The sequence below is a fragment of the Ranitomeya variabilis genome, chromosome 1, assembly GCF_051348905.1.
Source record: "Ranitomeya variabilis isolate aRanVar5 chromosome 1, aRanVar5.hap1, whole genome shotgun sequence".
NCBI lineage: Eukaryota > Metazoa > Chordata > Amphibia > Anura > Dendrobatidae > Ranitomeya > Ranitomeya variabilis.
The window spans coordinates 659,355,099-659,493,237 of NC_135232.1; the positions used below are offsets into that span (position 1 = coordinate 659,355,099).

The 138,139-nt window shown below is 45.4% G+C and overlaps 2 protein-coding genes across 2 annotated transcripts; one reads left to right on the forward strand and one right to left on the reverse strand.

Annotated features, from left to right (window-relative positions):
- Positions 1-48,866: 48,866 nt before the first annotated feature.
- DCAF5 (DDB1 and CUL4 associated factor 5) lies at positions 48,867-120,299 on the reverse strand. Its single transcript, XM_077262960.1, has 9 exons — positions 119,832-120,299; positions 94,511-94,654; positions 91,898-91,934; positions 91,674-91,813; positions 79,294-79,423; positions 66,461-66,674; positions 59,563-59,629; positions 51,799-51,926; positions 48,867-50,984 (listed from the first exon to the last, which is right to left on the reverse strand). Exons 1-9 carry the CDS (start codon positions 120,037-120,039, stop codon positions 49,305-49,307), a joined length of 2,748 nt encoding a protein of 915 aa, XP_077119075.1. The 5' UTR covers positions 120,040-120,299; the 3' UTR covers positions 48,867-49,304.
- On the forward strand, positions 104,479-106,218 carry LOC143775106 (uncharacterized). Its single transcript, XM_077262956.1, has 3 exons — positions 104,479-104,785; positions 104,867-105,023; positions 105,145-106,218. Exons 1-3 carry the CDS (start codon positions 104,671-104,673, stop codon positions 106,076-106,078), a joined length of 1,206 nt encoding a protein of 401 aa, XP_077119071.1. The 5' UTR covers positions 104,479-104,670; the 3' UTR covers positions 106,079-106,218.
- Positions 120,300-138,139: the final 17,840 nt, after the last annotated feature.

Below are 138,139 nucleotides of genomic sequence, written 5' to 3' on the forward strand. Positions count from 1 at the left end.
AAGTGTTGTGCACATGCTGCGGAAATTTCCATCCTTATTTGCAGCGTTTTATTTTCCGCAGCATGTCAATTCTTTTTGTGAATCTCCAGCGTTTCTGCACCCATTGACTTCCATTGAGTCGATCAAATCTGCAGCAAAAGCGCAAGTGTAAAAAGATATGCAGATTTGCTGAGGATCTGCGTGCCAAAAACGCTACAGAAAGGAAATGTCAGAAGGAGGAAGAGTGTGTGGGCGGAGAATATGTGCGTGGGCAGAGACTGTGTGAGCGGAGAATATGTGCGGGTCTGTCTGCGGGTGTAGCAGGTGTCTGCGGGTGAGTGTACCCAGGTGTCGTCTGATGGGACTACTACTCCCATCCAGCTATGTCTGCTGTCAAGCCAATGATGGGAGAGTAGTCTCATCATCCGGCACCTATATTCAATTGTAAAAAAAACAAACATTTACATAATTACATACACAATACATATTCACTAGTGATGAGCGAGTGTACTCATTGCTCGGGTTTTCCCTAGCACGCTTGCGTGGTCTCTGAGTATTTGTTAGTGCTCGGAGATTTAGTTTTTGTCGACACGCAGCTGCATGATTTATATTATGGCTGTTAGCCTGAGTACATGTGGGGGTTGCCTGTACAGTACATGCACATGTATTCAAGCTGTCTAGCATGATTTATATTATGGCTGTTAGCCTGAGTACATGTGGGGGTTGCCTGTACAGTACATGCACATGTATTCAAGCTGTCTAGCAGCCATAAATCACGGAGGTGCCCCTGACAAAAACGAAATCTCCGAGCACTAACAAATACTCGGAGAACACCAGAGCGTGCTCGGGAAAACCCGAGCAACGAGTATACTCGCTTATCACTAATACTCACCAAACACCTAATCCCCGACGCCCACGTCTCCTGCAACAAAAATAAAATAATAAACCAACATATGCTCCCTGTCCGCCGTAGCTGATTACCAAGTGTCCCACGAAGATGTCAAGTGTAGAATAGTCACATCGGGATAACATCAGAGACAGTTTTGGTCGACAACCCTCAGAGCCCTTCCTCACAACTGACCAGCCCTCCGCCTCCAAAACCAACTTCACCATTACAGAAGATCAACTCTTCACTCTACTCTCAAGATCGCATCTCACCACCTGTGCACTTGACCCGATCCCATCCCACTTCATCCCAAACCTCGCCACAGTCTTCATCCCAACCCTAACCCATCTCTTCAACCTATCACTAACAACTGTTTTCCCCTCATGATTTAAACATGCCTCAATCACATGTATCCTCAAAAAGCCCTCTCTTGACCCATCCTCTGTATCTAGCCATCGCCCTATATCACTTCTCCCCTATGCCTCAAAATTACTGGAACAACACGTCCATCTTGAACTGTCTTCCCATCTCTCTTCCTGCTCCCTCTTCGACCGCTTACAATCTGGCTTCTGGTCATACCACTCCACTGAAACTGCCTCTAAGGTCACCAATGACCAATTAACCACCAAGAGCAAGCAACACTACTTTGTCCTCCTCCTTCTAGACCTGTCCTTTGCCTTTGACACAATGAACCATTCCCTATTACTACAGACCCTCTCATCCCCTGGCATCACAGACTTGGCCCTATCTTGGATCTCGTCATACCTAACAGACCGGCATTCAGCATCTCCCACTCACACACCACCTCCTCACCTCGCCCCCTATCTGTCGGAGTCCCACAAGGTTCAGTCCTAGCGCCTCTGCTCTTCTCCATTTACACCTTTGGCCTGGGACAGCTCATAGAATCTCACGGCTTTCAGTATCACCTCTATGCTGATGATACACAGATCTACATCTCTGAACCAGATATCATCACCCTACTAACCAGAATTCCTCAATGTCTGTCCACTATGTCATCCTTCTCCGCTAGATTTCTAAAACATAGAAAAAACTGAATTTATCATCTATCCCCCATCTCACGCGACCCCCCCCCCCCCGCCCAACGAACCTATCCATGACAGTAAACGGCTGCCCACTCTCCCCAGTCCCACAAGCTCGCTGCCTTGGTGTAATCCTTGACACTGATCTCTCCTTCAAACCACATATCCAAGCCCTTTCCACTTCCTGCCGCCTTGAACTCAAAATTATTTCACGGATCCGTACATTCGTAAACCAAGAATCTGCAAAAACCCTAGTCCATACCCTCAACATCTCCCGCCTTGACTACTGCAACCTTCTGCTCTGCGGCCTCCCCTCGAACACTCTCAGACCCCTCCAATCTATTCTAAGCTCTGCTGCCCTCTGTCAATCTCTTCACTGGCTCCAGAGACTCCAGTACACAACTCTAACCATGACTCTAAACATGATATCAGACTCTTGCCTACCATCGAAACCTTCAAAAAGAACCTGAAGACTCACCTCTTCCGACAAGCCTACAACCTGCAGTAACCACCGATCGACCAAACCACTGCACGACCAGCTCTACCCTCGCCTACTGTATTCTCACCCATCCCTTGTAGATTGTGAACCCTCGCAGGCAGGGTCTTCTCTCCTACTGTTACAGTCGTGACTTGTATTGTTTAAGATTATTGTACTTGCTTTTATTATGTATAGCCCTCCTCACATGTAAAGCGCCATAGAATAAATGGCGCTATAATAATAGATAATAATAATCGGGAGATGTGACCACTCTACCTGGCCTCTGGCAATACACTGACAGGAGATAATCGCTCCTGCAGGGTATCACTGTGCCGCCGCAGAGTTCACAGCAGTTCATCAGCTGATTAACTCCGGTGCTCTCACTTACGGCACCGCTGTATAGCAAACTTCTCACACAGCGGTGCCATAAGTGACAGCACCTGAGCTGATGAACTCTGGTGAACTCTCAGTGATACACTAACAGGAGGTAATCGCTCCCGCAGTGTATCGCCAGAGGCCTGGTAGAGCAGTCACATCTCCCAATGTGACTGTTCTACACGTGAAATTGTCATGGGACACTCGGTATTAAATGGACTACATCGGACAGGCTAGTATTATATATTGGTTTATTATTTTATTTTTGTTGCAGGAGACGATGGCACCGGGGATAAGGCATTCAGTAAGTATGGTTAATTAAGATTCAATAAAGGAGTGTGTGATTAATTCAAATAAAGGACTTTATTCAGGCTGTGTCTTTATCATGTAACTATGTGGTTAGTAATGGATAGGTAGGTGTCTTATAGATGCCTCTTCATTACTAACCTTTGCTCTTGATGTCACCTGACAATACAAAGGTGACATCAACACCACAAATATGAACCCCACTTGCCACCGCTACAGGGTGTGAAGAGCAAGGCTAAGTGCCAGAACTGGTGGATTTATAAGATGTGCCATTTCTGGGGCAGCTGAGAGCTGATGTTTTTAGCCTGGGGGGTGCCAATATCCATGGCCCCTTCTCAGGCTATTAATATCAGCCCGCAGCTGTGTTAGTAGCCATTGCTGGTTCGATTTTATAGGGAGACCCTATGTCAATTTTTTCCTGGGGTTCCCCTGTAAAATAGCCATCAAATGCTAAGCAAACAGCGTTGAGCTGATATTAATAGCCTGGGAACCTTTATGGCTATTGGCTCCTTCCCAGAATATTAACCCCTTAATCCCCTGAGCTTTTTTCAGTTTTGCATTTTCGTTTTTAGCTCCCCTTCTTCCCAGAGCCATAAAATTTTTATTTTTCCATAAATATGGCCATATGAGAGCCTGTTTTTTTGCAGTACGAGGTGTACTTTTGAATGACACCATTGGTTTTACCATGTCGTGTACTAGAAAACAGGGAAAAAAATCCAAGCTCTGTGAAATTGCAAAAAAAAAGTGCAATCCCACACTTGTTTTGTTTGGCTTTTTTACTAGGTTCACTAAATGCTAAAACTGACCGGCCATTATAATTCTCCAGGTCATTACGAGTTAATAGACAGCAAACATCTCTAGGTTCTTTGTTAGCTAAGTAGTGAAAAAAAAATTGTGCTATTTTCTGATACCCATAGTATCTCCATTTTTCGTGATCTCGGGTTGGGTGAGGGCTTATTTTTTGTGTGCCGAGCTGACATTTTTAATGATACCATTTTCGTGCAGATACGATCGTTTGATCGACCATTATTGCATTTTAATGCAATGTCGCAGCGACCAAACTAACGTAATTCTGGCGTTTTTACTTTTTCTCACTACACCGTTTAGCGATCAGGCTAATCCTTTTTTTTTATTGATAGATCGGGCGATCTGAATGCGGCGATACCAAATATGTGTATGTTTGATTTTATTTTTATTCTTTTATTTTGAATAGGGCGAAAGGGGGGGTGATTTGAACTTTATTTATTTTTTTAAAATTTTAAAAGCATTTTTCTTTTAATTTTGGCATGCTTCAATAGTCTCCATAGGAGACTAGAAGCTGCCACAGCCCGATCGGCCTGCTACATAGGGGCGATGTTCAGATCACCTCTATATAGCAGATTAACTCACCTGCTATGAGTGCCATCTACTGGGTAGTATACAGTGACAGTGATTGACACATTAGCCAATGATGGGACAGTAGTAGTCCCATCATCCGGCTAATGTGTTGAATGTAAAAAAACAAACAAAAACACACCATGTACAGTACATACAACATGCACCATGCAACATACAGTACATAAATACTGTACATACATACAACATACATATAGACAAAGTACATACAACATAGAGTACATACTCACCATCACCTTGTCACCTTGATCCCGGAAGCCATTGTCACCTGTAAAATATTAAAATAATAAACAAACACTATACTGCCTGATCCGCAGATATCCAATTAAAAATGAGTGTCCCACGACGATCTCCCATGGAGAGCAGCAGCATCAGCTGAGGCGACTGCTCTCCAGGGGCTCCAGGAATACAATGACGGAAGGTATCCTTCCGCAATGTATTCCTGGAGCCCCTGTGAGAAATAGTCCCTAGTCTCACTTGTGGCACTGCTGTGTGGGAAAATTCCCCCGCAGCATTGCCATAAAGTGAGACCCTGAACTCAGGTAACCTCTTCAGTGATGCGCTGCAGGAGCGATTGTCTCCTGTCAGTGTGTCACTGGAGGCCTATAGAGCAGTGACATCACCCGATGTCACTGTTCTATAGGGGAGATCGTCATGGGACACTCGTTATTAATTGGACTACGGCGGACAGGTAGTATACGGTTGGTTTATTATTTTAATTTTTTGGCATGCGATTGAGTATGGTAAGTATGGTGAAATTAAGAATATTAAAATACTTTTTTCTGGCTGTGTCTATTTTTTTAACCCTTTCACTACTATAGGATTAGTAATGGATAGGCGTCTTATAGCAAGGTGACATTAACCCCTTATTACCCCATATCCCACCGCTACTCAAGAGTAGGAAGAGAGGGGCTAAGTGCCGGAATTGGTGCATCTTACAGATGCGCCATTTCTGGGGCGGCTGGGGGCTGGTATTTGTAGAAAGAATTTCAGCTCAACGAGACGGTGAAAAAGTAAAAACTGGGTACTTTATTCACTTCATATCAGAAGCAGAGGATAAAACATAAGCACAATGTAATAAAAACACTATCTACAATCTGTAGATAGTGTTTTTATTACATTGTGCTTATGTTTTATCCTCTGCTTCTGATATGAAGTGAATAAAGTACCCAGTTTTTACTTTTTCACCGTCTCGTTGAGCTGGAATTCTTTCTTCATTTTTGGTTTCTTCACACCTTGACACAGCGTTTCCATGCTCCGAGTTTCTTGGGACCACGACTATGGTGAGCTGGACTTTTCTTTTTGCTGGTATTTGTAGCCTTGGGCCAAGTAAAGTATATGTTCCAACCCCATGGATAGGGATGAACACCTTGGTCACCTCAGAAAGACCTTTTTGAATCAGGGCTACCATCCAAGAACGATTCAAAACCAAATTACAAGAGCAACTAGAATAATCATGGAATCACCTGCTACATTCAAAAGCTAAAGAAGAAAACAACCGGGTGCCTCTAGTAGTCACCTACAATCTAAATCTGGAAGTGCTAAGGGGAGCGGCACGGAAATTACAACCTTTACTACAAAAAGATGCCCGCTTACAATCCATTTTTCCGGACCCCCCACTACTGTGTTTTAGGCAGCCCCCAAATCTAAGAAGTATCATTGTCAGAAGCTCGCTGTCCTCTCCAACAGCTGCAGGAACCTTTCCTTGCAACCAGAAAACATGTAAAACCTGTCCATTTATAATGATCACAGACAAGATAAAGATCCCTGTCACAGGTTCCTTCTCTGGTACCACACAATCAACAGAGCCAGCGAAGAGTGAACAATCCCAAAACCTTTATTTAGGCAAAAGTACGAAAGGTCCATATACGATCCACCACACAAAGGATACAAATATTCCAGAACACAAATGCAGTTCAGTTACAGGATAAAAATCCAACAATCCAGCCCAGAGGATAACAGTCCATATTCCCTTCTTTCTCTCTCTGACATACTGTGTTCACTTCATAGTTCCAAACAAGACTGATCTGTGTCTCACCTCCCCATTCACAGGTTAGGGGGGTGGGTCACAGGGTCTCATTGTTTCAACAAGCTAGGTCAACATGTCATTAGCATATTAGCAAACAACATTATTCACGGACCCTGTGGAGAGATAACAATACAGAACTGTGGGGAGAATATCATATGGCAAATAACTCCACACCATGAAAATAAGTAAAATAGAAATATAAACAAAATGATACCCACATAGCATATCACACCACCACAACCTCTCCCCCCTCATAATAAGTGAGCACGCCATTAGGTCTACACAGACCTCTGGCCTGCTCACTTTAGTCAACTTTGCTCCACTGTTTATAGTTCCTTTTACAGTGGCAGGGATTGCAATAATCATGAGCACTTGTTGTCCATAAATTCCCGGGTCCTGGCTTTATGGTCATACCAGGTTTTTTTGTCTGGACTGGGCCGTTCGCTGATGTTCATAAGCCAAGGTAGCTAGCTGGGCGAGACAGTCTCTGAACTCTAGAACGTAGGGAATGATGGGCGTTCCGGTATCTGCGATATGTCCCTCCAATTGTTCTTTCAGAAGAGTGAGAGGCCCTTGGACCTTCTGCTCCCACAAAATGACTTTGTAACTCCCCAATGTAATTTCCAAGAAGGATATCTGCAGGAAGTCTTCCCATAACGCCAATCCAACACAGTTTGTCTCCAAAACTATAATCCAAACATACCAAAGCTCGCTGTATATATTTGCAGACACCCCCCGCCAGGACAATTGGAATTCCCGGACCCTGGTGAATTGCCTCGGGTCGAACCACACGGGGGTCAGCGATAGTCAGGAATGCCCCCGTGTCTCTAAATCCCGACACTTTGTATCCATCAATTAAGACATCCTGCAGGTGGCAATGCCGTTCCTCTGTATTTCTGATGGACAAAGGTCGGAGTCCGTACACTCCAGGAGGGGCATCTCTGGTGCCATGGTAGGAGGTCCACTCTGGTGGGGGTGGTGGTAGCTCTTCCTCAGGCGAGATGGAGTGCACAAGATGCACTGGACGAGCTGGGGCTGCGTGGGGCTCCCTCCCAATCCTTGAGGGACAACCAGACTGCAAATGTCCAGGTTGCCCACACCCGTAACATCTCCTCTCTGTAATACCCCCAGGTCGTGGTCGGAACTGTTGGGGCCCAGGATTATGAGCTGTGATTGTCATCGGCCTGTGGCTGGGTGGAGGGGCAGATATAATCGGAGGGGGAGGGGGCATGGGAGAAGGCCGTGGTTCATTGTCTAGAAGCCTCCTCCATTGTGGTCGGATAGTAAGGGCTCATCGGCCAGGGCTGCAGCTCTATCCACGGTGCACGGCGTGCGCTCCCGGACCCATTCCCGTACCTCTGCAGGGCACTTGGCAAGAAATTGTTCTATAAGGAACGCCTGTATAACATCTTCCACAGTAAAGGCGTTTTCTGCTTCCAGCCATCTCCAACATGCCTGGGACATCTTATGTGCATACATCCTAAACGATCCCCCCGTAGTGCATGGGAGGTCTCGGAACTTGGCCCTATATGAGTCTGGGGTGATAGCATGGTAATCCAGGATAGTCTGCTTTACAATGTTATAATCCCGATTCTGCTGTGAGTCAATGGTTCGGTAAGCCTCCGCCAGGCTACCGTTCAGAAGTCCCACTAACAAACGCATCCAGTCAGAGTGGGGCACCTCCATCACAGCACACTGCTGCTCAAAGTCCTTGAAGAACCCCTCCACATCTCCGGAAGCCTCATCAAATGGCTTACACTCTGTCCGGGTGATCCGTACGGGCCCCCGGATCGTTGGGTTTACATTCCACATTGCGTTACTCCCTCTTTCAAGCTCCATTGCTTCTTGTCTCCGCTGTGCCCGGCCGGCAGCCTCCTCCTTGTACTCCCGAGAGACGTCTGGGCTCAGAACCGCCATCTCTTCTTCGTACCACACCACCCACTGGCTTTTTGGGGTGGGGGTCCTCGTCTCCAGTGGTCGTCCTTCAGAAATATGGGAGTAGGTGGTCTGGCTAGCACCCACCAGTAGATCAATTAAGGCCTCTTTAGTCAGTCCCTGGTAGTTCAGGCCCAGGTCTCTGTCTCTCTCCTGTAAACTGGATACAGTCCAATTTCTGTACTCACTCTGTGTGTGGTTCTCCATTAGGTTACGCTCTGTTGATCCCGCTGCTTGCCACCAGTTCTCACAGGTTCCTTCTCTGGTACCACACAATCAACAGAGCCAGCGAAGAGTGAACAATCCCAAAACCTTTATTTAGGCAAAAGTACGAAAGGTCCATATACGATCCACCACACAAAGGATACAAATATTCCAGAACACAAATGCAGTTCAGTTACAGGATAAAAATCCAACAATCCAGCCCAGAGGATAACAGTCCATATTCCCTTCTTTCTCTCTCTGACATACTGTGTTCACTTCATAGTTCCAAACAAGACTGATCTGTGTCTCACCTCCCCATTCACAGGTTAGGGGGGTGGGTCACAGGGTCTCATTGTTTCAACAAGCTAGGTCAACATGTCATTAGCATATTAGCAAACAACATTATTCACGGACCCTGTGGAGAGATAACAATACAGAACTGTGGGGAGAATATCATATGGCAAATAACTCCACACCATGAAAATAAGTAAAATAGAAATATAAACAAAATGATACCCACATAGCATATCACACCACCACAACCTCTCCCCCCTCATAATAAGTGAGCACGCCATTAGGTCTACACAGACCTCTGGCCTGCTCACTTTAGTCAACTTTGCTCCACTGTTTATAGTTCCTTTTACAGTGGCAGGGATTGCAATAATCATGAGCACTTGTTGTCCATAAATTCCCGGGTCCTGGCTTTATGGTCATACCAGGTTTTTTTGTCTGGACTGGGCCGTTCGCTGATGTTCATAAGCCAAGGTAGCTAGCTGGGCGAGACAGTCTCTGAACTCTAGAACGTAGGGAATGATGGGCGTTCCGGTATCTGCGATATCTCCGTCCAATTGTTCTTTCAGAAGAGTGAGAGGCCCTTGGACCTTCTGCTCCCACAAAATGACTTTGTAACTCCCCAATGTCATTTCCAAGAAGGATATCTGCAGGAAGTCCTCCCATAACGCCAATCCAACACAGTTTGTCTCCAAAACTATAATCCAAACATACCAAAGCTCGCTGTATATATTTGCAGACACCCCCCGCCAGGACAATTGGAATTCCCGGACCCTGGTGAATTGCCTCGGGTCGAACCACACGGGGGTCAGCGATAGTCAGGAATGCCCCCGTGTCTCTAAATCCCGACACTTTGTATCCATCAATTAAGACATCCTGCAGGTGGCAATGCCGTTGCTCTGTATTTCTGATGGACAAAGGACGGAGTCCGTACACTCCAGGAGGGGCATCTCTGGTGCCATGGTCGGATGTCCACTCTGGTGGGGGTGGTGGTAGCTCTTCCTCAGGCGAGATGGAGTGCACAAGATGCACTGGACGAGCTGGGGCTGCGTGGGGCTCCCTCCCAATCCTTGAGGGACAACCAGACTGCAAATGTCCAGGTTGCCCACACCCGTAACATCTCCTCTCTGTAATACCCCCAGGTCGTGGTCGGAACTGTTGGGGCCCAGGATTATGAGCTGTGATTGTCATCGGCCTGTGGCTGGGTGGAGGGGCAGATATAATCGGAGGGGGACGGGGCATGGGAGAAGGCCGTGGTTCATTGTCTAGAAGCCTCCTCCATTGTGGTCGGATAGTAAGGGCTCATCGGCCAGGGCTGCAGCTCTATCCACGGTGCACGGCGTGCGCTCCCGGACCCATTCCCGTACCTCTGCAGGGCACTTGGCAAGAAATTGTTCTATAAGGAACGCCTGTATAACATCTTCCACAGTAAAGGCGTTTTCTGCTTCCAGCCATCTCCAACATGCCTGGGACATCTTATGTGCATACATCCTAAACGATCCCCCCGTAGTGCATGGGAGGTCTCGGAACTTGGCCCTATATGAGTCTGGGGTGATAGCATGGTAATCCAGGATAGTCTGCTTTACAATGTTATAATCCCGATTCTGCTGTGAGTCAATGGTTCGGTAAGCCTCCGCCAGGCTACCGTTCAGAAGTCCCACTAACAAACGCATCCAGTCAGAGTGGGGCACCTCCATCACAGCACACTGCTGCTCAAAGTCCTTGAAGAACCCCTCCACATCTCCGGAAGCCTCATCAAATGGCTTACACTCTGTCCGGGTGATCCGTACGGGCCCCCGGATCGTTGGGTTTACATTCCACATTGCGTTACTCCCTCTTTCAAGCTCCATTGCTTCTTGTCTCCGCTGTGCCCGGCGGGCAGCCTCCTCCTTGTACTCCCGAGAGACGTCTGGGCCCAGAACCGCCATCTCTTCTTCGTACCACACCACCCACTGGCTTTTTGGGGTGGGGGTCCTCGTCTCCAGTGGTCGTCCTTCAGAAATATGGGAGTAGGTGGTCTGGCTAGCACCCACCAGTAGATCAATTAAGGCCTCTTTAGTCAGTCCCTGGTAGTTCAGGCCCAGGTCTCTGTCTCTCTCCTGTAAACTGGATACAGTCCAATTTCTGTACTCACTCTGTGTGTGGTTCTCCATTAGGTTACGCTCTGTTGATCCCGCTGCTTGCCACCAGTTCTCACAGGTTCCTTCTCTGGTACCACACAATCAACAGAGCCAGCGAAGAGTGAACAATCCCAAAACCTTTATTTAGGCAAAAGTACGAAAGGTCCATATACGATCCACCACACAAAGGATACAAATATTCCAGAACACAAATGCAGTTCAGTTACAGGATAAAAATCCAACAATCCAGCCCAGAGGATAACAGTCCATATTCCCTTCTTTCTCTCTCTGAAGTGCTGTGTTCACTTCATAGTTCCAAACAAGACTGATCTGTGTCTCACCTCCCCATTCACAGGTTAGGGGGGTGGGTCACAGGGTCTCATTGTTTCAACAAGCTAGGTCAACATGTCATTAGCATATTAGCAAACAACATTATTCACTGACCCTGTGGAGAGATAACAATACAGAACTGTGGGGAGAATATCAAATGGCAAATAACAACTCCACACCATGAAAATAAGTAAAATAGAAATATACACAAAATGATACCCACATAGCATATCACACCATCACAATCCCCAATTCACATCAGGACTACAAGATCCCAGGTACTTTCAGCTGCATCACATCTAATGTGGTGTACTTAATTATTTGTACTACATGTCCAACTGGGGGTCTGTATGTGGGGGAGACAGGGCAAAAACTGAAAACAAGAATGAACTCTCATCACTATACAATAAGAGAAAAAAGAATGGATCTACCTGTGGCAATTAGTGATGAGCGAGTATACTCGTTGCTCCGGTTTTCCAGAGCACGCTCGGGTGGTCTCCAAGCATTTGTAACTGCTCGGAGATTTAGTTTTTATTGCCTCAGCAGCATGATTTACAGCTGATCGACAGCTTGAAGACATGTGGGGATTCCCTAGCAACCAAGCAAACCCCACATGTACTCAGGCTGGCTAGCAGCCGTAAATCATGCAGCTGCGTCAACAAAAACTAAATCTCCGAGCAGTTACAAATACTCGGAGACCCCCGAGCATGCTCTGGAAAACCCGAGCAACGAGTACACTCGCTCATCACTAGTAGCAAAACACTTTTTTGTCTCCCTGATCATAGCATTATGGACATGAAATTACTTGTATTAAAAGGCAATTGCAAATCTCAGAGAGACAGAAGAGTCTGTGAGTATAAGCTGATGATGACCTTTGACACTCTCAGTGCAGGAATGAATGTGTTGCATGGATTTACAGTATGTCTTTTTGCATCAACTAAGGAATTTGCTCCTCAGACCATGTGGGGTAACGAATAACACAGAACCAGACCCCAATCAGAGGACAATAAAACATTCCTTATCTATGAACTTTCCAATATTTATGGACATAACTGTTTATCACTCACATAATGGTGTTTCTGCTTCACGTCACCTGTCTTATCTATGGCATTATTCTGTGCTGTGTTGTGCATAAATATGTGTTTTGTCAGAATATGTATTAGTCTATGCCTGATGAAGGGACCTAAGTAGTCTCGAAAGCTTGCAATTTGTTACCATCTTTTCAGTTAGCCATTAAAAGGTATCAGCCATTGAGGACTCTCAATTCCAAATATTTTTGAAAGAATATCGTTATTCTCAGTAAGATCGACAATTTCATCTCCCCTGGATTATGCCTCTTCTTTTTACCTTCCTAAGTGCATTGTGACTCTGTATGTTTTAGGCCGGTTTCACACATAGCATTTTCTTAACAAAAGCACTGAATGTATTTTTGTCATTTTTACTTATTATTTTTGCAAAAAAAAAAAAAAAATAGCTGCAGACAAAAGTCAGTAATAAAATATATAAAATGTACTATGCACGGTGCGATTTTCAAGTTTGGTGTATTTTTTTGAGAGTTTTCTTATAAGCATTTTTATGAAATATGAAAAACACGTTAGAAATGTAAAATAAGGCTCCCCCCACAAAAAAAAGGCTAAACCTATGACCAGCAAGTCGTTTTACAATTGTGTTGGATAGCAATAGTTTTTTCAATAGTCCCTCTGAAAAAAAAAAAAAATCCCTAAAAAAAACCCTATGTGCACGTACCCCTAGGCTGTGCACACAGCTTTTTCACATGGCTTCTTCGCACACATTCTGCGCAAAAATCCTCATCAGAAAAATGCTTAAGATCTGCTACAAGCTCCAAATTCCTTTGAGTAAGGAAACCTATGGTGACTGTACATGTTGGGGTTGTTTTTTTTTTTTTTTTTTAACGTGTTGAAAAGATAACAATATGCGTCCAATATTCGGGGCATATTCATTAAAATAAATTACGGTAAAATGTCTGTTTTAATCAAGTTCTTATTGATATGGTTTATGTTGTTTTTGGCAAGATTTTTTGAAGCAGAAAAGGGCAAAAAAACACAAACCCTATTATAACTAAAATCAAGTAGTGAACATAAAAAAACTGCGCTAAAAACTGTGTGTTCTAAAAGCATTTTTAGGTGTCAATTTTTCAGCCAGAAAAAAATACACGTAAAAAAAACCCTGTCTGAACAGACCCAAAAGGCATAGCCACTCCAAAATCCTCCTCAAAAACACTTGGAAAACAACCTCTTGCTGTTCATTTCTATAGGAAATGCACTTTGCTTTTTAGACGAGTTTTTTTACTTTTTTTTCTGACAGGGTTTTGAAAAACACCTGGTGGGAAAAAAAAATAGTCTGTATTACTTCTTTAAAGCGACTGATGGAATTTGCTCCAAAATAAGCACTGTCCAATCAGTAAGCTGCAAAGAGCGCTTAATGTGTATAGGGGTCCTGCCACCCACACCTGTCAGGGGAGACCCTGGCATGTTGGCTATGCCCCTGTTGTCCACATGGACAGTGTGCGGTGTACAGATTAGCCCCTGTGCACACTATGTCATAGTTGCAGCCAGCTGCACACTCATGTATAACGCCCAGTTTGCCCTCACAGGTGTGTATGACTATGAGGTAATGTATGGAGCGGCGCTGTCGCACACGTGACCTCGCTGCTTCCCGGGTTTTTTTTTTTTCACAAGCCTTGCAGCGCGCGCAGAGGGCGGGGCGGGGGAGGCTGCGGGAGCTTCCCTGCCATGTAAGGTAACGTGCAGAAGCCCAGCGCAGCATCTCCTTATATGGACATACTCTGTCAGGCCGCCGGCGGATTGGCTGCGGAGCAGTGACGTCATGCTGCTGGAAGGCGCTGATCGTGTCAGTCAGAGCTCCGCGGCGCTTGGAGAGGTCGGAACCGTCCGGGAGCCCCGTCGTGCGATACCGCAGCATAGCGCCAGTGTGTACTGCGGGGATTACCGCACAGTGCCGATGCACTGCTGAGCACACACTGATTACTCATGTGCCGGGCAGCAGAGAAGGGTCCCGGATGTACTCTGGATACATTCTCCACCGTCCCTGTTCTCTGGCAGACAGCACGGAGACTGCTGTAGTGTAGGGTCTGCTCCACTATAGGACAGACCCCCATGCTCCATAGACATGGTTTTTGTTATGGTGGCCATTTTTTTTTTGTGTGCAGAGGCTCCACTGCAAATAACCTAGCTGAAGGCAACCATCAAGCATAGTGTACTCAATGTTAAAGGGATGGCTGGGGTAAGGCCTCTTTCACACTTGCGTCGGTACGGGGCTGTTGCTATGCGTCGGCGTGACGTACCGACGCACGTGAAAATGTGGCACAACGTGGGCAGCGGATGCAGTTTTTCAACGCATCTGCTGCCCATTGTAAAGTTCCGGGGAGGAGGGGGCGGAGTTTCGGCCGCGCATGAGCGGTAGGAAATGGCACGACGTACGAAAAAACGTTCCCTTGAACGTTTTTCTGTGACGACGGTCCGCCAAAACACGATGCATCCAGTGCACGACGGCGATCCATCGGCAATACAAGTCTATTGGAAAAAAAATGCATCCTACGGGCACATTCGCAGGATCGTTTTTTCCCCAAAATGACGCATTGCGATGGACGTCACACGACGCAAGTGTGAAAGAAGTCTAAGGGTACAAGTCTGCAGCCACTATGTGCACACTGTGAAGACTCTGCGTTGCTGGGAGCGGGCGGTTATGTTACCACATGTATACAATGTGCATACTTCCGGTCGCATTCCAACTAGACATGTCCGGCCTGGCGCACAACGCTGGCATTGAGCAAGGTCACATAATCCGTCTAATCGGCACGTGATGGCATCTATGCCAATGGCATACAGCGGGACTGTAACCTTATCGATTTGGACAACCCTTTTATGATCATAATTAAAATAAAATCCAAAAACATGAAAATTTGTAAAAAGATAACCTGCAGATATTGGGTCGCTAGCGTTCTGACACCCTGTGGCCACTGCAGTGAGAGCCGGGGGGACACTAACTTTATTTCTCGCGTCACCGGTGCTGCTGCAGTCACCGCTCTGTGTACAAAGAGCAGCCGCTGTAGTCGCACCCCCCGCACTGACTGACAGCAGGAGCAGCATTAGGCCTGGCTGTCAGTCAGTGTCGGGGATACCGCCACCAAGCTCTATGCACTAGCAGTGAGTAAAGCCGCAGCAGCTAAGCCTGCAATAAGGTGCATTTGCTTCCGGCAATGGGGCTCTCACTGTGGCGGCCACATGGTGTGTTTTTACATGACAAGTTCCCTTTAAGGGTACCGTCTCACAGTGACACTTTGGTCGCTACGACGGCACGATCCTTGACGTTCCAGCGATATCGTTACGATCTCGCTGTGTCTGACACGCTACTGCGATCAGGGACCCCGCTGAGAATCGTACGTCGTAGCAGATCGTATGGAACTTTATTTCGTCGCTGGATCACCCGCTGACATCGCTGGATCGTTGTGTGTGACACCGATCCAACGATGCGTTCGCTTGTAACCAGGGTAAACATCGGGTTACTAAGCGCAGGGCCGCGCTTAGTAACCCAATGTTTACCCTGGTTACCATTGTAAATGTAAAAAAAAAAAAAAAACCACTACATACTTACATTCCGGTGCCTGTCACGTCCCCGAGCGTCTGCTTCCCTGCACTCCTCCTGCATCCTGTGTCAGCGCCGGCCGGCCGTACATCAGAGCACAGCGGTGACGTCACCGCTCTGCTTTACGGCCGCGCTTACACAGGATGCAGGAGGAGTGCAGGGAAGCGGACGCCGGGCACCGGAATGTATGTGGTTTTTTTTTTTACATTTACACTGGTAACCAGGGTAAACATCGGGTTACTAAGCGCGGCCCTGCGCTTAGTAACCCGATGTTTACCCTGGTTACCCGGGGACTTCGGCATCATTGGTCGCTGGAGAGCTGTCTGTGTGGCAGCTCCCCAGCGACCACACAAGGACTTTCCAACGATCACGGCCAGGTCGTATCGCTGGTCGTGATCGTTGGAAAGTTGCTGAGTGTGACGGTACCCTAAGTCTTCATGTTACAAATGGATGTAACCAGATAAAGATCTCTTAGGTCACTAATGGATATATCTTGCTGATTCAATGGTCAAGACTGGGATTCTGCAGCTTCAACAGTATTGAAAATTGCAGTGGTAGAGGTGCATGGCATGAGCCAGATGTATGTTATGTATGTTATGTTACCATGTCATGGTAAAGGTGCACAGTAATGTCAGGCCACACGTTTTATTCTTGAGACCATGTGCCCACGTTTTGGATTTGTGTGCGGATTTTTCCGCACAGTTTTTGAAAAATCCGCAGGTAAAATGCACTGCGGATGACCCACGGATTTCCTGCGGTTTTACACCTGCGGATTCCTATTGAGCAGGGGTAACCGCTGCGGAATCCGCACAAAGAATTGACATGCTGCGGAAAATAATCTGCAGCGTTTTCACGCAGTATTTTCCGCACCATGGGCACAGCGGATTTGGTTTTCCATAGGTTAACATGGTACTGTACAACGCATGGAAACCGCTGCAAATCTGCAGCGGCCAATCCGCAATGTGTGCACATACCCTAAAAAAATGTAAAAGTTGTTACACATGAAGGTAACACAAGCAGCACAGGAATACCACCAGTTAAGTGGTCCGGCCTGAGACTACAAATATGCAGAGTTGTGAATCCTTACACCACGCGCACTGTGAGGATCCTCCGGGATGGGGCACATGACTGTAAGTATGCAATTTTCATTCAGTGGCATGTAAAAGTTTGGGCACCCTTGGTCAAAATTACTGTTATTGTGAACAATTAAGCAAGTTGGTTGAAGATGAAATGATCTCTAAAAAAAGGTCTAAATCAGAGGCGTAGCTAGTGTGTCTGTTCAGGGGCAGCAAAACTTCTGAGTGGGCCCCTAACCAGGTAACCTTGATTATAACTGGGTGACACCCCCCTAATAGTGGAGGAGAACCTCAGCAGATGACCTTGCGGTTACTGAAGATAATCTCTATGCAAAGACCAACATGGATATTACCGCCGTATGGTCAGTGGTAGATACCAGTCATACAGACCATATACAGCTCTGGCAAAAATTAGAGACCGCCACATTGAAACCCTGTCATGGGCAGCCCAATCTCCAGAACTGAACCCCATTGAAAACCTCTGGAACGTAATCAAGAGGATGATGGATAGTCACAAGCCATCAAACAAAGAAGAACTGCTTAAATGTTTGCGCCAGAAGCAGTGTGAAAGACTGGTGGAAAGCATGCCAAGACGCATGAAAGCTGTGGTTAAAAATCATGGCTATTCCACAAAATATTGATTTCTGAACTCTTCCTGAGTTAAAACATTAGTATTGTTGTTTCTGAATGATTATGAACTTGTTTTCTTTGCATTATTTGAGGTCTGAAAGCACTGGGTTTTTTTTTGTAATTTTGACCATTTCTTTTCAGGAAAAAAAAAAAAATGTATTGCTTGGAAATTCGGAGCTATGTCAGAAGTTTATAGAATAAAATAACAATTTACATTTTACTCAAAATATACCTATAAAGAGAAAAATCAAACTGAACATTTTGCAGTGGTCTCTTAATTTTTGCCTTTATACTATAGAGTCTGCCTATGGGGAGTGCCTTATACTATGCAGAGTCTGCCTATGGGGGCTGCCTTATATTATACAGTCTGCCTATGGGGGCTACCTTAAACTATACAGTCTGCCTATGAGGGCTGCCTTAAACTATAAAGTCTGCCTATGGGGAGTGCCTTATACCAGAGGTCCCCAACCGCCGGTCCGCGGACCAGGACCGGCCCGTTGGGGTTTTTCAGCCGTTCCGCGGCGCCGCTGACAGCTACCGTATATACTCGAGTATAAGCCGAGATTTTCAGCCCAAATTTTTGGGCTGAAAGTGCCCCCTCGGCTTATACTCGAGTCCCGGTCGGCGGGTGAGGGGGAGAGGGCGCTGAGGCATACTTACCTAGTCCCGGCGATCCTGACGCTCCCCCTGCCCGTCCCACGGTCTCCGGGTGCAGCAGCTCTTCCCCTGTACAGCGGTCACGTGGGACCGCTCATTAGAGAAATGAATAGGCTGCCCCACCTCCCATAGGGGCGGAGCCGCATAATTCATTTCTCTAATCAGCGGTGCCGGTGACCGCTGACAGAGGATGAGGCTGCGGCACCGAAGACCAGCTGTCCGGGGGAAGGAGCGGGACGCCGGGAGCAGGTAAGTATTACATAGTCACCTGTCCTCGTTCCACACGCCGGGCGCCGCGCCATCTTCCCGGCGTCTCTCCGCACTGACTGTGCAGGTCAGAGGGCGCGATGACGCATATAGTGTGCGCGCCGCCCTCTGCCTGATCAGTCAGTGCAGACAGACGCCGGGACGGGACGCTGAGGAGCTGCAAGCAAGAGAGGTGACTAGGTGAGTATGTAATTTATTATTTTTATTGCAGCAGCAGCACAGCTATGGGGCAATAATGGACAGTGCAGAGCACTATATGGCACAGCTATGGGGCAATAATAAACGGTGCAGAGCACTGTATGGCACAGCTATGGGGCAATAATGGTGCAGAGCACTGTATGGCACAGCTATGGGGCAATAATGGTGCAGAGCACTATATGGCACAGCTATGGGGCAATAATGGTGCAGAGCACTGTATGGCACAGCTATGGGGCAATAATGGTGCAGAGCACTATATGGCACAGCTATGGGGCAATAATGGTGCAGAGCACTGTATGGCACAGCTATGGGGCAATAATGGTGCAGAGCACTGTATGGCACAGCTATGGGGCAATAATGGTGCAGAGCACTGTATGGCACAGCTATGGGGCAATAATGGTGCAGAGCACTATATGGCACAGCTATGGGGCAATAATGGTGCAGAGCACTGTATGGCACAGCTATGGGGCAATAATGGTGCAGAGCACTATATGGCACAGCTATGGGGCAATTATGAACGGTGCAGAGCACTATATGGCACAGCTATGGGGCAATTATGAACGGTGCAGAGCACTGTATGGCACAGCTATGGGGCAATAATAAACGGTGCAGAGCACTGTATGGCACAGCTATGGGGCAATAATGGTGCAGAGCACTATATGGCACAGCTATGGGGCAATAATGGTGCAGAGCACCAGGGAAACAAGCATGGTGCTCCCACTCATTCTGAACCTATGGTAAGTTGAATCACATTCTCATTATAAATGTCATAATTATATGATAAGTATGCACTAAGCTCCATCCCTCCATAACCCCACCCCCATATGACCAAAGCCCTGCCCCTGCCCCACCCCCACCGGGCCATGGAAAACTGGTCTTGCTTAAAGCCGGTCCCTGGTGCAAAAAAGGTTGGGGACCTCTGCCTTATACTATAGTCTGCGTATGGAGGCTGCCTTATACTATACAGAGTCTGCCTATGGGGTGTGCCTTATACTATACAGTCTGCCTATGGGGGCTGCCTTATGCTATACAGAGTCTACATATGGGGAGTGCCTTATACTATACAGTCTGCCTATGGGGCTGCCTTATACTATACAGAGTCTGCCTATGAGGGCTGCCTTATACTATACAGAGTCTACCTGTGAGGGCTGCCTTATACTATACAGAGTCTGCCTATGAGGGCTGCCTTATACTATACAGTCTGCCTATGAGGGCTGCCTTATACTATACAGAGTCTGCCTATGAGGGCTGCCTTATACTATACAGAGTCTGCCTATGAGGGCTGCCTTATACTATACAGAGTCTGCCTATGAGGGCTGCCTTATACTATACAGAGTCTGCCTATGGGGAGTGCCTTATACTATACAGTCTGCCTATGAGGGCTGGCTTATACTATACAGTCTGCCTATGGGGAGTACTTTATACTGTACAGGCTGCCTTATACTATACAGAGTCTGCCTATGGGGCTGCCTTATATTATAGAGCCTGCCTTTTAAACCGGGGTCACACTTGCGTGTGCAATGTGAGAAACTTGCACAAAAATACCTGGTTAAAACCAAGCACACCATTGTTTTTCTTGTGAAATTCTCAATAAGTTTGATGTGTCACATGACCCACTTCCCACTGGAAAAAATAAAGTTGGATCCAAAATGGTGGACTTCAAAATGGCCGCCATGGTCACCACCCATCTTGAAAAGTTTTATACCTCCCATATACTAATGTGCCACAAACAGGAAGTTGATATCACCAACCATTCCCATTTTATTTAGGTGTATCCATATAAATGGCCCACCCTGTATAAGGCAGCTCCCATAGGCAGACTCTGTATAGTATGAGGCAACCCCCCATAGGCAGATTCTATATAGTATAATTCAGCCCCTATAAAAAAAAAATACAATACTCACCTGAGTCACTTCTTGTCCTTCCTCCACTGCTCTGAGCACCTGCACATCTCCGGACAACGGGTGCCGATTAGTGACCTCATCGCGACACCGTCAGTGTCTGCGTCAGTGATATGACATTGAGGGATGATGGGTGAGCTAGCGTAGCACTCGCTCTCCTTTCAATGTGGTCAGCTGTATAGGCATGCAGCTGATACAGTTGCACTTGCGATGATGGGCAAGGGGGCCCACTGCTGGCACCGGGCCCCCCAGGCCTGCTCAGGGGCCCCAAAGCAGCAGTGCAGGGAGATCGATTCTTCCTGCTCTGCCATAGAATGTAAATGTATCTGCGCTGTGCATGCCAATACAGCTACAGTAGCGTAGCTCTGGGTGGGCCCCCTCAGAGCACGGGGCCCGGGACAATTGTCCCCCTGGTACTGGTCTAAATGGAAAGATGACATTTCTTTCATATTTTAGGAAAAAAAAATAGAATTAGTCTTACCGGTAATTTGGTTTCTATGAACCTTCCACGACAGCAGCATCGGAGGTTGTCTCCCCGCCCTAATGGGGGACAGGAAACACAAAGAGGTTAAATACCCCTCCCCTTCCTGCAACCACCAGTGTTTCTTCTGGACACACTAGCATGAGTAGTTACCACCAAAGTGCAGGAATCATCCAATAAGAAAATCAGATAGGGAGGGAAATTAGTGCTGTCGTGGAAGGTTCCTAGAAACCGAATTACCAGTAAGTCTAATTCTATTTGCTCTAGTCACCTTCCATGACAGCAGCATCGGAGTAATACCAACAACTAATTTCTTAGGGAGGGACTACAGCCTGCAGAACTCGTCTGCCGAATGTTAAATCCCTATTAAAGGGAACCTGTCACCACGTTTTTGGAAGATGGGATAAAAATAGCGTTAAATAGGGGCAGAGGTGGGCGTTACATTAGTGTGTGTGTTATGCGTTTATTACCCACCTAAGTTGCCGAAATAACTTTGCAAAGTCTCCGTTTTCGCCTGTCAATCAGGCTGGTCAGGTCACATGGGCGTGGTGTCTTCACCCAGATTTGGCGTAGTTTTCCGTTGGTGGCGTAGTGGTGTGCGCATGCCCAAAGTCCGGAATCCTCTTCCAGGGGATTTAAAATAGCGCGGTGTTCGTTATTGCATTGGTGATCGGTGGGCGCGGCCATCTTCCTTTGGCCGCGCGTGCGCAGAAGCGGCGCTCTGCTGGCCGCGGCTTCAGGAAAATGGCCGCGGGATGCCGCGCGTGCGCAGATGGATATCGCGGCGGCCATTTTCCTGAAGCCGCGGCCAGCAGAGCGCCGCTTCTGCGCACGCGCGGCCAAAGGAAGATGGCCGCGCCCACCGATCACCAATGCAATAACGAACACCGCGCTATTTTAAATCCCCTGGAAGAGGATTCCGGACTTTGGGCATGCGCACACCACTACGCCACCAACGGAAAACTACGCCAAATCTGGGGGAAGACAACGCCCATGCGACCTGACCAGCCTGATTGACAGGCGAAAACGGAGACTTTGCAAAGTTATTTCGGCAACTTAGGTGGGTAATAAACGCATAACACACACACTAATGTAACGCCCACCTCTGCCACTATTTAACGCTATTTTTATCCCATCTTCCAAAAACGTGGTGACAGGTTCCCTTTAAAACTTTGTAGTGTCTGGTAAACGTCTGGACAGAAGAAGACCAGGTGGCGGCTCTACATATCTGCTCAGTAGATGCGTCCCCTCTCTCTGCCCACGTTGCTGATACTGAATGTGTAGAATGAGCCTTCAGTGATGCAGGAGGAGATTGACTCTGTGATGAGTATGCCAGGCCGATAGCTTGTTTGATCCAATTGGCGATCGTATTCTTAGCCACCTTCTTGTCCTTCTTTCCTCCTGAGGGCTGAATGAATAAGTTTTGGTCAATCCTCCAGGCCTTTGTTGTTTGTTGGAGGTAGTAGAGAACCACCCTGCGAACATAAAGGGTGTGAAAGGCTTCTTCCTTCGAATTAGAAGGATCTGGACAGAATGAGGGTAGCACAATATCCTGACCTCTATGAAAGTCCGAGACTAGTCATAAAGGGAGATCTAATCGGAGAATAATGCTATCTGCAGTAACTGTTAAGTAGGGCTCCTGTATTGATAGGGCCTGCAGATCCCTTACATGTCAAGTGGTAGTAATTGCTTACGAGAAAGACAGTTCTAAGGGTAAGGTTTTTTATACTCATGGATGACAGGGGTTCAAATGGATCTTTGGTTAACCCCTTAATCCCATATGACGTACTATCCCGTCGAGGTGGGGTGGGCCTTAATTCCCACCGACGGGATAGTACGTCATACGCGATCGGCCGCGCTCACGGGGGGAGCGCGGCCGATCGCGGCCGGGTGTCAGCTGCATATCGCAGCTGACATCCGGCACTATGTGCCAGGAGCGGTCACGGACCACCCCCAGCACATTAACCCACGGCACACCGCGATCAAACATGATCGCGGTGTACCGGCGGTATAAGGAAGCATCGCGCAGGGAGGGGGCTCCCTGCGGGCTTCCCTGAGACCCCCGCAGCAACGCGATGTGATCGCGTTGCTCCGAGGGTCTCCTACCTCCCTCCTCGCCGCAGGTCCCGGATCCAAGATGGCCGCGGCATCCGGGTCCTGCAGGGAGGGAGGTGGCTTACCGAGTGCCTGCTCAGAGCAGGCGCTGGTAAGCCTGCAGCCCTGTACAGCAGATCGCAGATCTGACAGAGTGCTGTGCACACTGTCAGATCAATGATCTGTGATGTCCCCCCCCCCCCCCCCCTGGGACAAAGTAAAAATGTAAAAAAAAAAAATTTCCACATGTGTAAAAAAATAAATAAAAAATAAATTCCTAAATAAAGAAAAAAATATATATATTGTTCCCATAAATACATTTCTTTATCTAAATAAAAAAAATAAAACAATAAAAGTACACATATGTAGTATCGCCGCGTCCGTAACGACCCAACCTATAAAACTGCCCCACTAGTTAACCCCTTCAGTAAACACCGTAAGAAAAAAAAAAACGAGGCAAAAAACAACGCTTTATTATCATACCGACGAACAAAAAGTGGAATAACACGCGATCAAAAAGACTGATATAAATAACCATGGTACCGCTGAAAACGTCATCTTGTCCCGCAAAAAACGAGCCACCATACAGCATCATCAGCAAAAAAATAAAAAAGTTATAGTCCTGAGAATAAAGCGATACCAAAATAATTATTTTTTCTATAAAATAGCTTTTATCGTATAAAAGTGCCAAAACATAAAAAAATGATATAAATGAGGTATCGCTGTAATCGTACTGACCCGACGAATAAAACTGCTTTATCAATTTTACCAAACGCGGAACGGTATAAACGCCTCCCCCAAACGAAATTCATGAATAGCTGGTTTTTGGTCATTCTGCCTCACAAAAATCGGAATAAAAAGTGATCAAAAAATGTCATGTGCCCGAAAATGTTACCAATAAAAACGTCAACTCGTCCCGCAAAAAACAAGACCTCACATGACTCTGTGTACTCAAATATGGAAAAATTATAGCTCTCAAAATGTGGTAACGCAAAAAATATTTTTTGCAATAAAAAGCGTCTTTCAGTGTGTGACGGCTGCCAATCATAAAAATCCGCTAAATAACCCGCTATAAAAGTAAATCAAACCCCCCTTCATCACCCCCTTAGTTAGGGAAAAATAAAAAAAAGTATTTATTTCCATTTTCCCATTAGGGTTAGGGCTAGGGTTAGGGTTATTGCTAGGGCTATTGCTAGGGTTAGGGCTACGGTTAGGGCTAGGGTTATTGCTAGGGTTAGGGCTAGGGTTAGGGCTAGGGTTATGGATAGGGTTGGGGCTAGGGTTAAGGCTACAGTTAGGGTTGGGGCTAAAGTTAGGGTTAGGATTACATTTACGGTTGGGAATAGGGTTGGGATTAGTGTTAGGGGTGTGTCAGGGTTAGGGGTGTGGTCAGGGTTACCGTTGGGATTAGGGTAAGGGGTGTGTTTGGATTAGGGTTTCAGTTATAATTGGGGGGTTTCCACTGTTTAGGCACATCAGGGGCTCTCCAAACGGGACATGGCATCCAATCTGAATTCCAGACAATTCTGCGTTGAAAAAGTAAAACAGTGCTCCTTCCCTTCAGAGCTCTCCCGTGCACCCAAACAGGGGTTTACCCCAACATATGGGGTATCAGCGTACTCAGGACCAATTGGACAACATCTTTTGGGGTCCAATTTCTCCTGTTACCCTTGTGAAAATACAAAACGGGGGGCTAAAAAATCATTTTTGTGAAAAAAAAAAAAAATTATTTTCACGGCTCTGCGTTATAAACTAGTGAAACACTTGGGGGTTCAAAGTTCTCACAACACATCTAGATAAGTTCCTTGGGAGGTCTAGTTTCCAATTAGGGGTCACTTGTGGGGGGTTTCTACTGTTTGGGTATATCAGGGGCTCTGCAACTGCAACGTGACGCCTGCAGACCAATCCATTTAAGTCTGCATTCCAAATGGCGCTCCTTCCCTTCCGAGCTCTGCCATGCGCCCAAACAGTGGTTCCCCCCCACATATGGGGTATCAGCGTACTCAGGACAAATTGGACAACAACTTTTGAGGTCCAATTTATTATGTTACCCTTGTAAAAATACAAAGCTGGGGGCTACAAAATCATCTCTGTGAAAAAAAAGAGGAATTTTTATTTTCACGGCTCTGCGTTATAAACTGTAGTGAAACACTTGGGGGTTCAAACTTCTCACAACACATCTAGATAAGTTCCTTAGGGGGTCTACTTTCCAAAATGGTGTCACTTTTGGGGGGTTTTAATGTTTAGGCACATCAGGGGCTCTCCAAACGCAACATGGCGTCCCATCTTAATTCCAGTCAATTTTGCATTGAAAAGTAAAACAGCGCTCCTTCCCTTCCGAGCTCTGCTATGCGCCCAAACAGTGGTTTACCCCCACATATGGGGTATCGTCGTACTCAGGACAAATTGCACAACAACTTTTGTGGTCTAATTTCTTTTCTTACCCTTGGGAAAATAAAAAAATGGGGGCGAAAAAATCATTTTTATGAAAAAATATGATTTTTTATTTTTACGGCTCTGCATTATAAACTTCTGTGAAGCACTTGTTGGGTCAAAGTGCTCAACACACATCTAGATAAGTTCCTTAAGGGGTCTACTTTCCAAAATGGTGTCACTTGTGGGGGGTTTCAATGTTTAGGCACATCAGGGGCTCTCCAAACGCAACATGGCGTGCCATCTTAACCCCTTCCTGACATCAGACGTACTATCCCGTCGAGGTGGGGTGGGCCCGTATGACCACCGACAAGATAGTACGTCATACTCGATCGGCCGCTCTCACGGGGGGAGCGCGGCCGATCGCGCCCGGGTGTCAGCTGCATATCGCAGCTGACATCCGGCACTATGTGCCAGGAGCGGTCACGGACCGCCCCCGGCACATTAACCCCCGCCACACCGCGATCAAACATGATCGCGGTGTACCGGCGGTATAGGGAAGCATGGCGCAGGGAGGGGGCTCCCTGCGGGCTTCCCTGAGACCCCCGGAGCAACGCGATGTGATCGCGTTGCTCCTAGGGTCTCCTACCTCCCTCCTCGCCGCAGGTCCCGGATCCAAGATGGCCGCGGCATCCGGGTCCTGCAGGGAGGGAGGTGGCTTACCGAGTGCCTGCTCAGAGCAGACACTTGGTAAGCCTGCAGCCCTGCACAGCAGATCGCAGATCTGGCAGAGTGCTGTGCACACTGCCAGATCAATGATCTGTGATGTCCCCCCCTGGGACAAAGTAAAAAAGTTAAAAAAAAATTCCCCACATGTGTAAAAAAATAAATAAAAAAAATATCCTAAATAAAGAAAAAAAAAAAATTATTATTCCCATAAATACATTTCTTTTGCTAAATAAAATAAAAAAACAATAAAAGTACACATATTTAGTATCGCCGCGTCCGTAACGACCCAACCTATAAAACTGCCCCACTAGTTAACCCCTTCAGTAAACACCGTAAGAAAAAAAAAAACGAGGCAAAAAACAACGCTTTATTATCATACTGCCGAACAAAAAGTGGAATAACACGCGATCAAAAAGACTGATATAAATAACCATGGTACCGCTGAAAACGTCATCTTGTCCCGCAAAAAACGAGCCACCATACAGCATCATCAGCAAAAAAATAAAAAAGTTATAGTCCTGAGAATAAAGCGATACCAAAATAATTATTTTTTCTATAAAATAGTTTTTATCGTATAAAAGCGCCAAAACATAAAAAAAATGATATAAATGAGATATCGCTGTAATCGTACTGACCCGACGAATAAAACTGCTTTATCAATTTTACCAAACGCGGAACGGTATAAACGCCTCCCCCAAAAGAAATTCATGAATAGCTGGTTTTTGATCACTCTGCCTCACAAAAATCGGAATAAAAAGCGATCAAAAAATGTCACGTGTCCGAAAATGTTACCAATAAAAACGTCAACTCGTCCCGCAAAAAACAAGATCTCACATGACTCCGTGGACTCAAATATGGAAAAATTACAGCTCTCAAAATGTGGTAACGCAAAAAATATGTTTTGCAATGAAAAGCGTCTTTCAGTGTGTGACGGCTGCCAATCATAAAAATCCGCTAAAAAACCCGCTATAAAAGTAAATCAAACCCCCCCTCATCACACCCTTAGTTAGGGAAAAATTAAAAAATTAAAAAATGTATTTTTTTCCATTTTCCCATTAGGGTTAGGGTTAGGGCTAGAGTTAGGACTAGAGTTAGGGCTATGGTTAGAGCTAGGGTAAGGGCTAGGGTTAGGGCTAGGGCTAGGGTTAGGGTTAGGGCAAGGGTTAGGGCTAGGGTTAGGGTTGGGGCTAGGGTTGGGGCTAGGGTTAGGGCTAGGGTTAGGGTTGGGTTAGGGCTAGGGTTGGGGCTAGGGTTAGGGCTAGTGTTACGGCTAGTGTTAGGGCTAGTGATAGGGCTAGGGTTATTGCTCGGGTTAGGGCTAGGGTTAGGGCTAGGGTTATTGCTCGGGTTAGGGCTAGGGCTAGGGTTAGGGCTAGGGTTGGGGCTACAGTTAGGGTTGGGGCTAAAGATAGGGTTAGGGTTTGGATTACATTTACGGTTGGGAATAGGGTTGGGTGTGTCTGGGTTAGAGGAGTGGTTAGGGTTACTGTTGGGATTAGGGTAAGGGGTGTGTTTGGATTAGGGTTTCAGTTATAATTGGGGGGTTTCCACTGTTTAGGCACATCAGGGGCTCTCCAAACGGGACATGGCATCCGATCTGAATTCCAGCCAATTCTGTGTTGAAAAAGGAAAACAGTGCTCCTTCCCTTCAGAGCTCTCCCGTGTGCCCAAACAGGGGTTTACCCCAACATATGGGGTATCAGCGTACTCAGGACAAATTGGACATCATCTTTTGGGGTCCAAGTTCTCCTGCTACCCTTGGGAAAATACAAAACTGGGGGCCAAAAAATAAGTTGTGTGGGGAAAAAAAGGATTTTTATTTTCATGGCTCTGCGTTGTAAACTGTAGTGAAACACTTGGGGGTTCAAAGTTCTCACAACACATCTAGATAAGTTCCTTGGGGGGTCTAGTTTCCAATATGGGGTCACTTGTGGGGGGGTTTTAATGTTTAGGCACATCAGGGGCTCTCCAAACGCAACATGGCATCCCATCTTAATTCCAGTCAATTTTGCATTGAAAAGTAAAATAGCGCTCCTTCCCTTCCGAGCTCTGCTATGCGCCCAAACAGTGGTTTACCCCCACATATGGGGTATCGTCGTACTCAGGACAAATTGCACAACAACTTTTGTGGTCTAACTTCTTCTCTTACCCTTGGGGAAATAAAAAAATGGGGGCGAAAAGATCATTTTTGTGAAAAAATATGATTTTTTATTTTTACGGCTCTGCATTATAAACTTCTGTGAAGCACTTGTTGGGTCAAAGTGCTCAACACACATCTAGATAAGTTCCTTAAGGGGTCTACTTTCCAAAATGGTGTCACTTGTACAGGGTTTCAATGTTTAGGCACATCAGGGGCTCTCCAAACGCAACATGGCGTCCCATCTCAATTCCAGTCAATTTTGCATTGAAAAGTCAAATGGCGCTCCTTCCCTTCCGAGCTCTGCCCTGCGCCCAAACAATGGTTTACACCCACATATGGGGTATCAGCGTACTCAGGACAAATTGCACAACAATTTTTCGGGTCCAATTTCTTCTCTTACCCTTGGGAAAATAAAAAATTGGGGGCGAAAAGATCATTTTTGTGAAAAAATATGATTTTTTATTTTTACGGCTCTGCATTATAAACTTCTGTGAAGCACTTGTTGGGTCAAAGTGCTCAACACACATCTAGATAAGTTCCTTAAGGGGTCTACTTTCCAAAATGGTGTCACTTGTACAGGGTTTCAATGTTTAGGCACATCAGGGGCTCTCCAAACGCAACATGGCGTCCCATCTCAATTCCAGTCAATTTTGCATTGAAAAGTCAAATGGCGCTCCTTCCCTTCCGAGCTCTGCCCTGCGCCCAAACAATGGTTTACACCCATATATGGGGTATCAGCGTACTCAGGACAAATTGCACAACAATTTTTCGGGTCCAATTTCTTCTCTTACTCTTGGGAAAATAAAAAATTGGGGGCAAAAAGATCATTTTTGTGAAAAAATATGATTTTTTATTTTTACTGCTCTGCATTATAAACTTCTGTGAAGCACTTGTTGGGTCAAAGTGCTCAACACACATCTAGATAAGTTCCTTAAGGGGTCTACTTTCCAAAATGGTGTCACTTGTACAGGGTTTCAATGTTTAGGCACATCAGGGGCTCTCCAAACGCAACATGGCGTCCCATCTCAATTCCAGTCAATTTTGCATTGAAAAGTCAAATGGCGCTCCTTCCCTTCCGAGCTCTGCCCTGCGCCCAAACAATGGTTTACACCCACATATGGGGTATCAGCGTACTCAGGACAAATTGCACAACAACTTTTGTGGTCTAACTTCTTCTCTTACCCTTGGGGAAATAAAAAAATGGGGGCGAAAAGATCATTTTTGTGAAAAAATATGATTTTTTATTTTTACGGCTCTGCATTATAAACTTCTGTGAAGCACTTGTTGGGTCAAAGTGCTCAACACACATCTAGATAAGTTCCTTAAGGGGTCTACTTTCCAAAATGGTGTCACTTGTACAGGGTTTCAATGTTTAGGCACATCAGGGGCTCTCCAAACGCAACATGGCGTCCCATCTCAATTCCAGTCAATTTTGCATTGAAAAGTCAAATGGCGCTCCTTCCCTTCCGAGCTCTGCCCTGCGCCCAAACAATGGTTTACACCCATATATGGGGTATCAGCGTACTCAGGACAAATTGCACAACAATTTTTCGGGTCCAATTTCTTCTCTTACTCTTGGGAAAATAAAAAATTGGGGGCAAAAAGATCATTTTTGTGAAAAAATATGATTTTTTATTTTTACTGCTCTGCATTATAAACTTCTGTGAAGCACTTGTTGGGTCAAAGTGCTCAACACACATCTAGATAAGTTCCTTAAGGGGTCTACTTTCCAAAATGGTGTCACTTGTACAGGGTTTCAATGTTTAGGCACATCAGGGGCTCTCCAAACGCAACATGGCGTCCCATCTCAATTCCAGTCAATTTTGCATTGAAAAGTCAAATGGCGCTCCTTCCCTTCCGAGCTCTGCCCTGCGCCCAAACAATGGTTTACACCCACATATGGGGTATCAGCGTACTCAGGACAAATTGCACAACAATTTTTCGGGTCCAATTTCTTCTCTTACCCTTGGGAAAATAAAAAATTGGGGGCGAAAAGATTATTTTTGTGAAAAAATATGATTTTTTATTTTTACGGCTCTGCATTATAAACTTCTGTGAAGCACTTGTTGGGTCAAAGTGCTCACCACACATCTAGATAAGATCCTTAGGGGGTCTACTTTCCAAAATGGTGTCACTTGTGGGGGGTTTCAATGTATAGGCACATCAGGGGCTCTCCAAATGCAACATGGCGTCCCATCTCAATTCCAGTCAATTCTGCATTGAAAAGTCAAATGGCGCTCCTTTCCTTCCGAGCTCTGCCATGCGCCCAAACAGTGGTTTACCCCCACATATGGGGTATCAGCGTACTCAGGACAAATTGTACAACAAATTTTGGGGTCTATTTTCTCCTGTTACCCTTGGTAAAATAAAACAAATTGGAGCTGAAATAAATTTTGTGTGAAAAAAAGTTAAATGTTTATGTTTATTTAAACATTCCAAAAATTCCTGTGAAACACCTGAAGGGTTAATAAACTTTTTGAAAGTGGTTTTGAGTACCTTGAGGGGTGCAGTTTTTAGAATGGTGTCACACTTGGGTATTTTCTATCATATAGACCCCTCAAAATTACATCAAATGAGATGTGGTCCCTAAAAAAAATGGTGTTGTAAAAATGAGAAATTGCTGGTCAACTTTTAACCCTTATAACTCTGTCACAAAAAAAAATTTTGGTTGCAAAATTGTGCTGATGTAAAGTAGACATGTGGGAAATGTTACTTCTTAAGTATTTTGCGTGACATATGTCTGTGATTTAAGGGCATAAAAATTCAAAGTTGGAAAATTGCGAAATTTTCAAAATTTTCGCCAAATATTCGTTTTTTTCACAAATAAACGCAAGTTATATCGAAGAAATTTTACCACTATCATGAAGTACAATATGTCACGAGAAAACAATGTCTGAATCGCCAAGATCCGTTGAAGCGTTCCAGAGTTATAACCTCATAAAGGGACAGTGGTCAGAATTGTAAAAATTGGCCCGGTCATTAACGTGCAAACCACCCTTGGGGGTGAAGGGGTTAATTCCAGTCAATTTTGCATTGAAAAGTCAAATGGCGCTCCTTCCCTTCCGAGGTCTGCCCTGCGCCCAAACAATGGTTTACACCCACATATGGGGTATCAGCGTACTCAGGACAAATTGTACAACAACTTTTGGGGTCCATTTTCTCCTGTTACCCTTGGTAAAATAAAACAAACTGGAGCTGAAATAAATTTTGTGTGAAAAAAAGTTAAATGTTCATTTTTATTTAAACATTCCAAAAATTCCTGTGAAACACCTGAAGGGTTAATAAATTTCTTGAATGTGGTTTTGAGCACCTTGAGGGGTGCAGTTTTTAGAATGGTGTCACATTTGGGTATTTTCTGTCATATATACCCCTCAAAATGACTTCAAATGAGATGTGGTCCCTAAAAAAAAATGGTGTTGTAAAAGTGAGAAATTTCTGGTCAACTTTTAACCCTTATAACTCCCTAACAAAAAAAAATTTGGTTCCAAAAGTGTGCTGATGTAAAGTAGACATGTGGGAAATGTTACTTATTAAGTATTTTGCGTGACATATGTCTGTGATTTAAGGGCATAAAAATTCAAAGTTGGAAAATTGCAAAATTTTCGCCAAATTTCCCTTTTTTTAACAAATAAACGCAAGTTATATCGAAGAAATTTTACCACTATCATGAAGTACAATATGTCACGAGAAAACAATGTCAGAATCGCCAAGATCCGTTGAAGCGTTCCAGAGTTATAACCTCATAAAGGGACAGTGGTCAGAATTGTAAAAATTGGCCCGGTCATTAACGTGCAAACCACCCTCGGGGCTTAAGGGGTTAAGAAAAAAGAAAAAAAATTATATACCCGCACTGCCGCTTTCTTCGGGTGCATAACCAAAAAAGTGAAATCCAGAGAAAAAGAAAAAAATGATTTGCACTCACCAAGCCCGATAAAACAGATAAGACTTTATTAGGACATATGCGAAATGGACAAGGAGATCATTTTCAGTTAAATATGGATTGGCAGTATTTTTTTAGATCAATAAATCTAAGAGAGTGTTTTTTTTTATAATGCAAGTACAGAAAAAATTTCCACCAGTGAACTTGATCTAAAACAATTGACTTTAAAGAAAAAAAGTAATTTTACTCCGTCTGAAAATTCTCCAGTAATTGATGCTTTCATTTCTGCTGTGTGTGGCGATATTGAGAAATTGAGAGAAAATTCCCCCAAAAAATTGAATCACCCTAATATGACAGCGGGTGAAATTGAAGCCCTATACGATTTGGCACATGATGGGGATATTATTATAAAAAAAGCTGATAAAGGTGGTGCGGTGGTTCTCAATAAGAATGAATATATTGAAGAAATAAAGGGACAGTTGGCAGACCCGGGGGTGTACGAGAGGTTATCTTGTGATCCTAAATTTGCTATTGCCAGAGAGATTAAAATTGTTTTGGACAGTGCTTTGGATAGAAAGATTATTGATCAAGATGTATATGATTTTTTGACTGTCAAATTTCCAATCACTCCAGTGATATATACATTACCAAAGATTCATAAGTCTCTCGTACACCCTCCGGGTAGACCGATTGTGTCAGGCTGTGATTCCATTTTTTCTAAGATTGGGATTTTTCTTGACAAAATTCTTAATCTGATTGCTAGCCGTGCAGTCTTTTATTCGGGACACTACAGACTTCCTTGAAAAAATAAGTGGTATTGAGTTGAAAGGTGAGGTGATGTTGGCATCTTTTGATGTCACATCGCTTTACACGTCTATTGATCATAGCCGAGGGTTGGATGCAATAAATAAAAAAAAATATTGACCACACACTACTCCGTGGAAGCTAGAGAGTTTATAGTTCAACTTTTGGAATTAGTATTGACTAAAAATTATTTTTTGTTTGGAGATACTTTTTATTTGCAATTACGAGGGACCGCCATGGGCGCGAACATGGCGCCCACGTATGCAAATATTGTTATGAGTGTCCTTGAGGAGGACCTCGTCTGTGTCCCACCACTTTTGCCATGTGGCTGCGTGGTGGAGATACATAGACGATGTCTTCCTCATTTGGACTGGGACTGAAGACTTGCTACGTGAATTTCATGATTATTTGAATATGATTGATGAAACAATTAAATTCACCCTGGTATACTCGGATACAAGTATACAGTTTTTAGACGTGAATGTCCGAATTGAGAGTGACAAATTGGTCACTCAACTCTATAGAAAAATCACTGACAAAAATGATCTATTGTTGTTTAACAGTCAACACCCACGGAAAACAAAAGAGTCTATTCCATATAGTCAATAAAAAGAATAAAAAGAATTGAGAGTGATGGAGACTCTCTGGCAAAATCTACTGAAGTGATGTTAAATAAATTTCCCGACAGAGGTTATCTGAAAAATCTTTTGCAAAGACAAAAAAATAAGGTTGATACAATACCAAGAAAGGACCTATTTCAAAAAAAGTCAAAATTAAAGGAACTTGATCGTATTCCTTTTGTGACCTCTTTTTGTGAGGAAAGCAGCAAGATCGCTGATATTGTATGCAAACACTGGGGGATGCTACACAATTGTTTTCCCCAGGTGAAGGAATTTTCTAAACCTCCAATTTTTTCATATAAACGAAATTGCACTATAGCCTCCACTCTGATTAAATCAGATATAGGTTCCTTTATCCATGTCTGTCTTGTGTTAATTGCAGCCTGATACTTAAGGGTTCCAATTTTTTCCATCCTATTACTAATGAGGAGTTTAAAATTCAACATTTTTTGACATGTGACTAAGAGTTTGTTATCTACTTACTACAATGTCCTTGTTCCTTATGGTATGTCGGTGAGACTACGTGTGATTTTAAAACAAGAATCAATCAACACCGACATGCCATAAGGAAAAAACGTATGGACTTACCTGTTTCCAAACATTTTGTGGAAAAATCTCACTGAAAGGGAGTTGCGTTTTCGTATTATAGATATGATACCTGTTCAAAGGAGAGGGTGTGATCGTGTGCGATTGCTTAAGAGAAGAGAATTGGAGTGGATAAAAAGATTGAATACTCTGAAACCGTATGGTCTTAATGTAGACTTTAAGCTTAGTCAAGTTATGTAATGCACAGTCTGGTCACTATCCTTTCTCGTAATATATGATCTTATTGATTAAGCATTTGATGCATTCTATATAAAAATAGGGAATAACCTTTTCCCTTTTCTCTATTCCAGGTGTCCCATTCTGTGAATTGAATGTTGTCGAAAAAAAATTTTTTGCCCATGAAGTGGTTGATTCTCTCTTCTTATATACATTTTTTTCACGGATATTTATATATTTCACTGGCCTCCGCATCTCCTGATTCTTTTGCCTTTGTATTTGATATATGTGTGAAAAACTAATAAATATAAGTATAAAAGAACAATAAATTTTGAATATTGGGAGCAATTATAGTTTTGTCCTTGTTTGGAATTTATCTTTAATGGGATACAAATGATGTAGCCATGGATATGGGTCGTGTAATGTCATTGAATGGATTGGAGATATGCGGGGGGTTTTCCGCCCCCAAATGTCTCTGTATTCATATTGAGGAATGGGATGCCCCACTTAATTGGGGAGGGTTTCCCAGACCTTATGACTCTTTGGGCTTATGCCCTGGCCCTTTAAATCCTGCATGCGGCACATCTGAATTTGCCCCAATAGAAGTATGAGAAGTTTTTTTCTATTGCTTCCTGGTGTTGCGTTTTTGTTTTTCGGCTAAATAAGAATCTGGGGATGTTGATTAGGCACACTTTTATTCTTTTTTTTTTCTTTTTTTTCTTTAATTCTGATGTTGTGGAGATTCGGCACTTCAGATGGCATTTTTTCCCTTAATCAAAATGGCGCCGCGGTCTTCATAGTGGTTCTGCGCAACTGTGAGCTTGTGCAGTATGGGTCTTTTGATATTGACCTCACTGACATGCGCAGTAGGACGCCGGAGACCGTGGCATGCATGAAAACATTATATGTGTAAGCCCGCTGTAATCATGTTTTCAGGGATTGGGGCACCTGGTTTTTTGTAATTACTAATTGCTCATTGAGCAAATTTTAAGCATAATCACGCAACATGTAATGTAATGTGTTCACTAGCAATGAATTTAACGAGGATATTATAAGTCACATTGATGCACTATTTTATGGATTATTAATATATATTTTACCGGTATTTATATTATTACACATAATGAATTTTGTAATTGGATATGTATGAGTTGTGTATAAAGGGTTGTCTCACTCATGTGTTCACTGCTTGAAAAAGGATTTTGTATCCGAAACGTTGTCATGCCGTTCAGGCAAAGTCCACTTTTTTCTATTATTTTGTGCTGCTTTTCTTTTTTTTGGATACTATATATATATAAAAATCGGTGGTGGTTTATTCACGATATTGACTTATTTTATTAACAATATGAAAAGTTATATTTTATACTAGATGGCAGCCCGATTCTAAAGAATCGGGAGTCTAGAATCCATATATACTTTATTTATTCAAATGTAAGAATAATACAATTAATAAATAATAGTAAGAAAGAACAAAAAATGGCTGCACTCACCAGCTCTTGACAATTCATGACAGTACGGCACATTTCTGATTGGTCGCTCGCGGCAGGCGGCAACCAATCAGAAGAGTGCCGCGCACCACGAAGGCATATATCTTTGTCCACCCTGAGCGGGTGTAGGACGCTGGTGACGTCACTTATCTCCGGACATTATCTCCGGACAAAGCCACGGAAGTTGGCACAAATTGCCGGAAGTAGTATTCTAGGCAATTATATATTAGATTTTAATGTTATCAGTGTTTACCTTTGAACGTTTATATTGTATTGTCCTGTCACCAGCCATGTGTACGATTATCGGCCGAAAGCCTCTCTGGAACCAATAATCACCCCATGTAAAGGTATCTTTATAAGTTAAAGATTCAGAATACTATGACTTTTATCATATCCTGAACAGTCAAGTTTTTTATGAACCGTTAAGGTTTTCTGGTTGAAGTCAAAAAAAACTCTGAGTGTTTACAGTTTGAAACCATAAAATGTTGAAAAATTATGTAATTCTTGAGTATATCACTCAATGGTGCTCATAAACGTGTCAAATTTGATCTATAATATACTTTAATATACGTTACTTTAATCTTTAATATACTTAAGAACAGGGCCCCAGACATCACACAGGGGGTCTGAAACACCGCACAGTGGTCCAAAATATCGCTGTGCTCTGCCTGGGGCCCCATATGCTGACTGGGGCCCCTGTGCTCTGCCTGGGGCCCCATATGCTGCCTGGGGCCCCTGTGCTCTGCCTGGGGCCCCTGTGCTCTGCCTGGGGCCCCTGTGCTCTGCCTGGGGCCACTGTGCTCTGCCTGGGGCCCCATATGCTGCCTGGGGCCCCTGTGCTCTGCCTGGGTGTAGGACACTGGTGACGTCACTTATCTCCGGACATTAGCTCCGGACATTAGCTCCGGACAAAGCCACGGAAGTTGGCACAAATTGCAGGAAGTAGTATTCTAGGCAATTATATATTAAATGGGCATTTCCTGAAGGAAATACATGGTGCTTGAACAGCGCTACCAGCTTTACAGCAGCACTTTTCACACACGGGACTGGGGGGCGCGCTTACTTTTGCACCCGGGGCCGGGGGCGCGCTTACTTTTGCACCCGGGGGCGCACTTACTTTTGCACCCGGGGGCGCACTTACTTTTGCACCCGGGGGCGCACTTACTTTTGCACCCGGGGGCGCACTTACTTTTGCACCCGGGGGCGCACTTACTTTTGCACCCGGGGGCGCACTTACTTTTGCACCCGGGGCCCCACAGCCTCCGATTTGGTGGGCGGGGTCCCTCGGCCTCCGATTTGGTGGGCGGGGCCACTCGGCCTTCGATTTGGTGGGCGGGGCTCCTCGGCCTCCGATTTGGTGGGCGGGGCCCCTCGGCCTCCGATTTGGTGGGCGGGGCCCCTCGGCCTCCGATTTGGTGGGCGGGGACCCTCGGCCTCCGATTTGGTGGGCGGGGACCCTCGGCCTCCGATTTGGTGGGCGGGGACCCTCGGCCTCCGATTTGGTGGGCGGGGCCCCTCGGCCTGGGGCCACATATGCTGCCTGGGGCCACTGTGCTCTGCCTGGAGCCCCATATGCTGCCTGGGGCCCCTGTGCTCTGCCTGGGTGTAGGACACTGGTGACGTCACTTATCTCCGGACATTAGCTCCGGACATTATCTCCGGACAAAGCCACGGAAGTTGGCACAAATTGCAGGAAGTAGTATTCTAGGCAATTATATATTAGATAGCACATTGGAGTATTTTGGTTTCGGTGAATTTTTCAATTTATGCGAATAGTCCCCTACCTTCTTTTTCTGTGAATAATGGTTAGTACCTAGTAGCGCCCCCTTTTGCAAGTATCACAGCTTATAAGCACTTTTTGTAGCCACCCAAGTCTTTCAATTCTTGTTTGAGGGATTTTCATCCATTCTTCCTTGGAAAATTCTTCCAGTTGTGTGAGATTCTTTGATCATCTTGCATGCACTGCTATTTTGAGGTCTAGCCATAGATTTTCAATGATGTTCAGATCAGGGGACTGTGAGGGCCATTGTAAAACCTTCAGCTTGTACCTTTTGAGGTAGTCTATTGTGGAGTTTGATGTGTGTTTAGATTTGTAGATTTGTGTGTTGATTTGTAGAAGCCATCCTTTTTTCAACTTCTGCTTTTTTTTACAGATGATGTTATATTTGCATGAGGAATTTGTTGAAAAGTAATTGAATCCGTTATTCCCTCTACCCGTGAAATGTTCCTCATGCCATTGGCTGTAACACAACTCCAAAGCATGATTGATCCACCCCCACGCTTAATAGTTGGTGAGATCTTCTTTTCCTAAAATTCTGTGCCTTTTTCTCCACACATACCTTTGATCATTATTACCAAAGAGTTCTATCTTAACCTCATTGGTCCACAGGACTTGATTCCAAAATGCATCAGGATTGTTTAGATGTTCTTTTGCATACTACTGACACTGAATTTTATGGTAAGGACACAGGAGAGGTTTTCTTCTGATGATTCTTCCATACGCAGGTGTCTCTGACCAGTAGTACCACAACTCCAGAGTCTGCTAAATCTTTCTGAAGATCTTTTTCAGTCAAGCATGGGTTCCAATTTGCAGCTCTAGCAATCCCACGATCAGCTCTCACTGTAATTTTGCTTGGCCTTCCATACCTTAACTAGACCTCCACGGTTCCTGTTAACTGCAATTTCTTAATTACATTTCGAATTGAGAAAGGGCAACTTGAAAACGCTTTGCTATCTTCTTATAGCCTTCTCCTGCTCTGTGGGCCTTCGCCATTTTCAGAGTGCTCGGCAGCTGCTTAGAACCACCCATGGCTGCGGTTTTTGGCAAAAAGTTTGAGGAGGCTGGGTTATTTATAAAGCTGGGAAATTTGTATCACCTGGTTTTTCCCAACAGGCTAATTAAGGTCTAAGACCTTGGTCAGTTATCAGAGAGCATAAATCTCCAAGGGTGCCCAAACTTTTGTATTGGCCCATTTTCATTTTTGTAATTTTTAAAATGTAAAAAATGAATACATATATTACAAAGGAAATGTGTCATCTATAATTTTAGGCCTTTTAGAGATTATTTAATCCTCAACATGCTTAACTGTTCACAATAACAGTAATTTTGACCAGGGGTGCCAGAACATGCCCCTGTACATGCAGTCATGTGATGACTAGATATGTGCTTCTTCACTCAATGCAAGTGTGTTGAGTGAGGTCGTACAAGTCTAGTCAAAATCTGGCTGGAAGTATGCAAATTGCAGTCACATAACCCCTTTTTACCGTCATCAAAGAATCCTTACAGAGAGCAGCGTGCGATGTGATGTGTAGTCTAAGGCCAGACAACCCCTTTAAGTTATCATTCATTGCATCCCCACCTTTTTCCATCAGAGTTTGTCAATTGGCAGCTATTTTATAGATGTATTTGTAATCGTCCATCATGCACAGATTTCTCACAGTTCCTGAGCCACAACAGATAGTTTGCACAACTTTGGGAGCAGCTCCTTGTCAGCCGTTGTCTCCTTATACGTATCTTGCTGTTTACCTCAGGACGAGTGGAACATCTGATCAGCAGATGTGAGGAGTAAAAAGTAATATGTAGGAACCCATCTGTACAGTAAAGTACGAGAAGGATTTCAGGAAGAAATTCCACACAAGTGTCTTTAACTTTTCTCTACAGGGGTTTTTTTGAGAAATTAAAATAGCAACCGACAAGAGGCTGCAAAGCTAAATCTAGGCAACGCTACTGACAATGTGAGACAATGAGCTGTCACTCACCCAGATTATATAAACTATCACGTCACACATGTGATGGGAACAGATCTGGTGCAGTCGACAATATACTTCAGGACGGCTACGGTGTAAATTTATACTACTGATCCACAATCTTTGTCACGTGACTGTAGTTTCATATCTCGGGGTCACGGCTCTTCGTAACGCTAGGGGCGCCCTAGCTATCCCTGCTCCCCGGATAACTTCTAATTGTGAAGATGTTGGGGCCTCTTACCTTGCTGTACCCCTGAATCAGCCCTTATTTGTCCCCTTCTTCACCCAGGGAAGTGGGGTGTAGTTGTATATAAGAATACACAAACCAAACTAACAAGTGAAGACATACAGGGATAAATAAAAATACCACTCATACAAATATGCACTCACAAGCAACAGAGTGGAACTCCGGGGAGTAAGAGGAAGGAACAACCAGATAGGAGAGGATAAGGATATGCACACACATAAATCACGAAGCAAGTCTTCTGAATAACAGTCCAAACGCCTCCTCAAACAAACAACACCTCCAACTCCAGAACCAGGCAGTATGAAACTGACACTGGCATTCCCTGATTGCCAGAGGCCAGTATATATTGCAAAGCCAACACTGAACAGCTGAGATCATCAAAGCAGGAAAGCTTCAGAGACTCTATTCTGAACAGATCTAACCCCTGCACTGCTAGCAGAAACCTGCACAGTTTAATATGATGGTGAAGTGCTTCTAATTAGTGCAGGAGTATGTGGAATCAGACACCGCAGTCTCCCTCTGTGGTAAATCCGTGACACTTTTCTTTACGTTTTTTAAATTTCACCTTTCCATTAGAGATATTAAAAATTACTTGACACATTATCATTCTTCCTACTGGTTTGAACTAAAAATTAAAACACTGGTTACACTTAAAGTCCAAATGGGTGATACCAAAGAGTTTTCTCTGGGGGAGTGTACTTTGTCCCCTCTATATGATGTTAACCAATCATCATCAGGCAGCAACGAGAAATAAGAACATGCCCCCACTATAACTGAGAATAGGCTACTCCCGTGTGATGTAATGACAGCCTGCTCTGCTCTCACTGAAGAGCGAGTACAAGTTGCTGTAAGTACAACATACATAAGTGTGGTTACAGACACCTTTGAACACTAATTTGATGTTGAGATAGTGGGGCACATTCTAAACCCTTCTTTCAGCTCTTCTCCTCTCATAGTATAGCACCTGTGCTGTAACTCTCCCCTCAGGGAATGCCAAGAGATGAGAGCTCAATGGTGTCAGTTATCCCAGCAACTTGTACTGGCTCTGCAGTGAGAACAGAGCAGGGTCTTCTGAATCTTGGGGAGTAGGGGAGCTAGGGCACAGGAAAACGGTCTTGGAAAAAGTAAACAAAGTGTGGAGGGGAGAAGGAGGATTCTATGTTTTTTTTTTCTTGTTTTGTAAAAAGAAAAAAAAAATCAAACAGATCAACAATCACAGGAAAAGTACTGAAAGTCATTTTGTCACAGAAAAGATGACTATCAAAGCAGCTGCGTTGTGTAACCCCCAATGAGATTCAGAGACAGAAAATCAGCCAGCAGATAGTTATAAGAGCACATTCACCACCATCGAATGCATTCAGCACCATCGAATGCATCAGCCCGTATAGTAGTTCTATGGAGGAGAGAGGAGTTGCAACACTTAAGTGGTATTTCCATTACAGCAGTTCTGCTGTGCAGGGGAACTACAGCAGCAATTCCATCCATAGCCAGGTAACACTGTTGTGCAAGGAGGGTTTATCTTTCGGACAGATTCTCCTTAAAGAGAATCTAACACCTGCATTACCTTTCTAGGACCAATCGACAAATGCTTATTCTTGTGCATACATATAGCATGTCCCAGTACTGCTATTTTTGATAGGGTGGAGGTAATGTATTTCGCAGTAAAATTTAGTAAACGGAGTTCTTGGACATAGACCAGCTGATATATATATATATAGCATTGTGATTGCTCGCTAATCCCGCCCCCTGCACAGTAGCTCCGCCCCACCACATCACCACACATAATCCCGCCCCCACCACATAATCCCGCCCCCCACCACATCACCACACAATCCCGCCCCCCACAACACATAATCCCGCCCCCCACAACACATAATCCCGCCCCCCACCACATCACCACACAATCCCGCCCCCCACCACATTACCACATAATACCGCCCCCCCACCACTAGGGTTGAGCGAAACAGATAGGACAAATACAAAAATCGTCGACTTTCGGCAAAGTCGGGTTTCCTGAAACCCGACCCGATCCTAGTGTGGGATCGGCCATGAGGTCGCCGATCTGCGCACAAAAGTCGCGTTTCGTATGACGCTTTCAGCGCCATTTTTCAGCCAATGAAGGACGCAGGGTGTGGGCAGCGTGATGACATAGGTCTCGGTCCCCACCATCTTAGAGAAGGGCATGACAGTGATTGGCTTGCTTTCTGCGGCGTCACAGGGGCTATAAAGGGGCGTGCACGCCGACTGCCATCTACCTTCTGCCGATCGTAGCATAGGGAGAGATTGCTGCAGCTTCGTCAGAAGAAGGGATATAGTTAGGGAGGGAAGATTAACCCCCAAACTGCTTGTGCTGTAGCGATTTCCACTGTCCAACACCTTTTTTTTGCAGGGACAGTGGAGGCTATATTTTTGTGCATCAGCTCTGTAGCTTATTAGGCTGCCTTATAAGGCTCCCTGATAGCTGCATTGCTGTTTGCACGCTCCTGTGCAAACCAACTGCTTTTTAAAAAGCAAAAATCCTGTTGCTCCTTTCTGTAGTTATCTTGTTTATTTGTCCACACTTCTGTGTGCAGCAGTCCTTTTTATTGCTGCCATACTTGTCCTGAGATCATTGTAGGGAGATTGAAATTGTACTACAGTCCTTGTATTTTTTCATATATCTTCCAGCCACTTTCTGCCCCTTACATTGTGTTGTATACACTGGGCCTGAGTTTTGGTTCAGTCTCCAAAAAAAAAAGTGAGATTCAAATTCTCACAAAGTGGATATACTTCAGTCCTGTTAGTTTATCGTACGTCAGTCAGCCACTTTCTGCCACTCACATTGTGTTGTTTTATACACCGGGCCTGAGTTTTGGTTCAGTCTCCCCCCAAAAAAAGTGAGATTCAAATTCTCACAAAGTGGATATACCTCAGTCCTGTTAGTTTGTCGTATATCAGCCAGCCACTTTCTGCCACTTACATTGTGTTGTTTTATGCACAGGGCCTGAGTTTTGGTTCAGTCTCCCAAACAAAAAAGGGAGATTTAAATTCTCAACAAGTTTATATACACCTTCTACCTTGTTTTACAGTACCATATAACGGTTGTTATTTTGCTTAGATTATCCAAAAAATGAGGGAGAGCCCATGGGCGGTGGGGGTGGGCACATGTTGATTTGCAAGAAAGTGCTCCTCAACCCAGCACAAGCAGTGAATTGACACCTGGAACATTGTCCCACATGCCGGAGTATGCCTTGCGTATCCTAAAAAGGGACCCCCGCATTATCAAAATGATGACCGATGACGATTACTGGTTGGCCTGCCTCCTGGATCCACGATATAAAGGAAAATTACAAAATATCATGCCACATGAGAACCTTGAGCAAATATTGGCTACCAAACAAGCAACTCTTGTACACCGTTTGGTTCAGGTATTCCCAGCACACAGCGGCGGTGATGGTTCTCACACGAGCCGTAGGGGGCAACATGGCAGAGGTGTTAGAGGTGCACAAATCCGAAGTGGCGTTGGACAGAGGGGTTTTATGACCAGGTTGTGGAGTGATTTCGCAATGACCGCTGACACGACAGGTACTGCTGCATCGATTCAAAGTGACAGGAGACAACATTTGTCCAGTATGGTTACGAACTACTTTTCCTCCCTTATCGATGTTCTCCCTCACAGGCTATTCCCCTTTGATTACTGGGCATCTAAAATAGACACCTGGCCTGAATTGGCAGAATATGCATTACAGGAGCTCGCTTGCCCTGCGGCTAGTGTGCTATCAGAAAGAGTCTTCAGTGCTGCTGGTTCAATACTGACCGAAAAAAGGACACGTCTGGCTACTCAAAATGTTGATGATCTCATCTTCATTAAAATGAACCAATCATGGATTTCAAATTATTTTGCCCCACCTTCCCCTGCTGACACGTAGCTTGCCTGAAAAATGTCTTGCTTTTGGCCTCCTCTTACTGACTTCTCCAATTCCTCCATTTGCAGCTGCTGAATGTCCACCATAGGCCATTTTTATACCTCCCTAAATGGGCTGACTCCCCCCACAGGGCCGTGGTCACCACCTGGCGCAAGCACCCGTGCGAGTGCCATTTGCCTGGACAGCTGGGTGTGCCCACTCTTGGGCGACGGCACTGGCACTGGGTCCCTCATAGTACGATGAAGTGTCTCTGGCGGTGGTGGTGCACACCCAACGTCAGACACACCGTCGTAATATGAGGGGCCCTGTGCCAGTACCGCCTCCCACGAGAGAGTGTTCCCCCCCAGCTCGAACAGTGCTCTACCACTTGCAATACTTACCTCTCCCTGCTCCACCACTGTGTAGTTTGTGCTGTTAAATCCTTCAATGCCACTGCCAATACAAATTTGTTGAAATGATAGATGATAGTTAAAATATACAGGGGCCCTGGCCTCCATTTAGACCAGTTAATACTTTGCGCCTACTACCACTGTCTGCTACTCAGCAGAGGAGCCCACTCCTGTACCTAGCTATGCCACCTGTTTATTTCTGAACAATTTTTTTTGGCAGACATTTAGCCCACTTTATTATTTGGGCCTACTAACTTAGTCTGCTACTCATTACAATTTTCCAACACTGAGCAAAGCAATGCCGCCTGTTTAGTCCTGTTACCACATTTGAACTGCATTTAGCCTACTTTATTATTAGGGCCTACTAACTGTGTCTGCCACTCATTACAGTTTTCCTCCACTGAACAAAGCAATGGCGCCTGTTTAGTCCTGTTACCAATTTTGAACTGCATTTAGCCTACTTTATTATTTGGGCCTATATCTGTGTTTCCTCCTCATCCTGCCCATTGCCCAGCCACTGCTAGATGAGTCTGCTGGTACATTGACCCAGACCACTACATTTCCCTTGCACTCTACACAGCCAGAATCTGACCCTGCTGAAAGTCAGGTTCCCCTTCCCGCATACTATACCACCTTACACGGGGACAAAGAGGAAGGTGCAGATGAAAGTGCAGGTTCCTTCATCAGGTGGGAGGGAGGGCATACTCGTTGGCGACGTCACTGGCACAGGGCCCCCGCAAAAGTGTCTCTGCCAGTGGGAGGAGCCAACCGCCGTCAAACACATTGCCATACTATGAGGGGCCCTGTGCCAGTGCCAACGAGTGGGCCCCCCCCCTGCTTGCTCAGGATCACAGCACTTGCAAAGTTGAAATACTTACCTCTCCCTGATCCACCGCTGTGACGTATTCCGCATTTCCTGGGCCCACGAAAATCTTGAGCCAGCCCTACCCCCCCCCCCCCACAACTTTAGCCAAATGACCCCCAGTTTTCAATGCCTAACTATTATTATAAAATAAATTAAGATTGACAAGCTTAAGTAATAAGAATTGATGTTTTTTGCATTAAAATGGGCACTGTAGGCGTTTTCCTGTCCTCCACTCACTGCCGACTTTGATTCCCCATTGACTTGCATTGGGTTTCGTGTTTCAGTCGGCCCCCGACTTTTCGCAATAATCGGCCGATTTCACCCGACTTTTGACAATGTCGGGTTTTGCGAAACCCGACTAGATCCGAAAAAAGTAAGTCGCTCAACTCTACCCCCCACATTACTACATAATTCCGCCCCCCACCACATTACCACACATAATCCCGCCCCCCAACACATCACCACACAATCCCGCCCCCCACCAAACATAATCCCGCCCCCCCACCACACATAATCCCGCCCCCATCACCACACATAATCCCGCCCCCCACCCCATCACCACACATAATCCCGCCCCATCGCCACACATAATCCCGCCCCATCACCACACATAATCCCGCCCCCCACTACATCACCACACACAATCCCGCCCCCCACCCTATCACCACATATTCCCGCCCACCACATATAATCCCGCACCCCACCACACATAATCCCGCCCCCACCCCATCACCACACATGATCCCGCCCCCCACCCCATTACCACACATGATCCCGCCCCCCACCCCATTACCACACATGATCCCGCCCCCCCACCACATTACTACACATAATCCCTCCCCCCCCCACCACATTACTACACATAATCCCTCCCCCCCACCACATTACTACACATAATCCCTCCCCCCCACCACATTACTACACATAATCCCTCCCCCCCACCACATTAGATAGCAATGAGCATGCCGAGCGTTAGCTGGCTGGAAACAGCTAGTATAGTTATACTTTCCTACCAAAGAAGCATTAGTCATGGGCTGCCCCAGAATTTGCACATAAAAAAAAGAAAAAAAAAAAAAAAAGGTCTCAACACAGAATAGTGAAAAATGTCATCTAATCTCATCGACATTTTGTGTACCATGTTCCAAATTACAGGGTATGGTTTCCCCTTTAGCTTCGTTAAGGTTCACTGAATTTACAAAAGCGTTTGCAATTACAATATCCATGTACCTTTCAGATCTTCAGAGTTGAGAGGTATTCAATCTCCAGCTTTGGAGGAGAAAAAAAAAACACAAAAAACAAACCTTTGCATTATATTACCTGAGAGGTTAGTTGTTTTTTTTTTTGGCCTAAAAGCTTTTCATTCTGTATCTCATGTCTCCCCTTTTCCTCATAGTTTTTAAGCTTGTGAGCAGGGCCCTCATTCCTCTTGGTATCTGTTTTGAACTGTGATTTCTATTATGCTGTAATGTCTATTGTCTGTACAAGTCCCCTCTATAATTTGTTAAGCGCTGCGGAATATGTTGGCGCTATATAAATAAAATTATTATTTATTTATTATCTGTAGCACTAATTTTGGAATTTCTCAACCCAAGAGAGAAGATAAGGAAGAACACATCAGTATATGGTAAAGCAAATAAATATGTAATCAGAAAATAACTTAATTCTAAGGCTATGTGCACACATTCAGGATTTCTTGCAGAAATTTCCTGAGCAAAACCGGACATTTTCTGCAAGAAATCCGCATCCGTTTTTTTTTTTTTTTTTTCGTTTTTGACGCGTTTTTTTTTTCCAGAGCTTCCCAATGCATTAAATAGCTGGAAAAACGCAAAAAATCAGCAAAATTAATGAACATGCTGCGTTTTTTACCGCGATGCTTTTTTTTTTTTGCAGAAAAAACACATCATGTGCACAAAAATTGCGGAATGCGTTCTAAATGATGGGATGCATAATGTATGCGTTTTTTATGCGTTTTTATAGCGAAAAATGCAACGTGTGCACACAGCCTCAAAATACTTTTCTTGTGTGTTTAAATGTATTTTTTCCCTATATCATAATCTGTACTAAAAATGAAAAGTTGAAATCTTGCAATTTTCACACCAACAACTGGGGCCATTTTATTTTATTAGACTAACTTGTTTCATAAAAGAACACATGTACATTAGCCATTAAGAAAGTATATTCTTTCTGAAACGCCAGAGCGTTACATAGAAAAATATACCTGGCTGCACTCGTGCAGCTAGGATCTGATTAATGCTGCCTGCGGGTTGGACGGCATGAATTATGTTACAGATTAAAAGGGAATCTGTCAGTAGGATCTACCTTCCTAAGCCGTCTGTCTATATGGGAACACAGGTCATAGCTGAATAAAATAACACCTTGACGTATGCGATCTGATGTCTTATTCCAGAGAAATCCCCATTTTTCCTTAAAATATAAATGAGCTGTTAAGATCTATGGGCTGGACATAAAGCTCACCGAGAATATGCCTCCAGAGATTATTCTAGATGAAACAGGACATTACCAGAAGTCTGGTAACGCTTCCTTTCATCTAAAGTAATCTCTGGCAGCAGATTCTCTGGGAGATCTATGTCCAGCCCATAGATCTTAACAGCTCTATTTATAAGAAAAACGTGGATTTATCTGGAATAATATATGGGATCACAGATATGGTGTGTCATTTAATTTAGCTTTCACTGATCTACATGCCCATGTAGACACCATAGGAGGGATGATCCTACTGACAGATTCCCTTTTAAGGCATCATTTTCCATCCATTTTAACTTGTACATTGCAACATGACAATGGAAAAAAAAACGATGGAAAACAGATAAGACATGGGACAAAAACGCCCAACAATAGCAACTGAGAAAAGCTCATGAAATCTATAATGCCATGATTAAGAAGAATACATTAAATGGACATGAAAAAAGGAAGTTAATTTCCAGCTCTTAAAAAAAAAAAAGCCGCAAACCTACAAAAGAAAACGAGAGCCCATTATAAAATGCAGAATAAAATTAGGGCTTTTTGGTTGACGTTCAGCATGAAAGAAAATTTGTCCCCATGGATCTCCCTCTCTGATCTAATGGAGTGAATAGATCTAAGGGTTATTCCATGACTGCAGAGACTCTGACAGATCTACAAAGCGGGGGTTACAAAGTCCAATGTGGACAGAGCACTATGGTGTGTGCTCACTGCCCCATTCCCTTAGATAGGTCTATGGAAACACTAGTGTATAACATTGGTTGTTAATGGATGCCGTTTTGTGGGTAAAGCTACCGCCTACTTGTGAGGCAGAGCGGCCGCTAACACTTAATTAGAAGTTTCAGCTGTTCGCGGTCATTGCTGTGTAATTTTTGCTGGCGCGCGCCTGGGATGAAGATTACTAAAAACACCGACTGATAGTAGCGTTGCGTTGGCATAAAACCATGCTGCAGTAGGATGATGGCCACTAGACCATATGCCATAACCCAACAAGGCTAAAGATAACTTTCCGAGCCATATAAATTTTCATATCACTCACGGGACATCGTTCCTCATTGTTCATAGTTAGTGGGTAAACAAGCAGTGCCAAACTAATGGACATAGCATCACCCAAAGTTGCTAAAGAAAACCACCTGAACAAGAAGTGACTGAAAAGAAGGATTTTCTTTAATTTCTTGGGTCAGTCCTAAGATTTTCCGGTCACAGATATACATCGATCCAAAACAGATCAAGATTTTGCTTTGGCAAAAAACAGAAAAGAAACCTGTTAACAGTTGGGATTTAGCCGCAGCATTGTGTCACTTCCACTCCACTAAAAGATTATTATTATTTTTTTTCTATATATATCCAGCAGTGCAGGTACCTACTGTTGGCAGATATTTCATACCTAACCTTAACATAAAAAGGGAGAGAAAAAATTATAAAAATAGCTGAAAGAAAACACTGCTGCCTTTAGTGCAAACTCAACTGGGCTATGTTTCACAAATTGATAGACGTAGCCTCAGATTTTTTTTTTTTATGAATTGTACACACTTTAGGAAATCTCCGCAACAACATGAGGAGACGAAAAGAAAAAACTAAAGTTTCATTTTCTTTTCAGAGGAAGAATTTTCTTGTTCCTCTGGCCAGTGTCTTTTTAGTCCGCTTGGAGGCTGTAGACCTCCCTTGTCTGTGTGACATGTGGCATTTTCTTTGGTACCCCTAGAAGAGCCCACGTCTGTTAAGCACATGCATCTATGCAGTGATGCCACCTCTGGCAGGGAGATAGTATTGTCTACATTGGGGTGCGTACGGCAACAAGTGGCTACCGGCTCCCCATAACTTTGCCCGCCGTTGTTAGAGTCTATGGATGAATGAAGATGCAAATGACCATTGGTCTGGTGAGAACAAGTCACTTCTGCATCCTCGGCTTTTATTTCACCCTCCTGGCCCTTTATGCTGCTGTCTGTGCTGGTACAAGGGGATTGCTGGCTTACTGTGACCGGACGAGGCTCGGTGCCTGTTTGCACTGAACTGCTATCGTGCACATCACAAGAGTCATCAGAGCTGGACGTTAGCTCTTTATGGATGGACGTGCCATTCAGTTTTTTTGACTCGGATGGATATTCTATAGACCCTGCGTCTTGAGAAGAATTTTCTATATCTTCTGAGCAAAGTTGCTTTTCCTTGTGATGCTTCTTTTGGTGGATAAGGCTATCTAGTAAGGAGTCTTTACTATCAGAAGTATGGTCGTTTTCTACAACCGGTGGCAATGTATTACTACTTCTTCTGCTGGTTCCTGGCCTTGTGTCATCACTATCTCCATCCATAGTGGAAGATTCACCATCTTTACTTTTAGAGTAAGATATGTAAGAATATTGAAGCCATTTGTAAGCTTTGTAGATTTTTCTTTCAACAGAGTCTATATTAGGACAGAGTGAAGATTTACGGCCCCCTCGGGTCGGACTTCTATCTGGTGAAGACTCAGCAGATGTAGACAGTTCATCCACTGTAATCTGAGGGTAATCATACACATCCTCGCCAATTATTACTGATGTACTTTCAGAGTTCAATTTTTCCTCCTTTTGCATTTTCTGCTTCTGCCTTAATGCGTTGCGCTGTCGCATTGAACTCCTACGGTCATTTAGTGTGTCCTCCTCATCACTGCTGCTGCTGTTACTACTACTGCTGCTGGTGCTACTGCTGGATCGGTTCTCCTCAGGGCTTGGGGAGCGTGGGCGAGGGAGTGTGCTATCCTCTGCTTCGGTTTCCCCTGCATTGTCCTCAGAGTCCGAGTTGTTGGCAATGGCTGCTAGATATTTGTCCTGGTATTTTGTAAGTGCTAATAGTCGTAATTTTTGGGATGTAGTCCTAGATCTTCTAGAGGGAGAGTCATTTGATCTCTGCGATTCCCCAGCTGTGGCCGCCTCGTCAGACTCTCCGGGGATCTGTGCGGGAGAAGGAGGTAGGGAAGTGGACGACTCAGAGTCACTATATGCCGAGCGTTCGCTGACGCCAGGGTGGAGCTGCAGGATTGTGCTGTCACTATCAGAGTCTGAGCTCCAACCCTCTATCTCACGCCTGACAAGCGAGTCAAAAAACGCCATCATTCGTGGGTCTTCCTGGATCGACTGGTTGGCATAGTCATGGGACAATCCACTTCCACTATTGAGCACAAGTCCAATGTATTCTTCATGTGTGTACAAACTGCGGGAATCGTCCTCTCTCTCTCCATAAAGATCCCCAGAACAGTTGGGTTGCTTATATGGGCTCCATATCTAGAAACAAAAGACAACAAACTTAATATTCATAAAAAATAATGTTCATAAAACACAATCAACAATCATCACATGAGAAGGAATACTAGCGGCAGTATCCATGGATGGGATTTATTCATCTGGCTACCTGTACAGGGGCTATTTCTAGGCCTACAATATAGACACTGGCTACCAATCAATAAGGCCAGCTTGGAGATTATCCAACCATGTTAATTTATTACGAGACCTTTACTTTTTTTATGAGATAATTATTTGTTAAAGTTTTTAAGAATATAACAAACTACAATAAAACCAAAGGATAATCCTCCCCCATCAATCCCAACCTATCTTCTCCATGAGTAGATATGTATATAGTAGTATTATTTTTTTCATACAGGTGTCCCCTTTGCACAACTCAGGCTGGTACAAGTGTTGGTACTGTCAATTGAACCAAGATTTAAACATTAGCGATGAGCGAATGTCCTCAGATAAGGTGTTATCAGAGTATGCTCGGGTGCTAACCGAGTGTCTTCGGCGTAATCAAAAAATATGTTTGAGCCTTTGTGGCTGCATGTCTCGCGGCTGTTTGGGGATTGCCTCCTCCAATTGTTGCTGCTCTACTGATCATGGAACAGTTTTCTTTTTCTTCTGTGCCCCTGCTTACGAAAATTTTCCCATTCAACCAACTGGGTGTATACCACAGAACATTATTTTGGCTTAAATGTTACTGTGGACATAAATGAATGTAAGGAGAAGCATATACGTAGCTACGCTAGGTGTGATTTTCTTATACTGATCCATAGAATAATACGAGCAGCTTTACTGAGCACCTCACCTTTATGATCTTCTCTACGCCTGAAGAACAGATCATGTAGCTGTCAGGGTTAAATCGCACTTGATTAACAATTGACCGATGTCCCTTTAGAACCATAAAAGCGCCATTTACAACTCTTCCTAGTCCACCTACGAGAGAAACGAGTAGAACACAATAACACAGACAGGATAATTGGCAATCTAATGAAGAGTAAAGAAACACAGAAATTATATTAAGACTGATTACTATTCTGCTGCATCTTATTGCATCTTGCCCTTTCATGAAGAACGTCAGTCATGTCCTGAGCATGTTACACAGTAATCAGAAGCTTCTGGATTCATGCCAAGCCATTTACAACAACGGTGATGCAATAATCTCCTTTGCTCAGGAAGACATTAGCCTATTTGTGACTGCAGCGCCTAATGTGTGCTGTATGCTTGGACTGCAATCTGTTCATATGCAGAGAATTGCAGCTAGGACGAGCAAAAGTAGCAGAGAGAAAATACAACTAATTGACACAATTATTACACTAAGTAACACAACTATTTGTGACAGTCACTGGCACAGTGTATAAGGGGAGATACATGTCACTGCACATACAGCGGTGAGTGATGTAAAAACCAGGATATTTTTTGCCTCCAGCACGCTACGTGCCGAGAGGGTTAATTTAAAGTTACATATGGGCTGGTTTTAAGTGAGCACCCATAGAGTAGGAGGGAGGATGTTCAGGCATCCACTCCTGCAGAATGGACACCGGTATGTGTACTAGCAGGACCTGTGGTGATGTCATGATCATTTGATCATCACATGGTCCTGGTTAAATACCTGGACATGAGAGAGTCTTTGTGGGTGTCTTGGGAGAGGAGGTACTCCCATGTAGCTCCAAGGAGGAGCTGAGGACAGTGTGTACTAGTGTATGCAGGTTGAAACCTGCAGAAAAAGGATTCTGTTGAACTTTGTTATGTTGTCCGTTAAGCCAAAATGGCTCTGCTTTTGTTTATCCTGAACCTTGCCTTGGTGTATGCTGACTTTTTAATAAACCAGCAGGTGTTTCACTACCAAAGTGTTCCTGTGTCTACCTGAACAAGCAGCTAAGCATGTCAACCCCTCACACGTGGTGTTTTAAGTGCGGGCAGTGTTCCAGGAACATGCACAGAGACTGATGACAACTACATGTCCTGGGTGAAATCCACTATTCAGAACGAGATGTCCGGCAGCAAGGAGGAGCTTGTGAAACATCTTGTCCAGGTACAGCAGCAACAACTGCTGCCAGTCAACAGAATTTAGCGCAAAAGGAGAAGACTAAGCTGTTCAAACAGCAGCTTCAACACCATCTGCAGCAGTGACAGCAGCAGAAGGCGCTAGCACGGTAAATGGAGATCCTCGCAGAAGCGGTTCATTTAAGGCTGGCGGTCTCCTCTCCGTCTCCAGCTGATGATGCGTACTTCCAGAAAAGGGTAAGGCGAGCCATATGGATAATGACGCCAGGGGATGACTTTGAAGCCTTTATGACTGTGTTCGAGTGGGTGGCAGAGCATGAGAAGCTACCACCAGAGCAGTGGGCAGAGGTACACTGGAGCCTTATCTGTCGGGGAAACCCCAAAAGGCACATTACGACCTAGCCCTCCAGGATGCCAAAGAATACAGGAAATTAACTGAAATTCTGTTACGCCTAGGAGTAGCAATGTCTGTAAGAGCTCAGAGAGTACACCGCTAGGCGTATGCTGGAGACAAACCTCCATGCTTCCAAATGTTCGATTTGTTGCACCTAGTCCAGAAGTGGCTACAGCCAGAGACTTCCACTCTGGCCCAGATGGTCGAGCGTGTGGTGATGGACAAATTCATCCACTCCCTTCCCAGGCTAACACAGACCTGGGTTGCCCAGGGCGACCCTTCGAATGCAGATGACCTGGTTGGCTTGGTTGTTGAGAAATCCCTTGGGAAACCAGATGATGCTACTTCCCCGTACTGGGATACCCAAAGGGGGGCAGGCTCACCACGAAAAGGGAATAGACCCACAAATGTGGGGCATACCAATCCTGCTGAAGGGTCCCCTAAGGCTGTTATGAAGGACGTGGTGTGTTGGCGGTGTCACAACCCTGGACACGTAGCCACCCGGTGTCATATGTCCTCTGAATCCCTGGACTGCAGCATAGGTGGGCACTGCTCCTATTATGCCTATCTGGCCTGCAGTATGGACTGTCAACCCGGCTGCGGCCCGCAGTCGTGTGCAGTGTCCGTCAATGGGGTGATGGTTCTGGGACTGTTAGACTCTGAAAGTCTGGTGACCCTAATCAGATCTGCACTGCCTCACCAGTTAATTCCTAACACGTTTGTGGGCGTCTGCTACATACACGGGGATGCCAAGAACCACCCTGTAGCTAGAGTAACCATGGGAACAGACTGTGGTAATAAGTCCCATGAGGTTGGAGTAGTAAAAGACTTAATCCATCCTGTCATACCGGGGCGGGATTTTTCTCTGTTTTGGAACTTGAGGCAAAAGGGGGCCGTACAAAGTGTCCAGGTAAAAAGCCAGGCCCCTCTGAAAACGGCTCCATCAGAATCAAAGGTGAAGGAGTTTCCTCTATGTGTCCTCGCTGGAGAAGAGGACGAGATGGTAACGGAGGGGTCCAGCTTCTCTAACTTAGAGGTGCCCGAAGAGAACTTTGGGACTACTCAACTTCGAGACCTTACATTGAAGAATGTGACTGTACGTAATGGGATTGCTTAAGAGCCGGGGGCGGACACCAGGTTCACTCATTTTGCAGTCCATGGCAAGTTGTTGTATCGGGTGACTAAACTGAGAGGGAGAGAGATATTAGAGCATCTGTTAGTTCCAGTACCCTACCGGCAGAGGGTTTTAAACATGGCTCATTCGCATGTTTTGGGTGGACATTTGGGGATGGAAAACACTCAGGAGAGAGTGAAACAGAGGTTCTATTGGCCAGGATGTTACTGAGAGTTCCTAAATTATTGTAGGTCCTACCCCACCTGTCATATTAACTGCTTTTACTTCTCACTTTCAAAACCCCTAAGTTCCCTTGCCTGTGATAGAGATCCCCTTTGAGAGGATTGCTATGCACCTGATAGGTCCTACACTAAACTAAATAGCAAACCACTAGAGACTCAAGGTCTACAAAAATTCAATTTTCAACAGCAGAAAAAAAAGGCAGCAACACTTACCTGCCCAGATCTTGGAACAAATGCACTGCAGGGTGCAGCCAGCCCATAAAGCAAGATGTTAGCAACACAGGTGCAAAATACCAGATCAACAGCCACTCTCCACATACCCACTCCTGGAGGGGGTGACTGCCCAGTATACAATTGCACAATAAAGGCCCACATAGGGCGTTGTTCACACAATGGTTCTGCATAGTGTCCTACACTAAAGTAAATAGCAAAAAGTAGGGGTGTGACTAATAGGCTGTTAACCAGACACTATGCCGTACCATTGTGTGGACAATGCCCTATGTGGGCCTTTATTGTGCAATTGTATACTGGGCAGTCACCCCCTCCAGGAGTGGGTATGTGGAGAGTGGCTGTTGATCTGGTAATTTGCACCTGTGTTGCAAACATCTTGCTTTATGGGCTGGCTGCACCCTGCAGTGCATTTGTTTCAAGATCTGGGCAGGTAAGTGTTGCTGCCTTTTTTTTCTGCTGTTGAAACCGGATAGGTTCCCTTATTAAATCTGCGTGTAGCCATCAGTATATCTTAGTGGTCATGGACTACGCGACCCAGAACCCAGAAGCAGTGCTACTGAGGAACTCTTCGGCTAAAAGTATCGCCCAGGAGCTTGTCTGTATCTTTGCCAGGACTGGTTTGCCCAAGGAGATTTTGATGATCCAGGTTACCCCGTTTAAGAGCAAAGTGATGCGAGAGCAGTGTAGAGTCGTACAGATCGCCCAGCTGCGAACCTCCGTTTACCATCCATAGACAGATGGACTGGTGGTGCGCTTCAACAAGACCTTGAAGGCCATGCTCAAGAGGGTTGCTGAGAAGGACGATCGGGACTGGGACTATCTACTCCCATTCCTGCACTTTTCTATCAGAGAAGTCCCACAGGCCTCCATTGGCTTCTCGCCATTCGAGCTCCTGTACCGCCGACATCCACAAGGGCTCCTGGACATCCGAGGTCATGCCGCACCAGAGTGTTATGGAGCATGTTGCCCTGCTGCAGGAAAGGATGTCACACATAATGCCCATCATAAAGAAACATCTTCTCCAGGCACAGGAGACCCAAAGTGAGGGTATACAACCGATCAGCGAGGCTAAGGCAATTCCAGCCCGGGGACAGCGTGGTAGTAGTTATCCCTTGGGTGGAGAGGAAGTTCTTAGCCAAGTGGCAAGGCCAGTATGAGATCGTGGAAAAACTCGGGGACGTGAATTACAAGGTATACCAGCCCAGTCGCAGGAAGCCACACCGGGTATACCATGTGAACTTACTCAAATCTTGTCGGGACTATGAACCGCTGGAAGCTCCTTGCCTGGGGGCCTGTTCCAAAGCCAAGGTTGAGGAGGTCGTGATTTCTGAGACGCTAATGCTGGCCCAGAAGCAACAGTCAAGAAAAGCTGCAGCAGAACCGTGACCTGTTCTCGGAGTTGCCAGGGCGCACCCAGGTCATTGAACACGAAGTACTAACAGAGCCGCATGTAAGGGTAAACCTCAAAGCCCTACAGAATCTCCGAAGCACGCCGGGAGATAATCTCAAAAAAGCAGAAGAGAATGCTGGTTTCGGGGTGATAGAGGAGTCAAGAAGTGGCTGGTCAAGTCCCATCGTCCTTGTACCGAAGCCCAATGGCGAGTGGCGGTTTTGTAACGACTACCGCAGGCTCAGTGAGGTGTCCAGTTTTGACGTGTACCCGATGCCCCGAGTGGATGAACTAAATGAGTGATTCGGGCCCGCTAGGTACATCACAACTCTCGACCCGACAAAGGGGTACTGGCAGATCCCCATGTCCCAGAGCACCAAAGAGAAGATGGCCTTCTCGACACCAGATGGGTGTTTTCAGTACACCAGAATGCCCTTCGGACTGCAGAGCTACCTTCCAGAGGGCGATGCATCGAATCTTGGCTCCACACAAGAAGTATGCTACAGCCTATTTGGATGACATTGACATCTTCAGCCCTGACTGGAGTTCGCATCTGCCAAAAGGTACAAGCCATCCTCGATGCAATAAGGAAAGTAGGATTCACCATAAGTCCAAAGAAGTCTGCCATAGGAAAGGAAGAGGCCAGGTACTCAGGCTACATCGTCGGAAGAGGCGAAATCAAGCTCCAGTTGAATAAAATAGAGGAAATTCAGGAGTGGCCGCAACCGCTCTCCAAAAAGCAAGTGAGGGCGTTTTGTGGAATTGTGGGGTACTACCAGCGTTTTATCCCAAACTTCGCCGTAATTGCTGCACCGCTAACGGATCTCCTTATGGGCATCAAGTCGACGATGGTGCAGTGGACTCATGACCCAGATGGCGTTTCAAGACCTCAAGCGGACTATGTGCAAGCATCCGGTTCTGGTCACACCAGACTTTAGCAAAGAATTTGTGGTCCAGACCGATGCTTCAGAGGTTGGGTTGAGAGCCGTGCTGTCACAGGAAATAAATCGTGAAGAGCATCCCATTCTATACCAGAAACTCTCTTCTTGCGAGAAGAATTATGCCACAGTAGAGAAGGAGTGTTTAGCTGTAAAGTGGGCTGTAAACACCCTGAAGTATTACCTGCTAGACCTTAGGTTTAAGTTAGTGTCAGACCATGCCCCTCTGAGATGGTTGAGAGAGAAGGGTAAGAACGCCAGGGTGACTAGGTGGTTCTTAGCCCTTTAAGACTTCACTTTACAGGTTGAGCATAGGCCAGGGAGGTTACATGGTAATGCAGATGACCTTTCCCGAATTCCCTGTTTGATGTCTGAAGGTGCCAAAACCCCTGGCTTTGGGCAGAGGGAGGGAATATGTGACAGAGTCACCGGCAAAGTGTATGAGGGGAGATACGTGTCACTGCACATACAGCGGTCAGTGATGTAAAAAACAGGATATTTTTTCCCTCCAGCACACTAAGTGTTGAGAGGGTTAATTTAAAGTTACACATGGGCTGGTTTTAAGTGAGCACCCATAGAGTGAGATGGAGGGTGTTCACCATATCCCCTCCTGCAGAGCCAACATCGGCATGTGTACTAGCAGGACCTGCGGTGATGTCACGATCACCTGGACATGGGAGACAGTCTGTGTGGGTGTCTTGGGAGACTAGGTACTCCCACATGGCTCCGAGGAGGAGCTGAGAACAGTGTGTAGTGTCTGCACGTTTCAACGTGCAGAGAAAGGACTTTGTTTGTTTTGATGTCTGTTAAGCCAGGAAGGCTCTGCTTTTGTTTTTCCTGAACCCTGCCTTGGTCTATGCTGACTTTCATAAACCAGCAGGTGTTTCACTACCAAAGTGTTCCTGTGTCTACCTGAGGAAGCAGCTAAGTGTGTCAACCTCTCACATATTATACAAAATAATACAACTATTATACTAAGTAACAGAATTATTCTTACCCCAAAAATGCATGGAGGACTATGTGGGGAAATTATTCTGCATGGAGGACTATGTGGTGCCATTATTCTGTATGGAGGACTATGTGGTGCCATTATTCTGTATGGAGGACTATGTGGGTCCCATTATACTGTATACTAGTTGGCCTTTGACTTTGTCAAAGTTTTTCATTTTCGCCCTCTATGTATTGGACATCCCTGCTTTAGACTGTGCTTACTTTGTTGGCTCTTGTTTCAATCACTGTCACCCACTGTTTTTTTGCTGGATGAAGCCAGGCTTGGAAAGGCTGGAAACTGTCACATATACACTCACCGGCCACTTTATTAGGTACACCATGCTAGTAACGGGTTGGACCCCCTTTTGCCTTCAGAACTGCCTCAATTCTTCGTGGCATAGATTCAACAAGGTGCTGGAAGCATTCCTCAGAGATTTTGGTCCATATTGACATGATGGCATCACACAGTTGCCGCAGATTTGTCGGCTGCACATCCCAAAGATGCTCCATACAAGGCAGGATGGATCCATGCTTTCATGTTGTTTACGCCAAATTCTGACCCTACCATCCGAATGTCGCAGCAGAAATCGAGACTCATCAGACCAAGCAACGTTTGTCCAATCTTCTACTGTCCAATTTCGATGAGCTTGTACAAATTGTAGCCTCAGTTTCCTGTTCTTAGCTGAAAGGAGTGGTACCCGGTGTGGTCTTCTGCTGCTGTAGCCCATCTGCCTCAAAGTTCGACGCACTGTGCGTTCAGAGATGCTCTTAGGCCTACCTTGGTTGTAACGGGTGGCGATTTGAGTCACTGTTGCCTTTCTATCAGCTCGAACCAGTCTGCCCATTCTCCTCTGACCTCTGGCATCAACAAGGCATTTCCGCCCACAGAACTGCCGCTCACTGGATTTTTTTTCTTTTTCGGACCATTCTCTGTAAACCCTAGAGATGGTTGTGCGTGAAAATCCCAGTAGATCAGCAGTTTCTGAAATACTCAGACCAGCCCTTCTGGCACCAACAACCATGCCACGTTCAAAGGCACTCAAATCACCTTTCTTCCCCATACTGATGCTCGGTTTGAACTGCAGGAGATTGTCTTGACCATGTCTACATGCCTAAATGCACTGAGTTGCCGCCATGTGATTGGCTGATTAGAAATTAAGTGTTAACAAGAAGTTGGACAGGTGTACCTAATAAAGTGGCCGGTGAGTGTAGGTTACCCAATGTGTATGAGCTGCTTATAAAAGATCTACAAATGCATTAACACACCTGCTTCTGGGCTGGACGGGATCTTCCACATGTACAAGTTGAAATCATCTGAGCCGGAGAGAATGTACTAAAACAAAAAAATATATATCAGACAATTTACTATATGAATCTCTCATTATAAGTCCTCAGGTTCCTCTATAAGTTTATAAGACATAGGATAGAGACATGCTATACATTAATCCACACACGACAAAAGCGCTCTGCAAACTAGCAGACATCTGTTCTCCATGACACACAAGATACACTTCAGCTTCCATTCATAGTCACGTTTATTAGGCAGCAAAAATAATAACCCTTATATCATCTGAACAAGCAGCATAGAAGATCCCAATGGATTTACTCAGGATACAAGTAAATCCAAGGAGAACATACTTGTTAGAAATAGACAGACTGTACAACTTAATACAAGTTAGACAAAGGCCCCCATGACACATTCTTGTCAAGAGAAGCCGCTTACTTCGGCCAGAATAATCAGCAATCTCATGTATTTGGAGCAGTAGCCAGATAGTCCCCGACAATGTCTGCTGTCACCGGAAATACAGGTTACGGGGAGTCGTAGTTGATAACTACGTGCCAGACTATAGCTGCCTAATGTCTGAGACACACGGACACGTGACCTGCGATTAAGGAATGCAATGATGTATGGGGATCAGTAAACCTAAACCAGGAAAGGAGGCGGCTGCTGTTGACAGACCACATACCCTAAAATACTCCAAATACAAGAATACCTTCTGAAAACAGGTACATACAGTGGGGCAAAAAAGTATTTAGTCACTCAGCAATAGTGCAAGTTCCACCACTTAAAAAGATGAGAGGCGTCTGTAATTTACATCATAGGTAGACCTCAACTATGGGAGACAAACTGAGAAAACAAAATCCAGAAAATCACATTGTCTGTTTTTTTATCATTTTATTTGCATATTATGGTGTAAAATAAGTATTTGGTCAGAAACAAACAATCAAGATTTCTGGCTCTCACAGACCTGTAACTTCTTCTTTAAGAGTCTCCTCTTTCCTCCACTCATTACCTGTAGTAATGGCACCTGTTTAAACTTGTTATCAGTATAAAAAGACACCTGTGCACATCCTCAAACAGTCTGACTCCAAACTGCACTATGGTGAAGACCAAAGAGCTGTCAAAGGACACCAGAAACAAAATTGTAGCCCTGCACCAGGCTGGGAAGACTGAATCTGCAATAGCCAACCAGCTTGGAGTGAAGAAATCAACAGTGGGAGCAATAATTAGAAAATGGAAGACATTCAAGACCACTGATAATCTCCCTCGATCTGGGGCTCCACGCAAAATCCCACCCCGTGGGGTCAGAATGATCACAAGAACGGTGAGCAAAAATCCCAGAACCACGCGGGGGGACCTAGTGAATGAACTGCAGAGAGCTGGGACCAATGTAACAAGGCCTACCATAAGTAACACACTACGCCACCATGGACTCAGATCCTGCAGTGCCAGACGTGTCCCACTGCTTAAGCCAGTACATGTCCGGGCCCGTCTGAAGTTTGCTAGAGAGCATTTGGATGATCCAGAGGAGTTTTGGGAGAATGTCCTATGGTCTGATGAAACCAAACTGGAACTGTTTGGTAGAAACACAACTTGTCGTGTTTGGAGGAAAAAGAATACTGAGTTGCATCCATCAAACACCATACCTACTGTAAAGCATGGTGGTGGAAACATCATGCTTTGGGGCTGTTTCTCTGCAAAGGGGCCAGGACGACTGATCCGGGTACATGAAAGAATGAATGGGGCCATGTATCGTGAGATTTTGAGTGAAAACCTCCTTCCATCAGCAAGGGCATTAAAGATTAAACGTGGCTGGGTCTTTCAACATGACAATGATCCAAAGCACACCGCCAGGGCAATGAAGGAGTGGCTTCGTAAGAAGCATTTCAAGGTCCTGGAGTGGCCTAGCCAGTCTCCAGATCTCAACCCTATAGAAAACCTTTGGAGGGAGTTGAAAGTCCGTGTTGCCAAGCGAAAAGCCAAAAACATCACTGCTCTAGAGGAGATCTGCATGGAGGAATGGGCAAACATACCAACAACAGTGTGTGGCAACCTTGTGAAGACTTACAGAAAACGTTTGACCTCGGTCATTGCCAACAAAGGATATATTACAAAGTATTGAGATGAAATTTTGTTTCTGACCAAATACTTATTTTCCACCATAATATGCAAATAAAATGATAAAAAAACAGACAATGTGATTTTCTGGATTTTTTTTTCTCAGTTTGTCTCCCATAGTTGAGGTCTACCTATGATGTAAATTACAGACGCCTCTCATCTTTTTAAGTGGTGGAACTTGCACTATTGCTGACTGACTAAATACTTTTTTGCCCCACTGTAATTGTTAAATCAAAAGAAACATAGAGACACATCCTTTTCTTGGCTTACCTTCCATAATACAATATGAAACGCTTGCAACAATTACCCTGAATTTATATTATCCCCATAGGGGCTCGCAGTCTAAATAGAGAAAAATGAAGGGTCTAATTCATTATTGCATTTACGCCATTTTTGTCTGTTTTTTGGGCGTTTTTCCTTTGTTCTTAATTCTTGTTTTAATCTGCATCTTTAGAACATCTATTTTATGTGTTTGCCTGCTATCTTTTTATGTTTACCATTATGGGTGATGTTGCAACTCTTTAAAAAGTCACAAACTTTGGTCTAAATGTTCTCTGGTGTTTCCCAGTCTTATGATATTTTAAGCTCAAATTTTGCATCATTTAGTGATACATGCGGCTTTTTTTTATTGAAAAGTCGCAAAACATGTGAAAGAAAGAAAAAAAGTAGCTTTTTCTTTTTTAATTTTTTGCAATATCCATGAATCACATGCACCATTTTTAAGAATTCCGTACAAAAAAAACCACACACAACTAACACAACACAAAAAAAAGTGACATATAGAACCACTCCTACTAAATGTTGTATTTCTATCTCCAGTAGTAATTAGTTGTGTGTGATTTAAAGGAGTAACGTACTCAAAGTTTGCCGTTTTCTGCACCGCTCCAGTCTTTCTATTGTCACATGACCGCATTTGTGACATGCCGGATAACTCGGTGTCTGCTGTGCGGAGCAGCTGTTACTCATTCTGAGTCTTATAGACTTGTATTGAGAAAAAGTAAAAATGTGACCTCCGCTGCACCCAGGAGAAGCTTTGTGATTTGGCAGGTCACATACGCAGTCACATGGCACTGGAGGGTATCGGAGCATTGCTGAAAACGGCAGAAGATGGCGATCAGTGTGTATAGTACTGCACTCATTACACACGCAAAAGAACCTTTGTGCAAGGTATGAGCCTTTTGCAGTGGAAAAATGTCAGCAACAGGCGCTGCATGCTGCTTTTGGAGGCAAAATTGGACCCCTATACCTTTTGGGCCCTTATGCATCTGCACAAATGGTATGTCCGCTCTATTTATCCTTTTATATGGTGAAGTTTGTTAAACTTGCTCTGAAAGTCACTCCTATCTCTACTTAGGGTACCGTCACACAGTGCAATTTTGATCGCTACGACGGCACGATTCGTGACGTTCTAGCGATATCGTTACGATCTCGCAGTGTCTGACACGCTACTGCGATCAGGGACCCTGCTGAGAATCGTACGTCGTAGCAGATCGTTTGAAACTTTCTTTCGTCGCTGGATCTCCCGCTGTCATCGCTGGATCGCTGTCACACACAACGATCCAGCGATGCGTTCGCTGGTAACCAGGGTAAACATCGGGTTACTAAGCGCAGGGCCGCGCTTAGTAACCCGATGTTTACCGTGGTTACCAGCGTAAAAGTAAAAAAAAAACAAACCGTACATACTCACCATCTGATGTCCGTCAGGTCCCTTGCCGTCCGCTTCCCGCTCTGACTGTCTGCCGGCTGGAAAATGAGAGCAAATCACAGCGGTGACGTCACTGCTGTGCTGTGCTCTCACTGTACGGCGGCACTCAGTCAGAGCAGGAAGCGGACGGCAAGGGACCTGACGGACATCAGATGGTGAGTATGTACGGTTTGTTTTTTTTTACTTTTACGCTGGTAACCACGGTAAACATCGGGTTACTAAGCGCGGCCCTGCGCTTAGTAACCCGATGTTTACCCTGGTTACCCAGGGACTTCGGCATCGCTCCAGCGCCGTGATTGCACAGTGTGACCGCAGTCTACGACGCTGGAGTGATAATCATACGACGCTGCAACGTCACGAATCGTGCCGTCGTAGCGATCAAAATTGCACTGTGTGACGGTACCCTTAGGCTCTCGCTGGCTGATTTTTATGGTACAGCTTCTAGCACAGCGTCCACATCAGCTATACACAAAGCTGGGACATGTGCTGCAGAGAAGACTGAAATTCTCTTACCTCCTGCCATTCACACCCCACAGGAAGGCAGGCAGGCGCTGACAGATGATCTGATATCAGCTCAGAGCATGTGCTGATGTCTGGAAGGAATGTGAACAGAAGCCATGAAAACCCGAGTCCTTCTTTCATTTCATGAGGGCTGCATTTTTGTTCCTGGAAGCAATTACAGGGGGTGGGAGAAGCCATCAGGCACCGGTAAGCAGAAGCTGCCTTACATGGAAGTAAGTTTTAGAAAAGTATAAGGGCTATGTCATAAGCAGGAAGGTGAGCGCTACGGTCTAAATCACTGGGGCCCGATATTTAAAAACCGCATGAAAAACACAAGTTATTTTCCTTGGATTGTGACACTGGAGCGATCATTACCGGAGGCTCATTTACAAGCCTGGTCTCAGGGCTGCACCTATCCACATTGACAGAGACAATAAATGTATATGATTTAGACCAAAGTTCTCAGAGCCATAATCCATAAGTATGCAAAGTATGGGATTGTGCTGCCAAAAACATTGATGGAGGGTGCAGTGACCAGAAACTGTTCTCATAGAAGGATCATCTCCTGTCTGATGCCAAATCACAGACAGACTGTCAGCTGGCTCTGTTTACACAGAATGTGGCCTTCAGGCAGATGGTGCATTCCTCGTTAGCGCCCACTGAAATTTAGCAAGGAGGGTGGGAGTGGATAGTGATGTAAATGCATGAATGAGACTTGTGGTTACCCCGTCTGGGCCTCAGATGAATGAGGAGCGCTGCATGTACAACTACAAAAACATGCACTAGAAGGATTATTAGCATGTCTTACAAGGGTTACAAAACCTGCTCGCCTTGCCACAGAACACACTCAGTGACACAGTTACGCTATGTGCCAGCAAGGCTTTAAAAGGCTCTCCGGGAGGTTAGATAAAAAAAAAAAAAAAGGACATACATCAGTCCATGCATCACTGTTCAGTACATAGTGAGCTGTCACCGCACAGCAGCACTAACAGTTGGCGCAGCAGAGGCGGATGTCAGTGCCGCTGCACGGTTACAGCTCACTATGTACTGAGCCGTGAATGAAGCCATAACAGCTGTGCTGGTTGCAATAAAGAAAATTTCCTCCATACAGACGCACAGCTTTAGAACGCTATAAACCTACAGATTGCTTCAATATCTGCAGGTTAATTGCATTTTGTGACATGACAGGTTCCCTTTGAGACACTTTAATGAATGTGGACTATGTGCAGAAAGAATACATACATACAGGGGTTGGACAAAATAATGGAAACACCTGGAAACATCAACAAAAGTTAGTTTAATATGGTGTAGGTCCACCTTTTGCGGTGATTACAGCCTCAGTTCTCCGAAGTATGGATTCATACAAGGCGTGAATTGTTTCCAAAGGAATTTTACCCATTCTACAGTTAAAAAACCCTCCAGTTCTTTGAGCGACGATGGTGGTGGAATTCGACGTCTAATTTGAAACTCTAAAATCAACCATAAATGCTCAATAATGTTGAGGTCTGGGGATTGTGGGGGCCAGATGAGATGATCAACTTCATTAGAATGTTCCTCGTGCCATGCTTAAACGATTTAGCTGTATGAATTGGTGCATTATCATCCTGAAAGATGGCGTTCCCCTCCGGGGACAGTGCTTGAACCATTGGATGCACTTGGTCGCCCTAAATGCCTAAATAATCTTGGCTGTTAATTCTTCCATGAAGGGATATCATTGGCCCGGCGGATCTCCACGAAATAGCACCCCAGATCATCACAGAACCTCCACCATGTTTTACGGTTGGGAGAAGGCAGTCTGGATGGAATGCTTCTTTTGGCTGTCTCCAAACGTACACTCAGCCAGAGGTCGTAAATAGGGTAAACGATGATTCGTCTGAGAATATCACATGTTTCCACTGTTCGAGGGACCAATTCTGGAGGTTTCTACACCACTCTAAACGCTTGGAAACATTTGTCATTGAGAGCAGCGGTTTTCTAATTGCAGCTCTTCCGTGCAATCCAGATTTGTGCAGCTCCCGACGAACAGTTTTCGTGGAAACTGGGTTCTGTAGGTGTTCATTGAGCTCAGCAGTGATTTTCGGAGCCGTGGTCTTGCGATCCTCTCTCACAATTCGCTTTACAGTCCGACGGTCTCTCTCAGTCAACTTTGACTTTCGGCCGGACCTGTGCTTTGCTGCGGACGTTTTTCCTTCTCTTTCAAACGCAGTCATTACTTTGGAGACAGTACCTCTTGATACGCCAAGCATTCAGGCACTTTCTGTTACACTAGCGCCTGCCATACAAGCACCAACAATTTGGCCTCTTTGAAAATCCGAGGGGTCTGCCATTGGTATCAGGTTCTCATCAATGTTCTTACAATTATGCAAAACAAACAGTTAATTTACATACACATATCACATAACACAAATAATCAACTGGAAAACATTACCATATGTCACAGTTTGCATGTTTATCACATGTTCAAAGATTATGATGCCAAAATGTTAGGTGTTTCCATTATTTTGTCCAACCCCTGTACATACATATATATCTCCTATTTAGTTTATCAATTTCCTCACCTGATCTCGGTCTCCAGCAAAACAACAACTCTTCATGGTACACGAGTTAAAGTAACCCTGATTGTCAAATTGGAATATGGGCAGACGTGAGTGAATGTCGTATAGGACAGGTGGCAGTCGCCGGCGCAGGGCCAGCAGCCGAGTCCCGCTGCTGTTAAATCTCACACTCATTGCACTCTGCAGGGAAAGATTTCCACCGTAGCGTAGAAGAGATCTAAAGTAAAAAATAAAAAAAGGGAGAGTTATGGAGTAAATAATGGCATTACATACAACTAGCCTTTAGGTAAGTAAATCCCAGGAAAATAAAAAAAAACCACTCAATATACTTTACATGCTCATCCTGGTCTTGTGTGTTTTGGAAAAAGCTGGGAGGCAACCAATAATGTTGGCCACAACAACGCCTCCAATTTAGAATTTTGAGTGTAAAAGTAAAGTGATAACAGCAGTACGTCACAGATGATGAGACAGATGTGAATGTGCCCTATTACGATGACAGGTGCTTAAGTAATACACCCTGGCCTGATAGGCTCATTATATTCCCTCATTAATAAGCCCACGTCTCTCACACATACTAAGAGGTTTGCGATCCTGCTCCAGAGCTCTATTATTGCCTCACTAAGTATAATCAGTCCCCACCTCTGCCTAAGGGACACAAGTCTCTCACCGGAAACTGCTTTACACACATCAGGATGTTCTTGAACTAAAAATGTGTGACTCGAGGCTGTATTTAGTGTATCACAAGTGAGTCTTTACTTAATACAAGTTCTTACTTGCATATTATTATTTCATTACGATGGGCATCCTGAGCCGACCAGGTGGGCGCAGGGTGAATATACGAGTGCATGTTCACTTTTTACAAGCATCAAAATCCACATTAAAAAAAAAAACACCTCTGGTGTGAACATACCCTTATAAGGAATGTATTTTTCTGGAAGAAACAGAACCTATCATTACTATGCTTGTGCGCCCTTGTCTAATCCGTGATGGGGTCTTGGTCAAGGAGACAAGGCGTTATTTAGTTCAGAAAACATTTTTTTTTTTCCAATAACCATTTAGTAAATTCAAAGTTATTGTCGGAAAAACAGGTATTTAGGACCTTCTCCAAGATTTAGTCAAGAAAGACTACAAAGAGCGTCTAGGACGTCCGTGTACATCACCAGTTTATTGGCTTCAATGCAAATTGTGCCACGTTTAATTCCCATTGTGAAGTATATATCTTGGGGTATTAAAAGGATCCTCTTATTGCAAGTACAGCTCCATGACCACGAACGTAACGTCATACAGGATGGTAAAAAGTTATTCGACATGGCATTCTCTGTACTGTCCGGCATTAGGGTACAAGTGTGCAGCCACTCTACAATGGCTTTAAGGAACGTATCCCAGCCTGTGAGATGACAGTCATGCCAGGAGCGGCTAGGGGCCACCCACGTGATTCTTTATTAATCTTCAAGGGGTTGTTTGGTTCACTACATTCTTGTGAATCCTCACATCGCGTGCACTGCACAATGTTAGGATTCACAGTTGGGACCGGGCTGTAACGAGACGCAAGTATGCGATCTGGAGACTTCTGGCTACATTCCGACTAGACGTAGCTGACCTTGCTCAATTCACTTGTATTTTGTGAGGCTGTGCCCATCTAGTCAGCATGTGACCACATGTATGGAAATCACATATTTGCCACAGGAGAATCCTGGCAACTTGCAGTGCGAAATGTGAGGATTTACAAGTCTGCACACACAGATTGATAACAGATTTGTACCCTAAGTCTGGGCACCCTTTTTAAGGATTATAAAAGTCATGTGGGCATTCCCTCCTGACAGGAGTGTCATCTTATAGGCTGGGATACATCATTACAAGCCAGCTCCAATAGAATGATCATGCATTTGCTCAGTGAAGGGAGGCATGATGTCCTCTGCATCATCTGCACATGCACCAGATGTTGCTGGCCTGGGGCAAATCAATGACGCAAACTCTGCGGGACTCCTCTGGAAACAAATTGCCTACCTGACACTATACACTTTCTCCCTTTAGGTTTGGGGTTTAGTGGCTGTAAATGTGATGATAGACAGCAAGTTGAACCTCATTTCCTCAAAGATGGCATCTTGGGTGTCCAAGTGCTAAAGATACAGTTATCAAATTATTTTTTTGAAGGACCCTTGTAACAAAAAGATTTCCAAAGCAAACAACCTCTTTGATATATTCTCATACACAGCCTGATTTTCAGTCTCGCTATCTGTGATTCAACTCAAATGTTTGCACATCGATATTGCATTTCCTGAGTGTGGCAAAGCAGAACCTCTTTTCTGGAGCCGAGGACTGTCTGGCAGGCAGATTTGGCCATGGAAGCAATGTAGAAAAGGAGTCCAGTCCCAAGTACACAATATAACGAGACAAGTTCTAAATTGTGTTCTCCTGTGGGCACAATTACACACCAGGATTGTTTCATCTTCATTCATTACATTCAATAAAACTGTACACAGCAAACTCATCTGTCATGTCCTGATTACAGGAAGGATTACAGAGATTTCACAGGTAAGTGCTTCTACCAGCAGTCATTTCCTTATCAATGATTGTACAAATAAAAATTAAGCATCGAATACACGTGTGCAAGTTTCCCTTTAGAGTAATGGAGGCTTTAAAATTACCTGTAAATGCACAGTGGTAAGAAAGCGCTATATTGTCACATTTCTCAAGGAACATCAGAGACGCAAACGTACATCACTAAGTTCTCTTGATCAAATGAAAATAAGGAATGCTGGAAGACCTAACTTGTGCCTTAACCCCTTCACCCCTGAGGGTGGTATGCATGTTAATGACCAAGCCAATTTTTACAATTCTGACCACTGTCCATTTATGAAGTTATAACTCTGGAACGCTTCAACGAATCTTAGTGATTCTGAGAATGCTTTTTGGTGACATATTGTACTTCACGTTAGTGGTAAAACATTTTCAATATAACTTGTGTTTATTTGTGTAAAAAATGTAAATTTGACGAAAATTTCGCAATTTTCAAACTTTGAATTTTTATGCCCTTAACCCCTTAATGACAGCCAATACGTCTTTTAACTGACCTGAGATATAAGAGAATAGCATCCCCATACAGGTGACAATCCAGCAGCTATCAGCTGTATACTGGAGCTGACAACTTGCTGCATTAGTCATGATCAGTGTTGGCATCGTCCATATCTGTTTAACCCCTTAGATGCTACTGTCAATAGTGACTACATCATATAAATGGTTAACAGAGTGTGGGGGTTTTCCTCTTTATCCCAATTGGTGCCCTCAGATCATGATTGTGTGGTCCTGATGTTTGGCATGGCAATTCATGACCAAATAGCGGCCTTACAATCTGCCGGCTGTTGTAACCTGTTCAGAAGTTAGCAACATTTAGGTGGTAAAAATACACATTTTTATTTCTGTCATGCCACTTTGCATTAATTCCTAAAAATCACGTGAAGGGTTAATAAACTACCTGACAGCAGTTTTCAATATTTCAGAGGGTGCTGCTATTAAAATGCTATAACTTTTGGGGGTTTCCCAATATCTGGGACCCCTAAAGTCACTTCAAACCTGTATAGTCCCTAAAAAAAACAAATTTTGTAAATTTCCTAGAAAAAATTACTGCTACATTTTTAAACCTCCTAAAATGCTAACAAAATAAAAGAATATTTTACAAACGGTGCTGATGTAAAGCAGACATCAGGGAAATGTTATGTATTAATGTTTTGCTGTGGTATGACTATCTAGCTTAAAGGGATAATCATTCAAAATTTGAAAATTGCTACTTTAACATTTTTCTCAAATTTGAATATTTTTTATACATAAGCACAAAACATATTGACCTAAACTTACTATTATCATAAAGTATAATGTGCCACGAAAAAAACAATCTCACTGGTATTTGTTGAAGCGTTCCAGAGTTATTACCAAATAAAGTGACACTGGTCAAATTTAAAAATTTGGCTCCATCACTAAGGGGTAAAAACAGAGAAATATGTCACACAAAATAGTTAATAAATAACATTTCCCACACGTCTACTTTACATCAGCACAATTGTGGAACCAAATTTTATTTTTGTTAGGAAGTTATAAGGGTTAAATGTTGACCAGCGATTTCTCATTTTTACACCATTTTTATTTAGGGACCACATCACATTTGAAGTCACTTTCAGGGGTCTATATGATAGAAAACACCCAAGTGTGACACCATTCTAAAAACTGCACCCCTCAAGGTGCTCAAAACCACATTCAAGATGTTTATTAACCCTGCAGGTGCCTCAGAGGAATTTTTGGAATGTTTGAAAAAAAAAAAAAAAAAGAACATTTAACTTTTTTCACAAAAAATTTAATTCAGACCAAAATTATTTTTTATTTTATCAAGGGTAACAGGAGAAATTGGACCACAAAAGTTGTTGTGCAATTTGTCCTGAGTATACCGATAACCAATATGTGGGGGTAAACCACTGTTTGGGTGCATGGCAGAGCTCGGAAGAGAAGGAGCGCCATTTGACTTTGCAATGCAAAATTGGCTGGAATTGAGATGGGACGCCATGTCACATTTAGAGAGCCCCTGATGTGCCTAAACAGTGGAAACCCCCCACAAGTGACACCATTTTGGAAACTATACCCCCTAAGGAGCTTATCTAGATGTGTGGTGAGCACTTTGAACCCCCAAATACTTTACAGAAGTTTAGAACGTAGAGCCGTAAAAATAAAAATCATATTTTTTTCACGAAAATGATCTTTTCGCCCTCAATTTTTTTTATTTTCCCAAGGGTAAGAGAAGAAACTGGACCCCAAAAGTTATTGTGCAATTTGTCGTTAGTATGCAGATACCGCATATATGGGGATAAACCGCATGGCAGAGCTCAGAAGGGAAGGAGCACCAGATTTTACGGTTATGGTTTGCAGGTGCCCTCACTGGGAAAGCCCATGAGGTGCCAAAACAGCAGAAGCCCCCATAAGTGACCCCATTTTACGAACTACAACCGCTCAATGAATTCATCTAGGGGTGCAGAGATCATATTGACACCATGGGTGTGTCACAGAATTTTATACCATTGGGCAGTGAGGACAAAATAACTACATTTCTACCACCAAAATTTTGTTTTAGCCAAAGATTTTACATTTTCACACAAGTGGGTAAAAATGGCAACAAAATTTGTACCAAAATTTCTACTGAACATGGCAACACCCCATATGTGGCTGTACAGTGCTACTTAGCCATGTGGAGAGACTCGGGATGAACGGAGCGCTATTTGCCTATTCAAGTGAATAGTGAATGGGTCTGTGCACATGTCAGTGTGTTTCCACGGACCGTGTGTCCGTGGGCAAAACACGCTGACATGTCCAGTTTTTAATGTCAGCACGGGCCATATAACGTCCCACAAACGTGCATACACAACACAAATGGATGTCATCCATGTGACACGCATCCGCGCAGGGGAAGAAGCGTTACAGTAAGTGCTGTTTCCTGTTGCCGGGTGCTGAACATTATTATTACTCCCATAAGCCTACCCCTGCTAAAAAACAGTGACGGCAGGAGAGGCGAATGGGAGTATTCATCTGCCGCTCCTGCGCTGTAAGTACGGTAATTAAAAAAAAAAAACAACGGCATGGATTCCCCCCTATTTTTGATAACCAGCCAGACAAAACTCACAGCTGGGGGCTGCAACCCTGCTGCTAATGGGCTGCTAATGGGAGTTAGGATCATTATGATTCTTGTGTACATCTAATAGAGGGTTCCTCTATGAGTGGGAGCGGCATTGGCTATATAGCCAACAGCATTGTGTTTTCTTTGGTGGTATAGTGCCACCTTGTACAGATGTGATACTGTCAAGTTTATTTATACAGCAACTATTCTCCCTTACTACTGCCCATACTGCACCTTAGTAGGGAGGTGCTACATTTAGAGGTTATTCCATCTGTCAAGTTTATTGTGCACATATTTACCCTTTCCCCTATAACTGCCTATTTTGCACTTTAGTAGGGCGGAGTGTTATCTAGAGGTTATTTTACCTTTTGGATTCATTTATGTGTTGTGTCCTAACACTGGACAGTGAATCACAGTGCTGATCATATAGGCACCCTATTTAGGGTCAGGGGTCCTAGTTAACCTGCACAGGTGTTAGCCATATTATGGGCTCCCTGTAAAGGAAAATTGTGTTTCCTTTTTTAACGGTTTTTAAACTGTGTATGTTTTTTCTATTATATGTTCTGATTTGTTATTGTACTGGAATAAAGAGCTGTGTTCACTTTAGCCAAATCCATGTGTGTGGTGATCCCCGTTTTCATGACCTACGCTTTTCTGCCTTTATTTTAACCTTGTTCAATGTTGTAGGCCAAGGTGTAGATCCCACTGTTTTTGACTGTGGTGCCCCCTTAACGTTTATTTCTTGTGTACCTGAGAAAGGGATAGAGCAGAGCTTGCTTTTAGACTGGCTGTCTCCTGACCATACTCCTAGCTGCAAACCTTACGGACTCCGCTGAAGCATCTGCCATAAACTGCGTCGCCATCTTTAACATAGGGAGAGATTCTGATATAACCTCTCTAGGGGTGTTAGATTTTATTTGATTGGACAGTTCGTCAATCCTGACACACATGGACCTAGCTACCGAGGTGGCTGCTATATTGGTCTTAATAATCGCCGCCGGAGACTCCCAACTCCTCCTCAACAGTCCCTCTGCTTTCCTGTCCATGGCGTCCCGCAGGCAGGAAGAGTCCTCAAACGGTATAGCGGTCTTCTTTGCCACTCTGGCAATAGGATGTCCACTTTGGGGATTTCCTCCCATTCCTTGATCTCTGAAGGGTCAAAGGGAAGGCGGGCCTTAAAGTCTTGAGGGATGACTAGGCGCTTTTCTGTATCTTCCCATTCTTCCAGGATCATGGCACTAGACGCTTTTCTGTATCTTCCCATTCTTCCAGGATCATGGTTCTAATGTGCTGATTGACCAGGAACACTATTCCTTTGTGTTCCGAGTCCGCCAAACATCTCATCCTGAATTGTGCGAGGGACCTCCATTTCTTCAATTTTCATAGTCGCTCTAACCGCCTTCAATAGGTCGTCCGTATTTTCGGATGAGAAAAAAACAACTTCTTCCTCTCCTCGGACGGCCTCTGGGAAAAACGTTCTTCCCCATCTTCAGCATCTTCCTCTGAGTAGTACGAATATGGGTACGCTTCCTCCGAGGATTCCTCTATCTCCTATCTGGCTCTCTTGTGACAGGAGGTTCTTGGATCTGGCTGCGGTGGCACGAGACTGGACACTGTGTTCTGAACTTCTTCCCTAATTGTGGCCCGTATGTCCGTTAGTAAGGACACCTGTTCTTCTTTCAGGAATTTTGCAACAGACTCTGCACATAACTTCTTTGTGTATGAATTTGCTAACTTGGTGTTGCATGTCAGGCATCTCTTCATTCTTTTCCGGGAAGAGGAACCAGACCTTAAGGGAGTCCCTTTATCCTAATACAAAAAAACTGAACATTTTCTATTTTTTCTGAGTGACCACTAACCTATGGTAAAGCAGGCACTATGGCGTTACTTAAACTGGGCAAGGACTGCTCGGCTGGCGCTTCTGAGCGAGGTGGATTAACCTCCATGGTTCAGACTGTGCACAGCATCCATTCTGTGAGTACCCTTTTAAAGGGTCTTACCTTGTCCAGGCAGCCTCCAGATTACCCCCATAACTCTCTGTGTTCCTGATTGTCATGCACGCTGCGCCACCCCGATCGGAAGTGCACCTCTATACCAGAAGTGTGCATCCTCGAAAGGCATCCGGCTGGAAAGACGTTCCCTGGTGGAAAGCATGCTTACTCGTGCGACCGAAAGTAAATGGCCATCGGCGGGGTGGAGCCGAGAGACCTCCAGAGAGGGAAGCAGCAACCAACTCCACCAACAAGCTGAGGGACCCCTGCCCAGTGAGGTATCAGTAATAGAGCCTCTTGATAGCGGGAAGGGAAGAGATTCAGTCCCCTCCGATCCTACTGAGCTCTGGTAAGTATTGGGCTCCTGCACTCCTCTTGCACGCCATGTCCTGCAAGGGACAGGAAAAACACTGGGGGTGAGGCGGAAGTGGGAGGCTTTTAACCTCGTGTGTTTCCTGTCCCTAGAGGATAAATAGGACTACCTCCTGTCATGCTGTCATGAGGGACGTCCAGGGAAAAAAAAAAGTTTTATTCAGCTCTGCAGCCTACTATTACTATTGCATCCACTTCACTTCGGTCCAGTTGAACATGAAAAATTTGTAGAAAGGTCCTCTTTAACGATTTGGCATATCCAAATTCAGACTGTACTTTTTTTTTTCTCCAGAGATAAACCTACATCAAAGATGTCTGCCAGCAGCTCTCTTATAAGCAACACAGCAGCGCCAGGCAGAGCAAGTGCCGCTGTCTATAGGACAAGTGAATGAGGAGTTTAAAGGGCCACTGTCACCCCTTCCAGCCGTTCTAAACTAAAAGAGCCACCTTGTGCAGCAGTAATGCTGCAGTCTAACAAGGTGGCTCTTTTAGTTTTTGATTCAGTTATTACCTCAATAAAGCGTTTTAAAAATTGGCCACAAATACCAGATTTTGTACCTGGAGGCGGTCCGAATCGTCCTCTATGAATCTCCCAACTGCCGTCACTCTTCTCTTCAGGGGCGATGGTCGCCGCCCCCTGAGCACTGTTTCTTCTTAAATCCTGCGCTGTGCGTGCCTGCCTGGGGCCTGCGCAGTGTTCATTGTCAGTCACAGCTCAGATGCAGGGTGCCTGACTGCGCCTGTGCGGGCAGTGCGGCCACCCTGTTGCTGAATCCCCGCCCCGCACTGTGTTATTCATTATGCACAGTGCGGGGCTGGGGTTCCTGGGAAGGCGGGGGGGAGTGTCTGAGCTGGGGAGCGTCTGAGCTGGGGGAGCGTCTGAGCTGGGGGAGCGTCTGAGCTGGGGGAGCGTCTGAGCTGGGGGAGCGTCTGAGCTGGGGGAGCGTCTGAGCTGGGGGAGCGTCTAAACAGCGCAGTGCGCATGCCCAGGAACCCCAGCCCCGCACTGTGCATAATGAATAACACAGTGCGGGGCGGGGATTCAGCAACAGGGTGGCCGCACTGCCCGCACAGGCGCAGTCAGGCACCCTGCATCTGAGCTGTGACTGACAATGAACACTGCGCAGGCCCCAGGCAGGCACGCACAGCGCAGGATTTAAGAAGAAACAGCGCTCAGGGGGCGGCGACCATCGCCCCTGAAGAGAAGAGTGACGGCAGTTGGGAGATTCATAGAGGACGATTCGGACCGCCTCCAGGTACAAAATCTGGTATTTGTGGCCAATTTTTAAAACGCTTTATTGAGGTAATAACTGAATCAAAAACTAAAAGAGCCACCTTGTTAGACTGCAGCATTACTGCTGCACAAGGTGGCTCTTTTAGTTTAGAACGGCTGGAGGGGGTGACAGTGGCCCTTTAAGGGACGGTTAGCTCCTGTCGTTGACAGGCATCACTAAACAGTCCCCGACCAGCTGCTCGTTTGCTGATCTGTGGTCACACAGTCCAACCTAACTTTAGATGTGCACTGACAGATCTGTAATTCATATAGGGGCAGAATTCGGCCTGTCCGCATGGATTACTGCAGTTGTAACTTTAGGCAGCTGCACTGGGCGCATAATCAAAAACCAAAATTCGGGTTTCTCTGTAACAGATTTGTCAACTTAGACAAGGACAATATTTTATCTATGTGCAGCACATGAGTTTTTACACCAGCTTATATTATCCTCTAGCCCCACAATACATGTTATGACAAATCCTACACGTCTGTGGAAGTTGGCAAATTCCAGGAAGTTTTAGCAGATGTGTCAAGACAAAATATTTCTCATATCTGACTACATAACAATCGTGTGAGGGCTGGACACACAGTATTACAAGTACAGTCATTTAAGCAAATCCAAGGTACCAAAAAGCCTCTTAACGTTTACTCTGGGGCACCTTCACACGTCCCACGGGTTCTGGTTCTTTGTGACACATTGTACTTTACGTTAGCGTCAAATTTAGGTGATTTGCGTTTATTTATGCAAAGATCTAATGTTTGACCAAAATTTTTAAAAAATCAGTCATTTTAAAACTATGAATTTTTATGCCCTTAACCCAGATAATCATACTGCACAAACAAGCTGATAAAATTCTCCATGTGTCTACGTCTGGCATCAGTTTTCAAATTTCTTTTATTCTGTCAAAATGCTGGAAGGGTTACAGGTTTAGAAGCAAATTTTGTATTTTTCTTCCCACAGACATTTACAAAACATTTTGCTTTACAGACCTATTCAGTATGGAAGTGACTGAGGGGCGTATATACCTAAAAACGCACAAAAGTGATACCATTGTGAAAACCGTACCCCGCAAGGCATTCAAGACTGTTGTGAGGAAGTTTATTAGTTCTTCAGGTGCTTCACAAGAATTAATGCAAAGTTGAATAAAAATAATTTTTCTCATTAAAATTATGTTTTAGGCCCAAAGTTTTCATTTTTACAATGGAGAACAGGAGAAAACAAAAAACACAACTTGCTGCACAGTTTATCACAAACGTGGCACTGTCCCATGTGGTCAAAAACTACTGTTTAGGCACACAGCAGGGTTCAGAAGGGAAGGGGCGCTGTTTGATTTTGGGCCGCATTTGCAGAGCCCCCAGTAATGCCAAAACAGAAACCTGCCACAAGTGACCCCTCAATGAATTCACCTAGGGGTGTGGGGAGAATTTTTAACCCGCAGGTGCTTTAAAGAACTTTAAAACACTGCGCTGTGAAAACGAAAAACATTTGTGCATTTTTTTTTTTTTAGACAAAACTGTCCCAAATTTTACATTTTCACGAGGGGTAATAGGAGAAAATGGAAGCTATAATTTGTTATGCAATTTCTACCTAATGCAGCAAAGCCCTAATGTCGTCATACAATACTACTGGGGCATATGGCAGGGCACGGAAGAGAAGGGGTGATATTCGGCTTGTGGAATAAAAATTTTGTTGGAATAGATTTTAGGTGCCAGTAAATCAAAAAACCCTAACAAGTGACTCCAGGGGGAGACATGTCACTTTTCCAGAGCCTTTGTGCTACCAGTGACTAGGAAACCGACAAGACAATATTATGTTTGTTTTTGAGGGAATTTGTACATAAAACCCATATTTTCATGGTAAAACAGCAGTCTGTAATTATTTCGTAGTTTTTTTTTTTTAATTAGACCCATTATGGGACTTGGAAAAATTTTCACTTTGATTGCTGCAATAACTCTGAATTGCAGGACACGAGACCTGTTAGTATTACACAGACATACTGCCAGTTAGACCTGGCTTATGGCCTAATAGGCCACTGCGTCAAGCAGACCTCAAGATCAACCATCGGCAACTTGTGACTGTTTTGCGGGGGTGTCAATGGTGTTAAAGAGGGAGCCTCATCCAACTGTTAATTATCTAGATGCCGCCATCGTTGAGGACAGTGACATCTAAAGGGTTAAACAACCACAATGGATGCTACCACAGACTGTGGACTATGCTGCTGACACACTCATCCTGCACCCACTGGGAGACGCTATGAACTTACTCCATGAATAAAGAACGCAATGTGAAAAAGTAAAGCCCTGTAAAAAGGCATATCGGTAATCATTAAAGGGATAAAAGACTAGCTTTTTTGTACACAACGGATCTGGTTAAGCTCTTGGGTCATTAGAAGGCAATAGCTTTTGTAACTGGGACTTTAGTAGTGCAGTGGTGCAACATCGCAGAACTACAGAAAAATGATACTGGGCACACGGTGGAGGCGGCAGTACTAAATGTGGATACAATAGGCACAGTAATCCAGGTAAAAGTAATTTCTAGTAAATTGCTGGGGTGTGCACCAATTATCACTATGTCATCCAGCTCTATCAGATGACAGACGGGAGAAGTGCCTTGTATAAGCTTTATTTGTTATGCGGTGTGCTACCATTAGCATACGTAGCCGTACATCTCACCCACTACTCTTCCTTATATGATCAACGGTAGTAAATATGCTTTCACCTAAGCGAGTGCCTGACTTTCTGCACCCCTCAGTGTGCTCCCAGCCGGAGGCATAGTGTAAATAGGGTGTCATGTTTGATAAATCCCGCCATCCAAGCAAGGATCGAAATCTGAAGAATGTGGCTCCCTGTGTGAAGTCTGGAAGGCTTCTTGTCAGGACAAGACAAGATTTTTTTTTTTTAGTACTGTGGTCACAGAGAGAAGACTCCCGCAGAATGAGCAGCTGGTGCCACCTACTGGTGAACATGCAATAAGCATTTATTTCTCCTGCTTTCTCATTTTCAAAAGAATTATATCAAAATAATTCACTAAAAACAATGTCCGATTTCTAGAACATTGGAGGACAGACAGGAAATACTAAAATAATAAAGACCAGCAGTGCTTACCAGATGAAAACATTCCTGATGCTCTCTACGGGCCTATTGTATACAGGGCTCAGTCAGTGAGATCATGTCTACAACACGTGACTGCTGCAGCCAATCAGTGGGCAGCATTTCCTTGTTGTAGACGTGAGGTCACATCTGTAGCCCTATAAAGAGCAGCCCCAAAAACAGCATTTTGGAGCCTATCTAGCCTGTGCCCCAATATTTGTGCGCCCAGATAATCTCATGGACGAGTTGGTGTTAACAGTAATTTAATAATAAATAGTTGCATTATTTTTTAATATAAAACATACACTGTAATCCAGGTAATGTATAGATAATGTTTCTATATAGTACACTTCTATTTCAATATGATAAATGATCATAGACTGAATGACTGGAGGTCAGAAGATGTATATTGTGCTCATGTAACTTATCAGCAAATTCTTGGCAACAATCTTACGTGTGAGGTTTTCTGATGTCCCACAGTCCGACACCCTCCTTGGAATTGGCAGTGGCCAGCAGCCTGGGCTCAACAGGGTTAAACATAACACTATGAAAGGCTGAGGGATAATGAGCCAAACAGAAAGGATCTGGGGATAAAAGAGAGACATTTCTCATTGATATATCCTGTATCAGGATTAGTGTGTTAAAGGGCTTGTCCACTTTTCCTTTTTAATTCACAGGCATGGCTGTTTAAAAAATAACCTCAAATCAGCTTCACTTACCATTTGCTGCTTTTGTGCTGCTGCCCCTCGTCTTTGGAAATGTGGATGCCACATTGTCATCAAAACAACAGCACGTGACCATGACAGCCCAGCAGTGAGGACTGCTGCAGAGGTCACGTGCTATAGACATCCTCACTGCAGCCATATTAACAGAGACCAAGAGTAGCAGCTATGAGGCAGCATGGAGCAACGGGGGGTAAGAAAGGCCCATTATTTTATTACCAGAACATGCATGAGACCTAAAAAAAAAAGTTTGGGTAAAGATTATTTTAAAAGCGGCTGACATTTTTTTCTAAACAGTCTTAGAATATTTGAAGAGAAAATAAAAAAATCATACTCATTGCAGCAATAACCCACGCCACTCTTTCCAACACTTCACAGGTTTCCAGTCAATCTCTGCTTCTTGGTCCCCACTCGACACACAAGATATGAAACTAAGCCACTGACTGGCTCAAGTGGATCCCCGCCGCGGCCACCGACTGGCTCAAGTGGGTCCCCACTGTCATCAGCGATTGGCTGAGTAGTCACTTCCTCTGTGTCAAGTGAAAAAAGGAAGCCGAGACCGAGCATCAGTGCATTGGATATGTCTGTCTTTTTTTTTTTTTTTTTTTTTTATTTACAGAATTCTGGGACTGTTGTTATAAAAATATATAATATGTATGGACTCGGAAACCTTACTAAACACTTCAAATACTGATATTTGGCAAATTACTTACCACAAGTAAAAGGATAATAAGGTGGTGTTAAAAAAAAAAAAAAAAAAAAGACACTAATTCTATACAAGTGTAGTTACTATTGGTCCAAACACAGGAAACAATTACCAATCCATTTCTCTGCGTATTTTATACGCATGAGGAGGCATTATCAGATCATGCAAACTTGTGAAACCACCAGGAATTGAAGTACCCACAAACCACCAATTAAAAAGTACAAGTTTATTGTGAAAATTTAAAAATGACAAATATCAATGTAAAATATCAAGGTCTAATAAGGAGGAAACATGAAAAAGTGTAAGGATAGGCAGAATACAGTGTGGGATATGGGAGCAACCTGGGGGAGCCCCAGCAAGTACACCAAGGTCAAAAATCAGCAAGTGCACATAGAAATAATCATAGTGCTAGTAAGGATCCCCTGAACACCTGGATAATTACTACGGTATATACAAAGTTCAGAATGACATGTGCTTCCACCCATAATGTCCTAGCGACCACAAATGCCCTTGAAAAAGCAGTTAGGCAAAACACGTGCTGGGGAAGCAAGGTGATTTCACAAGTATTCAATATGTGTAGGAATACTGCACCGCTTTATTCTCTTTCTATTAAATTGTACGGAGAACACCTTAAAATATTGGGGTATGTTCTCAACCTGGATATTTCACCTGTGCTACATGAATATTGCCATAGTTATTATCAGATAATTACATACTATTCAAATCATCAGGTTTCTTCACTAAACATTTTATGGTGTGTATAAAATAAATATAAAATATAAAGTGAAGGAAATAAGTATTTGATCTTGTAAGTTGGCCACTGTCAAAGACATGAACAGTCTATAATTTTAAGGGTAGGTTAATTTTAACATTGAGAGATCGACTATCAAAAATAAAATCCAGAAAATCATATTGTATAAATTATATAAATTTATTTGCATTTTGCAGTGAGTAATAAGTATTTGATCCCTCTGGCAAACAAGACTTAATACTTGGTGGCAAAACCCTGGTTGGCAAGCACAGCAGTCAGACGGTTTTTTGTAGTTGATGATGAGGTTTGCACACAAGTCAGGAGAAATTTTGGTCCCCTCGTCTTTGAAGATCATCTCTAAATCATTAATATTTTGAGGCTGGCGATTGGTAACTCGGAGCTTCAACTCCCTCCATAAGTTTTCTATGGGAGTAAGGTCTGGAGACTGGCTAGGCCACTCCATGACCTTAATGTTGTTCTTTTTGAGTCACTACTTTGTGTGTGGAGCTGTAATCCTCAAAGCTGACATCCTGTGGAATGTCAAATCTGTGTCCCTCTTGATGGAGCCATGTTATCCTGGTAGAGTGTTCCTTTATGGAGTTATGGTGTCCTGACTGTTCTGGCAAGTCACTTGTTTCTCCTTGCAAAAAGATAGAAATCCCTCTTTATACCCACTTCTGTCATCATGCACAAATCAGGGGGAGGTGGGATGAGTTTCTCTCATTATTTGAGTATTTAATCAATCTGCATAGTTTGTCATCTTCTGTTTTGCAGGTCAGCAAACTAGCTGGCCTGGACAATGTGTAATCAACATATTAAAAACATCTATTGTTCAATTACCCTGCGTCCTTGTCATCCAAAATAAACAATAAGTTAGAACAAACATCAACTCAAAAGTCAACATTTTTTTTAATCAGATAAATTTTTATTAAGAAAAACAATCGTAACATATATATGACATCAAGCTATTGTTTACATATAATAATATATCTTTTTTAATAAACAAAACTCCCCCCCCCCATTAGTACCTTCCTCATTCCCATTCCGATAAACTTTCCCCAATCCGTATCCCATTGTACAGTTTACACATCATCTATAGCATTATGCATCCTTCACACAATTCTAAATCCATTCCATCCATGATTGCCATATCTTTTGGAATTCTTCTAGTTTATTTCTCTTAGTATATATACTTTTTCCAGTAGAATTATATGATCCACTTGCGTAAGAAAGTCTCGTCCAGTCGGAGGCTCCTCTCTGATCCAGAACCGAGCGATCAATTTCCTTGCTATGAATAACAATCTAGCAATTGCCAGTTTGACCATAGATATAGTTGCTATTTCATCCACGTAGCCTAATATACAGACCAAAGGGTCTCTGGGGATTACACACCTATATATCAATTCAATCCGATTCAATACGACTGTCCAGAAGGCGGACAATCTGGGGCAATGCCACAGCATATGTAACATATTTGCCCGTTCCTGCGAACATCGTGGACACCCAGAATCAGACACATCTTAAACAGTCTATCAGGAGTTCTGTAAGCTCTATGAATCACATACACTCACCGGCCACTTTATTAGGTACACCATGCTAGTAACGGGTTGGACCCCCTTTTGCCTTCAGAACTGCCTCAATTCTTCGTGGCATAGATTCCACAAGGTGCTGGAAGCATTCCTCAGAGATTTTGGTCCATATTGACATGATGGCATCACACAGTTGCCGCAGATTTGTCGGCTGCACATCCCAAAGATGCTCCATACAAGGCAGGATGGATCCATGCTTTCATGTTGTTTACGCCAAATTCTGACCCTACCATCCAAATGTCGCAGCAGAAATCGAGACTCATCAGACCAAGCAACGTTTTTCCAATCTTCTACTGTCCAATTTCGATGAGCTTGTACAAATTGTAGCCTCAGTTTCCTGTTCCTAGCTGAAAGGAGTGGTACCCGGTGTGGTCTTCTGCTGCTGTAGCCCATCTGCCTCAAAGTTCGACGCACTGTGCGTTCAGAGATGCTCTTAGGCCTACCTTGGTTGTAACGTGGCGATTTGAGTCACTGTTGCCTTTCTATCAGCTCGAACCAGTCTGCCCATTCTCCTCTGACCTCTGGCATCAACAAGGCATTTCCGCCCACAGAACTGCCGCTCACTGGATTTTTTTTCTTTTTCGGACCATTCTCTGTAAACCCTAGAGATGGTTGTGCGTGAAAATCCCAGTAGATCAGCAGTTTCTGAAATACTCAGACCAGCCCTTCTGGCACCAACAACCATCCCACGTTCAAAGGCACTCAAATCACCTTTCTTCCCCATACTGATGCTCGGTTTGAACTGCAGGAGATTGTCTTGACCATGTCTACATGCCTAAATGCACTGAGTTGCCGCCATGTGATTGGCTGATTAGAAATTAAGTGTTAACAAGAAGTTGGACAGGTGTACCTAATAAAGTGGCCGGTGAGTGTATAACTGAGACATCTTCCAGGCTCACTCAGAGAACTTGGGCACGTATTCTAAAATAGATTCCCATCTATTATCATTTATCTCTCCCAATTCAGCTTCCCATTTCCCTCTAGAGTTGATGGGATGTTTGATTAGAAAGATGAATAATAAATCTCTATACACTTCTGATATTGCCCCCTTGTTTCGCTGTTCTCCATAATGGAAGCCAGCATGATATCAAACTGGATCTCAATAAGTTTTCTCCGACATTGCGACTGATACGCATGCTGAAATCTTTTATAATGATATAAATTTAAATGTGATAACTGGAATTCTGTTTGTAACTTCCCAAATAAATTAAAGGGCACCTGTCACCCCGTTTTTTCAGTATGAGATAAAAATACTGTTAAATAGGGCCTGAGCTGTGCATTACAATAGTGTATTTTGTGGACCCCGATTCCCCACCTATGCTGCCAAAATATGTTACCAAAGTAGCCGTTTTCGCCTGTCAATCAGGCTGGTCTGGTCAAAAGGGCGTGGTGTCTTCCCCCAGATATTGCTTAGTTTTCCGTTGGTGGCGTAGTGGTTTGCGCATGCCCAAGGTCCCAAATCCACTGCACAGGGGAGTTAAAAGAGCGCGATGTGCACTATTTCATTGTTGATCGGTGGGGGCGGCCATCTTCCTTTGGCCGCGCGTGCGCAGAAGCGGCGCTCTGCTGGCTGCGGCTTCAGGAAAATGGCCACGGGATGCCACGCGTGCGCAGATGGAGATCGCGGCGGCCATTTTCCTGAAGCAGAGTTCGCATCTCGGGACCTTGGACCAGTATTTTTATCTCATACTGAAAAAACGGGGTGACAGGTGCCCTTTAAGCCTCCCTTGACCCATTAACTGACCCATCCTTCTAATTCCTGCCTCTTTCCAAGGCCCAAAACCTTGCATTTGCTTAAATTCTTGTAAATTTATGTTATCCCATATAGGAGAATATTTGGTAAGGCCTGTGACACCCCTAATCTGTTTAACTTTTCCCATACCTTATGGATTAGGAGAATAGTATGAAATGGAGTGCCCAGTTTTAAAAAGCACCCCCCTTCCAGGCTCTCACCCAGAGGCCATTTTCCAAACAGGTATCTCAAACTACTGGGCGATTGCCCCTTTCCCGTCTCCTCCCCCCATCCTCTAATATGTTGGCATTGTGCTGATAAAAAATATACCCAGGGATTAGGGAGCGCTAAGCCTCCTTCCACCTTTGGCCTCTGCAAAGTTTCTTGTTTAAACCTTGGGCTTTCTCCCCCCCCCCCCCCCCCCATATTAGTTCGCCAAACAGCGATTTAATTCTGCGGAACCTGCTCTACGGAATCCAAATTGGAGAGTTATGCAATACATATAACAACTGCGGCATCACAATCATCTTTAAAAGGTTCACCCTTCCAATTACAGAAAGATGAAGTTTATTCCACGCCGATATTTTGGTATGTACTTTTTGTAACAGAGGGCTTAAGTTAAGTTCATCAAACCTCGTCAGAGGAAGAGCAATTTGTATCCCTACATATTTAAATTTTGAAACTACCTTCAATTTTACTGACATTTCCACCTCCCCAATGTCCCTATCTTCCTCATTAATGGGCATGATGCACAATTTGTCCCAGTTGATTTTAAGTCCAGAAAATTCCCCAAACTCCTCAATCAATGCCACCGCGTTATCCAAATTCTCCGATGAGTCCCCCAAAAATAGCAAAATATCGTCAGCGTACAAAGACACCTTCTCCTCCTTCGTTCCATAGACAAAACCTTTTATCTCTCGTGCTTCCCTTATTTTAGCGGCCAGGGGCTCCACGGCAAGGGCAAACAGCAATGGAGTGGGCACCCCTGCCTCGTACCCCTATACAACGAGAAACTATCAGATAATTTATTATTTTACTCTAATTTTTGCCATTGCAGAGGAGTATAACAACCCGACCCAGGATATAAACTTAGGCCCGAACCCAAGGCACAACAAAACCGACCACAAGTAATTCCATTCTACACAATCAAGGCCTTATGGGCATCCAAAGACACTATTACTCTCTTACCAGCATTTTCGGCTGGAATTTGCATATTTAAATATAATCTCCTTAAATTGATTGCTGTAGATTTGTTGGGCATAAATCCAGATTGATCTGGGTGGATTACTTTAATCAATCAAATGGGTTAGTCTGTTGGCCAAGGCCTTCGCTAAAATCTTTATATCCGCCATCAGGAGTGAGATTGGTCTGTAAGACTCCGGATTCAACGGATCCTTATCAGCTTTAGGAATGACCACAACAATGGCCTCTCTAATAGATGTCAGTAATATTCCCCTCTCCAGCGACTCATTAAATACCTTCTCCAATTTAGTTATTTCTTCATTAAGGATTTTATACACCTACCGGAATGCCGTCCGCCCCCGGGGCCTTATTACCCGCCTTGTCTGCCAGCGCCGCCCTCAACTCCTCCACTACAAGCGGTCTATCCATCCACTCTTTGTCTTCAACCCCTAGTCTAGGGAGCTTAATCGCACTCATATACCCATTTCCTCTTGACTTGTGTAACCACATTTCCTTCCTTTGTTTTAATTGCGTATACATGTGAGGATTCCCGTTGTGCCGAAGCTACCACGGAGAGCAAATGTCCCACTTTTTCACCTTCCGCATCGAATGCCTCGTTCTGAAATGCCCGCAGTCACTCTGCCTTACGGATATGAAGTTTATTAACCTCCGACTGGGCCATTCTCATGCGAGTCTGCGCAGCTTCTGAACACTGCGCACCCAATGCCTCCTCTGCTGCCCTCAATTCCTCCATCACTGCTTTGTCAATATTTTGAGACCTAGTCTTATATCGAGATACTTCTCTAAATAAAATCCCTCTCAAAAACGCCTTCATAGTATCCCAAACTATATGACCCTCTGCACTACCTTCGTTTATCCTAAAGAATTCTCCCAGTTCCTCTCCTATCTTTCCCATATCCAGCAACCATAACCAGAAGGGGTGAATTTTCCATCCCATACCTGCCAATCTCCCCTTTTCTCCCAATTGTAGAGATACCACAAGTGGACAATGATCCGATAGGACTCTGGGCAAATATTCCACTTCCTGCACCAAATTATCCATCCCATCATTTCCCAAAGCCACATCAATGCGAGACAAGGATCTATACGTCGTCGAGTAGCACGAGTAAGGATAGTTCTCCAGATTTCAAACTCTCCATAAGTCTATCCATCCAATTTCCCTCATGTAGTTTCCAAAAGGTGTCACATTCCCGTCCTCTGTTCCCTTTATGTTACCCCTTATCCCAATGATCATTGGCATTATTATTCACATCGCCTATTACAAGCAACGGGATCCCAATCCATTTCCCCGATATGTCCAACATTTCCTGTATCTTTTTCTTAGAAAACGGTGGAGGGATATACAATGACAATACATAATAATCTATTCAGTATCTTACATACAATAAACATGTATTGCCCATCCTTGCCTATTATAACCTCCACTTCTTCATATGGAGTAGAAGTGTGAATTAGTATTGACACTCCCCTAGCATAGACTGAGTGCGTCAAGTGATAAGCCTTCCTCACCCATCTTTTTTTGTAACACAGCTACTTTGTCTTTTACCAGGTGTGTTTCTTGAAGGCAAATCACTGAAGGCCTCAGCTTCAACAGATATTGTAAAATTGCGGCCCGCTTTGAGACATTGACGAGACCCCTAACGTTCCAGCTTAGAATTTTAATTCTACCCCCCATAGTATATTACAGTACCAAATATTTGACTTACTATAAATACGATCTCGAACCTTCCCCCTTGCCCTCCCTCCCCCCGCCCCCCCACCTTCCAGCTTCTTCCCCCCATCCCAACCTTCCATCTAAAATAACTCCCTTCCTCCCCTTCCATCCCCCTCCCGAAATTTTTTTTGTCTCCCACCAACTTTTAAAATGATAACAATGCACTCTCCTTCTCTATTTGAGATTTAGGAGGGCCTTTTACAGCCTAACAATACAAGCTGTGTACTCCAACTACTCTCCCGTCCATGTTTATCAACCTGCAATGTCCGTTGCGCCGCCGGACACAACCCACACATACCAACATGGCTTTACGTCACATCAGATATGACCCTTAACTTATCAACTTTAAACTGAATAACAATTAGTCATTGTTTCAACATCACTCAGCGTTTGCTTCAGCGGGTCCGTTCCGCTCTAATATTTTTAGTATTAGAATCAAGCCAGTGTGTCGCCTCCTCTGGATTTTGAAAAAAGTGCACCCGATCCAAGGCTACAACTCTCAGCTTAGCCGGGTAGATCATTGAATAGCGCAAATCCATGTCCCGTAGTCGTCTTTTGACTTCTCCAAACTTCATCCGGAGCTTTTGGACCGCTGCAGAATAATCTGGGTAGATGGAGATGTGATTGCCGTCTATGGTTAGGTCAACACAGTTCCTAGCCTTTCTCAGCAGAGTATCCCGGTCCCGGTAGTTCAGAACTTTAGCCAAGATGACTCTTGGGACTGATCCTGGGGGCAGAGGTCTAGTGGGCAAACGATGCGCCCTTTCAACAGAAAACATTTTAGTGAGACCATCCCCTCCTACAGTATTTTTCAGCCATGACTCATTGTACTCAGTGGGGTTATTCCCTTCTGCTTTTTCTGGCACCCCCACAATCCTCAAGTTGCTCCTGCGGGAGCGATTCTCAAGATCATCAGTTTTAAATTCCAGTTCAGCTATACGCTGCACATACTTTTTTTCCTTTTTCAACAGTTCATTAACCTGGTCTTCGGCGCTCCCCACACGTTCTTCCACCGCCTCCACTCTCTGTTCAACTTTGTGCACTGCAGAATTGATCGCAGCCATCTCTCCCTTTAAATCATCCACCCGACTGTGCAGAGCCGCAAGGGCAGACTTGTTATACATCACCACAGAGAATATGTCTTTGAGCGTCGGCTCTTCTACATCTAATATATCTGACTGTTCAGGCTGGTCAGCATGTGCAGCCACATCAGGGGATCTCTGTTCCTCCCCGCTGCTCTGCGACTGGCCCCCTCCTCCCTGCTGTTCCCCAGGGCCATGTGTTGATCTAGGTCTCTCACCTTCAGCCGCCGACCTCCCATTAGCAGCCTCCTCTGACCTCGCAAAAAGTTCAAGCCGAGCGATCACCTCCATCTTCCTTTGGAATGCCGCGCTCGCCCTTGCCGCCTCCTCTGCAGTCTCGGCGCCATCTTGGGCCTGGGAACTTCCCAACGCTGCCGGCTCTTTCTGCCTCCTACGCGTCATCTTCATGCAGGACTCCTCTCCATCAGACCGCTCACTGCTGCTCCCTGGACCAGTGCACACTCCCAAGAGTGATTTCAGCGTTCGGCGGCGCCTCAGGTACTGGTATTAAGGGAGATTGTGGCAGGAGAGCTCCGCCGCACATCCTCTCACATCGTGCGTTAGGCCACGCCCTCACTCAAAAGTCAACATTAAAGGCTCATACAAACAATAGTCTGTGTTTCTTGAGCAACCAAAGGAAAAAAAAAACACAAATTCAAAAGTCAACATAAAGATAATAGTCTATGCCCACTAGTCTACTGAAAATTCACAACTGGATATTTAAGATTAAATGATGTGTCGTCAGAGCACCAGTTTAAAAATACGGCATTCTTCCCATGGGACAAAAGAGCTATCAGAATGTACAGGTGTGGGAGCAACACATGATGCCCTGAATGCCCAGACAGCATAAGTATCCCTGCCTCTCATGAGTGTTACCACACCATGGTTTAATGTTTAAAACTTACTTCCCATGGCTGACACCGTTTCCTCCTTTACAGTATCCATGATAAGTCCTATTGAATTGGTGACGGTGGTTCCTTTTGTATCAGCAACAAATAAGCACTAAGTGTGGCTATTTTCAGTGTGTCAAGAGACATAGGCTATTGTCTGAGCATTGACAATTGAATTTATGTATTTTTTCTTTGGTTGGTCAATAAACACAGACTATTGTTCATAAGAGTCTGAACGTCAACTCTTCAGTTGATATTTGTGAATTATTGAATGCCTGCTGTTTACTTCTTAGATCAGCTCCTACAGGTTATTGTCTGCTATCTTTGGAGGACAGGGACACAGGTTCATTGAACAATTGATCTTTGCTAATATGTTGATTAGCCATTGTACCAGGCCATGCAGTCAGTCAGTTTGCTGACTTGCAAAATACTGAAGGATAAACTATGAACTTTCGAACAATGTGAAAGGAGATTCTGCCACCTTCCCCCAATCCTGAGGAAAAAACGCCTGAATAACAGCCGTGTACTATAAATGGGGGATCTGCCTCTGTTTCCATCATGACTTGACAGAACAACAGCCAGGACACCATGACTCCATGAAGAGAAACTCTACATGACATTAGCCATGGCATAATGGCTCCAACTGAAGAAATACAGAGATGCTCCATTGACCATCACCAAACCGTCAAAGAAGATTGAATAATCCAGGTTGGTACTATCAGGTCACCTGGCCATGTACCTCAGTGGACTGTCAGCTCCTAAGCTAGACGTTACCGCCACTGAGGGTGACCGCAAAAGCAAAATGACACTCGTGGGGCTAGTCGGCCCTGGAAGCACCAAAGCCACAACTGCTCGAATCCTGGCGAGCCAGCAGAGAGAGGAGACCATGTAATTTGCACATCTTGGGTATTTTGCTGGAACTGTTCTATAAGTTATTGTCTGTTTGGTGGTTCAATAAAGTATTGTAACGCAGTTTTATCCTCACCCTGTGTTGTCTGATTAGTATTCTGCCCACGAGAAAGGAGAGCGAGCGTTCAGTGGAATGAGCCCTGGTCCAAGCGGTCTCGGGCCAGCGAACGACAGCACCCACTAACCCCCATGTCTCCACACTTGGTGGCAGCAGTGGGAAGAGATTCCACAGAGGGGTACGTTGTGGTAGTCGGTAACCTCCCAGAGACCCACAGCAGCAAAAACAGGTCTGGAAAAGCCAGCAGCCAGATTAAGGCACAATCTTACATGCGACAGCCCTCACGGTCAAAAGTATGAACCCATCAATTACAAGCTACAACCACCAAGGGTTAAAGTGACTGAAAAATGTCAAGCTTGTCATACTTTTGTAGGGGCTAAAAATAAAAGTAATTGTGAAATCAAAAGGCGGGGTCCATCCCCATACAATAAACTTATATTCCCTGTTAGAATTGCAGTACCATTCATAGCTTCTACACAATGTATGAAGCTGTGCCTATTCTGGGGCACCAAGACCTTCAAAGGGATTATCTGCCCCTTGTAAAATCTTTGGCAAGCGCTACAGGTTGCTGAATTCTGATAATGAGTAATGCACATAGCATTAGGGTTCAGCTATGCTTTTTGCTTCCAACGGTTGAGAAGTAAACCGAATTAGCTTTGTTAGATACATCTACGATTAAGAGTCGGACTGACTCGAAACGCGTCAGAAAAACTCCTGTCTCTTACTCTCTATACTTTAAGGGATTTACATCAGAGATCATTGGATTTCAAACCACCGTGTGATGAGCTTTATCTGCAATTATATAGAAAACTTTGAGACACGACAGACTCTAGCAGGTACATGACCACGAATCGCACACTTGTGGTCACATGACAACGGTTTGCCGAAGATTTCACTAAGGTTGGATGACCCCTTTAAATTAGCATTATCGGTGTGGGTGCCAGAAGTTAGACCCAATCAATCTTTTATTAATGACCTATGCTAGGGAGAGGTCAATATTACAGTCCTGGAAAACCCATGTAAATTGGTGAGCTATACCCTTTAAAGAGTTGTTGACGTTTTCTTAAAATGAGCTGTTGAATCCCCCCCAGACACTACGAGTGGTACAAGCATTAAGCTGAGGGCTGTTGCTTTCGAGCACACATCTGGAGATTTTACAAAGCACGAGCCAGCCAAAAGTTGGCCTAAAAGGGTGTTTCTTTGCCACCCTTAGGAAACATTGCCTATCGAATTAAAGGAGGAAAATGTAGATGGAGGTCATAAGGGGAAAATGCTCAGTTAAATATTTTTGACACTTTTCTTGTTGTTGCATTAAATGGGGTGTTTTGTCATAAAGTCCTCTACAGATATCAACTTACCTATAAATAAGCATCCCAGAAGTTGACAATGATGACAAATGTCATTGTGAATGGAAATGAAAGTAAACTAAATAGGTAAAAGTGGAGTTTACAGAAAATAATAAAAATAATGTTCCTTACCGCCTTGCTGAGACTCCCTGATGTCCCATATTAACACTCTTCCATCATCTGATGAACTGGCAAACACATTGTCATTCACTGGACTGACCGACAGTCCATACACCGCCTCTTCATGAGTGAATACATCCAGTGTTTCACCACTAAAAAGTAGAGAAATATTGGAAAAACAATGTTTATTCTGGTATGCACATTCACAATGGTTGTCTAATGTAAAGCACACCTACCTCTCCACATCATGGAGAATCACCTGTTCATCATTTCCTGCAAAGTAAGTGAAACGTTTTAAAAAGTCTGCCAATAAAATGTTCATAACATCAGAATTATTATAGTGTATTTTCACTACACCAATGCCGGACCCTGGAGCAGATGGTCACTATTCGGCAGCCTGATCGATGAATTTAGGATTGGCTGATGCCAGGGAACATTAGTAATGCACAATGCATACAGTAACATTTGGTAAAAAAACATTTCCAAATTAGGGGCAAGCGCTATCCTATTCCACCATGACTGTGCATACAATCATTGTATACAAAGATCCAAAAAAATATTGTTTTGACGAGAAGAGGGGAGGACATTTTTTGCAATAAATGGAATACTGACGTCAAATAAGCGCAAACTCAGACACGCTACAAAATCTTGTTGAAAACCTTCCAGAAGGGTGAAGGTTGATAAAAGGTGACAAAAGGAAGTTCAATTCCACATATACATCCCTGGGATGTGCAACAAGCTTACATGGGTGGGATGACCACACACACATTAGGCCATTGAGGGCATCAACAATGGGCTACACTAAGGGGCCTATAATATATACATGGCTGATTTGTTGAGAAACAGCACCTCACCTGTCCATGTCTGGTACTGCAGTTCAGCTACATTAACGTAAATTGTGATTCACACAGTAAAGTTAAAAATTGCATTCTTTTTGAGCAAGTTCCTGCAGGGTGTCTTGTTAAACTTATTTTATTGTCCGACTTTAATAAGAAAGCTGCAATAAAAATGGCCTACCGTATATATACTCGAGTATAAGCCGAGGTTTTCAGCCCAAATTTTTGGGTTGAAAGTGCCCCTCTCGGCTTATACTCGAGTCACGGTCGGCGGTGGGGTCGGCGGGTGAGGGGGAGAGAGCGTGTTGCATACTCACCTAGTCCCGGCGCTCCCCCTGCCCGTCCCACGGTCTTCGGTGCCGCAGCTCTTCCCCTGTTCAGCGGTCACATGGTACCGCTCATTAGAGAAATGAATATGGACTCCACTCCCTTAGGGGTGGAGCCGCAAATTCATTCCTCTAATCAGCGGTAACAGTGACCGCTGATAGAGGAAGAGGCTGCGGCACCCGGAGACCAGCTGTCCGGGAGAAGGAGCCAGGGACGTCGGGAGCAGGTAAGTATGTCATATTTACCTGTCCGCGTTCCACACGCCGAGCGCCGCTCTGTCTTCGCGTCCTCTTGTTCTGACTGTTCAGGTCAGAGGGCGCGATGACGCATATAGAGTGCGTGCCGCCCTCTGCCTGATCAGTCAGTGCGGAGAGACGCCGGGACGGGACGCTGAGGAGCTGCAAGCAAGAGAGGTGAGTATGTGTTTTTTTTTTATTGCAGCAGCAGCAGCATTGTATATTGCACAGATTTATGTGGAGTATCTATGGGGCAACGGTGCAGAGCATTATATATATGGCACAGCTTTATGTGGAGCATCTATGGGGCAACGGTGCAGAGCACTATATATATGGCACAGCTTTATGTGGAGCATCTATGGGGCCATAATCAAAGGTGCAGAGCATTCTATATGGCACAGCTATCTAAGGGGCCATAATCAAAGGTGCAGGGCATTATATATGGCACAGCTATCTATGGGGCCATAATCAAAGGTGCAGAGCATTGTATATGGCACAGCTATCTATGGGGCCATAATCAAAGGTGCAGAGCATTTTCTATGGCACAGCTTTCTATGGAGCATCTATGGGGCCATAATCAAAGGTGCAGAGCATTGTATATGGCACAGCTTTATGTGGAGCATCTATGGGGCCATAATGAACAGTGCAGAGCATTATATGTGGCACAGCTTTATGTGGAGCATCTATGGGGCCATAATGAACAGTATGGAGCATCTATTTTTAATTTTGAAATTCACCGGGTAGCTGCTGCATTTTCCACCCTAGGCTTATACTCGAGTCAATAAGTTTTCCCAGTTTTTTGTGGCAAAATTAGGGGGGGTCGGCTTATACTCGGGTCGGCTTATACTCGAGTATATACGGTACTTTAATAAAACAAAAAAATGATTGCAAGCTGGAGATGCCTTCTTTCTAGATGTAGTTTTGAAGCACAGATTGTGCTCAGATTGCGGGTCTCCTGACGTAAACTAATGCCCTCTGGTCAGGAGACCCTCTGCCGTGGCCAGGTATTGTGACACAAGCAGTGTTCATCTTTGGCCTAATTGTATCTCTTCCTGTGAAAGTTTGTTGATAACTAGTGATGAGCGAACTCGGATAAGGTGTTATAACGTTGAGCCGTGAAAACAGCCCCAAACCCAAATTTTGAATTTTCATAAGGGTAACAGGAGAAATTGTACCATACAATACCCCAATACCCAATATGTAAACTACTGTTTGGGTGCACGGCAGGGCTTGAAGGGAAGGAACGCCATTTGACTTTTTGAATGCAAAATTTGAAGGAATAATTAGTGGACGCCATATCGCGTTTGGAGAGCCCCTGATGTGAGGGGTTTCCACTGTTAAGGCACAAGTGACAATTTTGGAAACTAGACCCCCCCCCCCCCCCCCCCCCCCAAGGAACTTCTCTAAAAAAAAAAAAAAATATCCCAGAGAAACCATTTAAAGATCTTACCTCCGGAAAACACCTTAGTATTGCAGCTATTGAACGCTAAACAAAATATGTTTGAATGATGCTCCCCTTTAAGCTGAATGGGCTTCGCTTTTGATTGGATGGCTTTTTCCATGTGCCACAGCAACACACGGCGGTCATCTCCCCCTGTAATAAGAAGGCAAGTCAGACGTTATATTTAGGAAGCAAAAACGTCTTTATGTCTTTATGTGATGACAATTACACAATATCCCCCAGCATGAACATATTTTACAAAATCCTGGTCAGATGAGGTATTTGCAGCTTGGCTAAATTTTGCACATTACACCTCCAACCTTTAAAATTTATTAATTTAATTTAGCCTATATCCTAACGCACACAGGCAAATTTCCATATACTTTAGCTATGTGTGAGACAAATGCAGAGATCACTAGCCTGGTTCATTTACAGACCCGAATAATGCAAGTTATAGCCAGCAGCTCCTGCACTTGTCCCGAGACAGGTACAATAAATTCAGTGCTCATCTGAACTTTTTCTATCCACTGAAAGTTTTATTAATACTGTTGTGATATTTGTACTGTGAATTTTACCCTTTAAATTGAAACGCTGTAATCTGCAAGAATGAACATGCAATTATCTTTGTGCAGAATATGTTCTATGTGTGAAATGGGTGACAAGTTCCATATAAGAATTAAGAAAAAAATAATTGTAAAACTGGAAACAAAAATTCTAAAGTATGAAAAAGTAGTAGAAAACATATGACCACTAAAAACATTGTGCATGCTTGGTACTGCCACATCTGGAATGACCGACACTATAAAACATGACCCATACGATGGATAGCATACAAAAAAAATAAATACAAAAAAAATATAACTTTTTGATTACACCGACACAGAAAAAATGGAATAAGGCTGCATGCCCGAGATGAGGAATACTAGCATTCTGGACGCTGAGTATTATCGCTGCGTTGTAGAGTACAAATACAGTTGATGGGATTCAAAGAAATCCCATTCCCACATAGCTTTTTTACGCTGCATAAATTCACCTGCGATGCGGGTTTCCAAGCCCCAGCATGTCAACTTCTCTTGCAGGAAAACTCAGTCTTCTGTGTGGAATTTCCCCAAACAGGCGCATTAGATACAGAAAATCAGCAGTTAAAATAAAAAGGACATGCGCTGTAAAGTGCGTTTACACTGCGCAAAGGCAACCAAAAACGCATCTAGACAAGCATGTCATAAATATATATAAAAAAAAAATGACAGGGGGACCCCCCTTATCTTTGATAACCAGCCCAGCTAAAGAAGACAGCTGCAGACTTATATTATCAGGCTGGGAAAGCCCATAGTAATTAGGCCCCTCCTAGTCTAGAAATACGAGCGATGACTCATCGCTCGTAAGACATGACCGGTAGTGACCTATGAAGGGTCGTTCCCAGAACGAGGCTCCATAGGTTGCTGTACAGAATGGCTGGAAGTCGAGGGAATGCCATGGATTACCTTGGAGCTGCAGGGATTATTTTTTTATAATAAATCAAGGAGTCCCTCATTCACCAGTTTAATTTCTTTACCTCCCTCTTTATATGTCTTTAAGGTGCCCATTTGTGGACTACGTCATAATCCCTGGACTGGGTGACTTTTTAAAAATAAATTGGTGATACAGTGCTAGAGTCGGGGGTGTTTTTTTTAAAATACAATAGTGTTTTTATTTCCTTTTAACTGACTGGGTTAGAAATAAAGGGGTCCGATAGACCCCTCGCCAATACTAAGCCCTGGGCTTGATGCCAGCTGACATCAACCCATAAACTATTACCCTGATTACCCTGGCGCAGTAGCAATCGGGAAGAGTCGGGCAAAGTGCCAGAATAGGCACATCTAATTTGATGTGCCAATTTTGGGGCACCTGCGAGCTGGTATTTTTAGGCTGGGACGGTCCCAATAACCAGGGACGTTACCTACCTGATAATATAAGCTTGCAGCTCTCTGCTTTGCCTTTGCTGGTTATGAAAAATAGGGGAGACCCCTCGTCGTTTTTTTAAATTATTAGGTTAATACAAGTACAGTAAGCTACACATGCAAGACACTAATCTCACGGATATCTAGCTAGCTATTATCTACAGTGAAGGAAATAATTGTTTGATCCCTCACTGATTTTGTAAGATTGCCCACTGACAAAGACATAAACAGTCTATAATTTTAAGGGTAGGTTAATTTTAACATTGAGAGATAGAATATCAAAAATAAAATCCAGATAATCACATTGTATAAATGTATTTGCATTTTGCAGTGAGAAATAAGTACTTGATCCTCTACCAACCATTAAGGGTGTGTTTCTACGGTAAGGAAACGCTGCGTGTTTGACGCTGAGTAGAGCTGCAGCGTCAAACACGCAGCGTCCAGATGTTACAGCATAGTGGAGGGAATTTCCTGAAATCTTACAGATGCGCCATTGCTGGGGCGGCTGGTATTTGTACCCGGGGGGGGGGGGGGGGGGGGCAATATCCATGGTCCCTTCCTAGGCTATGAATATCAGCCCGCAGCTGTCCGTGTAGCCTTTCAGGCTATAAATTATAGGGAGACCCCACATTGTTTTTTTTGGGGGGGTCCCCTATTTTAATAGCCAGTAAAGGCTAAATATACAGCCGCGGGCTGATATTCATAGCCTGGGAAGCTCCATGTGTATGAACCCCTTCCCAGGCTACAAACATCGGTCCCCCAGTTGCTGGCTCTCCCTCTCTGGCGCAGAAAATTGCACGGGAGCCCACAACATTTTTTTTTTTTTTTCAAATTAAAACAGATATTGTGTTTAAGGCTGGGGTCACACTTGCGAGAAACTCGCACGAGTCTCTCATCTCAATACCCGGCACTGCTGCCGGCACTCGGAAGGGAGCGTTCAGCTACATAGAAATACATTCAGCCGCACACTCCAGTCCCAAGTGATGGCGGCAGTGCCGGGTATTGAGATGAGAGACTCGTGCGAGTTTCTCGCAAGTGTGACCCCAGCCTTAAAAGGGTGACCCTGGCAAAAGCAGATTTTGTGTGTGTGTGTGTGTGTCTGTCTTTATTTAAGGCCGGGATCACACATGAAAGAAACTCAAGATGAGTCTCGCCTCTTAATACCCGGCACTGCCGCCGTCACTCGGGAGCGGAGCGTGCGACCACATAAAAATACATGCAGCCGCACGCTCCGCTCCCGAGTGTCGGCGGCAGTGGCGGGTATTAAGATGCAAGACTCATCTGAGTTTCTTGCATGTGTGATCCCGGCCTCTTTATTACCATTTTATTATGCTTATTACTAAACATCGGGCTTGGTATTATCTATCGATATATCTATCTATCTAACAAAAGGAAAAGAAAAAAAATGGACGGCACTACTCCCAACGTTATACTGTTTAACTGATATTCCCCACAGGCGTATCTTTCAACCGGAACGGTTGTACGCTATACTCCAAGATCATGGGTGCTCTTTCCAGAAGCAACAAATTGATCCACTTGTGTAAAAAAGACCAGTAGAAGCGCTGGCATAGCGCGAAACGGCCGTCATTCATACCTGCTCACACTAGCTCCTATCCTCACTCTCCCGGCCATGAATTTTTTAATGAAGATTCAATAAAGCAAGGAATTTTAGATCGGTGAGTGCCTTTTTTTCTTTTTTACACAAGTATATCTATCAATCAACTATTATCTATCTATCATCTATTTATCATCTATCTAGATAGATCTATCTAGCTATAGATAGATATATCGATAGATAGATAAATAGATACAATAGATATATCGATAGATGATAGATCGATCTATCATCTATCTGAGTATGTAAACATTATTCTTCAATGGAGTATGTAAGGCTGCTTTCACACTAGCGTCGGCACGGAGCCGTCGCTATACATCGGCCCGACGCGCGTTGTGAAAATAATGCCCGACGTGGGCAGCGGAAGCAGTCTTACAACGCTTCCGCTGCCCCATTGTAAGGTCCGGGGAGGAGGGGGCGGAGTTTCGGCCGCGCATGCGCGGTCGAAAATGGCGGACACGATGCGCAAAAAAAGTTACATGTAACTTTTTTTGTGCCGACGGTCCGCCAAAACACGACGCAACCGTCGCACGACCGTTGCGACGTGTGGCCATACGTCGCAATGCATCGCTAATGTTAGTCTATGGGGAAAAAAAACGCATCCTGCAGACAACTTTGCAGGATGCGTTTTTTCTCCTAAACTACGCATTGCGACGTACAGCCAACAACGCTAGTGTGAAAGTAGCCTTAAAGAAGAGGTTGGACAACTTACAAAAACACACACACACAAATCAGCATGAAAAAAACGCATCAAAAACACAGGTGACCTGCCAGTGACCTCAGGTGCAGATTTGGTGCAGATTTTACCTGCGTCAAATCCTGACCGTGGAAACATACCCTAAGGCTGGGTTCACATTACGTTACTGGCGTCCGTTAGACGGACTACGTTACACCTAGGCATAACGCGGTGTAATGCAGTCCGTTAACGCCGCCATTGAGTCCAATGTCGGATGCATCGCTAGCGCACACCCACAATGGGCGTGCGCTAGCGATGTGCCGTCATTGAGTGACGGACCCTGGGACGCGGGCTGCAGCGTTTCCGGGTCCGTCACTGCTAGTGCAGATAGAGCATCTGCTAGCTCTATCTGCACTAGCGATGTGACACATCGGCACTTGCGTTAACAGCAGCCTGTTAATGCATGTGTTGAACGGGCTGCTGTTAACACAATGTGAACCTGGCCTAAGGGTGCGTGCCCACTGTCCGGATTGACAGCGCTTTGGACAGAGCGGAACACCAGCTCCGACCAAAGCACCGCCCCCTTCTGTACGCGCGGTGATTCTGGATGTGTTCATTGCACACATCCGGAATCGCCCCATCCTATGCATAGGACCCTGTTATTTACCTCTGTCGCCGCAAGGTAAACAGACATGCTGCGTTCTAAAAAGACGCACCGCATGTCCGGAAACGCAAAGCCACCGGATGCCTGTTCGCACGCATAGTGGAGACGGGATTTCATAAAATCCCCTCCACTATGCTATAACATCTGGACGCTGCGGGTTGAACGCTGCCGTTGTACGCAGCGTTCAATCCGCAGGTAATCCAGCCCGGATACACACCCTTAAGAGTTCTGGTTCCTACAGACCAGTTAGACGCTCCTAATCAACTAGTTACCTGCATTAAAGACAGATGTCTTACATAGTCACCTTTATAAAAGACCCCTGTCCACAGACTCAATTATACTTGAAAAAAACAGCCGCAATCAAGAGATGGATTTTCAAATGTATCATATAGGTTAAATTTTATTAGAAACACCACAGTGGTAATAAAGTGTTGAGGTAACGTTTAGATCCTTTAGTGGGTCTTGATCAAACCTCACTTTACAGAAGAGATACAAAGGAAGGGGAATCACCGCATTGGAGAAAATCTAAAGGGGCTCCTAGGAGGAGCTAATTGTATAGGGTTCAGATACCTGTGGTGGTGTATCTCCATACTACGGACCCGCAGTTCTTTTTGGGACCATATTACCTGCCCGTGCCATACGGGACCTCTGAACCCTATACAATTAGCTCTTCCTAGGAGCCTCTATGATTTTCTCCAATGCGGTGTTTCCCCTTGCTTTGTATCTCTACTGTAAAGTGAGGTTTGATAAAGACCCACCAAAGGGTCGAAACGTTACCTCAGCACTTTATTACCACTGTGGTGTTTCTAATAAAATTTCACCTATATGATGCATTTGAAAATCCATCTCGAGTGCGGCTGTTTTTTGCAAGTATATGACTCTACTGGATTCATTCCAGGTTCAGCCCGCACATGTTTGAGCCTCTAGAGTAGGCCCGTATGAAGTTTGCCAATGAACACCTGGATGATTCTGTGAGTGATTGGGAGAAGATACTGTGGTCAGATGAGACAAAATTGAGTTCTTTGGCAGTTCTTTGGCATTAACTCAATGCTGCCTATGATCCAAAGATCACCGTCCCCACTGTCAAGCATGGAGGTGGAAACATTATGTTTTGGGGGTGTTTCTCTACTAAGGGCACAGGACTACTTCACCACATCAGTGGGAGAATGGATGGAGTCATGTACTGTAAAATCCTGAGTGACAACCTCCTTCCCATTGCCAGGACATTAAAAATGGGTCGTGGCTGGGTCTTCCAGCAAGATAATGACCCAAAACATACAGCCAAGACAACAAAGGAGTGGATCAAAAAGAAGCACATTAAAGGGCACCTGTCACCCCGTTTTTTCGGTATGAGATAAAAATACTGTTAAATAGGGCCTGAGCTGAGCATTACAATAGTGTAGTTTGTGGACCCCGATTCCCCACCTATGCTGCCGAAATACGTTACCGAAGTAGTCGTTTTCGCCTGTCAATCAGGCTGGTCAGGTCAAAAGGGTGTGGTGTCCTCCCCCAGATCTTGCGTAGTTTTCCGTTGGTGGCGTAGTGGTGTGCGCATGTCCAAGGTCCAGAATCCTCTGCCAGGGGATTTCAAAGAGCGCGGTGTCCGTTATTGCATTGGTGATCGGTGGGCGCGGCCATCTTCCTTTGGCCGCGCGTGCGCAGAAGCGGCGCTGTTCTGGCCGCGACGCTCTGCTGGCCGCGGCTTCAGGAAAATGGCCGCGGGATGCCGCGCGTGCGCAGATGGATATCGCGGCGGCCATTTTCCTGAAGCCGCGGCCAGCAGAGCGTCGCGGCCAGCACAGCGCCGCTTCTGCGCACGCGCGGCCAAAGGAAGATGGCCGCGCCCACCGATCACCAATGCAATAACGGACACCGCGCTCTTTGAAATCCCCTGGCAGAGGATTCTGGACCTTGGACATGCGCACACCACTACGCCACCAACGGAAAACTACGCAAGATCTGGGGGAGGACACCACACCCTTTTGACCAGACCAGCCTGATTGACAGGCGAAAACGACTACTTCGGTAACGTATTTCGGCAGCATAGGTGGGGAATCGGGGTCCACAAACTACACTATTGTAATGCTCAGCTCAGGCCCTATTTAACAGTATTTTTATCTCATACCGAAAAAACGGGGTGACAGGTTCCCTTTAAGGTCATGGAGTGGACTAGCCAGTCTCCAGACCTTAATCCCATAGAAAACTTATGGAGGGAGTTAAAGCTCCGAGTTGACAAACGACAGCCTCAAAATCTTAATGATTTAGAAATGATCTGCAAAGAGGAGCGAACCAAAATTCCTCCTGACATGTGTGCAAACTTCGAAAAAAAACTCAACTACAAAAAAAAAGTCTGACTGCTGTGCTTGCCAACAAGGGTTTTGCCACCAATTATTAAGTCTTGTTTGCCAGAGGGATCAAATACTTATTTCTCACTGCAAAACGCAAATAAATTTATACAATGCGATTTTCTGGATTTTATTATATTATATTATTATATTTATTATATTATTTTTGATATTCTATCTCTCAATGTTAAAATTAACCTACCCTTAAGATTATAGACTGTTCATGTCTTTGTTAGTGGGCAAACTTACAGAGTCAGCATGGGATCAAATAATTATTTCCTTCACTGTATCTACCCCATATCTATACTTCACAAAAATGTATGCGTTTTTGACGCATACAAAATGCATTACAATAACGCAATTGAGCTGAGGTTCAGGAATCATGCGGAAAGTCGGTTGCATGAAAACCTGAACAAACATGGATAGTGAGAATGCACCCGAAAAACTGATCAACAAGTAGTACAGAAAAAATGGCATCACTGAAAACATAATTTTGTCCCGCAAGCAGTGTGGCCTGTCAACTTAAAATTTCACCAGGCCAAGTTTGAGACTCCTAAGATTATGCCTGTTGTAGCTGTAGCCTGTTACAGGTCAGATAAGAAGGCACAGATGCCGATAAGGCCTCTTTCACACGTCAGTCTTTCGGCGTCAGTCAAAAACCGCCATTTTCGTAAAATGGCGGATCCGTTTTTTTTTTGGGCGGATCCGCTATTTTTCCATTGACTTGCATTAGAGACGGATTGTGGCGGATGGTCGTCCGTTCCATCCGCCTTGCGACGGATCCGTCGATATTTGGCGGACGTTGTCTAGACATTGACGGACTTTGTAACGTTTTTTGTCGCCGGCAAAAAGGCGGAACGCGGCGGATCCGTCGCGTCCGCCTTTTTTTTGAATGGGTGCCTATGGGCGACGGATCCGTCGCGATCCGTTTTTTGGCGGATCCGTCGCCTCAATCCGCTTTTTTTGATTGAGCATGCTCCAAAAAGTTGCAACTTTGCCCAGACAACCCAAAAACTATATAAAGAGGACAGGTCATTCCCAAATGTACCAGCCAGCAAGAGAGACCCTTCCATGCCCGAGAGACCCAGCCAGACCCAGCCAGCAAGACCTCTGCCAGCAAGACTTTGCCAGCCAGGCACTGCCATCCAGCCAGAGAGGCCCTGCAAGCCAGAGACACTCTGCCAGCAAGACTTTGCCAGCCAGGCACTGCCATCCAGCCAGAGAGGCCCTGCAAGCCAGAGACACTCTGCCAGCAAGACTTTGCCAGCCAGGCACTGCCATCCAGCCAGAGAGGCCCTGCAAGACAGACCCTGCCTGAGACAGCCATGTGAGTACTGCCATCCAGCATGCATGCATGCATGCGTGCGTGCGTGCTTGTGTGCGTGCGTGTTTGTGTGTGTGCTTGTGTGCGTGCATGCTTGTGTGCGTGCGTGCTTGTGTGCGTGCTTGCGTGCGTGCATGCTTGTGTGCATGCTTGTGTGCGTGCGTGCGTGTGTGCGTGCTTGCATGCTTGTGTGCGTGCGTGCTTGTGTGCGTGCTTGTGTGCGTGCATGCTTGTGTGCGTGCTTGTGTGCGTGCGCCTGCCTGCCCTGTTTATATGTTTTTCATACTATTTAAGCTGTTATTTTTTATAGCTGTGGTGTAAAATGAGTTTTGTGTGTGTGTATAAATGATGTGTGATGTGTTCTGCATTTTTGTTGTTATCCCAAATGTTATAGTATTTCAAATAAAGAGCAGTGTAGCTCCTACTGTACCATTAAAAAAAAAAAATTTTTTTTTAAAAATAGTAATAAAAATTACACAAAACTGTCAGTAGTCTCATTTCAAGATAAATGTAATATTGGGTAAACATGCAGTAAAGGTTATATATATAAATGTGTAATGCAAATCTTGTGTATAGAATATGTTATCCGGTTTTAGAAAATACAAACTGTAGGGTAATCATAATTACCAATTTTTGGAATTGGTATTTTAAGTTCGAATGAGGAACATTTTTGATAAGGTTTGATAGGTGGCTTTTACCAACATGCGCATTGCGCATATCAATTTCAGTTTTGGTGTTGCTTTAAAGGGTTCTTGGGGGGTTTTTTTGGTGGGGAAACAGGGCTAGAGGGTTTGGCAGCTTGTGCATCAAGCATATCTACCATATAAAGTATGACGGTTAGAAAAAAAATTTCATTTTGTGTGGGATGAAATGTAAAAGTTTTTAAAAAAGATGTAACTGTTAAATCCTACAGCTGCATCTATCCTTGTGTATAGTAGCTTAGAACTGTCTGTATACTTACAGATACTTGGGACCAAGAGGTACGCAAAGACCATAATGTCTTCTTCTGAGAGCCCCCCAGCACATCAGCAGCAAACTGAGGTATTGTATTTTTTTTTTTTTGTTCTGTAAAATTTTTTGGTGATACAACTATGGTCATTGTTTTTTAACCCTTTATGTGTTCTGTATTCACAGGAATATGAAGCAGAGGGGCTTACAGAAGGAGACGGACAGGGTGGAGAAAGACAAGGAGCGGGAGCGCATAGTGTAAGTTTTGAACAGACCGATCCTCACATACAATGCACTACACCCAACACAAACATTCATGACAGCACACACAATACATATGCCTCAATCTAAGAACATTATTAATTTTTTTTTTTTTAATTTTTTTTATTAGTCCTCACAATCCGGGGCTCGACATAGAGTTCCTCAAAGCACCTCCCATAGTCGTCGGAATGATAATCGCGGCGGTCGCCGAAGAGTAAGTTCCTTTTTGTTTTGTTGTGTAGTAAAATGTAAAATTCATGTGTTGTAATCTTTCCCTTTTTATTGTTATATTTTTCGTAGGCTTCACAGCGTGCTCCCGAACAAGATGATGAAGAGGAGGGCATCGATGTGAACACCCTCATCGAAGCAGTACAAAGTAGGGAGCCGCTGTGGAACATGTCGGACCGCCGCCATGCTGACCAGTTAATCACCCGACGGCTATGGGAGGAAGTGTGCAGTGCTGTTATGGATAACTGGGAGGAACTCGATGCTGGGGCCCAGGATCTAGCGCGTAAGTATTCACACTTCATAACCTTATTTTAGCATGATTTAATGTGGTGTATAGTAACCAATTTTTGCTATCTCTTTCCAGGTAACAGGATTATCGTGCGGTGGCGGTCAATCAGGGATCGCTTCAAGAGGGAGTTTAATAAGGAGATGCAGGCCCCGAGTGGATCTAGAGGACGCAGGAGCAGATACAAACATGCCAGAGCCCTGTCGTTCCTACGGTCGACGCTGCTGAGCAGAAGGTAAATATTCAACACCACATATTTTCAGTCAAACTGAAAAAATGTGTAACCTTCAATTTTTTTGCAGTAAGGGCAATTGTAATATAAAGATACTAATATTTTTTTTCTTCTTCTTTAACAGCACTTTCTGCAGCACTCGGGAGCCTGCATCAGAGTTGCAGCCCTCTGGAGCGATCCCTCGAGAGTCCGCCACCGGGGACCACGTCGACCCCTCTGTTTCTGCACCTACCCTTTTGTTTGATCCCTCAGCCTCATCCACCAGCGCTGGAGCAGCAGGGCGGACTTCGTCACTTGAAGCTGCAGGTGATGAGTTAGAGTTCCCTTTACCCCACCCCTCTGCCACTGCCGCAACTTCTAGACCAACTTTGTGGTCAGGACGGCAGCGCCAGAGAGGTCAGGAAAGGAGCTATGCGCCTGACTTTTTGCATCTGAATGCATCCTTTCACAGTGCCATCAAGCTTTTGAGTGAGCAAACGTCTGCTGGGTACAATATGCTTAACAAAAGCATACTTGAACTCAGCAGTCGTCTTGATAGGATGCAATCAGATGCAAACCAGTCACCAAGGCACTGTTTTTTTCAGGCGGTCCTCAGGCACATGGAAAATCTAACTCCTGACCTGCAGATGCATGTGATGCAAGGCTGCCACACTGCTCTAGCGCAGGCGATATCCCATGCCCCTCCACCTACCCTTCATGTGTCAACACCTTTCCCCTCTCAATCCACCGTCTATCCTCCCATCCGTCCTCCTCCTGTACGTCCTCCTCCCGTCCATTCTACTCCTTCGTCATTTGTTCCTTCCCCCCTTAGTCTTTCCCAGTTTTTAACGTCCCCCTTCCATTCTTCCCCTTTAACTTCTCCGTTATCAATCCCAGCAACACCTTCATACCTCACACACACCACATCTGCACCTCAAGTCTCTACACAACCTCATGTTTTCACCACCCATTCCACTTCTGTTCCTCCCCGTGATGTCCTGTCCCCCACTCTCGACGTGGTCCGCCCGCCTGTCAGCCCCTCCGCTACTATCTCCACCCAAAACTATGAGAATCTGTAAAAGTCAATAAATAAACAGTTGTTTGGTTTAAAAAAATTTTTATTGTCTTTCTTTTTTTTTTTCTTTTAATTTTTTAAGTCACCAAGGTTATGGCAATAGTAACATTAACAGTGTTTAAAGGGTACCGTTGCAAAACATACAATGCTGCATTAAAGTAAAAAGATTTTGTATGCAAACAAAAATTGGTATTTTTACAAGTATAAAAATAAATAAATTTTTTACACCATTTCATACTGCCAGTCAACTGATCCTGCAGGAGACATGAAGTAGTCTGCAAAACTGTCCCGCATTCTGCAGACTGCAACTGGACTGCGAAAAGTGGGGTTTTGGTAATCCCGTAAGGTGCTTTCTGAAACATTATCCTCCAGGGAAACTTGTTCTTTTGATAGAACAAAATTATGCAGGACAACGCATGCTTTGACCACATCATCGACAGTTTCAGTCTGCAGTTTAATGGCAGTTAGTAGCACTCTCCATTTGGCAGTTAGGATGCCAAAGGCACATTCCACTACTCTGCGTGCTCTGGTTAAACGGTAATTGAAAATTTTCTTCCTCTGGGTCAGTCCACTACTTCCAAAGGGTTTAAGCAAATGTGGGGAAAGCTGGAAGGCATCATCTCCAACACAAACAAATGGTAACGGTGGACCGGTGGTTCCAGGGAGAGGTCTAGGGGGCGGAAAATCAAATGTCTCTCCATATAAACGGCGCCCCATTGGTGAATTTTTAAAGATTTGTGAATCATTTGCACGTCCATACGCACCTATATCCACAGCGATGAACTTGCATTGTGCGTCAGCTATGGCCATCAACACAATAGAGAAATACTTCTTATAGTTATAAAACTGTGACCCAGAGCCTGAAGGTTTGACGATCCTTATGTGCTTTCCATCAACTGCTCCAACACAATTTGGAAACTGGCAAATCTGATGAAAAATTTGGGTGATCTCCAGCCACCTCTCCTGTGATGGCTCTGGGATGTATTCCACTTGTAGGCACTCCCACAATGCCCGGCAGGTATCTCTGATGATCCCCGAGATGGTGGATATCCCAAGTCGAAATTGAAAATGGAGGGATGAGAAGGACTCTCCAGTTGCAAGGAATCTGTTAACAAAAAGAAAAGACAATACTTTATAAAAAAAATACAAAAAAAACCAACACAGTTATAAGTCTGATGAATGAGAATCATTTAATAAAAAAATGACTTACCGAATAGTCACCATGAGACGCTCTGCTGGTGATATTGAGAATCGCATCTGGGTGTCTCGTCTCCGTATACAGTCTTCCACATAGCCCAATAAAAATGCAAAATTTTCAGCTCTCATCCTCACATAATTGAAGAACTTTTGAGGGTTTTCCCTTAGTTCCATGTAAAGCGTGGAATAAACACCACGGGTCATACGTTGTGCTGTGATGGGATGGATCCACAGCCTTCTCTTACGCCGCTGCCGTAGGATTCGCAGTCTTCGTTCCTCCCTCTCTCGAACGCTGACTGCCAACTGATTTGCCTCAAAAGTAAAATCTGCATAGATCTTTGCAATGTTCGCCAGGACTCCTTCCATTTCTGCCACTTTCTCTACAACCTTTCAAAGATGTGGTGTAAATACACGCTATATATAGTTTTCCAGAAGTTTCCAGTAGCCAATCACATTGAAATCCTCCCCTTTTAAAAAACGGATCCGTCAAAAAACGGTTGCAACGGATGTAAAAACGTTCGCAACGGTTCTAACGGATCCGTTTTTTTAACGGATTAGGGCAGCTGATCCGTTAAAAAAACGGATCCGTTAGAACCGTTTTTGCATGAAATTTGACGGATCCGTCGATCCGCCACGATGTCGGACCCAACTGACGCCACACAACTGAAGTGTGAAAGAAGCCTAAGACGGAGAGGCATTAGGAAAGGGCTTACAGTCTTGGACCGATTTACATAGTTACATAGTTACATAGTTATTGAGGTTGAAGGAAGACTTTAAGTCCATCTAGTTCAACCCATAGCCTAACCTAACATGCCCTAACATGTTGATCCAGAGGAAGGCAAAAAAAAACCCATGTGGCAAAGAGTAACTCCACCATGGGGAAAAAAATTCCTTCCCGACTCCACATACGGCAATCAGACTAGTTCCCTGGATCAACGCCTTATCAAGGAATCTAGTGTATATACCCTGTAATATTATACTTTTCCAGAAAGGTATCCAGTCCCCTCTTAAATTTAATTAATGAATCACTCATTACAACATCATACGGCAGAGAGTTCCATAGTCTCACTGCTCTTACAGTAAAGAATCCGCGTCTGTTATTATGCTTAAACCTTCTTTCCTCCAGACGTAGAGGATGCCCCCTTGTCCCTGTCTCAGGTCTATGATTAAAAAGATCATCAGAAAGGTCTTTGTACTGTCCCCTCATATATTTATGCATTAAAATAAGATCACCCCTTAGTCTTCGTTTTTCCAAACTAAATAGCCCCAAGTGTAATAACCTATCTTGGTATTGCAGACCCCCCAGTCCTCTAATAACCTTGGTCGCTCTTCTCTGCACCCGCTCTAGTTCAGCTATGTCTTTCTTATACACCGGAGACCAGAACTGTGCACAGTATTCTAAGTGTGGTCGAACTAGTGACTTGTATAGAGGTAAAATTATGTTCTCCTCATGAGCATCTATGCCTCTTTTAATGCATCCTATTATTTTATTTGCCTTTGTAGCAGCTGCCTGACACTGGCCACTGAATATGAGTCTGTCATCCACCCATACACCCAGGTCTTTTTCATTGATGGTTTTGCCCAGAGTTTTAGAATTAAGCACATAGTTATACATCTTATTACTTCTACCCAAGTGCATGACCTTACATTTATCCCCATTAAAGCTCATTTGCCATTTATCAGCCCAAGCTTCTAGTTTACATAAATCATCCTGTAATATAAAATTGTCCTCCCCTGTATTGATTACCCTACAGAGTTTAGTGTCATCTGCAAATATTGAAATTCTACTCTGAATGCCCCCTACAAGGTCATTAATAAATATGCTAAAAAGAAGAGGGCCCAATACTGACCCCTGTGGTACCCCACTGCTAACCGCGACCCAGTCCGAGTGTGCTCCATTAATAACCACCCTTTGTTTCCTATCCCTGAGCCAGCTCTCAACCCACTTACACATATTTTTCCATATTTGTATATATGGGAAGGACATTGCTAGTTTATTAGCTAATAAAACAAAATTCTGTTCAGATCTATATAGTAGTGAAATGGCTATCATGTGTGGTAACTGCTGCAGTCTGTAGTTCTTTATGAGCATTGCTATTATTTACTATATAGTGCAGAACTGAACAGAATTGTCTTGACCATTGACCAATGATCCAGATATGTCCTGTTTGTATACATACACACGTGGCCAATATTGTTGGTACCCCTCGTTTAATTACAGAAAAACCCACAATGGTCACAGAAATAAATTGAATCTGACAAAAGTAATAGTAAATAATAAATCTATGAAAATGAACGAATGAATGTCAGACATTGCTTTTCAACCATGCTTCCACAGAATTAAAAAAAAATAAAACTCATGACAGAAATGATGGTACCCTTAACTTAATATTTTGTTGCACAACCTTTTGAGGCAAGCACTGCAATCAAACGATTCCTGTAACTGTCAATGAGACTTCTGCACCTTTCGACAGGTATTTTCGCCCACTCCTCAAGAGCAAACTGTTCCAGTTGTCTTGTGTTTGAAGGTTGCCTTTTCCAGACGGCATGTTTCAGCTCTTTCCAAAGATGCTCAATAGGATTTAGGTCAGGGCTCATAGAAGGCCACTTCAGAATAGTCCAATGTTTTCTGCTTAGCCATTCTTGAGTGTTTTTAGTCATTATCCTGTTGCAAGACCCATGACCTGCGACTGAGACCAAGCTTTCTGACACTGGGCAGCACATTTCTCTCTAAAATCCCTTGAAAGTCTTGAGATTTATTTGTAACTTGCACAGATTCTAAACACCCTGTGCCAGATGCAGCAAAGCAGCTCCAGAACATAACAGAGCCTCCTCAATGTTTCACAGTAGGGACGGTGTTCTTTTCTTCATATGCTTCATTTTTCCGTCTGTGAACCACAGAGCTGATGTGCCTTGCCAAAAAGTTCCATTTTCGTCTCATCTGTCCATAGGACATTCCTACAGAAACTTTGTGGCTTGTCAACATGTAATTTGGCAAGCTCCAGTATGGCTTTTTTATTATTTTTTTTCAACAATGGTGTCCTCCTTGGTCATCTCCCATGAAGTCCACTTTGGCTCATACAATGACGGATGATGCGATCTGACACTGATGTTCCTTGAGCTTAAAGTTCACCTTAAATCTGTTTAGAAGTTTTCTGGGCTCTTTTGTTACCATTCATATTATCTGTCTCTTTGATTTGTCATCAATTTTCCTCCTGCGGTCACATCCAGGGAGGTTGGCTACAGTCCCATAGATCTTAAATTTCTGAATAATATGTGCAACTGTAGTCACAGGAACATCAAGCTGCTTGGAGATGGTCTTATAACTTTTACCTTTAACATGTTTGTCTATAATTTTCTTTCTAATCTCCTAAGACAACTCTTTCCATCACTTCCTCTGGTCCATGTTGAGTGTGATACACACCATGTCACCAAACAGCAAAGTGAGTATCTGTAGCCCTATATACAGGCCCACTCACCGATTCCAAGAGTGTAGACACCAGTGATGCTAGTTAGTGGACACACCTTGATTTAACATGTCCCTTTTGTCACATTATTTTCAGAGGTACCATCATTTCGGTCCAGGCCTATTTCAGGAGCTATTTTTTATTAAATTCTGTGGAAGCATGGTTGAAAAGCAACGCCTTTCATTTATTATTACTCTTGTCAGATTCAAGTTATTTCTGTGACCATTGTGGGTTTTTCTGTCATTAAACAAGGGGTACCATTAATTTTGACCACGTGTGTAAATTATTGGATGAGTTGGTGAATAATTGTTTACATTAAGGCCATGTTCACACGCTGCGGTTTTTACCGCGGAACCGCCGCGATTTTGATGCTGCGGGTCCGCAGCAGTTTCCATAGCGTTTACATTAACATGTAAACCCTATGGAAACCGCAAACCGCAGTGCACATGCTGCGGGAAAAACCGCGCAGAAACGCAGCGGTTTACAACCCGCAGCATGTCACTTTTTTGTGCAGAATCGCTGCGATTCTGCACCCATAGGAATGCATTGAACCGCTTACTTCCCGCATGGGGCTGTGCCCACGTTGCGGGAAGTAAGCGGTTAATGTGCGGGTGGTACCCGGGGTGGAGGAGAGGAGACTCTCCTCCAGGCCCTGGGAACCATAAAATAGTGTAAAAAAAAGAATTAAAATAAAAAATGAAGCTATACTCACCTCTCAGCGCTGCACGCGGCCGTCCGGTCTCAGTTGCTGTGCCGAACAGGACCTGTGGTGACGTCGCGGTCACATGACCGTGATGACGCCGCGGTCACATGACCGTGACGTCACGAAGGTCCTTGTCGGCACAGCCGCTTGCAGCGCCGGGGAGATCGCGAAGTCAGAGGGTGAGTATAGCCAATTTTTATTATTTTTTACATTACTATTGATGCTGCATATTGCTGCATATGCAGCATCAATAGTACAGCAGTAATCCCGCAGCGGAAACCGCGGAACAAACCGCGATAAATCTGCAGGGATAACCACAGCGGTTTTGCCCTGCAGATTTTCAATTCCGCTGCGGGATTAACCCGCAGAGGAACCCGCAGCGTGTGAACATGGCCTTAGGGTGGGGAACCTCAGCCTTACATGCCATTTACGGCTCATAATGAACTTTTATCTGGTCCCCAGACAAATTCCCACGAACCGCAGTGCTCGGGTCAGCAGCTGCGTTTTTACTTCTGCCGGCCCTTAAATTTCAACTTACCCAGCTTCAAAGCGTCTCCTGGGATGTCTACGCCGCAGCCCCGTGCCTCCTGGGATGTCTACGCCGCAGCCCCGTGCCTCCTGGGATGTCTACGCCGCAGCCCCGTGCCTCCTGGGATGTCTACGCCGCAGCCCCGTGCCTCCTGGGATGTCTACGCCGCAGCCCCGTGCCTCCTGGGATGTCTACGCCGCAGCCCCGTGCCTCCTGGGATGTCTACGCCGCAGCCCCGTGCCTCCTGGGATGTCTACGCCGCAGCCCCGTGCCTCCTGGGATGTCTACGCCGCAGCCCCGTGCCTCCTGGGATGTCTACGCCGCAGCCCCGTGCCTCCTGGGATGTCTACGCCGCAGCCCCGTGCCTCCTGGGATGTCTACGCCGCAGCCCCGTGCCTCCTGGGATGTCTACGCCGCAGCCCCGTGCCTCCTGGGATGTCTACGCCGCAGCCCCGTGCCTCCTGGGATGTCTACGCCGCAGCCCCGTGCCTCCTGGGATGTCTACGCCGCAGCCCCGTGCCTCCTGGGATGTCTACGCCGCAGCCCCGTGCCTCCTGGGATGTCTACGCCGCAGCCCCGTGCCTCCTGGGATGTCAATCCTGCAGCTCTGTGCCTCCTGGGATGTCAATGCCACAGCCCCATGCCTCCTGCAATGTATATGGTCCAGCCATGTCTCCTGCGATGTACATGCCACAGCCCCTTGTTGACTGTGATGTATATACAGCAGTCTTGGCGTCTCCTATGTCATGTATATAAAGCAGTCCTAGTGTCTCCTATGTCATGTATATACAGCAGTCTTGGTGTCTCCTGTCATGTATATACAGCAGTCTTGGTGTCTCTTATGTGATGTATATACGACAGTATTGGTGTGTCCTTTGTAATGTATATACAGCAGTCTTGGTGTCTCATATAATGCATATATCGCAGTCTTGCTGTCTCCTATGTGATGTATATACGGCAGTATAGGTGTCTCCTATGTGATATATACTGCAGCTCTCCCAGTGCTTGAGTTCTATAAATGTAGCATGAACAGTAATGATAAATGTCCCCCTGTGAGGAGACCTGCAGTCAGGGCTGTGGAGTCAGTAAGGCTGGGTTCACATTACGTTACTGGCGTCCGTTAGACGGACTACGTTACACTGCGGCATAACACGGTGTAACGCAGTCCGTTAACACCGCTATTGAGTCCAATGTCGGACGCATTGCTAGTGCACGCCCACAATGGGCATTTTCTAGCAATGTGCCGTCATTGAGTGACGGACCCTGGGACGCAGGCTGCAGCGTTTTCGGGTCCGTCACTGCTAGTGCAGATAGAGCATCTGCTAGCTCTATCTGCGCTAGAGCGATGACACATCGGCACTTGCGTTAACAGCAGTTCGTTAACGCATGTGTTGAACGGGCTGCTGTTAATGCAATGTGAACCTGGCCTAAGCCAAACCTCCAACTCCTCAATTTCCATGACACTGACTCAGACTCCACAGATCTGCCTGCAGTGTATTATTCTTCATCTGTATCGGTACGACTTACTGCTGCGAGTTCTTTACAAAACTTATCACAAAGGGTCTCCTGCGTTCCAGACCAATACAAACCTGGAAAAGCAGTTACGAGTAGAAACATCATCCATACGACTTAACATCACAGCCGCACCAAAGATAAGCAGATCCAGTCGTCACATTAGGGGTGACTTAAGTAAACGTTTGACCAAATATAGCAGGATAATTTTCAAGTTGATAATTTTGTGCGGCCCTCGAAGGATGGTATAAACAATTGAATGGCTCCAGGCAGAAAAAAGGTTCATTTTGATCACTGTGTGTCTATCACAGTGATAAAAATTAAGAAGGTAAATCAAACCCCCCTTTGTAAATACCCTTGGTTAGATAAAAATAATAAAATTGTTATTATTTTCCATTCTTTGCAGTTGGAGTTAGGGTTGGAGTTAGAATTGGGGATTTCCACTGTTCATCAGGGGGTCTACAAATGCAACATGGCGTCCGCCATCGATTCCAACCAATTTTACGTTCAAAAAGTCAAAGTGCTCCCTCCCTTCTGAGCCCTGCCATGCGCCGAAACAGTTGTTTTCCCCCACATACAAGGTATCAGCATACTCAAGATAATTTGCACAACAAATTTCGTGGTCCATTTTCTCCTGATACCCTTGTGAAAATAAAGGTTTTTTGTGAAAAAAGTTAAATGTTAATTTTTCCTTTCCACATTGCTTTAGTTCATGTGAAGCATGTGAAGGGTTGATTTTTGAATGAGATTTTGCGCATCTTGAGTGGTGCAGTTTTTAGAATGGTGTCACTTTTGGGTATTTTCTGACACATTGACCCCACAGAGTCAATTCAAATGTGAGATGGTCCCTAAAAAAAATGGTTTTGTAAATTCTGTTGAAAAAAATCGGAAATCGCTGGTCAATTTTTAACCCTTATAACGTCCTAACTAAAAAAATTATGTTTCCAAAATTGTGCTGATGTAAAGTTGACATGCGGGAAATGTTACTTATCAACTATTTTGTGTGACATATCTCTCTAATTTAAAGGGAACCTGTCACCTGAATTTGGCGGGACCAGTTTTGGGTCATATGGGCGGGGTTTTCGGGTGTTTGATTCACCCTTTCCTTACCCGCTGGCTGCATGCTGGCTGCAATATTGGATTGAAGTTCATTATCAATATTGCCTTGTGCAGGCGTGTACTCCGGAGGACAGAGAATGAACTTCAATCCAATATTGTGGCCAGCATGCAGCCAGCGGGTAAGGAAAGGGTGAATCAAACACCCGAAAACCCCGCCCATATGACCCAAAACTGGTCCCGCCAAATTCAGGTGACAGGTTCCCTTTAAGGGCACAAAATTAAAAGTTTGAAAATTGCTAAATTTTTGCCAAATTTCAATTTTTTCCATAAATAAACGCAAGTAATTTCGAAGAAATTTTACCACTAGCATGAAGTACAAAATGCTACGAAAAAATCTCAGAATCAGTGGGATACGTTGAAACGTTCCAGAGCTATAACCTCATAAAGGGACAGTGGTCAGAATTGTAAAAATTGGCTTGGTCACTAAGGTTAAAGGGAACCTGTCATGTGGAATATAGTATCTGATCCGCAGGCAAGAGGTCATAAAACAGGAAGAGCTGATCAGACTGATTTACATTTTTGTGGAATTTTTCTACATTTTTCAGTAAAACTTGCATTTTATTCATTGAAATTCCTGGAGTTTGAATACATCGGAGTCCAGTGGGCGGTCCTATAAAGTGATTGACAGTCTCTCTATGAATGTGCACGTCAAGATGGGTGTCAAACACTAACAGGACCTCCCACTGGCTCCTACACATACCTACAAATGCTAGATTTCAATGAATAAAATACAAGGGCAGCGACACACTGCGGTATTTCCAGTGCGAGGATGGCATTGTAAACCTCATACTGGCTGTCTGCTTTCCTGATCGGAGCTTGACAGCTGCAGAGAAATACATCACGCTGTCACGATCAGATCAGGAGAGGTGCAGGTCCAATCTGTGCAATGTGATGGGATCGTCGCATAACTTACACGGAAATCTGTCTCTGCCCTTACACTGAATCTTTTCCCAGAAACCTACATATCAGGCTGCAACTACAAAGTGACAGGCTCCCTTTAAATTCCATAATTCCCAGTGCGCATGAGCTCCGGCTCCCATTGGCCCTTCGAGATCCATGACACAATCATGGGAGACCAATGGATTACCACAGCATTCAGATTGCTGCTGAAGACCCCATCACTGCCATTTTGGTACTCCTGTGAATTTCAGTTGCAATTCCTTTACACTGCAGCATACAGTATGTGCACTCAGACAATAGCAGGCTCAAATCCCTTAAAGAAACTTAAAAAAAAAAGTTAAAAAGAAAAAAGGTTTTCAAAAACAAAAATTGAATAATACCCTTTGCCCCATTAAAAGTAAAGAAACTAATGCATTTAATATAGATGTATCTGTAAAACTAGTCTACAAAAATTAATAACCCATGATATAATGTAAAAAGTAAAGAAAAAAAAACACTAGAATTCTGTTTTTGCAGTCACCATACCTTGCCAATAAAAATCTAAACAAAAAAAAAAAAAAAATCATCAACATATTGTAAATACCCCAAAGTGGTATCACTAATTACAGTTCTAAAAAAAAAATAATATACAATCTTAAAAAATATTTTTTCATCACTGAAAGGAAAAAAGAAATCTATGCCAATCTATGTAATCATTGTAATTGTACTGACATGGAGAAGCATGCTGCCCGGTCATATTTACAACACAATGAAAGTCAAAACAACAACCCCCCAAAAAAAACACAAATGTCTACATTTCACAGCACTTGGAATTTTTTTCCTGTTTTCAAGTACATCACATGGTAAAATGAATGGTGTCAAAACAGCAACTTGACCAACGAAAAACAAGCCTTCATACGTCGAAGAAAAAAACCCTCAATAAAACAATAAAAAAAAGTTATGGCTCTTGGAAGAAGATGAAGAAATCATGAAAGAAAAAAAAAAAAAAACACCCAGTTCTGGAGGGGTTAATACATGTGGAATGGATACCAGAATTCGGCCTCAATTTAATGTAGATAGTACATCTGCCACATTTTTTTTAGAAAGTTCCACAATTGCTATATAGTGGGGAGTACAATTATGTAATAATTCTTCCTACTAAAACCCCTCCTGTGCTTCAGCTATATGCAGAACTGCCTGTCAAAAATGAATGGATATTTGGCAAAATCTATAATCAGTGTGAATAAAGGTTAAAATGTCTCATGGATGACACATAACATTTTTTTTGTAAGGCTATGTGCACACGCTGCGGATTTTGCTGCGGATCCGCAGCAGTTTCCCATGCGTTTACAGTATAATGTAAACCTATGGGAAACGAAATCCGCAGTGCACATGCTGGGAAAAAAAAAACGCGCGGAAACGCAGCGGTTTACATTCCGCAGCATGTCAATTCTTTGTGCAGATTCCGCAGCGGGTTTACACCTGCTCCAATAGAAATCTGCAGGTGTAAACCCGCAGCGGAAACCGCAATAGAAACCGCGATAAATCTGCAGGAAAAACCGCAGCGGTTTTGCCCTGCGGATTTATCAAATCTGCTGCGGAAAAATCCACAGCCCTCACAGATATGTGTGCACATACCCTTAGTCTAGATTATTAGAGGCGCTGGAGTCATTGGGGCACATATCTTCTAACTTGCATGGTTTTAGGAAAAGTCAGCGTCACCTACGAGCAGCTGTAACTTAAAGGGGTTGTCCAGTACTAGGACAACACTGTCTTATACTAAATGTTCAGCCCAAATAGAATAACAAAGCTTATACTCCCCTCCTGTGCTGTCACCATTCCCACAGTGTTGGCACTCTTGTCATGTCGGACGCTGTTCAGACCAGGTCATCCGACAGACAGCGGTAGTTCCGCTTTTGACCACTAATTGCTCATTGGCGTCGGCTAGATTTTGTCTAGCTGTTCCGGGGTTAATTTACCTGATCCTCGGATTGGAGGCTGGGCCATGCCTATTGCCTTTTTATAGTTCTCCTGATCATTGGGTGTCGCCGATTATAGCTTCTGTCTTGCGCATTTGTTATCTCGGTCTGGAGTGGAGAGCTGGTCGTTGGAGTATCGTTGCTGGTGGTGTATTTTCCCTTGTCTTATTTACTCCTTCCTATATTTGTGTTTATTTTCCCCTGCACATTTATAGTGTATTCCTGAGTGACTGCGGCGTGGTGTATATTTTCCTTTATCCTTGTCTGTGCTAACTGTGGGTACTGGTGTATTGCATTCACTGGGTGGAGGGCGAAGGTTTCCAGCTCAGGGTTGTATCAGGAGGCAGGGTGAGGTTCGAGGCCTGAACATGCACACCATCAGTGTAAACTTCAGGTAGAGGGCCAGTCAGTATTTCCCTAGTTATTAGCTCTTGCCCACCTAGTCTCCCCGTGACACTCTCCGGGGCTGTGATGCAGTGTTAGGACACGTGAAACCCGGCGCCCTGCCCCTATCGGGACCTTGCATTGTAAAAGCCACTTCTGGTTCACACATAGTGACGAGCGATCGTGCTGGGATAAGGTGTTATCCGAGAATGCTCTGGCGCTAACTATCTTCGGCGTGCTCGAATAATATGTTCCTGTCCCTGCGGCTTTTCAACAGCTGTAACACATGCAGGGAATTACTGTTTGTTAGGCAATCTCGGCATGTGTTGCACCTGTCAAACAGCCGCGGGGACTTGAATATATTATTCAAGCATGCCAGAGACACCCTGTTAGCACCAGAGCATGCTCAGATAAGGCTACGTTCACATTTGCGTTGTGCGCCGCAGCGTCGGCGCCGCAGCGCACAACGCAAACAAACGCAGCAAAACGCATGCACAACGCTGCGTTTTGCGCCGCATGCGTCCTTTTTTTCATTGATTTTGGACGCAGCAAAAATGCAACTTGCTGCGCCCGCAGGGACGCATGCGGCGCAAAACGCAAGTGCGACGCATGTCCATGCGCCCCCATGTTAAATATAGGGGCGCATGACGCTGCGGCGACGACCGCAAATGTGAACGTAGCCTAACACTTTATCCCAGCACTACACCTAAACCCTGGTGGGATCGGGGTAGTTGGAGTTGAAATTAAGTGACTCAGGAATCTGAGGAAGATTTGTAACACAATTTTTGTCGGGAGGGCTTCTTTAATCTGGCGATTGCTGACCTGTTAAGAGGGGCCTACAAACACCAAGTCCCCAATATTATTAGCCTCAATAATAGGCCATGAATATGATGATGCCGGACAACCTCTTTAGGAAATAGATCACTCTGGCAGATACTGCAGACACTGAACAAGTGAGGGATGCACTACGCCGCACTGTGTAGGATATCAGCAGCAGCACGATTATCTGTGAATAATCAGTCCGATACCTTCTCGGACCCAGGGTGGGCTTTATGTGCAATTTTCATAAAACCATAGGTCTCTAGAAATGACAATCGGAGTCTCTGGTATAATGTTGTGGTCACAACAGCAGTGTTTACACACAACATCTGAGGCCCGGCCGGCAGCCATCACATCGGAGGTCGGATCGCCATCCCCAAACCAAACTGAGGTCTGCGGGATGTTCAGCCATAAGCAAGGAACCTTCCCGAGGGGAACATTATCTGCCGGCAATAACCCCTCTGTACAGGATGATATGGGGGGCTCTCCAGCCATTACCTGCATGTATGGTCAATGGGGGTCCATGTGCGAGATCCCCGTAGGAGCAGCGCTGTGGATCCCTGACTACTGCTCCGTCACCAGCCACAGGGGTGGGCTGCCGATACATGTGTACCCCGTAAGATGGCCTTACACAGGGGTGGGCTGCCGATACATGTGTAGCCCGCCGATACATGTGTACCCCGTAAGATGGCCTTACACAGGGGTGGGCTGCCGATACATGTGTACCCCGTAAGATGGCCTTACACAGGGGTTGGCTGCCGATACATGTGTACCCCGTAAGATGGCCTTACACAGGGGTGGGCTGCCGATACATGTGGCTGGTGGGATACCCCATAAGATGGCCTTACACAGGGGTGACTGATCGTCTGCACTGTGACCACCGCTTTACCCCCCAGATCACAACTCATATTGTGACAATGTTAGTACATAACCAAAAAGCAGAGACCCCTGTAAGGCTGCAGTACAGAGCACACCTGGCCCCAGTGCTCAGGCTCGGGGGTGACCAGAGATCCCTCAGATGTCAGACACCATGTTACAGGCAATCTGTGGCTGCGCAGCTGTCAGGGCACGCAGGGACTTGTAGTCCCCCCACAGCTGGTGGCAGCAGACAGGGCCGAGGCGCAGATCCCGGGGTGCGGCCGGCAGATATGGGGGCACACGCCACTTACCTGACACCAGCATGTGTCCACCGTTGTTGGAGAACTCGATGGCATTGACACAACCGAAGTGCCCGAGCAGGTCCTTCTTATACAGGTTCCTGCAGGCCTGCAGCCTCCGCCGCTGTAAGTCCTCCTTCAGCAGCGGGTCCCCGTGTAGGCCCCTCCGGGACAGGAAGCCCACCACCGACCTCATGCCGCAACCCCCGTCCCTTCTCATGGCGGCAGCTCACGGCCCGGGCTCGCCCTGTGATCCGGGACTCGTCATACAGACATGGCAGCCAGGGAAGCACCGAGCTGTTTAGACACAAGTTGCGGGGCCGCTGCGAGCTCCTCCTCCTGCCTCCTCAGCTGATCCTCCGCTTCCTCCCCCTGACTGTCCCCGGGAGCAAACAACGGCCGGGCCGACGGTCACCACCAGCAACTGCCGGGAGCCATAGTGTGGGCCGTGCACACCCCGACACCATCGAGTGCCAGTCTGGGTGCCCCCCAACATTACTGCTTGCATGTGCGCCCCCCAACACCTCCTCATAGGTGTGCACCCCCACATCACCAAGTTCTTGTCGGGGTTCCCCCAACATTACTGCTTATGTGTGTGCCTCCAACGCCACCTCATGTGCGCACTCCGACATTACTGAGTGCACCCCCCCAACACCACCGGCTCATATGTGCGCACCCCGACATTACTGAGTGCACCCCCCAACACCACCGGCTCATATGTGCGCACCCCGACATTACTGAGTGCACCCCCCGACACCACCTCATATGTGCGCACCCCGACATTACTGAGTGCACCCCCCGACACCACCTCATATGTGCGCACCCCGACATTACTGAGTGCACCCCCCCCCGACACCACCTCATATGTGCGCACCCTGACACCACCTCATATGTGCGCACCCCGACATTACTGAGTGCACCCCCGACACCACCTCATATGTGCGCACCCCGACATTACTGAGTGCACCCCCCCTACACCACCTCATATGTGCGCACCCTGACACCACCTCATATGTGCGCACCCCGACATTACTGAGTGCACCCCCCGACATTACTGAGTGCACCCCCCGACACCACCTCATATGTGCGCACCCCGACATTACTGAGTGCACCCCCCGACACCACCTCATATGTGCGCACCCCGACATGACTGAGTGCACCCCCCGACACCACCTCATATGTGCGCACCCCGACATTACTGAGTGCACCCCCCCCGACACCACCTCATATGTGCGCACCCTGACACCACCTCATATGTGCGCACCCCGACATTACTGAGTGCACCCCCCGACACCACCTCATATGTGCGCACCCCGACATTACTGAGTGCACCCCCCGACACCACCTCATATGTGCGCACCCCGACATTACTGAGTGCACCCCCCGACACCACCTCATATGTGCGCACCCCGACATTACTGAGTGCACCCCCCAACACCACCTCATATGTGCGCACCCCGACATTACTGAGTGCACCCCCCCGACACCACCTCATATGTGCGCACCCCGACACCACCGGCTCATATGTGCGCAGCCCGACATTACTGAGTGCACCCCCTGACACCACCGGCTCATATGTGCGCACCCCGACATTACTGCATGCACCCCCCGACACCGGCTCATATGTGCGCACCCCGACATTACTGAGTGCACCCCCCGACACCACCTCATATGTGCGCACACCGACATTACTGAGTGCACCCCCCGACACCACCTCATATGTGCGCACCCCGACATTACTGAGTGCACCCCCCGACACCACCTCATATGTGCGCACACCGACATTACTGAGTGCACCCCCCGACACCACTTCATATGTGCGCACCCCGACATTACTGAGTGCACCCCCCGACACCACCTCATATGTGTGCACCCCGACAGTACTGAGTGCATCCCCCCGACACCACCTCATATGTGCACCCCCCGACACCACCTCATATGTGTGCACCCCAACATTACTGAGTGCACCCCCCAACACCACCTCATATGTGCGCACCCCGACACCACCTCATATGTGTGCACCCCGACATTACTGAGTGCACCCCCCGACACCACCTCATATGTGTGCACCCCGACATTACTGAGTGCACCCCCCGACACCACCTCATATGTGTGCACCCCGACATTACTGAGTGCACCCCCCGACACCACCTCATATGTGTGCACCCCGACATTAGTGAGTGCATGTCAGTGTGCACCCCCCAACACCACCTCGTGTGTGTGCACTCCCACATTACCTCACATTACACTGCCCCCCCACATTACCTCACATATTACACTGTACCCCCACATTACCTCACATTACACTGCCCCCCCCCACATTACCTCACATATTACACTGCCCCCCCACATTACCTCACATATTACACTGTACCCCCACATTACCTCACATTACACTGCCCCCCCCACATTACCTCACATATTACACTGCCCCCCCACATTACCTCACATATTACACTGTGTATTCACATTACCTCACATATTACACTGTACCCCCACATTACCTCACATATTACACTGCCCCCCCACATTACCTCACATATTACACTGTGTATTCACATTACCTCACATATTACACTGTACCCCAAAATTAAGACTAGGGTCACACAACTGTATTTTCTCTCATCTTGGTCCAATTGTGCTAAATATCTCTGATCAAACTCTGTCATCAGAGTATGGTTCGATTTTTTTCCACAGACCCATTGACTTGCATGGCCGAGTGTGATCTTATTTACGGATGCAAATTTTGCATGCTGAGATTTCTTCCTTGGACAGACTCGATCCGAGGAAAAAAAAAAAAATCGGACATGTGCACAACTCCATAGAATAGCAGGGGGATAAGTGCTATCTGATGTTTTCGCTCTTGGACTGGAAATATGGATGTCTGCACGAGCCCCGAGGATGCAGTCAGACAGACGTATAAATTGGCCAGTGATCAGACCACAATGTGCAGACTGGCCGGCGGTTCTCCCCACCCCAGCGTGACAGCTTCATGTATTCTTGTGCTTCTGTCACGCCCAGGTGGGGAGAGCCGTCGGCCAGTCCGTGCCCTGAACTCCGATTTATACGGCGTCTGTGTCCCAAAGGAGCTGTCCAGGTCACAATTGATGCCGTAGCCATCGGATAGGTGATCAGTGTGAGCAGGCTCGGACTGGCCCATAGGGTAACAATGGAATCCCCCGGTAGGCCTCTGTGCAGATCAGGGCCCCCAACCTTACTGTATGGGCAGTACTTGGCATTACTTGGCAGTACTCGACCAGCTCTATCCTCACCTATTGTATCCTCTCCCATCCCTTGTAGATTGTGAGCCCTCGCGGGCAGGGTCCTCTCTCCTCCTGTACCAGTCGGTGACTAGTATTGTCTATGATTATTGTACTTGTTTTTATTATGTATACCCCTCCTTACATGTAAAGGGCCATGGAATAAATGCCGCTATAATAATAAATAATAATTATTCAATTGATTCACTCTGTACAGAAAAAAAGCAGCATCTCATCATTCATTAACCACGCTACCCAGTTTATAATTACGGTATATAGAGATATAGGTTAATTTGTGAATGAGAGTGGTGTAATATTTGTATTTGTATGCAGGTGAAAGGCTACTTTCACACTAGCGTTAACTGCATTCCGTCACAATGCGTCGTTTTGCCGAAAAAACGCATCCTGCAAAAGTGTTTGCAGGATGCGTTTTTTCGCCATTGATTAACATTAAGCGACGCATTGTGACGGATTGCCACACGTTGCACCCGTCGTGCGACGGATGCGTCGTGCAGTGGCGGACCGTCGGGAGCAAAAAATGCTACATGTAAAGTTTTTTGCTCACGACGGTCCGCTTTTTCCGACCGCGCATGCGCGGCCGGAACTCCGCCCCCACTTCCCCGCACCTCACAATGGGGCAGCGGATGCGCTGGAAAAATGCATCCGCTGCCCCCGTTGTGCAGCGGAGACAACGCTAGCGTCGGGAACTACTTTCACACTAGCGTTAATTGCATTACGTCGCAAATCGTCTTTTTTGCAAAAAAACCGGATGCGTCAAAAAAGTGAAAAACGTATGCAACGCATACAGCATTTCGATGGATCCGTCGCAAATCCGCTAAACGTTTCCGTCGAAATACTGGATGCGTTGCATACGTTGCATCCGTTTTTACCATCCGTTGCATCCGTTTTTACGACGGATCCGTTTTTAAAATGGGAGGCTCTCAAATTTGACTTGATCCACCAGCTCCTTCAGCTGAACGTGAAGGCCCAGGCCCCGCACCAGGTAGCGCCGGAAGGAAGTTCTCTGGCGTCGGATCTTGCACCACTAACGGAGTTGCTGCTGAGGCCCTCGCCGACACCGCCAGCGGAGCCCGCCACAGAGGAAGAGCCTGCATTAATCGGTGAGTCCGCCGACCCCGTCCCGCTGGCAGAGGGTTTGCTAGTAGGCCCCGTTGCGGCACCCCCTCTCCCTGGGACCCATAGACTCCAACGCCTGTTACCATGGGAGGAGGCCACGGGCATGGAACACCTCCTGAAAGCCCCGATTACGCCAACTACCCTGTTGTGAGACCCATGCGGAACGCACGGTCTGCCGCCGGGTGAACCCAGGATCCAACCTCATGGGGTTCCCCAGGGTGAAGACACGGGAAGGGGAGATGGTGCAGGCCCTGAGCTGGGAGGAATACCAGACCCAGCTGGAACAGCAGTGGGAGGAAAAGGAAAAGGCGTACCAGGCCGGGCTGGAGGCTCACCATCAAAAAGACCTGGCGGTCAAGGACCGGGCCCGCAAGGACCCCGCCGCTCACCAGGCCCCGCGCAGGCAGGGCACCATCACCACCTTCAAGCTCCGCGGAGGCTGGGGCTTCATTAAAGAGCCAGGCCTGTATGCGGAGGTGTTTGTCAATCGAAGGGATGTGGAGTCTCATCTCAGAGAGGGCCACCCAGACCGGGATCTCTACCCGGGGGACGAAGTCAGTTACACCAGGCACTTTGGGGAAAAGGGGTGGTTTGCCCTGAATGTCCGCAAGAGGCAGAACCCTGTGATACCCCCGATCAAGGTGCCAGTGAAGCTGACCCCTGTAGCGAAGGTGCCCCCTTGTGGTCAGCCCATGATCGTTACCAGGACCACCGAGGTCACCCCAACGTGCACTAAGGTCAAGACCACGACATGCAGCATCGTCACCTCAACCACCTTCGTGGCCAAGGAGGCACCTCTTCCGGTGGGTGGTGCTCGTGCTGCTCCAGAACTGAAGACAGTGGGTACGCAGACCCCCAGATGGGACAACACCTCCCCTTATGCAGTACCAGGCGGTGCGCAATACCCTAAGGGGTTGCCTCCGCCGGTGCTGCCTCCTGAGTGGTTCAAGTAACTATCCTGCACAGCCACAATCTAAGTAAGCAAGAATGCTTTATTGAATGTACATAGTTAATTGTTTTCACTGTTTTGCTGCTAAAACCCGTCCAGGGTTAACTCTTAAAGGGATCCCTTTGTTGACCCGGGATCCCTATTGTTTGTTGTTTGTTTTTTACTTTTGCACAGTTATCAAAGGACTGCCGAATCATGGACGGTGAATGATTCAAAAACTGATGTTGTAAATAGTTTGCACCTTCTTAAAGGTGCTCTCTACTGGTTTTACATGAAGAAAGGACTCTTTGCGAAGATACTGTTTTTGAAAACATTACCGGAGTCCTTGCTGCGTACAGACTTGCAGCTTGAGAAGTTGCACTACCTCATAGAGACTTGGTCCCCTCTTAAAGGGGATGTTCATTGATAGTACTTAGAGAATGATGATGCTCTAAAAGAAAAAGTAATAATGCTGATATGTGAAAGTTAAATGTAGCCAACTAGTTGATTTGTAAGAAATGTCTAATGATGTTGATAGAAGAACGAGGACAGGAAGTGAACCTGTACGGGGTTAGTTAGTGAGTCCTCCTAGGAGCCATACAGAGATGGCTCAGTGATCTTGAACTGAAAGAAAAATGATATGTTCTATACTGTGTATAGTAGTGGAAGGACAGTAGGCCCGGGCGGAAAGGGGCGGTCCTGTACAGAAAGGAGAGGCAGTAGGTCTGGAGCAGTTAGGACAGGCGGTCCTGCAGACGTAAAGTAGGAGAATGCAAAAACGTTGAGTAGCCTTATAATGTCTTATAAGAAGGTCTTTAGTGGATTTAGCGAGTACGTCCTTAAAGGCAATGTTAAATTATTGTTCACAAGTTTTGCACTTAGTAGAATACCCGGTTGGGTAAAAGAAGTTATTTATAGGATGTTATTTAAAGTATTTAACCATGTTTGTAACGTTCAAGTGTCCTCACCTCCCATAAAGGGAAGCTCTGTTAAAAAGTTTGCTTGTACTTGCATCTTCAAAATTGTATGTCTTTTTGCTGACATGTATTGTTGTTTTCTTCCCAGTCCAGGAGTACTGGATTTAACCAGGGGGGAGTGCAGCGCCCCAGAGTCCTGGTCGTTGCAGTACTGTTGCTCCGCCGCTAAGGGGGGTTATGGTACGTCTGATGGCACTGAAGGAGTTCATCTGACCAGGTATCACAGACACCAATACATTTCACAGTCTGGCCTCCAGGGGGAGCTAAGGGTTCTATTTATTAGGCCACTCCTCACAATCTGGTAAAACTGGGGGTTAGGCAGGAAGTTAGAAAGAAAGCTGACTGGGTTGGAACCAGGCAACACCTTGTGGCAGAGGGTGTTGTAGGGGAAGATTCAGAGGGGTCCCTGTCAGGGGTGGGATCCTGACAGAGGCCTAGCAACCAGAGAGAACGTAACGGGACCACGCCTGCACGATATAGCGGCGGTACCCCAAGAAAGGACAAGAAGCGAGGTTTATTGTGCTGAGTGAGAAACGAGATCAACGCAACAAGGAGAATACCAGTAGGCGTCGTGCTGTAAGACGAGGCAACATCCTATTGAGGTGCATAACCGGTGGCCAGAACGCCGAGGAAGTATAGAGCTCCAAGCCAAACTTCAAACCCACGGCAGGACAGTCAGTTACAGGCGGGCTGTCTCACCCAGACCCAGGAAGACACAGGGGGGTAACAACAGGAGTGGGGCGACGCTGGAGTCCCGGAAGAGCTCCGAGCCTCCCCGTCATACGGGTGCGTCCTAACCGTAAGATCAGGGGGACGTAGAGGGAGAACATCAGAATCGAGTTGTGAGGGAACACGAGAAACAGACACAACAGTTGTGGGTACTATCCCGTAAGCACAGCAGGGGAGGACCACAACACACAAGCGCAGGAAGGTAGGCACAGATTTCCACCTGCAAAGGGAACTCTGGAGGTGCCATCGGACCGGCCGGACTTGCGCAGCCCGGTTAACCGTATTCCGGATTGAGGACTCAGAAGCCTTCAGTAAAGAGGTAAAGAGACTGCAACCTGGTGTCCTCATTATTGATCGCGACCGGCACTACACCGCACCATAACATCAGCACCATACCACCACCTTTCATTGTGCGCCCCTCAGCAGGGTCACGGACCGGGTCTAGCCACCGTGACAACCCCAGAGCAGAGACTCAGAGGCCCGGTGCCGGGTACCCCTCGGCCCTGCGACAGTGGGGGCGCTGCATAACCTTTGGTACATACACCAGTTTTAAATTTACCTTTCTGAAATGATACTACGGACATTTTTATTAACAAACATTTTATTATCTTTTTTTTTTTTTTTTTTCCTTCACATCACAATTGGGAGCTGAAATGCTCTTTATTTTAAATACAAGTACGGTACATCAACTGCGAATGGTTTCAACAGAAAATCAACACTTTTAAATAGAAAAAAAAAACACACATTCAAACCACAAGCTGCAGACTACACTTTGCAAAAATACATCAGATTTAAAAAAAAAAAATAAAAAAAAAAATAAGATAAAAAAAAAAAAAATACACACATTTAAACCACATGCTGCACAGACCACTATACTTAGTAAATCCATCAGAAAAAGGCAATTAACCAATTAGGCATGGACAAATGCACATGCAATCAACATGATGCGCACAAACATGCCTGGTATGTGTCCACGTTCAGGATTGCATCAGGATTTGGTCAGGATTTTCCATCAGTATTTGTAATCCAAAACCAGGAGTGTAACAATTAGAGGAAAAGTATAATAGAAACACATGCACCACTACTGCATTTATCACCCACACAAATACTAATGAAAAATCCTGACCAAATCCTGATGCAATCCTGAACGTGGACACATACCCTCCCACATGAACAGGCATAAGATTGGCGAAGGCATAATAAGGTGCAGGCACATGAAGACATACTTACAAAAGCACACAGCCGTACAAAAATACACACACACACAAGCACATAAGCTTTATGCAAATACACATATGTACAACAAAGGCAGAAAGGTGGACCCAATCAGAAGACGCATACGCACACACATACACACACACACGTAAAAAAGGCTGACAATCCTTTGGCTGGAGCTGCATGTCTTCACAGTGGCTGGCATCAGGGTGGATCTGGACTCTAGCATGGCACTGGCTGGTGCAGGACGATGGCAGGCCTCTGGTTCTCTTCAGGTTTTAAGCTCTTGCTGTAGTCAGTAGTACCTCATACACACACAAATGCACAGGCACACAGATGCACACAAAAATTGCAATACTCACACTGGCTCTATGGTGGCTGGAGACTTGTGGCAGGCTTGCTGGAGTCTTGTGGCTGGCTCCTGTGGCAGGCTCCTCTGGCAGGCTGGGGTCTTGTGGCCGGCTGGGGTCTTGTGGCCGGCTGGGGTCTTGTGGCCGGCTGGGGTCTTGTGGCTGGCTGGGGTCTTGTGGCTGGCTGGGGTCTTGCTGGCAGTCTTCTCCTCTCTGGGTCTTGCTGGCATATGTGAGGTTGAAGGCCCAGGCCAGGTTTATATAGATTTGGGGGTGTCTGGCCAATTGGCAACAAAATCCAGCTTCTGAGCATGCTCAGTGTAAAAAAACGTATTGCAGCGCTGTATTGCGTCGTACGACGTGTCCCGACGCATCCGTCGCTCATAGGCTTTCATTGTAGCCAACGACGCATGCCGCAGGATGCGTCGCGACACGTTTTTTAGGCGGAGACAAAAAACGTTACAATCAACGTTTTTTGCTGACGACGTGTCGCCAAATTTCGACGCATACGTCGTACGACGGACACGACGTATGCCAATCCGTCGCAATACAAGTCTATGGGGAAAAAACGCATCCTGCAAACACTTTTGCAGGATGCGTTTTTTCTGAAAAAAGACGATTTGCGACGTAATGCAGTTAACGCTAGTGTGAAAGTAGCCTAAGTCAATGTTACTGCTGGGCCCTTAGCACGCCAGTCCGACAGTGTTTGGCAGTCACTAGAAAAGTGTCCAGAAGCAGTGCAGAGTGTTGAGTCCAGAAACAGACAAACTGGCAGCGGATACCAAACTACCGTATATACTCGAGTATAAGCCGACCCGAGTATAAGCCGACCCCCCTAATTTTGCCACAAAAAACTGGGAAAACTTATTGACTCGAGTATAAGCCTAGGGTGGAAAATGCAGCAGGTACCGGTGAATTTCAAAATTAAAAATAGATACTCCATACCGTTCATTATGGCCCCATAGATGCTCCACATAAAGCTGTGCCATATATAATGCTCTGCACCGTTCATTATGGCCCCATAGATGCTCCACATAAAGCTGTGCCATATATACAATGCTCTGCACCATTTCCCCATAGATACTCCACATAAAGCTGTGCCATATATACAATGCTCTGCACCGTTGCCCCATAGCTGTGCCATATATATAGTGCTCTGCACCGTTGCCCCATAGCTGTGCCATATATATAGTGCTCTGCACTGTTGCCCCATAGCTGTGCCATATATATAGTGCTCTGCACCGTTGCCCCATAGCTGTGCCATATAGTGCTCTGCACCGTTGCCCCATAGCTGTGCCATATAGTGCTCTGCACCGTTATTGCCCCATAGCTGTGCCATATAGTGCTCTGCACCGTTATTGCCCCATAGCTGTGCCATATAGTGCTCTGCACCGTTATTGCCCCATAGCTGTGCCATACAGTGCTCTGCACCATTATTGCCCCATAGCTGTGCCATATAGTGCTCTGCACCGTTATTGCCCCATAGCTGTGCCATATAGTGCTCTGCACCGTTATTGCCCCATAGCTGTGCCATATATATAGTGCTCTGCACCGTTATTGCCCCACAGCTGTGCCATACAGTGCTCTGCACCATTATTGCCCCATAGCTGTGCCATATAGTGCTCTGCACCGTTATTGCCCCATAGCTGTGCCATATAGTGCTCTGCACCGTTGCCCCATAGCTGTGCCATATATATAGTGCTCTGCACCATTGCCCCATAGCTGTGCCATATAGTGCTCTGCACCATTGCCCCATAGCTGTGCCATACAGTGCTCTGCACCATTGCCCCATAGCTGTGCCATACAGTGCTCTGCACCATTGCCCCATAGCTGTGCCATATAGTGCTCTGCACCATTGCCCCATAGCTGTGCAATATAGTGCTCTGCACCGTTGCCCCATAGCTGTGCCATATAGTGCTCTGCACCGTTGCCCCATAGCTGTGCCATATAGTGCTCTGCACCGTTGCCCCATAGCTGTGCCATATAGTGCTCTGCACCATTGCCCCATAGCTGTGCCATACAGTGCTCTGCACCATTATTGCCCCATAGCTGTGCCATATAGTGCTCTGCACCGTCCATTATTGCCCCATAGCTGTGCCATATAGTGCTCTGCACCGTCCATTATTGCCCCATAGCTGTGCTGCTGCTGCAATAAAATAATAAAACACATACTCACCTCTCTTGCCGCAGCTCCTCGGCGCCATCTTCCCGGCGTCTCTCTGCACTGACTGATCAGGCAGAGGGCGGCGCGCACACTATATGCGTCATCGCGCCCTCTGACCTGCACAGTCAGTGCAGAGAGACGCCGGGAAGATGGCGAGACGCCGGGAAGATGGCGCGACGCCCAGCGTGTGGAATGAGGACAGGTGAATATGACATACTTACCTGCTCCCGGCGTCCCGCTCCTTCCCCCGGACAGCTGGTCTTCGGTGCCGCAGCCTCTTCCTCTGTCAGCGGTCACCGGCACCGCTGATTAGAGAAATGAATTATGCGGCTCCGCCCCTATGGGAGGTGGAGCAGCCTATTCATTTCTCTAATGAGCGGTCCCACGTGACCGCTCAGGGGAAGAGCTGCTGCACCCGGAGACCGTGGGACAGGCAGGGGGAGCGCCAGGATCGCCGGGACTAGGTAAGTATGCCTCAGCGCCCTCTCCCCCTCACCCGCCGACCCCACCACCGATCATGACTCGAGTATAAGCCAAGAGGGGCACTTTCAGCCCAAAAATTTGGGCTGAAAATCTCGGCTTATACTCGAGTATATACGGTAGATTGGCTGTAGCAGGCAGATCTTACGTGTCCTAGCATGCAAGAGAAGATTGCAGATAGACACAGGCAAAAACAGCTTGCAGCATAGAGACCACAGAGAGCTGAGCAGGTTTGCTGAGGAGGCGGAGCCGGAGTATCTGAAGAGGAAAGTCTCTTGTAGCACAAGCCAGGAAGTCTAGCAGAATACACAAGCAAAGAGTTGGATGTGAACCAGGGTTATAAAGACAAGGAAGGCGGATCACATGAGCAGAAGCCAGGCAGCAGACGCCATCTTGGAAAAGGGCAAAAAGTACCACAAATGAAACAGGGAATCCAGAGTCCTGACACTCTGTCAGGGACCACCCTGTCAGCAGCTATTAGGTGTTCCTCCTTCCCCTCTGTCTGCCTGCCAGGTACTACCTGGGTAAAGCCCAGTCAGCTTCTGACCAACTTCCTATCCAGACAACCAGTTTTACCTAATTGTGAAGAGTGCCCTAATAAATAGGAGCATAGCTCTCCCTGGTGGACTGGAGTGTGAAGTGTGTTGCATGGTTTGTGATACCTGGTAAAGAGATCTCCTTTATTGACTTCAGACGTAACATCACTCTCCCTGGTGGAAGAACGACATTACTGCAACGACCAGGACCCTGGGGCGCTGCACTAACACTGACCCACAAAGCCATCCATGATCTGTCTCTTCCATATAGCTCCAAACTAATCTCCTGATATCTTCCAACATGCAATCTCCGGTCTTCCCAAGACCTCCTTCTATTCTCCACACTCATAAATTTCACCCCCAATTGCCTCCAAGACTACTCATAAGTGTCCCCCATCCTCTGGAACTCTGTGCCTCGACACGCTTGATTATCTGCCACAGTCGGAATCTTCAGACGGAACTTGAAAACCTACCTCTCCAGGAAGGCCTACAGCCTGACATGACCCTACTACCACCTCACTACCACCTAAGCTGCCGTGAACCCCTACCCTACTGTCTCCATCCCATTATCCTCAAGACTGTAGGCCTGCAAGGGTAGGGCCCTCTCTTTTCTGTACCAGTCTGTCATTATTAGTTTGTTCACCGTGTTTTTTTTATTTGTACACTGTATGTAACCCCTTACATGGACTCAATGGTGATCTAAGCATAAATAATAATTATAAAATTATATTACTACTTTTTATTTTTAACACGGATTGTTATATGGGGAAAAAGATTGACCAAAAAATCCTGATTTAGACAATACATTATTCCCTGATTATGGCGGCACTGCAACCTTAATACAACGGGAATTGCTCAGTGTCAATGATTACTGTTATGCTCTGAAGGTTTGGAGCGGAGCGGTCTCTACTGGTAATAACCAGTACTGCACACAAATAGAAGCATTTTCTTAGTTCTACCAGTAGGTGTCAGCAGCACTCAGGGTAACGGCATCACATAGAGATCAGGAGGCAGAAAAGCAGAGTATGGAGAAATAGTGAGAAAGCACAAATACATGAATAGATATGTATTTTATGAAAAATGTAAAAGTTTTGTACATTTTATTATCTCGAGCTTCCAATCAATAATAATTGTTCCAGATGTGACTGAGGGTTATGATATAATGATGATTTAGTGCTATAAATTGAATATTTTCTGCTTGTATCAAAAGTCTGTGTCACGCTGTGTTGTCCAGGCTGCTCTACACTGGCTATTCACAGGCACGGTCCCACTGCTGATCGGCACGGGGGTTTTGATCTGCTCCGTTTCCGACCTGGGCCGGTTCACCCCTCATTGGGACAACCTGGTAGCTCCGAGCTCCCCCAGAGTCACCATACTGATGCCGAACTTAGTGCGGATGATATGGAAATTTGGATTGGATAAATTTATCCCTGTGTGTGCTGCGGCCGCTCCCAATAAGACTGAGTATTTTGAGCGCTCAAGGAATGAGACTGCACACCATTGTTGTGTCAATAACATTCCATCAATACTGAAACTTTATTGTACATACATAGTTTTATATTTTCATATAGAAAGGAGTGGTTAGGGGTTGTTAGGGGTGGTTAGTTAATTACCATATTGTCTAGCTCCTCTGTCATTGGTTATCTAAACATATATGGAATATTGTGATTAATGCACATATGACTGCTGATTAAGCAACTAAAATGTAGCTCTGCATCTAGGACAAAGTTGAGACATCTGATCAGCGCTTAATACATCTGGCGTTGTTCCGCTTTTGAGATGGAAAACCCCATACAATCTGTCTGGCTTATATCAGTTTATGTCAGCCATTTTAAGCCATTGATTATAATGTATATATTAGCTGTGAGTATATGAGTATATATAATTATAGAGCAGTATACATGCAAGTGAGATCTACATGATATATATATTTCTATCACAAGCCCCCCTTAGATATCACTTGCCCTAATCCTAGCCTCCTGTCCCAAAGCGCTGCAACTATTTTGTGCTTTCGGTGAACTGACACAAGCCTATCGCCTGCGCCCCACTCTGTACAGACTTTTCGCAAATGGGCGGTCAGGAGATCTGTCCCTAACGGGGGTTCGTTGCAATCAGTCTCTTAGTCAACAGCATGTGTAGTGAGCGGTGTGTAGTCTTTATCAGGTAGGTCATCTATTCGGTCAGGCCACAACATCATTCTGGCTTGGGTGTCATCTTCTGGTAGGGGAGCTTTCTTGCAATGCGATGAGTGGATCCGAGTGGGTCTTCCCTCCAGTTTCACAGAGGTTGGTGTCATCAGCAGCACTTGAACAGGACCATCAAATCTGGGATTGAGTGGTGTTCTCCTTACAAACTTTTTCACCAACACCCAGACTCCTGGATTCAAGGAGTGCGTACCGGACACTGAATCTGGATCTGGCAATGAAGGAAAAAAAAACCTCGAGAATGGATGTTAGCAAGTTTCTTGGTGAGTTCAATTTACATAAGCAGACAAAGTATCATCTATATATATATAATTGTCTAAGGGTTTTTCCGTCTGTCTGTCTGTCTGTCTGTCCTGGAAATCCCACGTCTCTGATTGGTCGAGGCCGCCAGGCCTCGACCAATCAGCGACGGGCACAGCATGGCGACGATTATGTCATAAAGGTTGCCTCGACCAATCAGCGACTGGCACAGTCTGCCGCAAATTCGCCTCGACCAATCAGCGACGGGCACAGTATCGACGTAGATGTCATAATGGTTGCCATGGCGACGATGATGTCATAAAGGTTGCCTCGACCAATCAGCGACAGGCACAGTCTGCCGCGAATTCTGGAATCATCATTGTCCATATACTTCGGGGACATGCATATTCTAGAATACCCGATGCATTAGAATCGGGCCACAATCTAGTATTACATAATCAGCTGCTGAGGGAAAGGATACCCCTAAGGCCTCTTTCACACTTCAGTTGTTTGGCGTCAGTCTAAAACCGCCAGTTTCCTCAAATAACGGATCCGTCATTTTTTTGGGGCGGATCCGTTATTTTCCCATAGACTTGCATTGGCGACGGATTGTGACAGATGGTCGTCGGTTCCATCCGTCATGCGATGGATCCGTTGAAATTTGGCGGACGTTGTCTAGACATAGACGGACATTGAAACGTTTTTTGTCAACGCCGAAATGACGGTTCACGGCGGATCCGTCGCGTCCGTCATTCCATAGAATGGCCGCCTATGGGCGACGGATCCGTCGCGACCGTCATTTCGGCGGATCTGTCGCCCCAATCCGTTTTTTCAATTGCGCATGCTCCAAAAAGTAGATACTTTTCCCAGACAACCCCCAAGTAACGGATCCGTCAAAAAAACGGATCCGTTGGAACCGTTTTCTCAACAATTGTGACGGATCCGTCGATCCGTCACTATGTCGGAAGTGACTGACGCCAAACAACTGAAGTGTGAAAGAGGCCTAACCTGGGACTAGACCCAAACAAAATTTCATATAGTGATAGCTTTTCTGGGCCTCTGGGAGTGTGCCTTACACTGAGTAGTGTGATTGGGAGTGTGTAGGCCTAAGTCTGACCCCACTGCTGACTAGATCTCTCGTGTGAGATTTACTGTGAATGCGGGTCCCTGGTCACTCTATCACTTCTGGGACCCCATAGCTGCATATCTCGTCTCTGAGAGTAGCTTCTTTGCTGACTGGTTCCTCACTGGGAAAGCTTCTGGCCATCCTGTGAACACGTCCACGACCACAAGGGCATATTCGAAACCTCCACTTGGCGGCATCTGGATGTGGTCTATCTGGATCCTCTGGAAGGGGTACAGTGGTCTGGCAAGACGATGTGTGGGAACTTTTTCCATTCTTCCAGTGTTGCATTTGCCGCAGGTCAGACAGCTGCTAGTGAACTTGGCTGTTAGGATGGGGATCCCTGGAGCGAACCAGTAAGCACCAATCAGATCATTCATCTGTGTCTTTAATCTGTGTGTGGGCCCATGTGCCCACTGGACCACGATAGGGTACATGCTTCGGGGTTAACTCCAAACAGGGTTTGTAGTCCATTGAGTATACCCTTCCTTCTTCATGTGTTGCTCACTTCTGCATCCAGCATTCCTTCTTGTCCTTTGGGGCTTGCTCTTGCAGCTTTTTTAGCAGATCACAGGACGTCATTTGGTCAGGTTTCTTGTCTTCAGTCTTCATGTAGTAGCCGTCCGGCTCTACGACCTCTCCCACTTCTCCATATTGTCTTCCTTTGACTGCTTCTTTGGCTGCCATATCCGCCATGTTGTTGCCTCGTGCCTCTACTGTGCTTAGTTTTCCATGCGCTTTGACTTTTAGCACTGCCACCACTTTTGGAAGTTGAAGTGCGTTCAGCAGGTCCTTAAAGCAAACCTGTCACCCCCAAAATCGATGGTGAGGTAAGCTCACCTGCATCAGGGGCTTATCTACAGCATTCTGTAATGCTGTAGACAAGCCGCCGATGTTACCTGAAAGAGAAGAAAAAGACGTTAGATTATACTCACCCAGGGGCGGTCCCGCTCCGATGGGCGCCTCCTATCTTCATTCCATGACGTCCTCTTCTGGTCTTCGCGCCGCTACTCCGGCGCAGGCGTACTTTGTCTGCCCTGTTGAGGGAAGAGCAAAGTACTGCAGTGCGCAGGCGCCGGTAAGGTCAGAGAGGCCCGACGCCTGCGCACTGCAGTACTTTGCTCTGCCCTCAACAGGGCAGACAAAGTACGCCTGCGCCGAAGTCGCGGCGCGGAGACCAGAAGAGGACGTCATGGAATGAAGATGGGAGGCGCCGGAGCGGACTTGAGACACCCATTTGACCGCGGACCAGCAGCGGGACCGCCCAGGTGAGTATATTATAACCTCTTTTTTTCCTCTTTCAGGTAACATCGGGGGCTTATCTACAGCATTACAGAATGCTGTAGATAAGCCCCTGATGCCGGTGAGCTTACCTCACCATCGATTTTTGGGGGTGGCAGGTTCCCTTTAATGGCTCCATGATGCTTCACGGTTGTTCCGCTTGCTGTGATGAAGTCCCTTGCAGCCCAGATGGGTCCGAAGTTGTGTGCTATGTCATGCGAGTACCTCGAATCGGTATACATTTTCTCAGTCTTGTCTTCTGCCATCTGGTAGGCCTTCATCAGCGCTATCAGTTCTGCTTCCTGGGCTGACAGACTAGGCGGCAGACTTCTGGACCACAGGATCTCTTGATTGCTGGTCACTGCACATCCCGTGTGGAATCTTCCTTCATCATCTGCAAATCTGGAGCCATCCACATAGAGGATCAACTCTGGGTTGGTCAATGGCTCTTCTGCCACCTTGGGTAGTCCTGCTGTTTCCTGTTGCATGATGCTGAAGCAATCATGGTCATCCATCCGGAGCAAATCCAGATCCCATGCAGACTTTTTATCTGAGGGTCCATATCTGTATCCCCCCCTGGGAGTGGGAGTAGAGTGGATGGATTGAGCACTGTGCATCTGCAGTTGGTGACATTGTCGGGCAGGAGTAGAGAGCACTGGAGGCGAAGATGCCTGGCGGTGGAGAGATGTTTTGGCTGGGTTTGGTTGAGGATTACTGAGTCCTGTCTAGGAGGGCGTGTGCTGCAATTGCTGCTCTCATCCGGGAAGAAGAGGCTCCCCTTGCAACTGGATCCAGGCAAACTGAAAAATAGTCCAAAAGTCTCTGCTTTCCCCCGTGAAGCTACGTCAGGACTCCAGTCAGATAGGCCTAGTGCTGGCACTGAGACTAGAGTATTTTAACTTCTTGAACGAGCTGAAGGCTGCATCTGTCAGGAGGAACGGGGTCACGCTGACGTATTCACACAGAGGCTGCATTAGGTCTGAGGCATCAGGGATCCAGGCTCTGCAATACGAAACTAGACCAAGGAAGGCCTGTAGCACCTTTGGAGTTGTTGGAGGAACCATCTTCTCCACTGTGGTCTTCCGGTCATCTGTCAGGTGTTTCGCCTGGTGAGCAATACAGTGTCTCTGGAATGTAACTTGCTTCAGACACCACTGGACTTTGTTCTTTGAGACCTTGCAGTGCTGCTCCGCCAGGTAGAGTAGAAGAGACAAGAGATGGGCCTTACACGTGTCAAAGCCAACTGCACAAAGGAGTAGATTGTCCAAGTATTGTAGCAGGGTTACTTCTGCATGTTCTGTGACCCAGTTGGTGAGGACTGTGGACATTGCTTTGGTGAACTGTGAAGGGCTGTTCTGGGCCCACTGTGGCATCACTGTCCATGTGTGGTGTCCCCCCTGGTGCATTAAGGCAAACAGGAACTGGTCTTCTGGATGAAGGGGAACACTGGAGAAAACATTAGCCAGGTCGGTCAATGTGAACACTTTTGCTGTGGCAGGCACATTTGAGAGCAGAGTGTGCGGATTCAGCACAATTGGAGTTTCAAACACCGTGTCATTCACAGCTCTCAGGTCATGTACCATTCTGAACTTGGCTGGCTCTCCTTTTACAGTCTTTTTCTTGATGGGGAAAGCAGAGGATTGCAAGGCGATGTGCAAGGAACAATGATTCCTATTTCCAGGCAGACCTTCAGTTG

Bases quoted from the DNA above. Each gene is read 5' to 3' on its own strand.
- DCAF5 (XM_077262960.1), bottom strand. From the start codon at position 120,039: ATGAGAAGGGACGGGGGTTGCGGCATGAGGTCGGTGGTGGGCTTCCTG. The intron at 94,655-119,831 runs GTAAGTGGCGTG...TTCTTATTACAG, and splicing joins TGGACACATGCTGGTGTCAG to GGGGAGATGACCGCCGTGTG. The intron at 91,814-91,897 runs GTAGGTGTGCTT...TCTACTTTTTAG, and splicing joins ATTCTCCATGATGTGGAGAG to TGGTGAAACACTGGATGTAT.
- LOC143775106 (XM_077262956.1), top strand. From the start codon at position 104,671: ATGTCGGACCGCCGCCATGCTGACCAGTTAATCACCCGACGGCTATGG. The intron at 104,786-104,866 runs GTAAGTATTCAC...ATCTCTTTCCAG, and splicing joins TGGGGCCCAGGATCTAGCGC to GTAACAGGATTATCGTGCGG. The intron at 105,024-105,144 runs GTAAATATTCAA...CTTCTTTAACAG, and splicing joins TCGACGCTGCTGAGCAGAAG to CACTTTCTGCAGCACTCGGG.